This window comes from Pan paniscus, chromosome 19, assembly GCF_029289425.2.
Source record: "Pan paniscus chromosome 19, NHGRI_mPanPan1-v2.0_pri, whole genome shotgun sequence".
Taxonomy (NCBI): domain Eukaryota; kingdom Metazoa; phylum Chordata; class Mammalia; order Primates; family Hominidae; genus Pan; species Pan paniscus.
The window spans coordinates 9140501-9257626 of record NC_073268.2 but is presented as its reverse complement, the minus strand read 5'-3'; the positions used below and the strand labels follow the sequence as shown (position 1 = coordinate 9257626).

The following is a 117126-nucleotide window of genomic DNA, read 5'->3' as shown; positions in this document are numbered from 1 at the left end:
CTCCCAAAGTGCTGCGATTCCAGGCGTGAGCCACCGCGCCCGGCCAAGGTCTTAATTCTTGCCTGCCTTTCTGCTCCCCTGTGAACTCTACTGGTTGTCTTTTTTCCTGCTTTATCCCTCGTCCTTGGTAGACAGTGATGGTTAAATGAATGAATGCATGAACAAATGACTGTCCAGGAGCTAGTACTGCATTGCATGTACACATTGATGACAACAGACATCGTACAATGCGCAATCTTGGCAAATTTATTCAAACCCTTTAGACTTCGGTCTCTCACAGTGCGACGCCGGGAGCCCATCACGCTGAGGTCTGTCAGAGGCCCCAGAAACAGCCTCGGAAATGGAGGAGGCGGGGCTTCACCCCGACCACACCCCCTTGCGTTCAAAGCCTTTCCGCCTATGGGCCCGCCTCCTCGGCGCAGTGTGCAACTCTAATTGGTCGTCTCACTAATCCATCTGAGCACCTCGGCGCCGACTGGATCAACTGCTGAACTCGGGTTGCGCACTTCCCGGCGCTGGGAACGCGGAGCGGACGCAGACTGGCCGCCATTGCGCTGCGGGGAAAGCGGCCTCTTGTGTGAGGGCCTGTGAGGTGCGTGGCAGGCGTTTAAGGCCGGGCTGCGGGAGGCGTTGTCGGGTCGGGGCGAGTGACCGAAGGGGTTAGGCCGGGCGGGGCTGGATGCACTGTGTGGCGGGACTGCAGGCCGGGGTCCCCGGACGCCTTTCTGCTGCGCTTCTTGTGGGCCCGGGCCTGTGGTTAGTGAATTTTTTTATCCCGCCGCTCCCCAGATTCTCCGGATATGGCCGGAGTATTTCCTTATCGAGGGCCGGGTAACCCGGTGCCTGGCCCTCTAGCCCCGCTACCGGACTACATGTCGGAGGAGAAGCTGCAGGAGAAAGGTGAGGCGGGAGTGTGGAGCGGCGCGCGGGCCGGAGGCGGGGCGGGTGTGCGCGCGCGCAGGCGGGTGGGGACCCTCCCCGTTTGGGCAGCTCCTGAGGTGTCAGCTCCCTTGTTATTTCCAGTTAATTTTTCATCAAGTCATTTTAAGCGCGTATTATTTGCAAGCGCTGATCCAGCGGGGGTACAGTAGTGACGGAGACAAAATTCCTGTCCTTACGGGGTTTAAATTACAGCGGGAGAGATAGACAATAACAAAACCTTGAGGCTCTGTAATAAAAATATCAGGCCGGGCGCGGTGGCTCACGCTTGTAATCCCAGCACTTTGGGAGGCCCAGGCGGGCGGATCACCTGAGGTCAGGAGTTCGAGACCAGCCTGGCCAACACAGTGAAACCTCGTCTCTACGAAAAATACAAAAATGAGTCGTGTGTGGTGGCGCGTCTCTATAATCCCAGCTACTGGGGAGGCTGAGGCAGGAGAATGGCTTGAACCCAGGAGGCGGAGGTTGCAGTGAGCCGACATCGCACCATTGCACTCCAGCCTGGGAGACAGAGCGAAACAACGTCTCAAAAAAATAAAAAAAAAGTCAGATAGTGATCAATGTGATGAAAGGAAAAATAGAGTAAAATGGTAAGGGAATTGGCAAGGGGTGCTTCTTCCTGCTGGTGCCTGCTCCTCCCTCACACTCACTGACAGGAGCTTACCCTAGGGCAAGAGGTGAAGAGAATTAGGCGAGGGTGTGCAGGCCTTTAAACTGAGGTTCCTTTCCAGCTCGAAAATGGCAGCAATTGCAGGCCAAGCGCTATGCAGAAAAGCGGAAGTTTGGGTTTGTGGATGCCCAGAAGGAAGACATGCCCCCAGAACATGTCAGGAAGATCATTCGAGACCATGGAGACATGACCAACAGGAAGTTCCGCCATGACAAAAGGGTTTACTTGGGGTAAGGAACATCCTGAAATAATTTCATTTGGAATTTGTCCCTTTTCCCTTCTCCATGTCCCACAGTCTTGGATTGATGCTTTGACAGCTCATCTTGGTGGATATAAGAGAAAGGAGAAAACCATTAGGAGTCTCTGATAATTTCTACATCTTCCACTTTTGCAGTCTGTTTCCCCTCTCTTCCCGATCTGGGACTGGTGCTTTAATTTGTCCTGTTGATGATATTTTAAGATGTCCCTGGCCAGGCGCGGTGGCTCATGCCTGTAATCCCAGCACTTTGGGAGGCCGAGGCGGGTGGATCATGAGGTCAGGAGATCGAGACCATCCTGGCTAACACGGTGAAACCCCGTCTCTACTAAAAATACAAAAAATTAGCCGGGCGTGGTGGCAGGTGTCTGTAGTCCCAGCTACTTGGGAGGCTGAGGCAGGAGAATGGCGTGAACCTGGGAGGCGGAACTTGTAGTGAGCCGAGATCACGCCACTGCACTCTGGCCTGGGCGAAAGTACGAGACTCTGTCTCAAAAAAAAAAAAAATGAAAAATAAGATGTCCCTATGGTTGAGCTGGTTGAAGTCCAGAGTGGGATACTGTGCATAGTGGCAGCCTGTCGCTCCTCAGGGACCTGAATTCTGTGTTTGGGGTATTTAATTTCAGAGGTTTCCCTACTCCTGTTTTTTCTGTGGCTCTAAACTGGGCGAGTACAGGTACAGATGTCTTAGCAGATTCCTGTTCTATTTGGACACAAAAATGTTTGGCATGTAATGAACTGGAAGTTTTGTTTATTTCAAAAAATACTTTGAGAACTGTACTGGCTGCTAGGGATATAGTAGCGAGCAGAGGGTAACAGTCTCCGCCTTTCTGCAGTGTGCAGTCTAGTGGCCTGATAGACATGAGACAACTGGTGATAGTGAAGTATGGCGAATGCTTTATTATGATTTATGGGAAGATGCGGAGGGAATAGGATGTGAGACAGCCGCAAAGCTATCTCCAGAGGGATAGCCGTTGATTTAGAGGAGCTGATACCAGCATTGTGGGATTATGACGTTTAAGAAGAGTGGTGCAAGGTGAAGTTGGAGAGGGAGAGGCAGGGTTTCTGGTTAGGAAGGGCCTGTGGGCTAAGTTTGGGAGTTTGGATTGTAAGGTAGGATTTACTGTGGAACAGGAACATGTGGCTTCTCTGCATGGGACAGGTAGCAGAACACCTCGTCATTTCTGATAGCCTTCTCTTTTTCTAATGTGCCAGTGCCCTAAAGTACATGCCCCACGCAGTCCTCAAACTCCTGGAGAACATGCCTATGCCTTGGGAGCAGATTCGGGATGTGCCTGTGCTGTACCACATCACTGGAGCCATTTCCTTCGTCAATGAGATTCCCTGGGTCATTGAACCTGTCTACATCTCCCAGTGGGGGTGAGAAAGGCTGAAATATGGTGGGTGGTGGTGGTGGTGGTTGGGAGGCAGTGGGTAGAAATGGTTGTGTGATGTTCTTGCCTTCCAGGTCAATGTGGATTATGATGCGCCGAGAAAAAAGAGATAGGAGGCATTTCAAGAGGATGCGTTTTCCCCCTTTTGATGATGAGGAGCCGCCCTTGGACTATGCTGACAACATCCTAGATGTTGAGCCACTGGAGGCCATTCAGCTAGAGCTGGACCCTGAGGAGGACGCCCCTGTGTTGGACTGGTTCTATGACCACCAGCCGTTGAGGGACAGCAGGAAGTGAGTGATAGATGGAGATACTACTCCTGAGAGGAGTTCTGGAAACGCAGAAGGAGTCCTGGGAGATCAGTAGGTGGTATGGGTTTGTCTAGCTGCTTACTTGAGGTGGGCCTTTCATTTTTTACCTAGGTATGTAAATGGCTCCACTTACCAGCGCTGGCAGTTCACACTACCTATGATGTCGACTCTCTACCGCCTGGCTAATCAGCTCCTGACGGACTTGGTGGATGACAACTACTTCTACCTGTTTGATTTGAAGGCCTTCTTTACGTCCAAGGCACTCAATATGGCCATTCCTGGAGGACCCAAATTTGAACCTCTTGTTCGAGACATCAACCTACAGTGAGTTGGAGAGATTAGGGATTTTAGACATTTTGAATTGAATAAAACGTAATCTTGATCCTTAAAGTCCTGATATAACTTCCAAATTAGTCTGTTTGCACCAGGTGCAGTGGCTCACGCTGTAATCTCAGCACTTTGGGAAGCTGAGGCAGGAGGATTGCTTGAGCCCAGAAGTTTGAGACCAACCTGGGCAAAATGGGAAAACCCTATCTTTACCAAAAAATGTAGCTGGGTGTGGTGACACTCGCAGCTTCATGTAGTCTCAGTTACTTGGGAAGCTGAGCTGTGGGAGGATTGTTTGAGCCCAGGAGGTCACGGCTGCAGTGAATGATGATCATGCCATTGCATTCCAGCTTGGGTGATAAGAGTGAGACCCTGTCTCAAAAAAAAAAAGTCTGCTTATTCTTGATGTTGTACCCTAGGGATGAAGACTGGAATGAATTCAACGATATTAACAAGATTATCATCCGGCAGCCTATCCGCACTGAGTACAAGATTGCTTTTCCTTACTTGTACAACAATCTTCCACACCATGTCCACCTCACCTGGTAAGAGACCTGGAACACAACATTTGGAAAGGAGAAGGCTGCTGTTTAGGTTGGGCCAGAGCGGGAAAACTTTGGCTGACTCTTCCTTTCATTTTAGGTACCATACTCCCAATGTTGTATTCATCAAAACTGAGGATCCTGATTTGCCAGCTTTCTACTTTGACCCTTTGATCAACCCAATCTCCCATAGGCACTCGGTCAAGGTGAGGAAGGGAAGGGACGCTTTCCCTCAGCTCTTCTAGGAGAAATGCGTGAGGTTGGCTGACGTTACTAAACGCTCAGGTGGAGGGAGACGTGTTTTCCGTCTTGCTAAGTGTTCCCCTTGAGCTGTAAGCGAATATGAGAATTCAGCATTTGCTTTAAAACATGTCATTGGTATAATCCTGGTTTCTGTGATTATCCTTCTGGACTTTATGGTTCTTTTCTTGGGTGCTCTAGATAATCTGTCCTGGTCTGTCTCTATTGTGTTTGTTTGTTTTAGCCTTTATATTGAGATGTAGTTAACATACCATACAAGTTATCCATTTAAAGTGTGTAATATGATGGTTTTTAGCTTATTCTCAGAGTTGTCCCAACTGTCATGACATGCAATTTGAGAATATTTTTATTACTTGAGAAAGAAACCCTTAGCAGTTACTCGCCATTTCTCCCCAACTTCCTTACGCAACCACTAATCTACTTTCTGTCTATAGATTTGGCTATTCTACTCATTTCATATAATAGAATGAAATAGAATAGTACACTATGTAGTCTTCAGTGACTGGCTTCTTAAGCTTACCATAATGTTTTTGATGCTCATCTGTGTTCCGTTGTGTCCAAGCCCAGTGTTTGGAGCTTGGGTGGGAGATGATTGCAATGTTGACCTCCTGTGATGTTGGGGCTCCATTGGGAGGCCTTCTGGTGGTCAGCCAGTTGAGGTGTGAGAAGTGATGCTTGCTTTCCTGGTGGCCCTGTCTTGTTCTTTGCTGTCTTGGTTTCCTTTGTGCTGGCACTTCAGGGCTGCTTTTGTCAGACAGCCCAGTTTCCATAGCAGATACAGGCTTTGTGCTTGGCCCCAGAGAATTTCCCTCATCTTAAGTCTGTACCTAGTTCAGCAGGAGCTAAACCCTTAGAGGGATTCCTTTTTCAGAGCCAGGAACCATTGCCGGATGATGATGAGGAATTTGAGCTCCCGGAGTTTGTGGAGCCCTTCCTAAAGGACACACCCCTCTATACAGACAATACAGCCAATGGCATTGCCCTGCTCTGGGCCCCGCGGCCCTTCAACCTACGCTCTGGTCGCACCCGTCGGGCCCTGGACATACCCCTTGTCAAGAACTGGTAAGGTTTTTCCCTGTGGCAGGGGGAATGATAGTGGATGTGTAGGAGAAAAGACTCCAACTAGGTGGGCATGTAGCCTTTTTTTTAAATTCTTTTTTTTTTTTTTCATAAAAATGGTAGACAACCCAAGGCTTGCAGCCTTTAGCAGAGTGTCTGGAAGAAGAGATGGCCAAACTCTGGTGGGCTTATTTTTCCAGGTATCGGGAGCATTGTCCTGCCGGGCAGCCTGTGAAAGTGAGGGTCTCCTACCAGAAGCTGCTTAAGTACTATGTGCTGAATGCCCTGAAGCATCGGCCCCCTAAGGCTCAAAAGAAGAGGTAAGGTGCCCCAGGGCCCCTGCGCAGACTTCTGTTCCAGAGATATCAGTAGGCTGACTCTTACTCTCCATGTTCCCACCTCAGGTATTTGTTCCGCTCCTTCAAAGCCACCAAATTCTTTCAGTCCACAAAGCTGGACTGGGTGGAGGTTGGGCTCCAGGTTTGCCGCCAGGGCTACAACATGCTCAACCTTCTCATTCACCGCAAAAACCTCAACTACCTGCACCTGGACTACAACTTCAACCTCAAGCCTGTGAAAACGCTCACCACCAAGGTACCTGCATTGGACCCTAGGGGCCTCCTGGGCTTCAAGGACGGACAGTTGTTTTCCTCTGGCTACTGATGAAGGCATACATCAGTTGGGTCCATTGCTCATTCACGTTCTTTCTGTTTTTTGCATCTTCTCCAGGAAAGAAAGAAATCTCGTTTTGGGAATGCTTTCCACCTGTGTCGGGAAGTTCTGCGTTTGACTAAGCTGGTGGTGGATAGTCACGTGCAGTATCGGCTGGGCAATGTGGATGCCTTCCAGGTAAGGTTAGGTATTCCCAACCCCTGCCTGGGTGAGGAGGCTGGAGGAAGCCTGTGCTGACCGTGGAGCTGGTTTAAGCTCCAGGTCTGATGGGGCAATTGTATTGCAGCTGGCAGATGGATTGCAGTATATATTTGCCCATGTTGGGCAGTTGACGGGCATGTATCGATACAAATACAAGCTGATGCGACAGATTCGCATGTGCAAGGACCTGAAGCATCTCATCTATTATCGTTTCAACACGGTGAGACCCTGACTTTACTGACTTTCTTTTTTTTGAGACAGAGTCTTACTCTTGTCTCTTGGGCTGGTGTGCAATGGCACGATCTTGGCTCACTGCAACCTCCGCCTCCTGAGTTCAAGCAATTCTCCTGCCTCAGCCTCCCGAGTAGCTGGGATTACAGGTGCCCGCCACCACGCCTGGCAATTTTTGTTTTGTTTTGAAACTGAGTCTTTCTCTGTTGCCCCAGCTGGAGTACAATGGCACGATCTTGGCTCACCACAGCCTCCGCCTCCCGGGTTGAAGTGATTCTCCTGCTTCAGCCTCCCAAGTAGCTGGGACTACAGGCGCGCACCACCATGCCTGGCTAGTTTTTGAAATTTTAGTAGAGACGAGGTTTCACTGTATTGGCCAGGCTGGTCTTGAACTCCTGACCTCAGGTGATCCACACTCCTCGGCCTCCCAAAGTACTGGGATTACCAGCGTGAGTCACCGTGCCCAGCCTCACTGGACTTAACTTTCTCAGATCTTTTTTCATGTATACATTTAGACAGGGCTCTTTCCAGGGACCTATTTGGAGAGCAGCTATGACTGTGTCCTTACTGCTCCTTTAAATTCACATGGGTGATCTTATTCCTGGTTTTTGCCTTAAGGTTTCTCATTTACCCTTTTGTTTTAGATGTTGAGGTCCCAGAGTTTTTTTTTCTTTTTACCCCTCTACTGCCATACATACATTCCTCTGTATGTATATTATACATATATGCCCCACCTCTGCCCAGGTTTCTATTGTTGTTTAAGTGCATTGCTAACTTGTATTCTTAACTTCTGCTTGGGATCGTAGGGCCCTGTAGGGAAGGGTCCTGGCTGTGGCTTCTGGGCTGCCGGTTGGCGAGTCTGGCTGTTTTTCATGCGTGGCATTACCCCTTTGTTGGAGCGATGGCTTGGCAACCTCCTGGCCCGGCAGTTTGAAGGTGAGTGGTTTTCTCTGTGTCCAGCTTCTCCTGTTATTGCTTCAAAAGTACCTGCCCCTGTTTGAGTCTGTTCCCTGCTCTTGTATGAGCACTCTTCCTACTGGATTGCCTTTAGGTCCAGTTCTGAAATGAGTCTGACCTAGTATTCTATTTCTTGGGCTTCCTTCTGGGGCCGTGAGAGGCAGTCATGCATTTGCAGGAGTGGAAATTCCTCAGAAGCATAGTTGTGAATGTTTAAGGTAGCTCGTCTTTTTGCATATGCTGGGCATAGGGACGCTTTGTTAATACCTAATTTTATTAATAACCATAATGAGTGAGGAGCATGAAGGTAGAGACCCTTATTGAAAGCAAGGAATCTTCCTTGTAATCCCCTTGGGACACTCTACTTCCAGGTCGACACTCAAAGGGGGTGGCAAAGACAGTAACAAAGCAGCGAGTGGAGTCACATTTTGACCTTGAGCTGCGGGCAGCTGTGATGCATGATATTCTGGACATGATGCCTGAAGGGATCAAGCAGAACAAGGCCCGGACAATCCTGCAGCACCTCAGTGAAGCCTGGCGCTGCTGGAAAGCCAACATTCCCTGGAAGGTGGGTGTCTCTTTATTTCCTTGGAGGTGTAAACATCCGTCTTTAGGTTAGGATTACCACTTCGGGAATCATTAGGGGGCTATCTGGCTCCAATCTCTTTTCTTTTCCCTTTTAGACAGGGAAAAGAAGCACCATGTTGCTTAGGCTGGCCTCAAGCTCCTGAGCTCAAGCGATCCTCCTTAGCCTCCTGAGTAGCCAGGACTACAGATGTGTGCCACAGTGCCTGGCTGGATCCTGACTTGATTGTGCTTTTTGGACTTTTAGGTCCCCGGGCTGCCGACGCCCATAGAGAATATGATCCTTCGATACGTGAAGGCCAAGGCTGACTGGTGGACCAACACTGCCCACTACAACCGAGAACGGATCCGCCGAGGGGCCACTGTGGACAAGACTGTTTGTAAAAAGAATCTGGGCCGCCTCACCCGGCTCTATCTGAAGGCAGAACAGGAGCGGCAGCACAACTACCTGAAGGTTGGGCAGAGTAGGCTGGGCTGGGTGTGAGTGGTGGGGGAGTGGGCAAGAGGGAGGACTGTAGAGTTGTGACTGAACCTTGTTCTGGCGGGATCGGGCTGTAGCGGGAGGCTAATTTCATGTCCACCTTACAGGACGGGCCTTACATCACAGCGGAGGAAGCAGTGGCAGTATATACCACCACAGTGCATTGGTTGGAAAGCCGCAGGTTTTCACCCATCCCATTCCCCCCACTCTCCTATAAGCATGACACCAAGTTGCTCATCTTGGCATTGGAGCGGCTCAAGGAAGCTTATAGGTGAGTAGTAGGGTAGATAGGTTCCTGCTGGGAAGGTGACAGCAGGGAATGGCGTCATCCTCAGAGTCCAAAGAAAGAAGGTGTAGCCCCAGTCTTTCCTGGTTTTACTTCCTCCTAGTTTTCCCATTCACCCTTCCCATTGCTTTTGTCAGTGTGAAGTCTCGGTTGAACCAGTCTCAGAGGGAGGAGCTAGGTCTGATCGAGCAGGCCTACGATAACCCCCACGAGGCGCTGTCCCGCATCAAGCGTCACCTCCTCACACAGAGAGCCTTCAAAGAGGTGAGTGAGGCCTCCCAAGTTTTCTTTTTGGTTCTACCAAAGGTAGCAGTTGGTGGATTGGTGTGAACCAGCCTCCTTGTCCCACAGGTGGGCATTGAGTTCATGGATCTCTATAGCCACCTCGTTCCAGTATATGACGTTGAGCCCCTGGAGAAGATAACTGATGCTTACCTGGACCAGTACCTGTGGTATGAAGCCGACAAGCGCCGCCTGTTCCCACCCTGGATTAAGCCTGCTGACACAGAACCACCTCCGCTGCTTGTTTACAAGTGGTGTCAAGGTAGAACTTTCATGAGATCGCCCTGTGAGGAACGGGGCAGGAATTTAGTTCTACGTCAAAAATCTCATCTGGGCAGCATGATTGGTTTACTCTCTTGATGCGTGGTAGTAAAGGGAAGTAGTATTCGTGTTAAACTGAGGAAAAGCCCATAGTCAAAGCAATCCAGATGAATACGTGGAATCATAATGGGATTGGTTATGGAAGGTAATGATAGTTACTGTGGGGCTAGTCTTGCAAGAGGATTTCTAACCTGCTGGAGACCTGCCTTGCTACTCTTCAGGCATCAATAACCTGCAGGACGTGTGGGAGACGAGTGAAGGCGAGTGCAATGTCATGCTGGAATCCCGCTTTGAGAAGATGTATGAGAAGATCGACTTGACTCTGCTCAATAGGCTGCTGCGCCTCATCGTGGACCACAACATAGCCGACTACATGACAGCCAAGAACAACGTCGTCATCAACTATAAGGTGCGTCTCAGGCGCAGTAGCATGGAATTGTGTGTGGAGTGCTTGTCTGGCCCACTGACTCAGAATTCGCTGAGGAGGAGGCTGGGTGCAGTGGCTCACGCCTGTAATCCCAGCACTTTGGGAGGCTGAGGCGGGCAGATCACGAGGTCAGGAGTTCGAGACCAGTCTGGCCAACATGGTGAAACCCCGTCTCTACTTAAAAAAATACAAAAATTAGTTGGGTGTGGTGGTGGGCGCCTGTAATCCCAGCTACTCGGGAGGCTGAGGCAGGAGAATCACTTGAACCCGGGAAGTGGAGGTTGCAGTGAGCTGAGATTGCGCCACTGCACTCCAGCCTGGGTGACTGAGCACAACTCCGCCTCGGGAGTGGAAAAAAGTAGAATTTGCTGAGGGGAGAACCAAAGAGGTTAACCCTGGAGAATCCTGGGGCATGGCTCACGTTGTTAAGAATTGTAGTTCTTTCTTTCTAGGACATGAACCATACGAATTCATATGGGATCATCAGAGGCCTGCAGTTTGCCTCATTCATCGTGCAGTATTATGGCCTGGTGATGGATTTGCTTGTATTGGGATTGCACCGGGCCAGTGAGATGGCTGGGCCCCCTCAGATGCCAAATGACTTTCTCAGTTTCCAGGACATAGCCACTGAGGCTGCCCACCCCATCCGTCTCTTCTGCAGATACATTGATCGCATCCATATTTTTTTCAGGTGAGGGCTTTCCTGGATTCCTAGCCTTGCAGGGTACTGAGGCATATGCTTTGCCTCTGAAATCAGCTATTGTACCTGAGTTGACTTAACTGCTGTTGGGGCTTTAAAATGGAATGAAGCGGCCGGGCGCGGTAGCTCACGCCTGTAATCCCAGCACTTTGGGAGGCCGAGGCGGGCGGATCACGAGGTCAGGAGATCGAGACCATCCTGGCTAACACAGTGAAACCCCGTCTCTACTAAAAATATAAAAAATTAGCTGGGCGTGGTGGCGGGCGCCTGTAGTCCCAGCTACTCGGGAGGCTGAGGCTGGAGAAGGGCGTGAACCTGGGAGGCGGAGCTTGCAGTGAGCTGAGATTGCGCCGCTGCGCTCCAGCCTGGGGAAAGAGCGAGGATCTGTCTCAAAAAATAAATAAATAAAAATAAAATAAAATGGAATGAAGCCCGGGGAGGGTGGGGGTAGGATGGGGTGGGGTCTCCGTCTATGGAGCTGGAGGACTTGTGGGTGTCCCAAATCTCAGTGTACTGGGGCCTCAGCAATGTACCTGGTCTGGTGTAGGTTCACAGCAGATGAGGCTCGGGACCTGATTCAACGTTACCTGACAGAGCACCCTGACCCCAATAATGAAAACATCGTTGGCTACAATAACAAGAAGTGCTGGCCCCGAGATGCCCGCATGCGCCTCATGAAACATGATGTTAACTTGTGAGTCTAGGTTGGGGCTGTGTGAGCTGGAAGGACATAGGCTAAGGGCCCAGAGAGGGCATACCTGAGGCTGCGTCCTGGGTGGGAGAGGCGTGGCTGTGTCAGGATGTCATCAGTTGGCCTTTGAAGGGAAGTTCCTTCCAAGAAACTGCTGTGACCGTGTGTTCTCTGTGGGCAGAGGCCGGGCAGTATTCTGGGACATCAAGAACCGCTTGCCACGGTCAGTGACTACAGTTCAGTGGGAGAACAGCTTCGTGTCTGTGTACAGTAAGGACAACCCCAACCTGCTGTTCAACATGTGTGGCTTCGAGTGCCGCATCCTGCCTAAGTGCCGCACCAGCTATGAGGAGTTCACCCACAAGGACGGGGTCTGGAACCTGCAGAATGAGGTACAGCCTGGGCGGGGCTGGGAGTGACATGAACGCGCCTGCACTTCCTGGGTCAGTCACCGGAGTCTTGTTGGGTGGAAAGACTGAGTGGTGGGCACAGTTGGCTCTTGCTTCTATGGGAGTTCCTCGGACACGTTAACCTTGACTTTGTGGTTTAGGTTACTAAGGAGCGCACAGCTCAGTGTTTCCTGCGTGTGGACGATGAGTCAATGCAGCGCTTCCACAACCGCGTGCGTCAGATTCTCATGGCCTCTGGGTCCACCACCTTCACCAAGGTACAAGGCCGTCATGCCCAGCTTCCCTCTTGTCCTCTGCTGTCCTCTGCTCATTTCACACCCCTTTCACTTCGTCCCCTGCTGGCTGCTTCCTTCTCCTCTTTGCTTAGTGTGCCAGTTTCCATGCTCTGTGCCATAGTGGCTTATAGTATGTCAGGTCACTTCATCGTTATTTTCTGAGCGTTCCTTGTAGAAATTGTGTAGCCTCCTTCTTGTGGACTTGTGATGATTCTAAATTAAGGCAAGAGTAAAAGTTGGATTTATTATTTTGAACAGAAAAGCATTATTTTTGCATTTTCTCAGGGGCTTATCTAAGTCATGTTAACCAGTGGCATAGAGAACCTGTGAAAAAGCAGCCCTCGTAGGCATCTCGGGGTTCGTTTCTCCTTCACTTACCTTCAGAGGCCCAGCCGAAGGCAACCGGAATTGAGAAAGAAAAATCTGAGGAATTTTGAACTACGTATATTTAAGGTTTTGCAAAATTTAAAAAGTTACCTCGGCCGGGCACGGTGGCTCACGCCTGTAATCCCAGCACTTTGGGAGGCTGAGGCTGGTGGATCACCTGAGGTCAGGAGTTTGAGACCAGCCTGTCCAGTGTGGTTCTGAAACCTCGTCTCTGCTAAAAATACAAAAATTAACCGGGCCTGGTGGCCGGCGCCTGTAATCGCAGCTACTTGGGAGGCTCAGGCAGGAGAATTGCTTGAACCCAGGAGGCGGACGTTGCTCTGAGTCGAGATCGTACCATTGCACTCCAGCCTGGGCGACAGAGCAAAAACTCTATCTCAAAATACAAACAAACAAAAAAAAGTTACCTTACTCTGGTTTCCATTAGAGTAACTCTTAGCTATAACATTTTTCTTGCATTCCGACCTTCATATCTCTAAATGTGCGGCATTTGCATGCGCAGAATGTTTTCTGTTTTTTAGTTAAGTCTGTTAAGGATACGTTCTGTTATGTTTTAGAACTATTGCATTACGGTTGAGTTTCCTTTATCCAAAATGCTTGGGACCAGAAATGTTTTGGATTTCAGATTTTCTTTTTTAATATTTTCATTATTTTTATGAGAGACAGGGTCTCACTGTCACTTAGGCTGAAGGGCAGTGGCGCTGTCATAGCTCACTGCAGCTCAAGTGATCCTCACACCTCAGCCTCCCAAGTATCTGGGACCACAGGTGCATACGCCACCATGCCTGGCTAATTTTTAATTTTTTTTTTTTTTTTTTTTTTTGAGATGGAGTCTTGCTCTGTCACCCAGGCTGCAGTGCAGTGGCGCAGTCTTGGCTCACCGCAAGCTCCGCCTCCCAGGTTCACGCCATTCTCCTGCCTCAGCCTCCTGAGTAGCTGGGACTACAGGCGCCTGCCACCACGCCCGGCTAAGTTTTTGTATTTTTAGTAGAGAAGGGGTTTCACCGTGTTAGCCAGGATGGTCTCGAACTCCTGACCTTGTGATCTGCCTGCCTCAGCCTCCCAAAGTACTGGGATTACAGGCGTGAGCCACCACGCCCGGCCTGATTTTTAAATTTTTTGTAGAGCTGGGATCTCACTCTCTTGTCCAGGCTGGTCTCAGACTCTGGGTTCAAGCAGTCCTCCTGCCTTAGCCTCTCTAGTGCTGGATTATAGGTGTGAGTCACCGTGCCCAGCCTTGAAATATTTTCATTATACTTACAGGTTCAGCATCCCTAATCCAAAATTTGAAATGCCCCAATGAGCATTTCCTTTGAGCGTCATGTTGATGCTCAGAATGTTGGGACTCAGAAAGTTTCAGCTTTTTGTGAGCATTTTGGGTTTTAGATTAACCTGTATCTGGGAATCTGTGAGAGCACTAGAGTTAGTGATTGCTCTAGCCCAGTCTGGAAGTGGAAGAGGAAAGGATTCCTGAAAGAAGTAGCATGTGATGAGACAGGTGAGGGAGAGCATTCCTTTAGCCAGAAGTGTGGCGATGTAACTAGCTTGGTGTACATGGGACCATGGAAAGTTCAAGGTTTGCTGGAGTAAATTGTGGAATTGGGAATGTTAAGAGATGAGGCTAGGTAAATAGTGGAGAGCCATATCATGGAGGGCATCGCACACCTTAGGAAGAATCATGTAAGGGTCTTAAGCACAGAGTGACTTTGTCAGATGTGTTTTTCTTCTTCTTTTTTTTTTTTGACTTCCCACACTACAGATGTAGACTTTGTCAAATTTCTGTGTTAGATGATTCACTCTTGCAGCTGTGAGAAAGATGGACCTGAAAGGATAGGATGGGAGACCAGGTTTGGGGACCACTGAAGAAGTCCAGATAAAAATGATGAGAGCAGGCCAGGCGCGGGGGCTCACGCCTGTAATCCCAGCACTTTGAGAGGCCCAGGCAGGTGGATCACCTGAGGTCAGGAGTTTGAGACCAGCCTGACCAACATGGGGAAACCCCATCTCTACTTAAAATATGAAAATTAGTCGGGCGTGGTGGCGCACACCTGTAATCCCAGCTACACAGGAGGCTGAGGCAGGAGAATCGCTGGAACCCGGGAGGCGGAGGTTGCAGTGAGCCGAGATCCCACCAGTGCACTCCAGCCTGGCAACAGGGTGAGACTCTGTCTCCAAAAAAATACATAAATCAATAAAAATGATGAGAGCACTGAAACTAGAGGTAGGAAGAGGGGAACAGATTTGATAAGAAGTTAGCAGATAAAATCAGCAGAACTTTGTGGTCCTGGGATGCTCAAAGAAAAGTCAAAAATGATGTGCAGATTTTGGCATGGGTGACTAGGTGGGTGTTAGTGCCACCAACTGGAAGACCACATGAACAAGAACAGGTTTAGGATCGAAGATAAAGAAATCTAGTTTAGGATATATAAAGTTTGAAGTTCCTGAGAACATTCAGATGGAGATTTCCCCAGGTATTTATTTATACCTTATTTCTTCAGTTCCAAGATACACATTTAAGTACATATATACACATGTGTAGATTCCTGATTCCTCCTGCTCCCTTAGTGGTGCCTCTTTAATTGATGAGCTGTTAGATTTGATTTAAAAAGTATGAGTGAGACATTCCAGGGAGAGAAATGAAACTAGAAAGGTAAGAGCAGTCAGGGATAGCTTAGAGGTTCCTAGGTGAGAAGCAATCTGAAGAAACATGGAGAACAGGTCTGGATTAAAGATGTAGATTTCGGAGCCTATCCACAAAAGGTCAAAAGCTCAAGAATGAGTGACATCACCCAGGGACAATGTGGAGTGAGAAGGGGAGAGGGAGGAATTTGGAACTGTGGGGAATACTAAGATGAAGTGTGGTCAGAACCTGTGGGAGGGTGCCGGGTCTTGGAACCAAGGCCTTCAGGAACACGTGTCCAGAATTGGGGTGATGCTGAGCAGTGTCAGTTGCCTAACAGCATTTCAGTTAGATGAGGACTGAAAAGTATCCATTGGATTTGACAGTTAGGACGTCATTGGTGACCTTAGCAGGAGCTGTTACAGAAATAGTAGGGATGGAAGCCAGATGGCAGTGGGTGAGGCTTCATGGGAAGTGAGTGAGTGGAGACAGCAAGGACAATCTGTTTGCCAGTTGAAGAGAAGGAAGGACATCAGATGCCACCTAGAGGGAGCTGTAAGTCAGTGCAGGTGTTTTTGAATGACAGTGACTTGAGCATGTTTTAATTAAGGAGCCCAGTAGCAGTTGAGTGTACAAGAGAAAAGTGTGGAATTGGCTGGACACAGTGTCTCACGCCCGTAATCCCAGCACTTTGGGAGGCCAAGGTGGGTGAATCACCAAGTCAGGAGTTCGAGACCAGCCTGGCCAACATGGTGAAACCCCGTCTCTACTAAAAATACAAAAATTAGCCAGGCGCGGTGGCGGGTGCCTGTAATCTCAGCTCCTCGGGAGGCTGAGGCAGGAGAATTGCTTGAACCCGGGAGGTAGAGGTTGCAGTGAGCCAAGATCGTGCCACTGCACCCCAGCCTCGGCGACAGAGCAAGACTCCGTCTCGAAGAAAAGAAAAGTAGGTAATTGATGAGCAGAGGTGCAGAGGGTCTCCCTAGGGATAGAATAAAGAGCAAGCAGAGGAAAAATCCTCTGAACCTGACGGGAAAGAGGTCTGGAAAGATGTGGATATAGATGAGGTTAGTGGGAAGCTATAACAGGATTTTGAATTTTTCAGCTTTTCTTGGGCTGCAGTTAGGGGAAAGAGTTGTGCATAGTGAATTTCATGGTATTAGGGTATGATGATTGCTGAAGAAACTGAGAGGGATTGGAAGGTGTGTTGGGAGCTCAGCTGGGTTTTGGGAAGACAACTCTGAGCATTTGTTTTTCCCAGAATCACCCAGCTACTCAGTGACAGGGATGCAGAAGGTGGATAGATTACACTGGTGATTAAGGAATAGAGCTCTGTTAGAAGACAGTTGTAGAGTGGTAAGGGATTGAATGCAAGGGAATCAAGAGTGTGGGTCCCAGCCGGCCGCGGTGGCTCATACCTGTAATCCCAGCACTTTAGGGGAGGCCGAGGCGGGTGGATCACGAGTTCAGGAGATTGAGACCATCCTGGCTAACGCGGTGAAACCCCATCTCTACTAAAAATACAAAAAATTAGCCGGGTGTTGTGGCGGGCGCCTGTGGTCCCAGCTACTGGGGGGGCTGAAGCAGGAGAATGGCAGGAACCTGGGAGGCAGAGCTTGCAGTGAACCAAGATCGCAACACTGCACTCCAGCCTGGGTGACAGAGCAAGACTCTGTCTCAAAAAAAAAAAAAGAATGCTAGACCCCATTGAGATACTGGAAGAGGGGAGAGGAGAGAGAGCAGAAGAGGCCGTTGGCCTGGGAAAGAATTGTAGGCATCAGGGAACTGGATATCAGAAGTTAGAGGCTGAGGAGTGGAGGAGTGTCTGAGAGGGTAAGGATGCAGTTGACTCTAGTGGTTAGAAGCACAGGCTCTGGAGTCAGATGGGGTTCACATCATATCTTTGTCATATTACTAGTTGGGATCTTGGGAATATTGCCCATGCTGGACCTCAATTCCTTCATCTGTAAAATAGGGATACTGATAGGACCTAGCTCAGACGGCTTTTGTGAGAATTAAATGAAACGGGGTATTTAGTAAGCCATATTACTTGGTAAATTGCATGATAAAGCTGGGCATGGTGGCTTATGCCTGCAATCCCAGCACTTTTGGAAGCCGAGGTGGGAGGACTGCTTGAGCCCAGGAATTTGAGACCAGCTTAGGCAACATAGCAAGATCCTGTTTATATTTAAAAATAAATAAATAGGCCGGGTGCGGTGGCTCACGCCTGTAATCCCAGCACTTTGGGAGGCCGAGGTAGGTGGATCACGAGGTTAGGAGTTCAGGACCAGCCTGGCCAATATGGTGAAACCCCATCTCTACTAAAAATACAAAAATTAGCCAGGCGTGGTGGCACATGTCTGTAGTCCCAGCTACTCTGGAGGCTGAAGCAGGAGAACCACTTGAGCCCCGGAGGTGGAGGTTGCAGTGAGCTGAGATTGCGCCACTGCACTCCAGCCTGGGTGACAAAGTGAGACTCCATCTCAAAAAAAAAAAAAAAAAAGCTATGTCATGGGCAAGTTCTATAACTTGTTTTTTTATGAAGACATAAGAGGTATAATATATATAAATTTCTTACCATGGTACCTAGTACACGTAGACCTGAGTAAATATTATTTTCCTTCTTGCCTCCCCTTATCCCCCAGGAATTTCTGCTATTTAGTAAAGGAACACTGGGCTCCTCAGGAATTTATGTCTCCTCCCCTTCAGGGATAGAGCACTGTTAACTACAACAGAAATACTGTGTTCCGTTACACACATCAGCAATTCCAAGTGCAGTCCAAGAATTTACTAAACCTAATGGGAATCGTCCACTTGCCTTTACCCCAGTATCTAGCCCATCCTGGCCCCTGGCCCTCCTTTTTTTTTTGAGAGGGAGTCTTGCTCTATTGCCCAGGCTGGAGTGCAGTGGCACAATTTCAGCTCACTGCAACCCCCGCCTCCCGGGTTTAAGTAATTCTCCTACCTCAGCCTCCTGAGTAGCTGGGATTAACAGGTGCCTGCCACCATGCCCGGCTAATTTTTGTATTTTTAGTAGAGACAGCGTTTCACCATGTTGGTCAGGCTGGTCTCAAACTCCTGACCTCATGATCCAACCGCCTCGGCCTCCCAAAGTGCTGGGATTACAGGCATGAGCCACCGCACCCGGCCCCCCTCCTTTCTGTAGATCTGCCTGGTTGTCTCATCCTGTGGACATGCGAGATGCTCATTCTAGCTTTCATAGTAGGGTTTGAGCTGTTATCTCACCTGCAGTCTTTTCTCCTTGCTTGTCTGAATACCATTTGCTCAAGGCAGATTACTATAGTAACTCCAGCCAACGCACTCTTTCACCTCAATAATTGTTCAGAAGACATTTTTTGCCTTAAAGTCTTGACTATATCATTTGGTATTTTGTGGTTTGCTATCTTGTTTTATTCAGCTTTTCAAAGAAACAGCTTTGGTTTCATTAATTTTTATGGTTTTTCTCTTTTTTGTTGCATTGATTTTTTTTTTTTTTTTCTTTTTGAGATGGGGTCTCTATGACCCAGGTTGGTGTGCAGTGTCGCAGTCTCAGCTCACTGTAACCTCTGCCTCCCAGGCTCAGGAGACCCTCCCACCTTAGCCTCCCAAGTAGCTGGGACCACAGGCACATGCCACCATGCCTGGCTGATTTTTCTTTGTATTTTGGATACAGACAGTTTCGCCATGTTGCCCAGGCTGGTCTTGAATTCCTGAGCTCAGGTAATTCACCCCCCTGGGCTCCCAAAGTGCTGGGATTGTAGGTGTGAGCCACCACACCTGGCCTTGTTGCATTGATTTCTTCTCTTATCATAGCCATTCCTTTGCTAGTTTGTTAAGGTAAAAGGTTAGATTATCAATTTTGGACCTTTCTCTTTTTTTTTTTTTTGAGACAGTCTCTCGCCCTGTTACTCAGGTTGGAGTGCAGTGGCGCGATCTCTGCTCACTGCAAGCTCCGTCTCCCGGGTTCACGCCATTCTCCTGCCTCAGCTCCCGAGTAGCTGGGACTACAGGTGCCCGCCACCACACCCGGCTAATATTTTTTTTTGTATTTTTACTACAGACGCGGTTTCACCGTGTTTGCGAGGATGGTCTCGATCTCCTGACCACCTCCTGATCAGCTTGCCTCGGCCTCCCAAAGTGTTGGGATTATAGGTGTGAGCCACCGCACCTGGCCTGGACCTTTCTCTCTTTTTTTTTGAGATGGAGTCTCACTCTCTCACCCAGGCTGGAGTGCAGTGGCGCGATCTCAGCTCACTGCAACCTCCGCCCTCTGAGTTCAAGCGATTCTCCTGCCTCAGCCTCCCGAGTAGCTAGGATTACAGGTGCCTGCCACCGCGCCCGGCTAATTTTTTTGTGTGTTTTTAGTAGAGACAGGGTTTCACCATCTTGGCCAGGCTGGTCTTGAACTCTTGACCTCGTGATCCACCTGCCTCGTCCTCCCAAAGTGCTGGGATTACAGGCGTGAGCCACCGTGCCCAGCTGACCTTTCTCGTTTTTTTTTTTTTTTTTTTTTGAGACGGAGTCTTGCTCTGTCGCCCAGGCTGGAGTGCAGTGGCGCGATCTTGGCTCACTGCAACTTCCGCCTCCTGGGTTTGCGTCATTCTCCTGCCTCAGCCTCCTGAGTAGCTGGGACTACAGTCGCCTGCCACCATGCTCAGCTAATTTTTTGTATTTGTAGTAGAGACGGGTTTCACCGTGTTAGCTGGGATGGTCTCGATCTCCTGACCTCGTGATCCACCCACCTCAGCCTCCCAAAGTGCTGGGATTACAGGTGTGAGCCACCGTGCCTGGCCCACCTTTCTCTTTTTCTAATAGAATTATTCACTTCTGTAAATTTTCCTCTCAGCATTGCTTTAGCTGCATTCCTCCCTTTTTTTTTTTTTTTTTTTTTTTTTTGAGGCAGAGTCTCACATTTTTGCCCGGGCTAGAGTGCAGTGGCACGATCTCGGCTCACTGCAACCTCCGCCTACCCTGTTCAAGCGATTCTCCTGCCTCAGCCTCCCAAGTAGCTGGGATTACAGGTGCCCGCCACCACACCCAGCTAATTTTTTTTTGTATTTTTAGTAGAGACAGGTTTTCACCATGTTGGCCAGGCTGGTCTTGAACTCGTGACCTCGTGATTCACCCGCCTTGGCTTCCCAAAGTGCTGGGCTTACAGATATGAGCCATCGTGCCCGGCCCCATTCCTCACATTTTAATATGTTGTGTTTTCATTTTTATTTAGTTAAAAGTATATTCTAATTTCCCTTATGAGTTCATATTTCACCTTAGGTTGTTTCAAATTATGCTGTTTACATATTTGGGGGTTTCCCTTATTAGTTTCTGCTTTGATTCCATTATGATTAGGAAACATGTTCTATATGATCTTAGTTTTAAGAAATGTATCAAGATTTTTTTTTTTAATAATTAATTCATTTAGAGGTGGGATCTCACTCTTGCATAGGTTGGACCCAAACTCCTGGGCGCAAGCGATCCTCCTGCCTCAGGCTTCCAAAGAGTTGGGATTATGGGCATGAGCTACTGCACCTGGCTGAGGCTGACTTTTTGATGTCCTAGTGTACAATCTCTCTTGGTGCCTGTCCTATGTGTGCTGGAAAATATCTGTTAATCTGTATTCTGCTATTGTTAGGTTGTTTTACAAACATTAGGTGCAGTCAATTGGTTACATTGCTTAAGTCTTCTATATCCTTAGTGATATTTTTTGTATACTTCTATCGATTACTGAGGAGTATTAGAAATCTCTAGTAATCCCAGCAGTTTGGGAGGCTGAGGCTGGTGGATTGCTTGAGCACAGGAGTTCGAGACCAGCCTGGGCAACATAGCGAAACCCCATTTCTACAAAAAAAATACAAAAATTAGCTGGGTGTGGTGGTACACGCCTGTAGTCCCAGGTACTTGGGAGGCTGAGGCGGGAGAGTCTCCTGAGCCTGGGAGGTGGAGGCTGCAATGAGTGGAGATGGTGCCATTGCACTCCAGCCTGGGCAACAGAGCAAGACCCTGTCTTGCTTGAGAGAAAGATCCAGCTACAGCTGTGAGTTTATTGTCTTTCAGGTCCATCATTTTTGAAATTCTGTTATTAGTTACATAATGTATTTAGGATTATTAGGTCTTCTGAACGAGTTGACTACTTTATCGTATCAAATATCCCTCTGTATTCCTGATAACATTCCATGGTCTGAAGTCTTTGTCTTAATCAGTAGTGCCACTCCAGCTTTGTTTTGAGTTTGCATGGGTGTATTTTTCCATCTTTTTACTGTTAATCTGTGTCTTTGTAACTAAAGTTTATTTCCTATAGACAGCATATAGTTGGCTCTTTTTTTTTTTTTTTTTTTTTTTTGAGATGGAGTCTCTCCCTTGGTTGCCCAGGCTGGAGTGCAGTGGCATGATCTTGGCTCAGTGCAACCTCTGCCTCCTGAGTTCAAGCGATTCTTCTACCTCAGCCTCCCAAGAAACTGAGACTACAGGCACGTGCCACCACGCTCAGCTAATTTTTGTATTTGTAGTAGAGACGGGGGGGTCTCACCATGCTGTCCAGGCTGGTTTCGAACTCCTGACCCCAAGGCCCGCCTCAGCCTCCCAAAGTGCTGGGATTACAGGTGTGAGCCACCATGCCCGGCCTTTTTATTTAAATCCAATTTGACAATGTTTGCTTTACAAATGGTCTAAATACCTCAATTAAGGTTAATGTAACTATCAATGTGGCAATGTAGCTCAGTTTAAATCTACCGTCTTATTCTTTTTTTTTTTTAATTATTTTTTCTGCTTTTCTCTTGTCCTGCCTTCTTCTGAATTTAGTTGTTTTGTGACTTTATCTCCACTTTTCACTTATTTGGCTACATGGTTTTTTTCTTATTGTTTGCTCTAAGGTTTACAGTATATACATCGCTCACTTACTGTGATCTACTTTGACCATTAGTCTACTACGGATCACTTCACATATAGTACAAGAACCTTAGAATAATACACTTTAAGTTCCACTCCCACTCTTAGTAGTATTTTTGTCATAACATTTTAATTGTACATGTATTATAAGTGCTATAATACTTTGTTACTCTTTTTGCTTTGAACAGCCTTTATCTTTTGTAGAAATTGCAAAATGAGAAAAAATATTTTTTGCATTTTACCCACATACTTACCATTTCTGGTGTTCTTCACTAGTTTGTATAGCTCCATCTGGTGTGCTTTTTTTTTTCTTTTTCTTTTCTTTTTTTTTTTTTTTTGAGACACAGTCTTGCTCTGTCTCCCAGGCTGGAGTGCAGTGGTGCAATCTCAGCTCACTGCAACCTCTGCCTCCTGGGTTCAATTTCTGTATTTTTAGTAGAGACGGTTTCATGTTGGCCAGGCTGGTCTTGAACTCCTGACCTCAGGTGATCCACCCACCTCGGCCTCCCAAAGTGCTGGCATGACAGGCGTGAGCCACCACACCTGGCCCAGGGGAACCATTTTTTTTTTTTTTTTTTTTTTCCTGAGATGGAGTCTCGCTGTGTTGCCCAGGCTGGAGTGCAGTGGCACAATCTCAGCTCACTGCAACCTCCACCTCCCAGGTTCAAGCGATTCTCCTGCCTCAGCCTTCTGAGTAGCTGGGATTACAGGCGTCTGCCACCACACCCGGCTAATTCTTGTATTTTTAGTAGAAACAGGGTTTTGCCATGTTGGCCAGGCTGGTCTCCAACTCCCGGGCTCAAGCAGTCCTCCCACCTTGGCCTCCCAAAGTGCTGGGTTTATAGGCATGAGCCATCGTGCCCAGCCTCATTGTGGTTTTGCTTTCTATTTCCCTAGTGACTAATGATGTTGAACTCAAATCTTTCTTTAGTAGTAGGGATAAAACTAACTGGATCAAGTAGTCTCCACCCTCCCCGCCCTTGGCTCTTCTGTAATTTACTTTTTTTCCTACTACCTTTAGATTGTGAATAAGTGGAATACAGCTCTCATTGGCCTTATGACATACTTTCGGGAGGCTGTGGTGAACACCCAAGAGCTCTTGGACTTACTGGTGAAGTGTGAGAACAAGATCCAGACACGTATCAAGATTGGACTCAACTCCAAGATGCCAAGTCGGTTCCCCCCGGTTGTGTTCTACACCCCTAAGGAGCTGGGTGGACTCGGCATGCTCTCAATGGGCCATGTGCTCATCCCCCAATCCGACCTCAGGTACAGCCTGGTTCAACGTATTTCTAAACCCTGTTGCTCAGGCCCTAAGGGAAGTGGGTATTTCTTTAGTTTTAGGCTTTATTTTTTCTGTAATCTTGGTTGTACCCCCAAACAGGTGGTCCAAACAGACAGATGTAGGTATCACACACTTTCGTTCGGGAATGAGCCATGAAGAAGACCAGCTCATTCCCAACTTGTACCGCTACATACAGCCATGGGAGAGCGAGTTCATTGATTCTCAGCGGGTCTGGGCTGAGTACGCACTCAAGAGGCAAGAGGCCATTGCTCAGAACAGGTGGGCACCTAGGAGGGCATGCCAACCCTGGGGCAGGGGCAGTGGTGGCCTTTGAACCGTGTGGTGTTCAGGGTCAGAGCATGCCATGGTTGTATGGAGAAGGCTGGTTCTACTGCCCCTAATTGTTTTTGGCCAGGAAGGAGTGCTGAGCTCCTCATGTGAGATCACGGTTTGACTTGAATCTTTCTTTTTTTGGAAGACGCCTGACTTTAGAAGACCTAGAAGATTCATGGGATCGTGGCATTCCTCGAATCAATACCCTCTTCCAGAAGGACCGGCACACACTGGCTTATGATAAGGGCTGGCGTGTCAGAACTGACTTTAAGCAGTATCAGGTATGTAGAGGGAGGAGCTTTTCCCTGAGTCAGGAAAATCCATGGCTATCCCCGAAACTTGGGGCAATAGGCACCCAGAAGCTTGACCGTGCCTGCCTTGCCATCTAGGTTTTGAAGCAGAATCCGTTCTGGTGGACACACCAGCGGCATGATGGGAAGCTCTGGAACCTGAACAACTACCGTACAGACATGATCCAGGCCCTGGGCGGTGTGGAAGGCATTCTGGAACACACACTCTTTAAGGGCACTTACTTCCCTACCTGGGAGGGGCTTTTCTGGTGAGGATTCTCCTCTCTTAGAGGGACCTGTCACAACCCTTTGAGCTCATCTCTTGTATGCCTCTGTGATTTCCTGTGGTGTTTCCCAGACAGCCACCTCCAGGAGGTTAGCAGTGTGCTGGGAGATGGCAGGATATCACCTCACCTGCTTCTCTTGCTCCCCAGGGAGAAGGCCAGTGGCTTTGAGGAATCTATGAAGTGGAAGAAGCTAACTAATGCTCAGCGATCAGGATTGAACCAGATTCCCAATCGTAGATTCACCCTCTGGTGGTCCCCGACCATTAATCGAGCCAATGTGAGTGTGATTGACACTGGAGAGGGGAAGCTAAAGACAGTTGCTGCTTCTTGCCTTGGTTATGTCGTGAGCGCCCGAGTCTCTTGATCTCTAATGTCACATTGTCGTTTTCCTGGCAGGTATATGTAGGCTTTCAGGTGCAGCTAGACCTGACGGGTATCTTCATGCACGGCAAGATCCCCACGCTGAAGATCTCTCTCATCCAGATCTTCCGAGCTCACTTGTGGCAGAAGATCCATGAGAGCATCGTTATGGACTTATGTCAGGTGGGCTGGAATCGAGGGGAGAGGGTGCTGTACAGAGTCAGCTCAGGTGGAATCGCGGGGAGAGCGTGCTGTACAGAGTCAGCTCAGCTTGCTCTTTTGCATATGGGAAATCCACCCCGGAAGCTCTGAGGATGAGACTCCTATTGCCTCATTATCTTATTGTACAAACTCTGATTTTAATTGGGCTTCCTTAACAAGTCTTAATCTCTCCATGTTTTCCTTCAGGTGTTTGACCAGGAACTTGATGCACTGGAAATTGAGACAGTACAAAAGGAGACAATCCATCCCCGAAAGTCATATAAGATGAACTCTTCCTGTGCAGATATCCTGCTCTTTGCCTCCTATAAGTGGAATGTCTCCCGGCCCTCATTGCTGGCTGACTCCAAGTAAGTGCCTCAGGACCCAGCCCTAGGCAGCCAGGACACTTTCGTTTTCCTGTTCTTCTAGCCCTGCAACTTTAGGAATTGTCCTGTCTGCCTTTGTTTCAAACTTGGAGCCAGTGCTACGCTTGGAGCCTGTCAACACCCTTAGTCAGATCTGCTGATTCTCTGGGGTCCTGCTGACCTGGAACAAGTTGGTGGAGTGGGTGGGATGGTTTTGGGATTTAAGTGGTTCTGGTTCTGGGGACATTGGTTATGCCCATGGTTTCTTAGAAGCTTGAACCCTCTTCATCCTCAGGGATGTGATGGACAGCACCACCACCCAGAAATACTGGATTGACATCCAGTTGCGCTGGGGGGACTATGATTCCCACGACATTGAGCGCTACGCCCGGGCCAAGTTCCTGGACTACACCACCGACAACATGAGTATCTACCCTTCGCCCACAGGTGTACTCATCGCCATTGACCTGGCCTATAACTTGCACAGGTGAGTTGAGGCTCAGGACCATGTATTTTCAGGCCAGGCGCAGTGGCTCACACCTGTAATCCCAGCACTTTGGGAGGCCGCGGTAGGCAGATTGTCTGAGCTCAGGAGTTTGAGACCAGTCTGGGCAACATGGTGAAACCCTATCTCTACCAAAATACAAAAAATTAGCTGGGCATGGTGGTCCGCGCCTGTAGTCCCAGCTACTCAGAAGGCTGAGGTGGGAGAATTACTTGAACCCGGGAGGCGGAGCTTGCAGTGAACCGAGATTGCGCCACTGCACTCCAGCCTGGGCGACAGAGTGAGACTCCATCTCAAAGAAAAAAAAAAATAATAATAAATAAATAAATAGATAATCCATGTATTTTCCATTAGCTCCATACTTTAAGGTAGTCATACTTTTTTACTTTACCTAAGTGAGAGGAAGTGGCCCATTCCTCCTATGGGTCACTGATTCTCTTCTCCAGCCTGTATGTACACATAAGCAGAGTGTTGTCAGCCTGGCGAACAGTCTTTCTTCCTCTGTAGAGTTGGCAGCTTGTCTTGTTTCTGGGGCTGTCATTCTCGTCTTAACTTTTCTTGACCCTTTTATCCTCACAGTGCCTATGGAAACTGGTTCCCAGGCAGCAAGCCTCTCATACAACAGGCCATGGCCAAGATCATGAAGGCAAACCCTGCCCTGTATGTGTTACGTGAACGGATCCGCAAGGGGCTACAGCTCTATTCATCTGAGCCCACTGAGCCTTATTTGTCTTCTCAGAACTATGGTGAGCTCTTCTCCAACCAGATTATCTGGTTTGTGGATGACACCAACGTCTACAGAGTGACTATTCACAAGGTGAGTGTTAGCAGCAGTGTATAGGTGCGGGACTCTGTACATGGCTGTGGGAGAGTCATGGGCTAAGTGTGTACACATGCTGGGAAGAAGGCAGGATGGGGATGTGTTGTGTAGGCTATGCTAACAAATGCCATCCTCCTCTAGACCTTTGAAGGGAACTTGACAACCAAGCCCATCAACGGAGCCATCTTCATCTTCAACCCACGCACAGGGCAGCTGTTCCTCAAGATAATCCACACGTCCGTGTGGGCGGGACAGAAGCGTTTGGGGCAGGTGAGCAGGTTTAAAGATGAAGAGGCCGTAGAATCATGTTGCCTCTTATTCTTGGGGTGGACTTGGTAATATTTACTGGTTTATTAGATGAAAGGCTGAGAACATCTCATTTGAACTTATCCCCAAAATACCTTGGGAAGTATTCTGTGGGAGGTCCAAGAGTGTATGAGGTGCTTCGTTCCCTTCCAGCTGGTCTGTTTCCTGAATTTCTAACCTTGAACAGGGCTATCAAAAATCATTTTTCCAAAGGCAACGCATATTCTTTTTTTTTTTTTTTTTGAGCCGGAGTCTCGCTGTGTCGCCCAGGCTGGAGCACAGTGGCTCAATCTCGGTTCACTGCAAGCTCCACCTCCCGGGTTCACGCCATTCTCCTGCCTCAGCCTCCCGAGTAGTTGGGACTACAGGTGCCCGCCACCATGCCCGGCTAAATTTTTTGTATTTTTAGTAGAGACGGGGTTTCACCATGTTGGCCAGGATGGTCTCGATCTCCTGACCTCGTGATCCGCCCGCCTTGGCCTCCCAAAGTGCTGGGATTACAGGCTTGAGCCACCGTGCCCGGCCCAGCAACGCATATTCTTGAAACATCCACTTTGACCAAATCTTTTCTCTACCTCAGAACTCTTGCTGAATTAACTCCTCTTTAGCTTCCTAGACATTCAACATCTGGCTGGGCTGTATCTGTCCAGCCAGTTTCTCTTCCTTTACATTTATAGCATGTTTCATCTTACATTCAGTCCAGGATCTTAGTAGCCCAAACCCCTGATGCTCATCTCCACATCTGTGTTTCGCTTGTATTTTTCTTTCTAGAATGAACTCCCCTCTTTGCTCTGTTACACAGTCCCTCCTTAAGACACGTTTTTTTGTGCAGCTTTTTTCTGATCCTAGTAGCCTTAATTTCTTTTGTTCCTGAACTCTGTAAAACAGTGTATAGTTTAGCACATACTCACGTGTCAGCTTGTGGTATTGTCTTGTTGAAAGGGGCTGTCAGCCTGCTCATTGGACACGGCCATTTCATACTCTTTGTACCTTCTAAGTGCCTAACATTTAACATCAGTGTTCAATAGAAACATAGTTGGATTATTTCAAAACTAGGATATTCTGTTCTAGTTGATCTGGGAGGGTAGAGACTAAATTTCCATTTTCTTCTCTCTTGATTTTAAGTTGGCTAAGTGGAAGACAGCTGAGGAGGTGGCCGCCCTGATCCGATCTCTGCCTGTGGAGGAGCAGCCCAAGCAGATCATTGTCACCAGGAAGGGCATGCTGGACCCACTGGAGGTAAGAGGGTGGGGTGGGGTAGGAGAAAAGAGACCTTGAGACCTTTAGGCTGTTTCTCATCTTGGATTTGATCTTGTCTTAGGTGCACTTACTGGACTTCCCCAATATTGTCATCAAAGGATCGGAGCTCCAACTCCCTTTCCAGGCGTGTCTCAAGGTGGAAAAATTTGGGGATCTCATCCTTAAAGCCACTGAGCCCCAGATGGTTCTCTTCAACCTCTATGACGACTGGCTCAAGACTATTTCATCTTACACGGTATGAACCTCGGGAAGAGAAGATCGCTGGAGGAGGAGCGGGTTTAGGGTTAGGAGAAGATCCTGTGTCTTAGGTTTTCGCCATTTTCACATTTTTAGCCTATAGAGTGGGTGGGAACTCTGTTGACTTTCATGAGAGTTTAAGACCTTAAAGTAAAAAATCAACTCTTGGGGCCGGGCGTGGTGGCTCACGCCCGTAATCCCAGCACTTGGGGAGGCTGAGGTGGGTGAATCACCTGAAGTCAGGAGTTTGAGATCAGGCTGGCCAACATGACGAGACCCCATCTCTTCTAAAAATACAACAAAATTAGCCGAGTGTGGTGGGATGCACCTGTAGGCCCAGCTACTCGGGAGGCTGAGGCACCAGAATCACTGGAACCCAGGAGGGAGAGGTTGCAGTGAGCCGAGATGGCACCATTGCACTCCAGCCTGGGCGACAGAGTGAGACTGTCTAAAAAAAAAAAAAAAAAGGCTGGGCGCAGTGGCTCACGCCTGTAATCCCAGCACTTTGGGAGGCCGAGGCGGCGGATCACAAGGTCAGGAGATTGAGACCATCCTGGCTAACACAGTGAAACCCCATCTCTACTAAAAATACAAAAAATTAGCCGGGCGTGGTGGCAGGTGCCTGTCATCCCAGCTATTCGGGAGGCTGAAGCAGGAGAATGGTATGAACCTGGGAGGCGGAGCTTGCAGTGAGCCGAGATCATGCCACTGCACTCCAGCCTGGGCGACAGAGCAAGACTCTGTCTCAAAAAAAAAAAAAAAAAATTCTTGGGTTTCATGAAAGGTTAGGATTAAAGTGGGAGAGCCTCAAGCAGCTGACCTACCCCACTCTTCCAAATCTTTTCCCAGGCCTTCTCCCGTCTCATCCTGATTCTGCGTGCCCTACATGTGAACAATGATCGGGCAAAAGTGATCCTGAAGCCAGACAAGACTACTATTACAGAACCACACCACATCTGGCCCACTCTGACTGACGAAGAATGGATCAAGGTCGAGGTGCAGCTCAAGGATCTGATCTTGGCTGACTACGGCAAGAAAAACAAGTGAGCAGTGCTGGTGGGGACACAGACAGGAGGTCTATATACGGTTTTCTGGGGTTTTGGAAGCACTTAGGCTTAGAAGTTTCTCAAGAAGGCCAGGCGCGGTGGCTCATGCCTGTAATCCCAGCACTTTGGGAGGCCAAGGTGGGTAGATCATTTGAGGTCAGGAGTTTGAAACCATCCTGGCCAACATGGTGAAACTCCGTCTCTACTAAAAATACAAAAGTTAGCCGGGTGCGATGGCGCTTACCTGTAATCCCAGCTACTCGGGAGGCTGAGGCAGGAGAATTGCTTGAACCTGGGGGCAGAGGTTGCAGTGACCCGAGATCACGCCACTGTACTCCAGCCTGGGCGACAAGAGTGAGACTGTCTCCAAAAAAAAAAAAAAAAAGACGTTTCTCAAGAAATTATCTTGTCTTGGCCAGGCTTGAGTGCTCATGCTAGTAATACCAGCGCTTTGGGAGGCCAAGGTGGGAGGATTGCATGAGCCAGGAGTTGAAACCAGCCTGATCAACAAGAGACTGATGCCATCTCTACCAAAAAAAAAAATTTTAAACAGGTGTGGTGGTACACGCTTGTAGTCCCAGCTTCTTGGAGGCTGAGGCAGGAGGCTTGCTTGAGCCCGGGGGTTTGAGGCTGCAGTGAGCCATGATGATGCCACTGTACTCCAGCCTGGGTAACAGAGTGAGACTCTTGTCTTGAAAACAAGGAAAGAAATTATCTTACAGAGTCTCGAGGAAGAGAGATACGGCAGTGTCTTCCAATAGTATGGGAAGCGTCCCTGTTTTAGGGCTTCAGTCTGACTCTTGGCCATTGTTTCTCACTGTTGCCATTTCAAACAGGGCATTTCTTTACTGTCCATACATGGGAAGAATTTTGGACATCCGAGACCCTAAGTATCCGAGACTGCTGCCAACACACACACACACCTTCCTCCCCTCGTCTCCCTCCCTGTCATCGTGGCAACCAAAATTATCCATAGGGTGACGGACAATACCACCTCTGATTAAGAACCAGTATTCTAGGGTTTCTGGGGTTTCCATTTCTGAGAACAGTTCCATGCCAGAGCATTGTTTTGGTCAAGGAAGCGTGGGTTTATGGATGCTAAACAGTGGGAAGGTGCACACGCAGTGTGCCGTCCCGCTTGGATCTGACGAATCTTGGAAGTGTTAGTGCACCTCCGTTTCACACTTCTGTAGAAGCAGCTCTTGTGGATTGTCTGGGGCATGAGTATAGGCTGTCCTGTCCTACCAAGTTACACCCTTTCCATTGAGGCAGAAGTGACCAAGGGGAAGGGATCCTTGTAATATAACCCACACCATCCCCACAGTGTGAACGTGGCATCACTGACACAATCAGAAATTCGAGACATCATCCTGGGTATGGAGATCTCGGCACCGTCACAGCAGCGGCAGCAGATCGCTGAGATCGAGAAGCAGACCAAGGAACAATCGCAGCTGACGGCAACACAGACTCGCACTGTCAACAAGCATGGCGATGAGATCATCACCTCCACCACCAGCAACTATGAGACCCAGACTTTCTCATCCAAGACTGAGTGGAGGGTCAGGTACTGTCGGGCAAGAGGGTGGGGATGGAAAGGCCGGCTGCACTACCTAAGGTGCTGGGCTGAGCAATGCTGACACTCCCTGCCTGTTTTTAGGGCCATCTCTGCTGCCAACCTGCACCTAAGGACCAATCACATCTATGTTTCATCTGACGACATCAAGGAGACTGGCTACACCTACATCCTTCCCAAGAATGTGCTTAAGAAGTTCATCTGCATATCTGACCTTCGGGCCCAAGTGAGTAAGTGGACTCAGCTAGGCCACAGTGTGTGCCCAACACATTTTGTGCCTAAAACTCAGACCTGAGATTGTCTGGAACTTGAGATGCTGGTTTCAAGATTCATGGATGAGTAATTATACAAGGATAGCCAAAACAACGAGGTGGGTTTTGGCCCCATGAGATAGCAAAAGCTGTGGCAGCTGAGAGAAGGTAGTAATTGTAGTATTGGCCTGATAGTATTTGGAAGAGAACAGATATGGTCAGAAACAAATTCCTGACCAGGTGTGCGTGCTGGCTCATGCCTGTAATCCCAACACTCGGCTGGGCGCAGTGGCTAATGCCTATAGTCCCAGCACTTTGGGAGGCCGAGGTGGGTGGATCACCTGAGGTCAGGGGTTTGAGACCAGCCTGACCAATATGGTGAAACCCTGTCTCTACTAAAAATACAAAAAATTAGCCAGGCATGGTGGCATGCGCCCGTAGTTGCAGCTACTAGGGAGGTTGAGACAGGAGAATTGCTTGAACCCGGGAGGTGAGGCGGAGGTTACAGTGAGCCAAGATTGCGTCACTGCACTCCAGCCTGGGCAACAGAGCAAGACCCCGTCTAAAAAAACAAAACAAAAAAAAACATGGCTGTAGTCCCAGCTACTCAGGAGGCTGAGGTTGCTTGAACGCAAGCAGTGAGCTTTGATGACCCCACTGCACTCCAGGCTGGGCACAGTGGCTCATGACTGTAATCCCAGCACTGTGGGAGGCCGAGGTGGGCAGATCTTTTGAGCCCAGGAGTTCGAGACCAGCCTGGGCAACATGACGAAATGGTGTCTCTACAAAAAAAAAAAAACTAGCCAGGCATGGTGGCACACACCTGTAATCTCAGCTACTCAGGAGGCTGAGGTGGGAGGATCACCTGATCCTGGAGGGTGGTGAGTGTAGTGAGCTGAGATCATGTCACTGCCTGCTAGCCTGGGTGACAGAGTGATACCCTGCTTCAAAAAAGAGAAAAGATGCATAACTTTACTAATGTATCAGGGATATTATAGTTTATAAAACATCATTTTGGGCCAAGGTGGGTGGATCACTTGAGGTCAGGAGTTCAAGACCAGCTTGGCCAACGTGGCGAAACCCCGTCTCTCTTAAATATATGAAAATTAGCGGGGCGTGGTGGCATGTGCCTGTAGTCCCAGCTACTCAGGAAGCTGAGGCAGGAGAATTGCTTGAACCCAGGAGGCGGAGGTTGCAGCGAGCTGAGATCACACCACTGCACTCCAGCCTTGCCGAAAGAGTGAGACTCCATCTCAAACCCACTATTTAGTGGCTGTCAGGTTGGCAAATTTGAAAAGATTGTTAATATCCTGTGTGGGTGAGTTTATAGTAAACAGATCCTCTTTCTTTGTTGGTGATAATGTAAAACTTAAAATAGCACCAAGTGCTGGTTTTCCAGATGTTTTCAGCTTGTGAAAATACACTGAGCTGCATGTGTGCTCATTTGCTTGTGAATACTATGCTTAATAATCAGCTGGGGAGCTTGTGAGCAGTGCAGATTCCTGGACCCCACTCAGGAGATTCTGATGTGGTAAGTCCGAGATGAGGTCCATGTCTAACATTTTGAACAAGCACCCCAGCTGATTCTGATACAGGAGGTTCTGATCACATTTTAAGAAACTCTGTCCTCGTTCTTGGGGGAAGGAAGGAAACAGAGGGCTGGCAGCTCCAACTCTGACCTGGTACTAAGAAGAGTTTTGGTTCCTGACCCCTTTGTCTCCAGATTGCAGGATACCTATATGGGGTGAGCCCACCAGATAACCCCCAGGTGAAGGAGATCCGCTGCATCGTGATGGTGCCGCAGTGGGGCACTCACCAGACCGTGCACCTGCCTGGCCAGCTGCCCCAGCATGAGTACCTCAAGGTAATGGGGAGTGATGGAGCCTGGGAGTGTGGAAAAGCTGGTGCGATTCCTGTCTGTGGATGGGATTCAGCTTTGTACTCCTCTTTACCTATAGGAGATGGAACCCTTAGGTTGGATCCACACTCAGCCCAATGAGTCCCCACAGTTATCACCCCAGGATGTCACCACCCACGCCAAGATCATGGCTGACAACCCATCTTGGGATGGCGAGAAGACCATTATCATCACATGCAGGTGGGCCTGGGCTCCTTGGGAGGAAATATGGTGGGGCAGGGATTGCAGGCCAGGGCCCAGAACAGTGGCCTGAGCTGTTACTCTGTCCTCGTTCCTCCCCCAGCTTCACACCAGGCTCCTGTACACTGACGGCCTACAAGCTGACCCCCAGTGGCTACGAATGGGGCCGCCAGAACACAGACAAGGGCAACAACCCCAAGGGCTACCTGCCTTCACACTATGAGAGGGTGCAGATGCTGCTGTCGGACCGTTTCCTTGGCTTCTTCATGGTCCCTGCCCAGTCCTCGTGGAACTATAACTTCATGGGTAAGTGGGAGGAGCCTGGGGATGTGGGGATAGCAGTAGGGATAAGGTGAGGCCATCGCCCTTTGCACTTGGGGCCTGGCTGGCTTGGAGGTGGCGCAGGCTGCATGAGGCAGGAGCCCTGTTAACATTGGCTGTTTCCTTCTCCCCGAAGGTGTTCGGCATGACCCCAACATGAAATATGAGCTACAGCTGGCGAACCCCAAAGAGTTCTACCACGAGGTGCACAGGCCCTCCCACTTCCTCAACTTTGCTCTCCTGCAGGAGGGGGAGGTTTACTCTGCGGATCGGGAGGACCTGTATGCCTGACTGTTTCCCTGCCTCCTGCTTCAGCCTCCCGAGGCCGGAGCCTCAGCCCCTCCAGACAGGCCGCTGACATTCAGCAGTTTGGCCTCTTTCCCTCTGTCTGTGCTTGTGTTGTTGACCTCCTGATGGCTTGTCATCCTGAATAAAATATAATAATAAATTTTGTATAAATAGGAGTTCAGGGGCTGGTTTGTTTTTTTTTTCCCCCCGAACTCAAATTCTGGATTTAGGTCTAACAGGAGGCCGGACTGGAGCGGTTCACAGCAAGATGCTGGGCTCGGCTGTGAAGGGGGAGTATGAGGCCCCCTTCCTATTCAGGGCTTTGGGGTAGATAGCCCCTGGACTCTGGAGACCTGAGGCGGGGCTGGGCTTTCACACTCCGCTGCCTTGACCACATTTGCTGCTTTCTCCACAAAACTACTTGGAAGCTCTCGCCTCCTTTCCACAGTTTTGGGAGCAGTTGCCCTTTCCCGGGTCTAGGAACTCTGTGGCTTGTGCTGAGCGGCTGCGGTGTCCAGCCCAGCCCTTTAAGCTTTCTGTGTCAGTCCTGGTCAGGAAAACAAGCACACAGGCAGGCAGTTTGTGTACAGCCGGGCGGAGGCCAGAGACCGGCTGCCTACCTGTCACCTCTCGCCTGGAGCCGGCCACTGCCAAGTTGGCCCCATGACTCCAAACGGGCGGAGCCTGGATTGGGCCTGTGGGGAGGGCTCCACTCAAGTGACCACTTGCAGCCCTGAGCCTCAGCTCTTGGACGCCTGGTTGGAAGTTGGCTGTCTTGTTTCCTGTGACCTTGGGGGTGGAAAGGACAGGGCCCAGGCGACCTAGGGCACTATCTCCCTACCCCACGCCTTCTCCCTTCCTCGTTCCTCCCTACCCTTATCGCTTCTACCCCGCCCACACCGCCCTAAACGGCTTCCTGGGGCGGAACTGTTTCGCTTTTCCCCGTCCCAGTGGAGGCGGGGGGGGGGAGGTCGCAGCCCTAAGCCTCTGGGAGACATGGAGCCCAGGAGGGCGGCGCCTGGGGCGCCTGGCTGGGGGTCTCGGGAGGCCGCGGGGTCGGCATCGGCCGCGGAGCTTGTGTACCATCTAGCCGGGGCCCTGGGCACTGAGCTGCAGGATCTGGCGCGCCGTTTCGGGCCGGAGGCGGCGGCCGGGCTGGTGCCGCTAGTGGTGCGGGCGCTGGAGCTCTTGGAACGGGCTGCCGTGGGGCCCGCCCCGGACTCGGTGAGTCATGGCCCTCCCTTCGCCACCCACGGGGCCGGCAGGGCCGAAGCCTGAGACCCGGGTCTCCCCAGCTGCAGGTGTCGGCGCAGCAGGCGGAGCAGGAGCTGCGGCGGCTGCGGGAGGAGAACGAGCGCCTCCGCAGGGAGCTGCGCGCGGGGCCACAGGGTAAGCGCAGCCCCGGCCAGGGCAGGGCGGGTGGCGACCTGCTCGGGTCCTCCCCTCCCTCCCGCGGGCCGCGCGCCGCCGCCGCTAAGAACGCCCCTTCCTCAGAGGAGCGCGCGCTGCTGCGGCAGCTCAAGGAGGTCACGGACCGACAGCGGGACGAACTCCGGGCGCACAACCGCGACCTGCGGCAGCGCGGCCAGGAGACCGAGGCGGTGAGGGCGGGGCGCGGGCGGGGCGCGGGCGGGGCGCGGCGGGGCGGGGGCGGGGCGAGGCGGGCGCGGGGGCGGAGCGAGGCAGGCGCGGGGCGGGGCTCCTGGGGCCCTCGGTGCCCCGCCCACCCCACCCTTGGCTCCGCTCCCAGTTGCAGGAGCAGCTGCAGCGCCTCCTGCTGGTGAACGCTGAGCTGCGGCACAAGCTGGCGGCCGTGCAGACCCAGCTGCGCGCCGCGCAGGACCGCGAGAGGGAGCGCCAGCAGCCTGGCGAAGCCGCGACTCCGCAGGCTAAAGAGCGAGCGCGGGGGCAGGCCGGGCGGCCCGGGCACCAGCACGGACAGGAGCCCGAATGGGCGACCGCCGGCGCAGGCGCCCCAGGGAACCCTGAGGACCCGGTGAGTGCCGTATGAGGGCAAGGACCCAGCCCAGGACTCAGCGTCCAGCCCTCGGTGGGCACTCAAGCAAGGTTTGCATGCTGCACAGCAGGTCGGCCAGGAAGCGGGGAGGTGGCAGACAGATCTGCGCCCCCGGCCGGCCTCGGCCCCCGCTCTCACCTGGAGCACTGCTCTGTTATCTGTCAGGGCACCCTTGTCCCCCAAGTCTCCCGGCCCGTCACTTCCTCTAGCATTCCCATGATGGCCCTGGGGCGGGGGAACGCCAGCCGAGGCGACCCTCTGACTGTGCCTGTCCTTCCAAAGGCGGAGGCCGCGCAGCAGCTCGGGGGCCCCTCGGAGGCAGGGCAGTGCCGCTTCAGTCGGGAGGAGTTTGAGCAGATCCTTCAGGAGCGGAATGAACTCAAAGCCAAAGTGTTCCTGCTCAAGGAGGAACTGGCCTACTTCCAGCGGTGAGGACGCTGGGAAGCCGGGGGGCCTCCGATCACCCCACCTCATTCTCCAGTCATTGACATGTCCACAGTGACATGTGCCAGGCCTGCGCTGGGAACTGGGAGGACATGAATTGTACAGCCCTTGCCCTCCTGCAATGTCATCCAGACAGGGGAGAGGGACAGTACAAAGGGTTGCAGCTGCAGCAGCCAGGGAAGCTCTCCTAGGAGGGGGCCATGGGGCCACCTAATTTAAGGTCTGAGTGTGTCAGCAAGGCAGAGCGCTTCCCGTGTTCAGGGAAGAGCTGCGTGCACACGTACCAGGAGTGAGGACTGCGGCTGGCATCTCCACTACTGGCATCCCCATGGCTGGCATCACCAGGGCTTTCTCCCTCCCTGCCCCTTTTCTTTAGGGAGCTGCTCACAGACCACCGGGTCCCCGGCCTTCTGCTCGAGGCCATGAAGGTGGCTGTCCGGAAGCAGCGGAAGAAGATCAAGGCCAAGATGTTAGGGACACCAGAGGAAGCAGAGAGCAGGTAGGTCCCTGCCTGCATTCCCACGGAGCCAGGCCTCCCTCCCTCATTCTGCTGAGCCTGATGACCAGCCTGGTCACCCTCTGAGCCCATTGTCTCAGACTGAGGCTGTCACCCCAACCCGGTCACCCCTTGAGCCTCCCTAGCCTGGCCGCTTCTAGGGCCTGCTGACCTGGTCTGGCTGTGTCCCATGGCCGCTGTCCAGCCTGCGCCCTTCTCCCTGGATCTCACCACTCCCCTTGCCTTGCCTGCCGTCCATTCTGCCTGACAACGCTGCCTCTCCACATTCATTCTTCAAGTTCCTGTCTTGGCTGGGTCTGTTTATTCTTACGGGGGTGAAACTGTAGCCGCGGCTGTGTCAGGGCCTGCTGTGTGTCAAGCTATAAAATAAACCCTTGGCAGGGCGCGGTGGCTCACGCCTGTAATCCCAGCACTTTGAGAGGCTAAGGTGGGTAGATCACCTGAGGTCAGGAGTTCGAGACCAGCGTGGCCAACATGGTGAAACCCCGTCTCTACTAAAAATACAAAAATTAGCCGGGCATGGTGGCATGTGCCTATAATCCCAGCTACTCAGGAGGCTGCGGCAGGAGAATCGCTTGAACTTGGGAGGCGGAGGTTGCAGTGAGCTGAGATCGCGCCACTGCACTCCAGCCTGGGCGACAGAGTGAGACCCTGTCTCAAAAAAAAAAAAAAATTAAAAATTAAAGCCTCGACATCCTGCATCTCCCCAGGGTTGCCTTCTCTCCAGCCCCGGGGGCCCTGCAGTCCCTCCATCCCCCCTGCTGGATTCCTGTTGTCCCTCAGGGCCTTGATCAATGGCCCTCACTTCTCCTCTCTCCTCTGTCTCAGTGAGGATGAGGCTGGCCCATGGATCCTGCTCTCCGATGACAAGGGAGACCATCCCCCACCCCCGGAGTCCAAAATACAGAGTTTGTATGTTGGGGAAAGGGGAAAGGCAAGAGTGTGGGGAGGGAGGAAGGGCCCTGGCTGGTCCTTCTCAGGATCCCCTTTCCCGCTTCTCTGCCCATCACCCTGCTGTGCTTGGCTCTAAGCCCACCCTCCCCTCCTGCTTCTCTGGCCCTGGCCCCCATCACCTTCACACTCCCTCAGGCTGCCCTTTCTTCCCCCTCTCCCCTTTTCTCACCACCCCCTGCCCTCACCCATATCCTTGACCTCTCTGGCTTCCTGGCTCAAAGTGCCTCTGGCTGTCTCTCTCCAGCTTTGGCCTATGGTATCGGGGTAAAGCTGAATCCTCTGAGGATGAGACCAGCAGCCCTGCACCCAGCAAGCTAGGGGGAGAAGAGGAGGCCCAACCACAGTCTCCAGCTCCTGATCCGCCCTGTTCTGCCCTCCACGAACACCTTTGTCTGGGGGCCTCAGCCGCCCCAGAGGCCTGACTTAGGGGTCTGGCTGTGGAAGGATGTGTGGCCTCAAATGAGGACAGGGCTCCCGCCTTCACAGCCCTCGCCAGGGGTCTGCCCCAATCCTGGCCTGCATCAGGGCAGGACGGGGTCTCAGCCCGCCTCCCTCTCTACGTCTCTGTACTGAGCCTCTGGGGCCAGATATAAGAGTGCCTCTCTGAGTCTCAGTTTCCCCATCCATGAAATGAGAGCTGACTGCCTAGCTCCCAGGGCTTTGCAGACGGCCTGAGCTCATGTAATAAAGAACTGCCCGTAATACACAGAAACTGTTCCTCGCCTGTCTGTCCATGTCTGTGCCACCTCCCAACCCTGCCAGGAGCAGAGGCAGGCTGAGGGGTCCTCGCTGGTCTCCTTGCTCAGTCACTGGGTGGGGTGGCTTCTTGCAGCTCAGGCCTTGCTTTGGGAGTGTGGCTTGATGGAAAGCCGTGGCTCCCAGCCTCAGTCCACCCCCTTCCCTGGCCCCAGCACCCAGGGACCTGCAACTTCATTCTTCTGGCCCTTCCAGGCCCAGGCCAGTCAGCCCTGCCATTGCCTTTCTTTCCCTTTCTTTTTTTTGAGTGTCAGTCTTTCCAGCCACCCCCTCCCTCTCAGGGAGGTGCCTCGTGGCAGCCCGCCCCTCCGGCCTGGTTTCCTCAGGAAAAGCCCTGAGAGGAAGCAGGGAGGGGGTTGGGAGCTGTGGGGGCCAGACGAACCCGAGCGCTCCCACCGAGCTGCCTGCCATGGGGCTGGGGCTGCTGCTCCCGCTGCTGCTGCTCTGGACTCGGGGGACTCAGGGGTCCGAGCTGGACCCCAAAGGGCAGCACGTCTGTGTGGCCAGCAGGTGGGTCTCGTGGGAGTCTGATGCGGGTGGCTGAACCGATGTTGAGGCCGTTAGGGGAAGGAGGAGACTAGGAAGGGGGCTTAGGCTGAAAGGAAGGGACTGCTGATGGCGGTCTGGCAGGTAGTGGCTAGCCAGGGCAGATGGTGGAAGGGTCAGGGAAGGAGAGGGGAGGGGCTGGGGACCCTAGCTGTAAAGATCCATTAGGCCTCCCCAGGGGGCTAAGGCAGCCTCCCCCACTGCAGCCAGAGACAGTGATCCACCTTCCTCAGGGCCAGGCTGCACCCCCCACCATGTCCGGCTGACCCCTTTTTGCCCCACAGCCCCTCTGCTGAGCTGCAGTGCTGCGCAGGCTGGAGGCAGAAGGATCAAGAATGCACCATCCGTGAGTAGCCAGGACAGACCCTCAGTCAAGGAGAAGGGAGGCCGTAGCCCAGTGACAACCCTTCCTTCCTACCCCATGGGGCCTGCCCCTCCTGATACCAGGAGTCAGGGTTTCTCCTGTGACGCCCCCCCAGGCCTGAAGGGGCACCTCTTGAGGAGGCATGGCCCCTGGAGCCAGTGAGAGGGCAGGGGTGTCCCCTGGTCCTGCTCCCGTCTTTCCAACCTGGGTGGGGTGTCTTTCAGCCATCTGTGAGGGGCCGGACGCCTGCCAGAAAGACGAGGTGTGTGTGAAGCCGGGCCTCTGTCGATGCAAGCCTGGATTCTTTGGGGCCCACTGCAGCTCCCGTGAGTCTCAAGGGCCAGATGAAGTTGCTGGGCAGAGCTGGGTACGGGGGCAGTGGTGTGGGAGCAGGCGAGGCAGGTAGCCATGCAGCCTCAGGACAGCAGGGCCAGAATCCCCCCAAGCTTCACTGAGGAATTGCGGTCCAGAGACAGGAAGTGACACACACTCCCGGGAGATGGCCTGAGTCACCGGGTTTTTACCCACGTCCACAAAGCACTGCCCACCTGAGCATCTTCCTCTTCCACTTCTCAGAAAACCTGTGATTCCCCTTCATTGTAAAATGAGTGTATTACTTGCCTTTCCCACATATGCCTTATACATGGGCAGTGGATGGAAGGGGGCCCCTGGCTGGGCTCTCTGCCCTCTCTGGCAGAAAGAGAGGGAAGGGAAAGGGGTTGGGAAGCAGGAGAGCCAGAGGGTGGGCATCAGGAATCAAGGAATCACTAGGGGAAAGGTGGCTTCTCCTGACACCCTGGCGGGCAGTATCCAGGCCTGAGATCAGGAGAAAGCCAGCTCTCCTCCAGCCCAGCAGAGATCCATCTCGGCAGGGAGGAGCAGGCATGGAGGAAGGCCCACCAACCTCGGTGCCACACTCTGGGCAAGTCCCCTGCCCACTCAGGATCTCTGAGTGTGTTCTGGAATGTGAAGTGGCAGGCTGAGCCTCCCACTAATGGCTAAGGGTTTTCTGTAGGTCAGAGCGGAGCAGGAAGTGAGTGTTGCCCAGGACAGGCTGCCGGATGTTCTGAGGGTCTGTCCCCGGCTCTTGGAGGATGGGCCCAGCGCCCCTTTTCCTTGCGGAAGGGGACGCAGGGTAAGGGTCTGCGCGCGGCCCTGAGCCCGCTGACCCCTCCCGTCCCCACCCCCGCAGGCTGCCCGGGCCAGTACTGGGGCCCCGACTGCCGTGAGAGCTGCCCCTGCCACCCGCACGGCCAGTGCGAGCCAGCCACGGGCGCGTGCCAGTGCCAAGCCGACCGCTGGGGAGCCCGCTGCGAGTTCCCGTGCGCCTGCGGCCCCCACGGGCGCTGCGACCCCGCGACCGGCGTGTGCCACTGCGAACCCGGCTGGTGGTCGTCCACGTGCCGCCGCCCGTGCCAGTGCAACACCGCGGCGGCGCGCTGCGAGCAGGCCACGGGCGCCTGCGTGTGCAAGCCGGGCTGGTGGGGGCGCCGCTGCAGCTTCCGCTGCAACTGCCACGGCTCCCCGTGCGAGCAGGACTCCGGCCGCTGCGCCTGCCGGCCGGGCTGGTGGGGTCCCGAATGCCAGCAGCAGTGCGAGTGTGTGCGGGGCCGCTGCAGCGCCGCCTCCGGCGAGTGCACCTGCCCGCCCGGCTTCCGCGGAGCGCGCTGCGAGCTGCCCTGCCCGGCAGGCAGCCACGGGGTGCAGTGCGCACACAGGTGAGCGGGCCGGGCGGGGACAGGTGGGCGGGGCGGGGGCGGGGCAGACACCGGTGGGCGGGGAGGGGGAGGGGTGGAAACTGGTGAGCGGGCAGGGTGGGGGCGGGGCGGGCACAGGTGAGCGGTCGGGGGAGGGGGCGGAGGCGGACACAGGTGAGCGAGGCTGGGCGGAGACCTGTGAGCGGGCGGGGCGGAGCGGAGCGGAGACAGGTGGCCGGGGCGGGGCGCCGGGAGGAGGGGTCAGGGCTTCGCGGTGCTCCTCTCAAAAAACATACAAAGCAGAGGAACGAGAAAGGGGAAAAGTCGGATAGGTGGGGTGGCTCACACCTGTAATCCCAGCACTTTGGGAGGCTGAGGCGGGTGCATCACCTGAGGTCAGGAGTTCGAGACCATCCTGGGCAACATGCTGAAACCTCGTCTCTACTAAAAGCACAAAAATTAGCCGGGCCGCGCCTGTAGTCCCAGGTACTCGGTAGGCTGAGACAGGAGAATCGCTTGAGCCCTGGAGGCGGAGGTTGCAGTGAGCCGAGGTCACACCACTGCACTCCAGCCTGGGCCAGAGAGCAAGACTCCATCTCAAACAAAACAAAACAAAAACTTTTAAAAACGCTTTGTTGCCCCAGGTCCAGCCTCACCTGCTCATTTCATCGATTACTGCTGTGCAAAATATACTAGCACTGCTAGCAAGCCATATGTAGGTAATAAGTGGATCGAGTCCAACAACGATAGACTGGATTAAGAAAATGTGGCACATATACACCATGGAATACTATGCAGCCATAAAAAATGATGAGTTCATGTCCTTTGTAGGGACATGGATGAAATTGGAAATCATCATTCTCAGTAAACTATCGCGAGAACAAAAAACCAAACACTGCATATTCTCACTCATAGGTGGGAGTTGAACAATGGAATCACATGGACACAGGAAGGGGAATATCACACTCTGGGGACTGTTGTGGGGTTGGGGGAGGGGGGAGGGATAGCATTGGGAGATATACCTAATGCTAGATGACGAGTTAGTGGGTGCAGCGCACCAACATGGCACATGTATACGTATGTAACTAACCTGTACAATGTGCACATGTACCCTAAAACTTAAAGTATAATAATAAAAAAAAATATATATAAATATATTTAAAAAAAGAAAATTAAAAAATGGCTTCTTACAAAAAAATAATAAATAAGTGGATCGAGTGACCAAGGGTCCTGAGCAAGGTCCCTTTAGGGCTCAGTGGCTTTCAAACTTTGACCGGCTGCACTCACAGTAAGAAATTTCATCCCTGGCTGGGCGCGGTGGCTCACGCCTGTAATCCCAGCACTTTGAGAGGCCGAGGCGGGCGGATCACCTGAGGTCAGGAGTTCGAGACCAGCCTGGCCAACATGGTGAAACCTCGTCTCTACTAAAAATACAAAAATTAGCCGGGCGTGGTGTTGGGCGCCTGTAATCCCAGCTACTTGGGAGGCTGAGGCAGGAGAATCACTTGAATCCGGGAGGCGGAGGTTGCAGTGAGCCAAGATTGCGCCACTGCACGCCAGCCTGGGCGACAGAGTGAGACTCCGTCTTGAAGAAAATAATAATAAAATAAAATAAGAAATAAAAATGCTGGTCAGGATCAGCTAAATGGCTTTTATAAACTGCCCTTCTTCTCCCCTACTAATGGGTCTGACCCAAGTATATGATCCCAGCTAGTTAAGCATCTGAGGGAGAAACTTCAGGTAACTATTAGGCATCAATGGGAAATTAAGATATGGCAAATGTGAAATTATATTGGTGACAACAGTGGTCTCCAACCTTTTGGCATCAGGGACTGGTTTCGTGGCAGACAATTTTTCTATTATTACACTGTAATCTATAATGAAATAATTATATGACTCACCATAATATAGAATCAGTGGGAGCCCTGAGCTTGCTTTCCCGCAGCTCGAGGGTCCCATCTGGGGGTGATGGGAGACAGTGACAGATCATCAGGCATTAGATCCTCGTAAAGAGCATGGAACCTGGACCCTCCCGTGCGCAGTTCACAATAGGACTGGCGCTCCTATGAGAATCTGAGGCCACCACTGATCTGGCTGGCAGCGGAGCTCAGGCGGTCAGGCTCCCCCGCTGGTCATCTCTACGCTGTCGCCCAGTTCCTAACATGCCACGGAGTAGTACCAGTCCATGGCCCAGGGTTTGAGGACCCCTGGGTGAAAACACTTTACATTTTTTGCATTTCGTATGATGGGGTAGAAGACGCTACTGAGTCCCATTCATGCCAGACCTGGGGATGGCTCAGTGTGGAAAAAGGAAAAGTGAAAAGAGCAGGAGGGAAGGCCTGGCAGACCTCGCAAATGGGACTCAGAGCTTGGTGGTGACTCGCCTGCCCTGGCTGGGCTGCTGGCTCCTGATGATCCTGGGACCCAGGGAAAGATGGTCACAGAGCAGATGCCTCAAAGGAAAGGGATGGGATCCTGTAAGAGCCCTCATTTGTCTTCATTGTACAACGTGGGGAAACTGAGGCTCAAACCTGCCTGACCCAGGTGGGACCCGAACACTCTCCAGGGCCCCCGAAGGCCTGCGTGGAGTACAGGGGTTGGAGGGGGTGGGCGCTCCATCCATCCACCCCCACTGTTCCCACGAAGCCCTTCTCTTCCCAGCTGTGGCCACTGCAAACACAATGAGCCGTGCTCTCCAGACACGGGCAGCTGTGAGTCCTGCGAGCCGGGCTGGAACGGGACCCAGTGCCAGCAGCCCTGCCTGCCTGGCACCTTTGGCGAGAGCTGCGAACAGCAGTGCCCTCACTGCCGACATGGGGAGGCCTGTGAGCCGGATACTGGCCACTGTCAGCGCTGTGACCCTGGCTGGCTGGGGCCCAGGTGAGGGCACCATTCTGTTCAGGGTGGGGTACACCTGCCCCCCGGACCCTCAGCTCAGCGGCTCTCTCTGAGAGCACCACCCTCCCCGACACACAGGTTCATGCGGCCCCAGGGGCCTCCCTCCTGTTGAAGACTGGGGGAGAGCAGTGGGTTCTGGGGGGGCCTGGGCAGGATCCCAGCTCCCTCCCCTCTGAGGCTTCCTGCCCTCCTGGCCCTCTGGGGACTTGTAGTCTGTCACCTGCTGGATTTGGCCCCAAGTTCAAGGCCCTATTTGCACCTGAGCTTCACTGCTGAGGAGTGGCCAGTTGGGTCCTTGAGTCCAGGAGCGTGGGGCGGAGGGGTGGGGCCCCACGGTGGGGGCCAGGCCTGCCTTGGTCTCCCCTTCCCCGAGTCTTGCCTCACCCCAGGTGTGAAGACCCCTGCCCCACTGGTACCTTTGGGGAAGACTGTGGCTCTACCTGCCCCACCTGTGTTCAGGGGTCCTGTGATACTGTGACAGGGGACTGTGTCTGCAGTGCCGGCTACTGGGGGCCCAGGTGAGGACGGGGATCCCGGGGGCGGGAGAGTGCCAGGGGCCTAGGTCAGGGCCTCTGTGCAGCATTTCCTGAACTTCCCTGGACAGTGCCCAGAAATCTCCCTGCCCGTCTCCTGCCTGCCTCCCCCACTTCACCCAGCCCTCAGCCTGCCTCTCCATGTCACTCCATAGCTGCAACGCCTCCTGCCCAGCCGGTTTCCATGGAAACAACTGCTCAGTTCCTTGTGAATGCCCAGAGGGACTCTGCCACCCTGTCTCTGGGTCCTGCCAGCCAGGTAAAGTGGAAGAAGGCTGCGGGGTGCAGTAGCCAGGGAAAGGTGGGCCCTTCACATGGGCTCCAGGGCAAGTTCCTCACCAGGGAGTCTGGGCCCACTTCAGAGACATTCTTTTTTTTTTTTTTTCCTTAAGACGAGGTCTTGCTCCGTCACCCAGGCCAGAGTGCAGTGGTGTGATGTCAGCTCACTGCGACCTCCACCTCCCAGGTTCAAGCCATTCTCCCATCTCAGCCTCTCGAGTAGCTGGGATTACAGGCACACGCCTCCATGCCTGGCTAATTTTTGTATTTTTAGTAGAGACGGGGTTTCACCATGCTGGCCAGGCTGGTCTCAAGCTCCTGACCTCAGGTGATCCGCCCACCTCGGCCTCCCAAAGTGCTGGGATTACAGACGTGAGCCACTGTGCCCGGCCCAGAGACATTCTTTATACCTGAGCTCTGTGTGGATGCTCTGGGGCCCCCTGAAGATGTGACAGAGGCCCCGCCCCTGCGAAACCAGGCTAGAGCCGTGAAATGGGCAGCGGGGTGGCTGGACACTGACATGGCCTCAGGGGCAAGAACCTGTGGAGGGGACACGCCAGCAGAGGGGCTGCCCGGAGGCAGGGAGTGACCCCCAGGAAGAAGCTTCTGGGTAGCAGGCAACTCAGAGCAAAGACAGGATGTGTAGGAGACAGGAAGGCCTGAATATCCCCCGTTTCTGGCTCCCCCAGGCTCTGGCAGTCGGGACACTGCCCTCATCGTGGGCAGCCTTGTGCCTCTGCTGCTGCTCTTCCTGGGCCTTGCCTGCTGTGCCTGCTGCTGCTGGGCCCCCCGATCAGACCTCAAGGACAGGTGAACGCCAGCCCGTCCCTTCCCCACACAGCTCAGGCCACGGGGTGGGAGCAGGGGGGCGTCTGGTTTCCTTGTGGGGTGGGGAGGGCTGGCCTTGTCGCCAACGTGGGTCAGAGGTGATGGGGGTGGGGAGGGCTGGCCTTGTCGCCCACGTGGGTCAGAGGTGATGGGGGTGGGGAGGGTTGGCCTTGTCGCCCCCGTGGGTCAGAGGTGATGGGGGTGGGGAGGGCTGGCCTTGTCGCCCCCGTGGGTCAGAGGTGATGGGGGTGGGGAGGGCTGGCCTTGTCGCCCACGTGGGTCAGAGGTGATGGGGGCGGGGAGGGCTGGCCTTGTCGCCCCTGTGGGTCAGAGGTGAGGGGGGTGGGGAGGGCTGACCTTGTCAGCCACGTGGGTCAGAGGTGAGGGGGGTGGGGAGGGCTGGCCTTGTCACCCACGTGGGTCAGAGGTGAGGGGGGTGGGGAGGGCTGGCCTTGTCGCCCACGTGGGTCAGAGGTGATGGGGGTGGGGAGGGCTGGCCTTGTCGCCCACGTGGGTCACAGGTGAGGGGGGTGGGGAGGGCTGGCCTTGTCGCCCACGTGGGTCAGAGGTGAGGGGGGGGGAGGGCTGGCCTTGTCGCCCACGTGGGTCAGAGGTGATGGGGGTGGGGAGGGCTGACCTTGTCAGCCACGTGGGTCAGAGGTGATGGGGGTGGGGAGGGCTGGCCTTGTCGCCCCCGTGGGTCAGAGGTGAGGGGCGTGGGGAGGGCTGGCCTTGTCGCCCACATGGGTCAGAGGTGATGGGGGTGGGGAGGGCTGACCTTGTCGCCCACGTGGGTCAGAGGTGATGGAGGTAGTTGGCAGTGGCCGTGGCCTGGAGACACTGGAGACACCGGGTCAGCTGCCTGCCCTCCTCGGAAGCCTTCAATGAGGAAGTTTCTGAGTTGCATGGGCACCAGGCTGGCGAACCGGAGCCTGCAGCGGGAGGCAGAGAGCTGACACCGGCGGGGACCAGAGGAGGAGGGCTGGGACCACGGAAGGAGCAGTCCGGCTCTGGGCCAGGAGGGAAAGAGACCAGGCCTCAGATGGCCCACGAAGGAAGGCGACATCAATGTCTGTGCAGTGGTTTAGCAGAGAGTGTAGCTGCCTGAGAGACGGAGAGGGGAGGAAGGGTTGGGCTGGTGGGGCCCGCGCAGGGGGCTTACGCAGAGCTTTGTTCCTTTATGAAACCTCGTCACATTCCAGGATCCTTTGAGACTCACAGCAGCGTGGAGGTTTGGAACAGGGAGTGTGGGGCCGGGAGGATAAATGTCCTCAATTCCCAGAGGACACTGAGGCCAAAGGTGATCTAGTTGGTACTGGCACACAGGAAGCCCCTCTCCACCTTTCTGGACTCTGTGTCTGGTGCTCTCTTACTAGTTCCTGCCCTAGTCCGACAGCACGTCCTCCTGTGTGCTTGTGCGGCATTCACAGAGGAGCAGATACGGTTGCCCCTGGCCCAGGGCATAGAGCCCAGGGTGGCAAGAAGCCCCTCGCAGGGACACGAGGACAGGTGCAAAGGCTGTTGGAGGAACGGTGAAGAGCAGAGCAGTCTCCTCCACATGTGGGGGTAGAGCAGAGTGGGAACAAGGGAAGGCTTCCTGGAGGGGGTGTCATTTGAGACAGGTAGGCCGGGCGCAGTGGCTCACGCCTATAATCCCAGCACTTTGGGAGGCCGAGGTGAGCGGATCACCTGAGGTCAGGAGTTCAAGACCAGCCTGGCCAACATGGTGAAACCCCGTCTCTACTAAAAATACAAAATTAGCCGGGTGTGGTGGCGCATGCCTGTAATCCCAGCTACTCAGGAGGCTGAGGCAGGAGAATCACTTGAATCCAGGAGGCGAAGGTTGCGGTGAGCCAAGATCGTACCACTGCACTCCAGCCTGGGCAAGAAGAGCGAGACTCTGTCTCAAAAACAGAGAGAGAGAGAGAGACAGGTGAGCTGGGGCTCAGCTAGGATGATAATAACAAAGACCTGCCAGGTCCTGCAAAAAGCTCAGATAGATGATAGATAGATGGATAGATAGAGATAGATAGATAGATAGATAGATAGATAGATAGATAGGATCTGTTTTACAGATGCGGAAACTGAGGCCTAGGGAGGTGAAGTGTGAACCAGAGTTGTTACTCGGCTGTCTGACTCTAGAGCCACTCTTTGTTCTGTGGCAGGCCTGAATTGCGGGCTCAATCATTTGGATTTTATTCTGTAGTCAATAGAGAGCCACTGAAGCCACTGAAGTAGAGGCAGTCACGCTGTCACACCCTGCCAAGGTGACCCAGGTCACCGTGGGTCTTATGTACTGACCACTGTCCCTACCCTCCTCCCTCAGGCCAGCGAGAGATGGAGCTACCGTGTCCAGGATGAAGCTGCAGGTCTGGGGGACACTGACCAGCTTGGGCTCCACGCTGCCCTGCCGTTCCCTCAGCTCCCACAAGCTACCCTGGGTGACAGGTCAGTGGGCGCTGGGGGCCGGGGTCTGGGATTGGACGGGGCTTTGCATCAGGTCCTGCAGGCGCCTGATCTGGAGTCTCTACAGTCTCACATCATGACCCAGAAGTCCTCTTCAACCACAGCTTCATCGAGCCGCCCTCTGCCGGCTGGGCCTCTGATGACTCCTTCTCATCCGACCCTGAGTCTGGAGAGGCAGATGAGGTTCCTGCCTACTGTGTGCCACCCCAAGAAGGTAGCCCCCCAACAGCCCACATAGCCCCTGAGCAGCCCTGCCCACCACGACCCCCTCTTTAGTCCTCCAGCAAACAGTTATTTATTTTTATTTTTTTTTTGAGACTGGGTCTCGCTCTGTCGCCAGGCTGGAGTGCAGTGGTGCGATCTCAGCTCACTGCAACCTCTGCCTCCCGGGTTCAAGTGATTCCCCTGCCTCAGCCTCCCAAATAGCTGGGATTACAGGCGTGCACCACCACACACGGCTAATTTTTGTATTTTAGTAGAGACCGGGTTTCACCGCGTTAGCCAGGATGGTCTCGATCTCATGACCTCGTGATCCACCCGCCTCAGCCTCCCAGAGTGCTGGGATTACAGGCATGAGCCACCACGCCCGGCCAGCAAACAGTTATTAAGGGCCCATTGTGTGTTAGTCACTGTTCTTGGCTCCGGGCATGCAAGAGATAACAAGACAGATTCCTATCCTCACCAGGCTTAGAGTCAGACGGGCAGTCATCAGACAATAACAAGACACAGTGATATGTGTTTCCATGGGGGACATACAAGTAGGGACTCATTTGCTAGCCATGTTGGGGTGACTGGGGTCAGGGACGATGTGTGTGGCATCCCAGTCGAGTCTAACAGAATCAGTAGGAGTTGGCCAAGTGAAAGTCAGGGAGAGGAGGGAATGGTGTTTCAGGAAGATGGAACAGCATACACAAAGGCCCAGAGGTGAGAGGGATGTGGCTGTGTGCCATCGAAAGAGTTTTGGCTTGGTTGGAGTGTGACAGTATTTCAAAGTAGGGAGAGGTGGTGAGAAAAGAGTATAGAGACCAGGTGTGGTGACTCACACCTGTGATCCCAACACTTTGGGAGGCTGAGGCGGGAGGACTGCTTGAGGCCAGGGGTTTGATACCAGCCTGGCCAACATAGTGAGACCCCATCTCTACAATAAAAAAAAAAAAAAGAGTGCAGAAGTAACAGTGTCTACCTGAATTGGTCCTTCTGCCACTCTCCTCATCCTTGCCCTCTTCCTTGCCCTATTTTTGAGGCCTCCTGGAAGATGCTGAGCTGTAGGTAGGATGCATTGGGGTGGCCAGTTCAGCTCCAGCCAAGCTCTTCTGTCTCCTCCGCCAGGGATGGTCCCTGTGGTCCAGGCAGGGTCGTCAGAGGCCAGCCTGGCTGCAGGTGCTTTCCCGCCCCCTGAGGACGCCTCCACGCCATTCGCCATCCCGCGCACCTCCAGCCTAGCTCGGGCCAAGCGGCCATCGGTCTCCTTCGCGGAAGGTACCAAGTTTGCGCCACAGAGTCGCCGAAGCTCAGGGGAGCTCTCCAGCCCGCTCCGAAAGCCCAAGAGGCTCTCCCGGGGGGCGCAGTCGGGTCCTGAGGGCCGGGAAGCCGAAGAGTCCGCAGGCCCAGAGGAAGCAGAAGCCCCCGAGTCCTTTCCGGCGGCTGCCAGTCCCGGGGATTCAGCCACTGGCCACCGGCGGCCCCCACTTGGTGGCCGGACAGTGGCTGAGCACGTGGAAGCCATTGAAGGCAGCGTCCAGGAGAGCTCGGGCCCTGTGACCACGATCTACATGCTGGCGGGGAAGCCCCGTGGATCCGAAGGCCCCATCCGCTCTGTCTTCCGCCATTTTGGTAGCTTCCAGAAAGGCCAGGCAGAAGCCAAGGTCAAGAGGGCCATCCCTAAGCCTCCGCGCCAAGCCCTGAATCGGAAAAAGGGCAGCCCTGGCCTGGCCTCTGGCTCTGTCGGCCAGAGCCCCAACTCAGCCCCAAAAGCTGGGCTTCCTGGGGCCACAGGGCCTATGGCAGTCAGACCAGAGGAAGCGGTCCGGGGGCTGGGGGCTGGCAGGGAGAGTTCAAGGAGAGCCCAGGAGCCAATCTCTGGGTGTGGCTCCCCAGAACAGGATCCCCAGAAGCAGGCTGAAGAGGAAAGGCAGGAGGAACCTGAGTATGAGAATGTTGTACCCATCTCCAGGCCACCAGAACCCTGATGACCTTGAATTTGGGGAGTGGGGAGACTGGATGGGACCGAAAATGCCCATGGACTAGACTGTGCTGTGTGCTGGAAAATGATCCCGGGGCCAGGACAGACAAACCAGAGCCTCTGCGCCTCCACAGGGAAAAGGCAAGGCTTCCAGGCCAGTTGGCCCAGGCCCCTGGCAGTGCTCCCGGAGGGGCCCAGGAAGGCCTGGGCAGAGACCCTGTAGGATGGGGTCAGGAAGGGTTGCCTGCAGGGACTTTTGCTCTGCTGTCCTGGACCCTGTGTGCCTCATAAGGGCTATTCTTTCTTTCATGTGCAAACCTTTTTCTGAAATGGCAAACAACCTACATGTTTGCTGATAAAAGATTGGCTAAACAAATTTTTTTTTTTTGAGACAGAATCTCCCTCTGTCCCCCAGGCTGGAGTGCAGTGGCGCGATCTTGGCTCACTGCAAGCTCTGCCTCCCGGGTTCACGCCCTTCTCCTGCCTCAGCCTCCCGAGTAGCTGGGACTACAGGTGCCCTCCACCACGCTTGGCTAATTTTTTTGTATATTTAATAAAGACAGGGTTTCACCATGTTAGCCAGGATGGTCTCGATCTCCTGACCTCGTGATCCACCTGCCTCGGCCTCCCAAAGTGCTGGGATGACAGGCGTGAGCCACCGCGCCTGGCCTATGAACTTTTTAAAAAGGATGTATGTGTATAAAAACAGATTCAAGGGAAAGGCACTAATTGGTTTTTTCCTCTGGAAGATGAGATTGTAGGTGATATTTATTTTCTTCTGAAACTTTTGTATAGTTTGCAAATTTTCTACAGTGAACATTCTTTTTTACTTTTGTTACTAGATTGAATTTGATAAAGTATAATAAAAAGCAATGATCTTTGTTAAAAAAATAAAAAGTACTAACATTACAGACATGTATAAAGTAAAACGGAGATTTCCCTTCTCCCCAGAGGCATCTGTGGGTCAAGAGAGAGGTAGAATCTACTTTTCCCTGGCAGCTTTTTGGTCTTGTTTGAATTCTTTGCTCACATATTACCTAGTCAGAAAAGAAAAGGGGCAACCCTACCCCTGAGCTTTTTTTTTTTTTTTAAGATGGAGTCTCAGTCTGTCACACAGGCCGGAGTGCAGTGGTATGATCTCGGCCACTGCCACCTCTGTCTCCCCGGTTCAAGCGATTCTCCTGCCTCAGCCTCCTGAGTGGCTGGGATTACAAGCGCCCGCCACCATGCCCAGCTAATTTTTGTATTTTTTGGTGGAGACAGGGTTTCACCATGTTGGCCAGGCTGGTCTTGAACTCCCAAACTCAAGGGCTCCACCCTTTGGCCTCCCAGAGTGTTGGGATTATAGGCATGAGCCACCGCGCCCGGCCAGGGGCAGCCCCTTCTATCTCAGAGCTCAGAGAGTTTCATCAACAGTTGAGGTGCTTTCTTTCAGATGCTTTTCTGTGTACATGTCAACAAATATTTTAAACAAAAAATTTTAGCATACTAAGCATACTGTTCCTCAGCTTGTTTTTTTTGTTTTTTTTTTTTTCTTTTTGAGACGAAGTTTTGCTCTGTTGCCCAGGCTGGAGTGCAGTGGTGCAATCTCAGCTCACTGCAACCTCTGCCTCCCGGGTTCAAGCGATTCTCCTGCCTCAGCCTCCTGAGTAGCTGCAATTACAGGTGTGTGCCACCACGCCCAGCTAATTTTTGTATTTTTAGTAGAGATGGGGTTTCACCATGTTGGCCAGGCTGTTCTCGAACTCCTGACCCGCCTTGGTCTCCCGAAGTGCTGGGATTACAAGCGTGAGCCACCGCAGCCAACCTCAACTTGCTTTTTTACTTAACGACATATCCTGGATATAGTTCAATGTCCATAAATGTAAAGCTAACTCTCTTTATTTAAAAAATGACTACATGAGATTCCATCTAGCACAATTATTTAAATCATTCCCCCGCCAGTGGAAGGTTGGGTTGTTCTGATCTGTTTTGATACAATAAGCAATGACATAGTATACAACTTTGTCCATATTTATTTATTTATTTATTTTTTGAGACGGAGTTTCACTCTTGTTGCCCAGGCTGGAGTGCAATGGCACGATCTCAGCTCACTGCAACTTCCGCCTCCTAGGTTCAAGCGATTCTCCTGCCTCAGCCTCCTGAGTAGCTGGGATTACAGGCACCCGCCACCACACCCGGGTAATTTTGTATTTTTAGTAGAGACAGGGTTTCTTCATGTTGGTCAGGCTGGTCTCGAACTCCCGACCTCGGGTGATCTGCCCGCCTCAGCCTCCCAAAGTGCTGGGATTACAGGTGTGAACCACTGCGCCAGGCCCCATATTTATTTTTACATTTGTGCAAGTTTTTCTATAGAATAGATTCCTAGAAGCAGGGTTGTTGAGTTGTAGGGTAAGGAAGTTAGACACTTCTGTACTTACTCCAAATTTTCTCCAAAAATGTTGCCTGGATTTGTATTCTCACAAATTATGGGGGAATCCATTTCTCCACACTCAATCTGATCAGTTAAAAAACGGTATCTCATTATTTTACCTTGGTAAAAATAAAGTAACACATGGTAAATCTTCTTTTTTTTTTTTTTTTTTTTTGAGACTGAGTCTTTTTCTGTCGCCCAGGCTGGAGTGCAGTGGCACAATCTCAGCTCACTGCAACCTCCGCCTTCTGGGTTCAAGCAATTATCCTGCCTCAGCCTCTCGAGTAGCCGGGACTACAGGCGTGTGCCACCACGTGCAGCTAATTTTTTTGCATTTTTAGTAGAGATGGGGTTTTGCCATGTTGGTCAGGCTGGTCTCGAACTCCTGACCTCAGAAGATCTTCCCACCTTGGCCTCCCAAAGTGCCGAGATTACAGGTGTGAGCCACTGTGCCCAGCCACTAAAGCTTCTAAAAAGTATGTATAATTTTTGTGTGTGTGTTTAGCCATCAACAATTATATCTCATTACAATTTAAATTTCTATGAGTATTCTAAGGTTGAGTTTCTTTTCCGTCTTGGCTCACTGCAACCTCCGCCTCCCAGGTTCAAGCCATTCTTGTGCCTCAGCCTCCTGAGTAGCTGGGATTATAGGCGCCCACCACCATGCCCAGCTAATTTTTGTACTTTTTGTAGAGATGGGGTTTTGCCATGTTGGCCAGGCTGGTCTCGAACTCCTGACCTCAGGTGATCCACCCACCTCGGCCTCCCAAAGTGCTGGGATTCCAGGTGTGAGCCACTGCACCTGGCCTTTTGCCCCTTTTCAGGAGTTCATGTTTTCATTCCACAAACTCATATTGTGCAACTGCTTTGTGCTTGCTTCTCTATCAAGGGCTGGTCATACAAAGTTGAGTAAGACACCGTCCTGCCCCCAAAGAGTTCATAGTCAATTAGAGAGGAAGGCAAACAGACAAATAGCTAATTATAAAACAATGCCAGCAGTGGACAAATAAAGTGAACAGTATTAATGGGGAGTGGTTAGGGAAGGCTTCCCAGAGGAGGTGCTGTCCAAAATGAGGCTATGTCGCGAGCTAGAGGAGAGAGAACAGCAGGTGCAGAAACCACGGGCAATTCCATGTGACTGCAGCATCGGGGACCAGGCAGGTCAGATGTCCTTCAGAGGGAGGGAGAGGGAGGAGCCTGTGTGGGTCAAATTGGGGAACTGGAACTTTTAAATTTTGTTTATTTTTTTGAGACGGAGTCTTGCTTTGTTGCCCAGGCTGGAGTACAGTGGCACAATCTCTGCTCACCGCAACCTCCGCCTCCCCAGCTCAAGCAATTCTCCTGCCTCAGCCTCCCAGGTAGCTGGGATTACAGGCGTGTGCCACATCACCCAGATCTTTTTTTTTTTTTCGGACAAAGTTTCGCTCTTGTTGCCCAGGCTGGAGTGCAGTGGCACGATCTCGGCTCACTTCAACTTCCGCCTCCCAGGTTCAAGTGATTCCCCTGCCTCAGCCTCCAGAGTAGCTGGGATTACAGGTGTGCGCCACCACCCCCAGCTAATTTTTTGTTTCTTTAGTAGAGACAGGGTTTCACCATCTTGGCCAGACTGGTATCGTACTCCTGATCTTGTGATCTGCCCACCTCGGCCTCCCAAAGTGCTGGGATTACAGGCGTGAGCCACCGCGCCCAGCCATTTTTGTATTTTTAGTAGAGACAAGGTTTCACCATGTTGGCCAGGCTGGTCTTTAACTCCTGACCTCAAGTGATCTGCCCACCTCAGCCTCCCGAAGTGCTGGTATTACAGGTGTGAGCCACCGTGCCCAGCCAGGAACTGGGACTTTATCCTGTTTTACAAATAATAGTTTCTGAAGGATTTTGGCAGAAGTCACATTTACATTTCCCTTAGTGCCCTGGGATGAGATGGGGGCTGGATTTGAGGAACTGAAATCTGAAGGTGGCTCAACAACAGTAGTTGCGGGCCTAAGGGCACAGATGGACCGATTAGGTAAATATGTAGGAGATACAGCTGTATCAGTTTGATGGGGATGCGGTGAGGGAGAGGCAGAATCACAGCGACTGCCTAACAAATGTCTGATGAAAGGATGGTTCTCAGCAGGGCACTGTGAGTCATGCCTGTAATCCCTGCACTTTGGGAGGCTGAGGTGGGAGGATCACTTGAGCCCAAGACTTTGAGACCAGCCTGGGCAACAGGGCAAGACCCTATCTCTACAAAAAATACAAAAATTAGCCAAGTGTGGTAGCATGCACCTGTGGTCCCAGCTACTTGGGAGGCTGAGGCAGGAGGATCACCTAAGCCCAGGAGGTCGAGGCTGCAGTGAGCTATGATCATGCCACCACACTCCAGCAGTCTGGGTGCCTGAGATCTTGTCTCAAAAAAAAAAAAGAAAAAGAAAAAGAAAAAAGACAGGGTTCTTGGTATCTAACTTCAGTAGACAGTAGTATGGTTATCTGAGAGAAAATGTGGAGGACAGTTCTGGGGGATATTTGAGGCATATTTGAGTCCTGCAGCGCCCTCAGGCTGCTCAAAGAGGAGGGAAGGGTGAAGAAAGAGATTTTTCAGATGGCAGTTGAAACCTTGTGAGTGGGAAGGGTTCCACAGGGTGAGGAACCGGGTAGGTTAACAGCTGGAGCCGCCCCCCAGCAGGCTGACAGCTCCAAGCCTTGTCTGGGGGAGGTTGCCCTCGCCAGGTGGCCCGGGCGGATTGTAGACAGTAGGGGGCACACTCGGACTGGGGCAGGTGGAGCAAGAGGCGTTTGGGGCTCCCACAGCCCTGGGGTGGTGGTGGGGTTTTATTTTTGGTTTTTATTTTGGTAGAGATGGTTCTCGCCATGCTGCCCAGGCTGGTCTCAAACTCCTGTCCCCAAGTGGCCCTCCGACCTTAGCCTCCCAAACCGCTGGGATTCCAGACGTGGACACCGCGCGGCAGCCCTGGGGTGCTAAGCCAGCCCCCCGGAGCGAGCCAGGGTGACCAAGCCCATTCTGGGGCAGTCAGAGGGTCTTCCCGGGTCGGGTTAGTTCCTCGAATCTGGGGGACGAAGACGGGGAGCTGAGCTTTCGGAGCCCGGGCTTATCAGACGGGGACCCGGAGCCCCCTCGAACCCTCCCTAGCTTGTACCAGCTGGCGGACGTGGCCCGTAGCATCGCCCTGCAGAGGGGACCTTCCCTGAAAGGGACGGGGAACGGGGTGAAGGTGGCCAGCGCGGGCAGGGAGCACCCAGATGACGATCAAGGGTGGAGGGTCCCCGGAGGACCGAGTAGTGCGTGAACACGGGCGGAGAAAGGTCAGTCTGATGGGGGGAGCTCAGGAGACCCCATCCTAGGACGGGACAGACCAGCCCCAAATCCCCTTGCAGATTTCCAAGGGCCAACTTCCAGGGACCGGGCAGACGCCACCGGGGAGAGGGGAAGGGGTCGGTGCATCGGGGGGGGGGGGGGGGGCGCCACGGCTGGACCGGGTCCGGGATCCCAGGCCCCGAATACGCCGGGACGGGAACCACCGGGGCGGGGGAGCGAGGAACCAGGACCCAAAGCCCGAGGCGGCGGGGACGGCGGCGCTGCGTGGGGAGGAGGTGGGGTGGGGATTCGAGAGTGGAACCACCGTGCGGAGCCGGCGCATCTGGGCGTGGTGACCCGCGCGCAGGGGGCAGCTGGGGACGGCGGGGCGGCCGCGGGAGAGCCCGGCTGGGGGCGCTGGTGGCCCGGCGGCTTCTGGGGGGAGTCCGCTGGGGGCCGGGACGCGGAGCCGGAGCCCCAGCCTCGCAGGGTCAGGCAGCTGGAGAGGCCGCGGGCCGATGTCGCCGGGGATTCCCGGCCGCGCTGTGACTCGGGTTGAAGGCTGCAAAGCCGAGGCCCGGCCCGCAGCGCCCAGGCCCCTCCCGCCCCCCATCTCTCTTGTTTGTCTCCGAGTCCGGCCGGAACCGGCTTCTGCTCGCGGCGGGGCGGGCGGGGGGCTGGCTGCTGATTGGTCGACGCCTGTTTCCAGCCCCGCTCAGCCAATCAGCGGGCGGCAGTGTTTTCTTCTTGGGGTCGGAATAAAAGGGCTGGAATAAAAGAGGGCAGAAAAGGCGCCGGGCGGGCCCGACACACGCCGGAGGAGCCGGGTGAGCTGGAGCAGGGAGGGGATCGCGGCCGGGGCTAGGGCGCGGGGGCAGAAGCGGCCGCCGAAGGGGCGTAGGGAGAAAACGTGGGAACAAGAGGAGAGAGATGGAGCGATGAGGGGCCGCCAGGGAAGAGATGACGAACAGATGCGGGCTGGGGAATGGAGGCGCGGGGGTCCGAGGCCATGGAAACGGGCGAGTTGCCGGGGGAACGCCCGAGATGGGGGTCGCGCTGCTGGCTCGCGCCGCCGGTTTGAACCGGCTCCTCGTCTCCCACGCTGGGTTCGCGTGGCCGCAGCGCCTAGCGACCTAGACGGCGGCCAATGGCGCGGCAGTTCCTGCGCCGTCCGGCCAATGAGCGCGCCGGGGCGGGCCGTTCCGCAGGTCTGGGCGCTGATCTTGTGGTTGAAGACACCAGCTCTGGGGAAGGGTCTCGGGCGCGGGCGGGAGGGCACCTGTCAGGGTCCCTGGGAGAGGCAGCCCTCGGATCTGCCCCTGCCCCCCTCACGCTGCGTTCCATGCTGGCCCCAGGCGATGTCAGTCCTGCTGCAGGCCAGGACTAGTTCCACGGCCCTGAGCATGCGTTAGCCCCTTCTTGCCTCCATGCCTCAGTTTACCTCGGAGTGAGCTGCGGGAGACGTCTCCCTGCCTGGCCGGGGCGGCTCTGTCGTAGCGGAGGGCAGCGGTACGAGCCGGCCGCGGGCTCGGGGTGTCCCAGGTCCGGGCAGGGCTGGGGTTCGCTTCCTCCGCTGCGCGCACCGGCCGCCGCGGCCGGGGAGGGGTGGCAATCCCGAGCCCTGCGGCAGCGGTCGGGGCTGCTGGGGGCGGCCGCAGGGGCTGGGCAGGGCCGGCCGCTGACGCCGACTTCTGTGCGCAGGTGGTGCAGAGCCGGAGCCGGAGCCGGAGCCGGAGCCGGAGCCGCGCCGCGCCGCACCATGGCGCCCACCCTGGCCACTGCCCATCGGCGCCGCTGGTGGATGGCCTGCACGGCCGTGCTGGAGAACCTCCTCTTCTCGGCAGTCCTCCTGGGCTGGGGCTCGCTGCTCATCATGCTCAAGTCGGAGGGCTTTTACTCCTACCTGTGTACCGAGCCAGGTGAGACAAGCGCCTGGGGTTGCGGGGGGCTCCTGGAGCTGGGGCTTTGGGAGGGGGCGGGATGGGGGCGAAGACCTAGCGAGCCACAGCACCGCATTGCCCAGTGCCTCTCGGGTATCAGAAGGCCCATCTGATCCTCACCCAGCCCTGCCGGGTACTTGTCATTGCCCCTGTTTTGTGGACGAAGACATCGAGGCTCAGAGCGATCTGTCTTGCGCAAGGCCACAGAGGCTGGGCCTGCCATCCACCCAGAACCCCACCTGCTGTCCAGGGTGTTCCTTCCACCCGCTACGAACATTGCTGGACTGCTCTCCTCTCCTCCCAGCCCTGGAACATAGCTTGGCTGGTAGTAAACATGTTGCTGTCTGCTTGTGAGAAAGAGGAACTCCAGATTAAGGGGCTGGGGTGCAGCAGGAGAGGAAGTGGCCTTGCCTCCACCCCAGGGAGGGCTCATCTAGAATCTAGACGTTCCTCAGGCCATTGTGGAGTCTCCTAAGTGCTTGCTGGACACAATTTCTTGTCTATTTTTGCTGCCTTATGATTCTCCAAAGGACATTTCCCCCACGGGCTCTGAGAACATCTCCGTGGCTTTCCAACCCCATGGGGATGAAGGGGAAGAGAAGAAGGGAACGTTAGGGTTGTTCTCTCCTCTTTGCCTTGTCACTGGAATTGCTGAAGGCAGGCTGAGGATGCTTCTCTACATGACATCTGCACCACCCAACACACACTCACCTTCACACCTTCATACGCTGTTGGAGGGTCCCGATGACTACAGGGCAGTAGATTCAGCCCCACAGGAGGGCCACAGCAGCCCCCAGCCTCTAGCCTCCTACCCTCCTTCTTAGGCAACCTTGACAGGAAATTTTCCCTCTGCCTTCTCCTTGATCCCAACGGTAGCTGCATAATAGCTGAGCTCACATAATCTCTGTCGCCAGTGCTAGAGTGCCCTTAGATGGAGGTAGCCCAGGTTTGACTTCCTGAATCCCCAGCAGCAGGCCTTTTCTTTCTAGAGCTCTTTGCAGGAAGAGAAAGCTTTGGACCAGCTCATGCTGGGTGTAATCCTTTGTGGAAGCCTCCCTGTTTCCCTTCTCTGATCTGCCCCGGAGATTCCTGTGTGTCCCAGTCTCTAGGGAGGGAGGCTTAGCTGGAGAGGTTCAGGGCAGGAGAAAGCAGGAGAATGCAGAGGCCGCGGGGAGAGGACAGAAAGTATATCATTTATAACTAACCTTTAGCCTTTAGCCACTCAAAAATATTTCCTAATAGCCTAAGGGTTCTTGGCAGGCCTTTCCCCACATCAGCAAGAAATCTTGGGAGTTGGGAAGAGTCAGACCTTGTTCCCTGAACAAGCTTTCTGCTTTGGCCAAGAGTTGTTAGGAGATTAATGCCTGTCCCCGAAAGGCACAGGTTGGAGTGTTTATTTCTTCCTCTCCTTTCCTCTCTCTCCTCCCTTAGAGATCGTGACCCTTCCTGCTTGCCTCCCTGGTGGGCTCTTTCAGGCTGGACACAGGGTTAAAAAAAAAAAAAAAGCAGAAAAAAAAGTCATCATCCCCAGAGAAAGCTTTTAGTGTCTCACCCAGACCAGAGAACTGTTGTGGGCAGGTTTTTTTTGTTTTTTTTTTTTTTTTAACCCACCATGGCGTCGGAAGGTCAGATTCTAGGTGTTTTTTGTTTGTTTGTTTGTTTTTTGTTTTTTTTTAATAGAATGTCCACGGATTTAATTGATTGTATGGTTTTGGCAGAATTGGGTCTGATCCTTTCATTCCTGCCTCAGCCTCAGCTTCTTCCTCTGTCTAAGTGGGAGGAGTCCCAGAGATTGTGCCAGCGCGGTGCTGAGTTGGTGTTTTAAGCCCTGGGCAGACTTGACAGGTAACTCCACTAAACCAAAGTGAAGGTGAAGGGTCAGGATTGCGGGTTGAACATCAACTTCTTATCCCGAACTTTTGCTCCTGCCTCCGATTTTGGTTTTTCTGATTATCTGGCAAACATGCTGAGCCCACGTTCTGGGCGGGAAGGCTGCTGATTCCACACAGCTTATCTCTCTGGACACACTGCTCCTTGATTCTTGGAGTCTGCATCACCAGTTTGCTTTCAGGCCAGAAATCCCCGCATTTGGCTCGTCTGGGAGTGCCTGGCGAAGTTAGGGTGAAGGTTTCTGCTTCAGTCTAACATTTTCAAACTTGGTGCATGGCTGAATTGCAGAGAAGCAGTTAGGCCATTTTTTGAATTTATTGAATTAGACTTGTGAAAGCCTGAGCAGTGCCCGGCTGATTGAGATGCAAATTTGTCAGCTTCGTGTCGCTCTAGGACGATGCTTTAGTTTGTTCTCTAAAGAAAATTTGCCTGAACCTGTTGAAAGGTTCTTAGAACTCTTTCTTACGACTCCAGCCAGAATCTCGCCACAGACACGGTGTTGGGTTCCAGCCTGGTGAGGTGGCAGAAGGAAGGAAACAGCTCATTTCTCGGCTGCCCCGCAGTTTGTTCTTCCTTGCCTGCTGGGAGACGTGGCAGGCTGGGTTTGGGGACCTGGGTGCGGGAAGTTGGCAACGGGTTTTGCACAACGTCCTCCAAGTGTTGGCTGCTGGATGCCTCCCTCGTCCCCCTGGTGAGGGCAGGAGACCAGTTGGGTTCTCAGCCCGAGAAGCACGGGGCTTCCCGGAGCTGTGTCCTCTTGGCCTCTGGGATGGCAATGTGATGGCTCAAGCCTGAGCTCTTTCTTCATTTTCTCTGTTGTCCAGTGGCCCCCACTTCAACAGGGTCAGGGTCAGCCTGGGGGGCTGCGGCTACCTGTGGATGGTTTTTTTTAATTTGAGACAGGGTCTCGCTCTGTTGCCCAGTCTGGAATGTAGTGTTGCAATCACAGCTCACTGTGGCCTTGACTCCTGGGCTCAAGCAATCCTCCCGCCTCAGCCTCCCGAGTAGCAGTAGCTGGGACTACAAGTGTGCGCCACCATACTCAGCTAATTTTTGTATTTTTTGTAGAGACAGGGTCTCGCCATGTTGCCTAGGCTGGTCTCAAACTCCTGGGCTCAAGCGATCCTCCCGCCTCAGCCTTCCAAAGTGCTGGGCCTACAAGCATGAGCCATCATACCCAGTTAGTTTTTTGTTTTTGTTTTTGGGATTACAGGTGCCCATCACCACACCCGGCTAATTTTTGTATTTTTTAGTAGAGATGTGGTTTTACCATGTTGGCCAGGCTGGTCTCGAACTCCTGACCTCAGGTGATCCACCCGCCTTGGCCTCCCAAAGCACTGGGATTACAGGTGTGAGCCACCACGCCCGGTCAAATTTTTTGTAGAGATAAGGGTTTCATCACGTTGCTCAGGCTGGTCTCAAAACTCCTGGGCTCAAGTGATCCACCGGCCTCAGCCTCCCAAAGTGCTGGGACTACAGGTGCAAGCCACCATACCCAGTTAATTTTTAAATGTTTTGTAGAGATAGGGGTTTCACCATGTTGCCCAGGCTGGTCTTGAACTCCTGGGCTCAGTCGATCCACCCACCTCGGGCTCCCACATTGCTGGGATTATAGGCGTGAGCCACCGCTCCAGGCCTACATGTGGATCGTTAATCCCCTCTTTCCTGTAACCTAAACATTCAGTAAACATTGACGAAGGTGCCGTGCTGGGTGCAGAGCAAACAAGTCATCACACGCATACCTGTGTAACCCGTATAATTCCAGGGGGTGGTCGGGCCCCCAAGAAAGCAGGGCGCCAGGAGCTAGAACAGCAGCGGAGATGTGGCTCCTGCTGGGTGGGAGGGCCTCTCTGCGGTTCAGGTGGAAGCCTGGAGGTTGAGGAGGGGTGATTCAGGAGAGGAGGGTACACCCTGGAGGAGAGGAGGGTACACCCTGGAGGAGAGGAGGGTACACCCTGGAGGAGAGGAGGGTACACCCTGGAGGAGAGGAGGGTACACCCTGGAGGAGAGGAGGGTACAGTCTGGAGGAGAGGAGGGTACAGCCTGGAGGAGAGGAGGGTACGCCCTGGAGGAGAGGAGGGTACGCCCTGGAGGAGAGGAGGGTACGCCCTGGAGGAGAGGAGGGTACGCCCTGGAGGAGAGGAAGGTACAGCCTGGAGGAGAGGAGGGTACACCCTGGAGGAGAGGAGGGTACAGCCTGGAGGAGAGGAGGGTACACCCTGGAGGAGAGGAGAGAAGTGGGAAGGGGCTGGGGCTGCAGGGACTGGGAGGCCATTCGGGGAAACTGAATTTTATTCCCAAGGCAGGAGGAAGCCAGGGAGATAGAGGAGGGCGACCATCCAATTCCCCTGTTAGAGGCTCGTGTGAATTGCTGAGGGCTTGCCACATGCTGGTATGTTTGGGTGGCATAGAAACCAGAAGTCATCACGGCCTCTGCCTGAGGAAGTCACCCACAGTCTGACCATGGGCATGAAGACCGACCCCAGTTGTATGCTCTTGACCTCTGCAGTTTCTCCGCCTGTGGTGGTGGGAGAGAGCCTCTCACCCTGGCACAGAGGTCGCTGCGAGCTCGCCCTGGCACAGAGGTCGCTGCAAGGGCAGAGGGAGGGGCTGCCGCCCACTTTGGGGAAGCAGGCCCAGGCTTGATCCCCACGGGCTGAGTGAAGCTGCAGATGTGGACAGGAGGTTTCTCTGCTGCCTCGAGGACCTGTTTTCTTGGGGAATGGGGAGGAGGGAACGGAGTTTCACTCTTGTCGCCCAGGCTGGAGTGCAGTGGCGCAGTCTCGGCTCACTGTAACCTCCGCCTCTCGGGTTAAAACGATTTTCCTGCCTCAGCCTCCCAAGTAGCTGGGATTACAGGCGCCTGCCACCATACCCGGCTAATATTTTGTATTTGTATTTGTATTTTATTTTATTTTTTTGAGATGGAGTCTCACTCTGTCACCCAGGCTGGAGTACAATGGCATGATCTCAGCTCACCGCAACCTCCATCTCCCGGGTTAAAGTGATTCTCCTGCCTCAGCCTCCCAAATAGCTGGGATTACAGGTGCCCACCACCACACCTGGCTAATTTTTGTATTTTTAGTAGAGACAGGGTTTCACCATGTTGGCCAGGCTGGTCTCAAACTCCTGACCTCAGGTGATCCACCAGCCTTGGCCTCCCAAAGTGCTGGGATTACAGGCGTGAATCACCGCACCCGGCTCAAGGACCTGTCTTTTTAGAGTCTCTCCTCACACCCACAGGCAAATGTGGGTAGTTTTTTTTTTTTTTGAGACAGAGTCTTGCTCTGTCTCCCAGGCTGGAGTGCAGTGGCGCAATCTCGGCTCACTGCAACCTCCGCCTCCCGGGTTCACGCCATTCTCCTGCCTCAGCCTCCCCAGTAGCTGGGACTACAGGTGCCCGCCACCACGCCTGGCTAATTTTTTGTATTTTTAGTAGAGACTGGGTTTCACCGTGTTAGCCACGATGGTCTTGATCTCCTGACCTCGTGATCCACCCGCCTTGGCCTCCCACAATGCTGGGATTACAGGCGTGAGCCACCGCGCCCAGCCGGATAGCTTTCTTAAATCCAGCCTTTCACTTTTATTGCTATAAATGTGATTTTTAAACTTTTCCCCCAGTTTATTTGGAATTTTAAAAATTCCATAGCAATGGGTAAGAAGGTTTAAAGGCTGGGGCTGGCAGCCTCAGGATGCGTCTCAGAGAAGAGCTGGCGGCCTTGGCTCTTCCCACCGCCCCAGCCTCCCTCCTTCTTGGTTCGTGACCTCATTGCCCTCACAGACATCCACTGGCCACCCCTGGCTTCTGGTGTCCATGAAGGTCCTGTCCAGCTTAGGCTGGCTCTCAGGGACCTCATGGGAGAGTCTTAGTCCCATTCCCACCAAGCGATATTCAGGGCCTCCTGGTGTTGCCGGCACATGGGCAGCCTTTTCCCGGCTCTGTTCTCTCAGCATTTTCTCTCTGGGATATGAGCCTCTAGCCCAGGTAGGCCAGCATCGGCACAGCCCGAGTGGTAAGAGCGGGAGCTTCGGGGTCTGACAGCCTGGAGTCAAGCCCAGCTTCCCCAGGGACCCCCATGAGACCTTCGGCAAGTGACTTACCTGCTCTGAGCATCCCTCGGGGACACTCTGACAGTATCCTCGTGGGGAATATGGGGAGGGCGTGGGCACACCCGTTGAGCATGGCAGCTGGCACACACGGCAGCCGCTGCTGGGACCACTGCTCGGGGGCCAGGCCCTGGTCAGCCCAGGATGGCCTCTGCCTGTCCGTGCCCTCCTGCCTGTTGTTTGCTCTGTGTCTGAGCCGACCTCTCACCTACATCTCCCCTGCCGGACTGAGGACTGAGATGCTGCTTCCTGTTGCCGGATAGACTAAGGATTTGAGAGACGGGAGATCCCGGGCAGGGGCCATCGGTGGGCTGTCCAGGGACCCGCACCCTGGAGTGGGGGGCTCAGAAAGCGACTAGTCAGGGAAGGGGGCAGCTCAGGAATTTAGAGGGGACCTCAAGCCAGGTACTTCTTGGCCCCCTCAAGCATCATCTTGGAGGCCCCCCTCCCTTTGTCTCCCCGGGGTGTGGGGAGGCTCCTCTTTGCCTCGGGGGAGCCTGGGGGGCCACAGCACCCTCTTTTCTCCCTGATTCCTCTGTAAAGATCTTGTGCGTCTTCTGTGAGTGGGGCTGAACCGTGTTCGTCCTCGCTGGCCCTGGGTCTCCTCCTAAGCAGCCCTGTTCCTGTTCTTGGCACTCACTGGCCACACCAACTCTTGCCTGTCTTCTCAGTTCACCTTCTCTGGCCAGGCTGGGCTGGGCCACTTCTGGCCACCCCAGAGGAGGCATCTGTTTAATAAACAGGTGCAGGTGAGGAGCAGAGCAGCCTGGCCGGGGGTGAGCAGAGCAGGCTGGCCCGGGGTCAAGCTCCAGGCTGGGAGCAGAGGGCCACCCCACGCCTTGGCACTTCCTGGGTGCTTAATCTGTTTGTCTCTCTCCTGGCCCACGGTTGCCCAGGTGGGAGCAGAGGGAGAGGAACAGCCTGGGTGTGTCTGTTTGGGCATCTGCTGGGTGCATGTGGGCTGTTTACTGTCAACAGAGCTTCTGGGCTCACCAAGGGCTTCCTTCCCTCCAGCAGGAGGGAGACTCTCAAATTGCTCCACAAGCAGGAGAAGCCGCTCACCTCCCCCGCCCCAGGCGCATCTGTTGCCGGACAGGACGGCCTGGAGGCGGGCGGCTGGGCAGAGGGCCTGGTGGCCCCATCGGCAGGGATTTGTTTAAGACGAGAAGGCTGTTGGCCTAAGTGCAAGGTCCCTGCCCCTGTGTGTAGTCGCTCCAGGGTAAAAGATGGGAAGGACAGATACCCTTGCCTCTACCCTGACCTTGCCTCTCCCCTGACCTTGCCTCTCCCCTGTGTGGTTAAAGGGGTGACCAGATCTCTAATCAATTTAAGACTTTTGTTTGTTTGTTTGTTTGTTTGGAGACAGACTCTCACTCTGTGGCCCGGGCTGGAGTGCAGTGGCACGATCTCGGCTCACTGCAACCTCTGCCTTCTGGGTTCAAGCGATTCTCCTGCCTCAGCCTCCAAAGTAGTTGGGGTTACAGGTACCTGCCACCAGGCCTGGCTAAATTTTTTTGTATTTTTAGTAGAGATGGGGTTTCACCATGTTGGCCAGGCTGGTCTCAAACTCCTGACCTCAGGTGATCCACCAGCCTCGGCCTCCCAAAGTGCTGGGATTACAGGCGTGAGCCACCGTGCCTGGCCTAGCCTTGGGATTTTTATCTTCTGGCTCTAGATGAGAAAACCCATGGGTTTAGAGACCCAGCTGCGGTTCCTCCCTGGGGTAACTGGAGGTCCCTGGTGCCTTTACTCAGGCAGTGCTGCCTCACCCGCTCCATTCCTTGTCCCCGTGGCTCCTGCTTGCAGCAGTAGAACCTGCGGCCCCCCAAGCCCTCAGTCATTCCACGGCCCCTGTGCAGTCACTGGCCCCACAAGTCACCCATCCTGGGCCCTGGCGTGCCCCCTCCATCCATCCTCTCTGTCACCTCTGTGCTGGTTTGCTCCTATCTGCGTGTCAACCTGGAAATGGCTGTTGCTTTGGAGAGACCCTCTTTCCCTGACTTCAGAGCCAATTCCTTTGCTGCTGGCAAAGCTGACATTTGAAACCAACACCAACTCACAAAGCAGCTCCTCCTTTCCAGAAGCTGCCCCACTGTGGATGGGCGAGTGGCCCAGGCCTGTCGGCTGAGGCGGTGTACGTGACAGCTCTGAGCTCCACCCTGACGGGCTCGAGGACCCCGTCTGCCATGTGTTTGGCTGACCGTGTGGTGGAGCTTCTTTTTGGAAAACCGAGAGAAAGTGGCCGAGGTGGGAATCTGGTTGGTGAGGTTGTATTTCTGTGGCTTCACGTGGTTAACCTCGTGGCTCTGATCTCCTTAAATCCCCCCTCGATTCAACGTGGTTCTGTTGATTCCTCTCTCGATCCTTTTGGCCATTGTGATCTGGTGCCATTGTTTTTGTTTTGTTTTGTTCTGTTTTGTTTTTCGAGACGGGGTCTCACTCTGTTGCCCACGCTGGAGTGCAGTGGTGTAATCTCAGCTTACCGCAACCTCCGCCTCCCGGGTTCAAGCAATTCTCCTGTCTCAGCCTCCCGAGTAGCTGTGATTATAGATGCCCACCATGCCCGGCTAATTTTTGTATTTTTAGTAGAGACGGGGTTTCACCATATTGGCCAGGCTGGTCTTGAACTCCTGGCCTTAGGTGATCCACCCACCTTGGCCTCCCGAAGGGCTGGGATTACAGACTGAGCCACTGTCCCCGGCCTGATTCTGGTTTTTTGTTTGTTTGTTTGTTTTTTGTTTTTTTTTTGAGACAGAGTCTAACTATTTGCCCAGGCTGGAGTGCAGTGGTGTGTGATCTTGGCTCACTGCAGCCTCCGTTTACCGGGTTCAATGATTCTCTTGCCTCAGCCTCCTGAGTAGCTGGGATTACAGGCATGTGCCACCATGCCTGGCTAATTTTTGAATTTTTAGTAGAGACGGGGCTTCACCATGTTGGCCAGGCTGGTCTTGAACTCCTGACCTCGGGCGATCCACCCGCCTCTGCCTCCCAAAGTGCTGGGATTACAGGCATGAGCCGCCACACCTGGCCCTGTTGTTTTTATTCATTCAGTAAACAGCTATTGTAGGCCAAGACCTGGGTGAGATACTGGGGACACAGAAGTGACCACAATGCAGGCCCTGCCCTTCAGGGCTCACAGCCCAGTGGGGGATTAGACATGTCTTTGCGCTTCCACACACGCTGACGGGACTGTGCTCCCCGCAGCCACTGCATCCGGCTCTGTGCCAGCTGATGGTGCCGTGATTCCCCGCCGGAGCCTCCAATAGCAGCAATGATCATGATAACCACGACAACAGCAGCAACTTGTAGCTATTCGTTATTGAGTGCTTTCTATGCCTGGGTGAGCTCCAGAAGGTTTTCTGAATTTTTCTCATTGATCTTCCCCCACACTCTAGGAGGTGGATCTTATCATTATATGATGTCCATGTTATGGACAAGGAAACTGAGCTAGAGCAAGGTCATGCAGGTAGAAAGTGGAGAAACAAACACTGGAAGCTAGAAACCAGATTCCAGTTCCACGCTCTTCATCCACACGGCCCCGGCGGGGCTCCTTGGCCACACGTTGGCATGAAGCACGAGTCCACCTGTGCGCATCCTTTCCAGTAACCTTGGAGGAACCCCCAGAGGCCTGAGCAAGCCTTTGCAAACCTCGGCGCTACAGCCCTGGCGCCAGAGGGCTGCAATTGGAAGGCAGGCAGTTACCGGAAGAAGAGCGTTTCCTTGACTCTCCCAGCGTGACCTCATGTCTAATCAAAGTCGGCTCCTGTTTTCTGCAGGATTAGTCAGCATCTCTTAACTAGCAGTCCCAGCCAGGAGAGCTCCTCAGCCTCGTTCCCAGCCCGTCCTCCACCCTCCCATCTTCAGCTGCCACAGCACTTTTCTCTTCCTTTTTGTGTTGTTTTGGTGCTGGGTGGACTTTGAAGGGGGCCATTAAGGGCTGGGTGTGGCAAACACACCAGACTCAGCACCCAGCGAGGTCTGGGCATGGCCACGGGACGGCACCACTGTGACCCCGGCAAGGAAAATAAGAAAGGTGCATATCGGCTGGGTGCGGCGGCTCACGCCTGTGATCCCAGCACTTTGGGAGGCAGAGGTGAGAGGATCACCTGAGGTCAGGAGTTCGAGACCAGCCTGGGCAACATGATGAAACCCCGTCTTTACTAAAAATACAAAAATTAGCCGGGGGCGGTGGCGGGTGCCTGTAATCCCAGCTACTCGGGAGGCTGAGGCAGGAGAATTGCTTGAACCCGGGAGGCGGAGGTTGCAGTGAGCCGAGATCGTGCCACTGCACTCCAGCCTGGGCAACAGAGTGAGACTCCGCCTCAAAAAAAAAAAAAAAAGAAAAAGAAAAAGAAAATATCAGGGGGAGAAGGTGGCATCTGTTCTGTGTTTGAGAAGGCAGCTGGACTTCCCATTGAAGGAAGCGCCGCAGTCTCCCCACATGGACAGAGGAGAACCAGGCTATTGGGGTGAGACCAGTGCTTGTGCTTCCCAAGTGGTCTGGGTTCTGCGTCCATACTGGCTGCAGTCTGTCCCCACGGACATAGCTGCCGTGAGAAGGTTCTCACCAGTCTGGGGCCCCACAGCCAAGGCTAGGCCCTGAGGTCTGCCGTTCTAGGGTGGCAGATGCTCTCGAATGGGACTCTCAGCCTGGGCTTCGTTGCTCTTCAAGGGACACACAAAGCTCCTGAAACTGTGGATAAACCTTGGTGTGCATTTTCTGGGGAGGTCTTTATTGGATTTTTCAAAGGGTCCATGGCCCCCACAAAAGTTAAGAACCTCTGCATTTTCACTCCAGGGGACTTGGGCCAAATGGCCATCCAAGCCTGCTGCGGGGTAGCCTGAGCCCTCGAGAGGCCCCCAGCCAGCCCTGGCATTCCCAGTGGGGGGACTCTGAATGAGCACCTGCCCTTCTGATCTTTGGGAATCCCTGTCATGACCCTGAAGTCAGGGTTTCCTTCCCTCTTCACACAGAGAATGTCACCAATGGCACAGTGGGCGGCACAGCAGAGCCGGGGCACGAGGAGGTGAGCTGGATGAACGGCTGGCTCAGCTGCCAGGCCCAGGACGAGATGCTAAATTTGGCCTTCACTGTGGGCTCCTTTCTGCTCAGTGCCATCACCCTGCCCCTGGGTATCGTCATGGACAAGTATGGCCCGAGGAAGCTCAGGCTGCTGGGCAGGTCAGTGTGGGTCCCTTAGGGGGCAGGGAGTGGGCAGGTGGACCCCCTGGGCTGAGTTCCCCACAGAAGGGTATCCTGGTCGTACCTGATATCAGGTGTACTGTGGAGCTCCCTGAAGGCCCTCCAGAATGGAGTTCCTACCCCGTCCGCCACCGAATCAGCAGGTACTGCGGTCCTCGCCGTGCTCCAGTACCGAATAAGAAAAGTTCCAGGCTCCAGGCCGCCCAGGGACCGGAGCTGCTTGTCACTAAGAACATGTGTTTCCCATCCCTTTGTAGTTCATAAGCATGATAATTGGGGTTTCCCTCGCATGTGTGAGACATGCTTCCCTCAAACCTTGTTACGAAGCTGGCACAGTATCCATCTGATAAGAAAAAAAACCAACAACACTGGTTTCCACAGCCCATTTGACCTTACAGCTCCACCAGAAAAAAGATTTTCAACACGTACCCCCAATATAATAAGCACATGGAATTATAAATGATGCATATCTGTGCTCTTTTTTTTTTTTTTTTCAAGACGGAGTCTTGCTGTGTCGCCCAGGCTGGAGGGCAGTGGCGTGATCTCGGCTCACGGCAACCTCTGCCTCCCCAGTTCAAGCAATTCTCCTGTCTCACCCTCCCGAGTAGCTGGGATTATAGGCGCCTGCCACCACACCCAGCTAATTTTTATATATATATTTTTTTCTTATTTATTTATTTATTTATTTATTGAGATGGAGTCTCCCTCTGTCGCCCAGGCTAGAGTGCAGCGGCGCGATCTCGGCTCACTGCAAGCTCCGCCTCCCGGGTTCACGCCATTCTCCTGCCTCAGCCTCCCGAGTAGCTGGGACTACAGGCGCCCGCCACCACGCCTGGCTAATTTTTTGTATTTTTAGTAGAGACGGGGTTTCACTATATTAGCCAGGATGGTCTCGATCTCCTGACCTTGTGATCCGCCCGCCTCAGCCTCCCAAAGTGCTGGGATTACAGGCGTGAGCCATCGTGCCTGGCCCCTATGCCATTCTTTTTTTTTTTTTTTCCTTTTGAGTTGGAGTTTTGCTCTTGTTGCCCAAGCAACTGGAGCTGGAGTGCGGTGGCTCCCGGCCCCCTATGCCATTCTTAATGTGCTTTATAATACATATACAAAAATATAAATGAAAATGGGCTGGGCACGGTGGCTTACACTTGTAATCCCAGCTTTTTGGGAGGCAGAGTTGGGTGGGTCACCTGGGGCCAGGAGTTCGAGACCAGCCTGGCCAACATGGTGAAACCCTGTCTCCACTAAAAATAAAAAAATTAGCCACGCGTGGTGGTGGGCGCCTGTAATATCCCAGCTACTTGGGAGGCTGAGGCAGGAGAAATGCTTGAACCTGGGAGGCGGAGGTTGCAGTGAGCCGAGATCGCGCCACTGCACTCCAGCCCGGGCGACAGAGCAAGGCTCCGTCTCAAGAAAAACCAAAAAAACAAAAACAAAAACAAAACAATAACACTGAATAAAGTCATAATCGTAAATAACATTGTGTTTCTGCTTGGTTTTAGCGCCTGCTTCGCGGTTTCCTGCTTGCTGATTGCGTATGGAGCAAGTAAACCAAACGGTGAGTGTCCTCTCCCTCCATCTTCTGTCAGGGACCGGGGAGAGAGTGCCCTGAGCTGCTCCCAGGCCCACCTGCTCTTGGACACTGTCCTGGGCCTGCTGCTCGCTGCTCAAGTTAGAGGGGACACCTGTTAGGCCTCTACTCAGTTACTTATCTCAAATAGATGGCAAGATCAGAGAGCAGCTACCCCAGACAGGAGCTTCCAAGGTATGAGCAACTTCCATCTCATCACCAAACCAAGCCAGTCCCTCACTGATGCCAACCTGAGAGGCAAGTTCTAAGAACCAGGCTGGCTGCAGGGGCATGGTCCTCGCTGTGTGCAGAAGTCACAAGCTGAGTCCCCTCCAGGCAGCACAGGCCAAAGCATGAAGGATGGCTTAGAAGCCACCTGCTCCACAACCCTGTTCAAGGACTTGTAGAGCAAACACCAAAAGAGGACTTGAGTTTCACCAAAATCTTAGCCAGGCTCATCTACTGATTTTCAGGAATCTGTATTTTTGGTTTCAGTGAAGTAGCTTCCTTAGGCCTCCTACTCCCTGCTGTTTGTTTTTTTGTTGTTGTTGTTTTGTTTTGTTTTGTTTTAGAGACAGGGTCTCTCTCTGTCACCCTGGCTGGAGTGCAGTGGTGCAGTCACAGCTTACTGCACCCTGGACCTCCCGGGCTCAAGCGATCGTCCCACTTCAGCCTCCAGAGTAGCTGGGACTACAGGCACGCACACACACAGCTAGCTAATTTTGTTGTTGTTGTTGTTGAGACAGAGTCTCCCTCTGTCGCCCAGGCTGGAGTGCAGTGGCGCAATCTCAGCTCACTGCAACCTCCACCTCCCGGGTTCACGCCATTCTCCTGCCTCAGCCTCTTGTGTAGTTGGGACCACAGGCACCCGCCACCACGCCTGGCTAATTTTTTGTATTTTTATTAGAGACGGGGTTTCACCGTGTTAGCCAGGATGGTCTCGATCTCCTGACCTCGTGATCCACCCGCCTCGGCCTCCCAAAGTGCTGGAATTACAGGCGTGAGCCACCGCGCCTGGCTTCACCTGGCTAATTTTTAACTTTTTTTTAGAGATGGGGTCTCACTTTGTTGCCCAGGCTGGTCTTGAACCCCTGGGCTCAAGCAATTCTCCTGCTTCAGCCTCCCAAAGTGTTGGGATTCTAGGTGTGAGTCACTGCGCCTGGACACTGCTAATATTAATTGGAGAAAAGAAGATGGGTGTGCACCTTTTTCAAGAGCCCACGCTTTGTGAAATAGGCAAGAGGAGGCTGGGCATGGTGGCTCATGCCTGTAATCTTAGCGCTTTGGGAGGCTGAGATGGGCAGATCACCCGAGGCCAGGAGTTTGAGACCAGCCTGGCCAACATGGCAAGACATACAAAAATTAGCCGGGTGTGGTGGCGCATGCCTGTAATCCCGGCTACTTGGGAGGCTGAGGCAGGAGAATCACTTGAACCCGGGAGTCAGAGGTTGCAGTGAGCCAGGATCATGCCATTGCACTCCAGCCTGGGTGACAATAGCAAAACTACGTCTCAATTAAAAAAGAAAAAGAAATAGGCCTAGAGGAGGGGGTGAGAAAGGGGCAGTTCCACTCCCCAGATGTCAGGTACTAACCCCGGCCTGCATTTACTGGATTTACTGGGAGCCTGCACCGCGCAGGACTCTGGGCTGGTCCCAGCTTCCCTGGAGCTCAGCTGGGGTCTCCACTCATGAGCTTTCCATGTCCCTGCAGCTCTCTCCGTGCTCATCTTCATCGCCCTGGCTCTGAATGGCTTTGGTGGGATGTGTATGACCTTCACCTCATTAACGGTGAGTACGGATTTTTTAAAGCTCTGTAGTTCAGTAATCTGTTTCTAAATTTGAGGCCGCTTTGATTGGTTTCTGTTTCCTTGCCTTCCATGTGCCTGCATGTGCCTGGGTGTCCCAAACAGTAGAGGGGCTATGGGCGAGGTGGCCTGGCAGGGCCTCCTCAGCTGAGGTCCACAGGCAGTGGGGCGTGGCTTCACAATCCCTTGCCTTTTTTTTTTTTTGAGACGGAGTCTTGCTCTGTCGCCCAGGCTGGTGTGCAACGGGGGGATCTCGGCTCACTGCAACCTCCGCGTCCCAGGTTCAAGCGATTCTCCTGCCTCAGCCTCCCGAGTAGCTGGGACTATGGGCGTCCGCCACCACACCCGGCTAATTTTTGTATTTTTAGTACACATGGGGTTTCGCCATGTTGGTCAGGCTGGTCTCAAACTCCTGACCTCAGGTGATCCACCCGCCTCGGCCTCCCAAAGTGCTGGGGTGACAGGCGTGAGCCACCTCGCCTGGCCGACATTCCCTGCCTTCCGATCTGGGCTTTGATGCTGAGGAAGCAGCTCACTAGCCTTGTGCCCAAGGAAGGCAGAGGCAGGAAGACAAAACGCTGCCGCCCACTTTCTTTTCCTGTTTTCCTCGGCAGCTGTCATCAGGGTCTCCGGGAGCTTCGGCTCATGGAGCAGCCTGACCACCCGCCTCCCGTGGAACTGCCCCAACCTTTGCCTTTGTTCGGAGCCAGATGGAAAATGCAGGGAACATCTGGTCTTCTGCTCCTCTTGTTTCCTCCATGCCTGGGCACAGACAGTCGCCTGGGGGAGATGTTTTCTCGGGGTACTGAGCACCCCCTTGTTGGGAGCCTCAGGACATCACAAAATATGCTCCTTCTCGATGTCAGGAAGGCAGAAGGAAGGTGGGGTTGAAAGAAAGAAAGTCAAAAAAGGGGCTGGGCATGGTGGCTCACACCTGAAATCCCAGCACTTTGGGAGACTGAGGCAGGCGGATCACTTGAGGTCAGGAGTTTGAGACCAGCCTGGCCAACATGGTGAAACCCCGTCTCTACTAAAAAATACAAAAATTAGCCGGGCGGGTGGTGCATGCCTGTAATCCCAGCTACTCGGAGGCTGAGGCGGGAGAATTGCTGGAACCTGGGAGGCGGAGGTTGCCGTGAGCCAAGATCGAGCCACTGCACTCCAGCCTGAGCGACAGAGTCAGACTCTGTCTCAAAAACAACAACAAAAAAGAAAGTCAAAAGAGGAACCAAAAAGTCTCTCCCAGAGGGAAGAATGGAATTCTCTGTGGGCTCGCCCAGTTGGGCAATCGTGCCATTCCGAGCTGGCCATTGGGAAAGAAATGAGAACAATAGCTTCTTCAGAGAGGCTTCTGTCCATCAAGGAAACCTCGCCTGCATCAGTTTACCGGTGAAAAAGTTTCTAAGACACAGTACCTACCATTACTATTTGTGGTACACTCTGGTTTCTGATTTCCCTTGTCGTGCCATTGAAGGGTTCTTGTTTAGCTTTGAGGGAGCTCTGGGGGCTTCTGGACCTCTTCTTTTTTTCTTTTTCTTTTTTTTTTTTTTTTTGAGTCTTCTCGGTTGCCCAGGCTGGAGTGCAGTGACGCAATCTTGGCTCACTGCAACCTCCGCCTCCCGGGTTCAGGCAATTCTCCTACCTCAGCCTCCCGAGTAGTTGGGACTATAGGCGTGCACCATCACGCCTGGCTAAGTTTTGTATTTTTAGTAGAGACGGGGTTTCACCATGTTGGCCAGGCTGGTCTCAAACCCCTGATCTCAGGCAATCTGCCCGCCTCAGCCTCCCAAAGTGCTGGGATGACAGGCGTGAGCCACAGCGCCCGGCCGAAAACCAGCAGCTCTTTCATCAGAATGAAAACTAAAAACCTGGCCTCACCTCCATTATTTTAGTCACGCGACGCCTCTGTCACGGCAGGCCTGAATTTCGGAGATAAAGGAACGAGATGGTCCTTGAGCTTGAGGACCTCACACCCCGAAATGCCGAGAGGTGCTTTGTCTGAAAAACGACCACGAATCCCTGTTAAGAAAGACTTTAGGCCGGGTGCGGTGGCTCACACCTGTAATCCCAGCACTCCGGGAGGCTAAGGGCAGTGGTGGATCATGAGGTCAGGAGTTCGAGACCATCCTGGCCCAAGATAGTGAAACCCCGTCTCTACTAAAATATACAAAAATTAGCTGGGCACGGTGGTGGGTCCCTGGAATCCCAGCTACTTGGGAGGCTGAGGCAGGAGAATCGCTTGAGGCCGGGAGGCGGAGTTTGCAGTGAGCCGAGATCGCGCCACTGAACTCCAGCCTGGGTGACAAGATCAAGACTCCCCCTCAAAAAAAAAAAAAGGAAAAAAAGAAAGACTTTAAAAGGAACCCTGCAGTTGGAGCTAATAGGCCAGTAAGAATTCTTTGTCTTTATGTTTTATAATTATAAAACAAAATTTTTTTCATTACATTTTTTATTTTCATTTTTTATAGATGGGGTCTTACTATGTTGACCAGGCTGGTCTCAAACTCCTGGGCTCAACAGATCCTCCCACCTTGACCTCCCAAAGTGCTGGGATTCCAGGTGTGAGCCACCGTACCTGGCCCAAAAATGATTTTATTTTAAAAATTCAGGTTGGGAGCAGTTGCTCACACCTGGAATCCCAGCACTTTGGGAGGCTAAGGTGGGAGGATCACTTGAGGCCAGGGTTGAGACCAGTCTGGGCAACATAGCGAGACACCTTGTCTCTCCAATTTTTTTTTTTTTAATTAGCCAGGGCATGGTGGCAGTTGCTTGTAGTCCCAGCTCCTCGGGAGGCTGAGGTGGGAGGAAGGCTGGAGCCCAGAAGTTCCAGGCCACAGTATGCCACAATGACACCACTATATTCCAGCCTGTGTGACAGAGCGAGACTTTGTCCCAAAAATAAAAGTAAAAATTTAACATTTCAGAAATATGAATTGTAGACTAAACTTCTATGAGCCTGCCAGGCGCAGTGGCTCACACCTGTAATCCCAGCACTTTGGGAGGCTGAGAAGGTTCCCATCACCTGAGGTCAGGAGTTCGAGACCAGCCTGGCCAACATGGTGAAATGAAACCCCATCTCTACTAAAAATACAAAAATATTACTCGGGCATGGTGGCGCACGCCTGTAATCCCAGCTACTTGGGAGACTGAGGCAGGAGAATCGCTTGAACCTGGGTGGCGGAGGTTGCAGTGAGCCGAGACCGCGGCATTGCACTCCAGCCGGGAAAACGAGAGCGAAACTCCGTTTAAAAAAAAAAATTCTATCAGCCTGTCTTCATCAGTTTGGAATATATTTCTTCAGTATTTAAAAGATCTGCATGTACCAGTGTTATTCTTTTTTTTTTCTTAAAAAAAAAAGAACTCTGATAACTTGCCTTTTCCCTTAATGTATCTTTTACATCCTTTCCTGTCAGTACTTAGAGATCTGCCTTATTATTAAGCAGTTCTGTATATTATTCTTTAATATAGATGGACCATCATTTATTCAACCTGTTTCCAACTAATGGACTTTTGGCTTGGTTTCCAATTTTTCCAATTTATGAATGCTGCTGAAGTGAACATCCCTGTGCATGTATTTCTGTAAAATAAGTTCCTGGCAGCCCTGGGCCACAGGATTAGCATGTTTTAAAATTTAATATGTACTGTTAAATAGTCTTCTAAAAAGGTCATCTGGCCGGGCGCAGTGGCTCACGCCTGTAATCCCAGCACTTTGGGAGGCTGAGGCAGGCAGATCACCTGAGGTCAGGAGTTCGAGACCAGCCTGACCAGTATGGTGAAACCCCGTCTCTACTAAAAATACAAAAATTAGCCGGGCTTGGTGGAGGGCGCCTGTAATCCCAGCTACTCAGGAGGCTGAGGCAGGAGAATCGCTTGAACCCGGGAGGCGGAGGTTGCAGCGAGTCGAGATCGTGCCACTGCACTCCGGCCTGGGCGACGAGTGAAATTCTGTCTCAAAAAAAAGCCTGCCTGCCACCACAGGCCCACCAGCACGTACACGAGTGTCTTTTCCTCCATGTCCCTTCCAGTGCCATGTCATTCCTCTTTAAAACATAGCCACTCTGATCCTATGAAAAACGACATGCCATTTTTAAAATTTATTTCATTATTAGTGAGACAGAGCATCTTTTCTCCTCTTTATTGGTAAATTGCATTTCTTCTGTGAATTGCTTCTTTGTGTCATTTGTCTATTTTTCTACAGTGCTCTTGATTTTATTATTATTAGTATTTAGTGACTCGTAAGAGCTCTTTCAAATACAAAGAAACTAGTGTTCTTTCCGAGTGAGCAGGAGATCTTACCCTGGGGTTTTCAGGTCTCTACATGGTCCATGAGTAAGCTTCAGGAGAGCCGTGCACACCCTTGAAATTCCATGCCAACAAAGCGTGTGTAGGTGCCGCTCAGCTGTGTCTTTCTGGAGGGGAGGGTCCATTACTTTCACTGGCCTCTGGCAGGTCTGTGTGAAGGCTAAAAACCACTGCGGTGGCCGGGTGCGGTGGCTCACGCCTGTAATCCCAGCACTTTGGGAGGCCCAGGTGGGTGGATCACCTGAGGCCAGGAGTTCAAGACCAGCCTGGCCAACATGATGAAACCCCATCTGTACTAAACATACAAAAATTAGCCTGGGATGGTGGCATGCTCCTGTAATTCCAGCTACTCGGGAGGCTGAGGCGGGAGAAATGCTTGAACCCGGGAGGCGGAGGTTGCAGTGAGCTGAGATCGCACCACTGCACTCCAACCTGGGTGGCAGAGTGAGACTCCGTCTTAAAAAAAAAAACACACACACACACAAACCACTGTGGCAGGAGCATTTCTATTCACTCTTTGCTCTCCCACTGGAGGCAAAAAGCTACACAGGCTAGAGAGTGACCAGGCAAGAGAGTCACCTGATCACCATTTGAAGCGTTTGGCTACCAGAGGTCTGTCTAAAGGAGGCTGCTGGTTTGTTCTTCAAGGTTTTCATTTTTTGATCTAGAGCAGGAGTCAGCAAACCACCATTGCCAGGCCAAATCCAGACCACTGCCTGTTTTTGTAAACAAAACTTCATGGGGTAGAGCTGTGCCTGTTTGCTCCTGTCTATGGCTGCTTTTGTGCTATCGCATCAGAGTCATGCAGTCGTGACAGAGACCATATGGCCTGTAAAGCCCAAAAGGCCTACTGTCTTAGCCAGGTACACTAGCTCACGCCTGTAACCCCAGCACTTTGGGAGGCTGAGGCGGGTGGATCACCTGAGCTCATGAGTTTGAGAGCAGCCTGGCCAACATGGTGAAACCCCGTCTCTACTAAAAATGCAAAAATTAGCCAGATGTGGTGGTGGGCGCCTATAGTCCCCGCGACTCAGGAGGCTGAGGCAGGAGAATTGCTTGAACCCGGGAGGCAGAGTTTGCAGTGAGCTGAGATTGTGCCACTGCACTCCAGCATGGGTGACAGAGCGAGACTCTGACTCAAAAAAAAAAAAAAAAAAAAAAAAGTCTACTATCTTGCCCTTTATGGAAAAAGTTTGCCAACCCTTGGTCCAGAGGCCCCAGGAAGCTGCTAAGTCACTGTTCCTCGTCTGAGGGCATGTGCTGACACCCACCATTCACACCCACACCCTCTGGTTGCATGGACCAGCTCTCCTTCTAAGTCATCTCTTTCCGCCTCCCCCCAGGGTGGAGGGAGTTCCATGGGCATTCCCCTGCCCCCTGAGGCCTCTGATGAGGGCTCCAGTGCCTGCTCCTTGAGAACAGACCCCAAAAGGGAAATGAGGTCAGTGAGGACAGGGCTGAAGCAGTTTAGCAACACTCTTGGGCTGACTGGGGCTTCTGCTGAGCAGAGCCGAATCTCATTCTGATACAACCCAGGCCTTCAGAAAGCAGAACTGTCGGGATCAGCTCCCGGAGACGCCAAGCTCAGGGCACAATGGCACTTTCTGTTTGTGTCTCCCACCCGTGTTCTAATTTGGGGGACAAAGGAGTCTCCAGGGTCGCCTTTAGGAATTTCTAACTCCAATCTTCAACAACCATGTTGGGGCTGCGGATAATAGCTCTGTGATAACCCAGGACTCTAGGGGACGGCGTTGCCGTGGAAGCCTTAATTCGGGGACTTCCTGGGTCCCGGGGCCTTTGTGCTGCATGGGCTGTGGTCTAATTACAGATGACCAGGGGCTGCGAGCTGTTACCCCCACTGGTAGGAGAGGGGGCTCCAAGCGGGCACACGCCTTTTCCTTGTAGTCCAGAAGGAGATGGCCACGAGCCATCCTTCCAGAGCCCAAGAGGTCGGCACCCATGGTGGCTTTTCCTTCCCAAGTGGAGGCTCCGAGGGGCAAGGGTGGCTGTCGCGTCAGGTAGGCTGCCCAGTAGCCAGTGCTGGCTCTCCCAGGGCCCTGCAGCACAGGGCCTGGGCCATCGCGTGGCATCCCTGGAGGGCAGACGCCAGGTCACTCCATGGGGGCAGAGCATTCCCCACGGTGTGGAGCCACAGCCTCCCCCGGGACATCTGGATGGCACGCTCAGTGTTTGTTCAGTGCCTCGCGTTTGTACAGCCCTTTGCACTCGCTTCATCGGCTGGAGCACAAACACGGCCGGCGGCTGAGGCCGCATCTTGGGGTCGCCACCCTCCAACCCGGAGCCTGGGTTGCTTAGAGATGGGAGCAGCTGCAGCCAAAATTGTGAACCTGCCATTTCCACTCCATTACTCTGACCCCTGTCCCCGTGGGTGGGACGGGGATTTCTCAGCAGAAGCCACACAGAAAAGCGGGTTTCAAAATGTTGCCAGGCTCCCCGATGAGACATTTCTCTGTGGATTTTCCCTTTTGATTCCTTCAAGTCTGACTTTAAACCTGAGGAAGGCATGATTTCATGGGAGGTGGGATCTGAGGGAAGTGAAGAGGATAAACATCCCTCTTCAGATCCTGGAGAGGAGGGCAGGATGGCAGATGCCCCCAGAGAGGGGACAGGAGTTTAGTGCCGTGGCTCAGTAGACCCTGTGTCTGCAGCCAGGAGAGGGTCCCGTGGTGGCCCCCGGCCAGCTCTGGAGGGTCCAGGAGAGGGTCCCGCGGTGGCCCCCGGCCGGCTCTGGAGGGTCCAGGAGAGGGTCCCGTGGTGGCCCCCGGCCAGCTCTGGAGGGTCCAGGAGAGGGTCCCGCGGTGGCCCCCGGCCAGCTCGGGAGGGTCTAGGTGCCTGGTGAGCGGGACTTGCCAGTGCCCAGTGCCTGCTGTGCCTCCCCACCTTCCTCTGTCTCTGTCCTGTACCTTGGGGAAGCTCAGGCAGTCCGCTACTTGCCATTGGTTTGGGGAGAATTTGCCATCTGAGGGTTCTGCCTCATGACTTTGCTGCAGCATGTGACCACGTTCAGACGGAAAGGGCAGCGGTATTGGCAGGACTGGACCCGGCCGGGAAGGCACAGGAGGTGGCCGGGGGAGGGGAGCACACCCTTCCCCTCCCTTCAGCACTGAAGCAGAAAGGTGACCACAAGGACCTTCTCCCGGGCAGCATGTGCTTGGAGGTGCCCGGTTGTTGTGGGTAGGAAACAGCCCAGCCTGGCAGAGTCTACCTGTGCAGTCTGGTTCCGGGATCCCGGCCTGTGCAGGTTGTACAGAACTCTGGGTGTGTACTCCAGCCACCTGAGGACAAGGCTCCCTCTGGAGGGGACCCGAGGGCCAGAATGCCAGCCCCCACCCACCTCCCAGCTCCCCAGCCCCCACCCACCACCCAGCTCTCCAGCCTCCTGCAGGCCAGGGAGGACTCGGGAGGCCGTGGATGTGGAAAGTCAGGGCTGGGGGTGCCACGGTTGCCCCTTGTTTCTGCCTGCCAGCAATGCCATGGCCTGCCCTGGGCCAAAAGGCACGTACGTCCGGCATCTTAGAGAAGCTCCCCCGCCCGCACTGTCCCAGGGCCTTGGCCCTCCGGGGACTCCTGTCCGGTGGCCATGCTCTATGGCCAGAATGCCAGGGGAGGGGCCCCCTGCAGCTGCTGTTTTCCCCTCTGGGAAGGTCACACGGTCCGGCCTGTTTATGCTGCAGCCAGGGGGCTGAAAGAGAGAGAGTCACGGGCTTCCCTGTGTGACTGAGGCTGCGTGGAGGCAGTGAGTGAACAGCCCGGGCTGGCAGGACAGGTTGACCCGCACGGAGGCAGAGGCGGTGAGGGGGCTGTGGGAAGCACCTGAGGGCTGGGAGAGGGGCTTGCACTCCCACCTGTGAGTGTGGTGGTGAGTCAGGAAACAGCTCTCCGGCTTCCTGCTTGGCAGCAAAGCTGGTCCTTCCCCTCCTGGGGTCCTTCCCCTCCGCCAGCCCTCGAGGCCCGCGCTAGGGCGCTCTGCTCAGCACTCAGCCCTCACTCTGGCACCGCGGCTTCTGAATAGCCATTATGCGCAGCTGAGACCGGTGGAGGCAGGGAAGCTGGGGACGGAGTGAGCGAAAGGGGGAATGTGGGGAGTGACCCAGATGTCAGGATGACCTACGGGAGTCCACAGGCAAATGCAAGCCCATCCTATGCTGTGGCGCTGGACCATGGGGAGGTCAGCCCGAAGGCAACAGCAGGAGGTGAGGGCAGGGGGCAGATGGGTCTCAAAGGAGCTTCAGAAGGAATGTAAGAAATCTCTAGCTGGGGAGTGGGCATTGTGGTATCCCCCTGTAGTCTCAGCTACTCAGGAGGCTGAGGTGGGCAGATGAGTTGAGCCCAGGAGTTCTGCACAATAGTGTGCCGTGTTGATGAGATGTCTACACTAAGTTCAGCATCAGTGTGGTGACCTCCGGGGGGTGAGGGACCACCAGGTTGCCTAAGGAGGGCTGAAGCGGCCCAGGTCAGAAACAGAGCAGGTCAAAAGTGTCCTGCTGATCAGTAGAGGGATCATGCCTGTGAATAGCCACTGCGCTCCAGCCTGGGCAATACAGCATGACCTCATCTCCAAAAACAAATTTAAAACAATGACCGGGCGCGGTGGCTCACGCCTGTCATCCCAGCACTTTGGGAGGCCGAGGCGGATGGATCACCTGAAGTCAGGAGTTCGAGACCAGCCTGGCCAACATGGCGAAACTCTGTCTCTACTCAAAATACAAAAAAAATTAGCTGGGCATCGTGGCAGGTGCCTGTAATCCCAGCTACTCGGGAGGCTGAGGCAGGAGAATCGCTTGAACCAGGGAGGTGGAGGTTGAAGTGAGCTGAGACTGTGCCACTGCACTGTAGCCTTGGCGACAGAGTGAGACTCTGTCTCAAAAAATAAATAAGTAAATGAATGAAAAATAAACCTCTAGTTGAAGGGCGCAGATTGGATCTTAATAAGGCACATGTAAAAGCTGTGGGATCCAAACTGAAGTGTGTATCGGCCGGGGCCACAGGAGACTCCAGAGAGGCAGCGTGGCCTGGGGCCTACACACAGAGGCTTGGCCTGGCTTGAATCCCCAGTCTGACCATTACTAGCTTGGGGGAGTCCCTTGACTTTTCTAATCTTTAAGTTTTTGTTTTGTTTTGTTTTTTGAGGCAGAGTTTCACTCTTGTTGCCCAGACTGGAGTGCAATGGTGCGATCTCAACTCACTGCCACCTCTGCCTCCTGGGTTCAAGCGATTCTCCTGCCTCAGCCTGCCGAGTAGCTGGGATTACAGGTGCACGCCACCACGCCTGGCTAATTTTTTGTATTTTTAGTAGAGATGGGGTTTCACCGTATTGGCCAGGCTGGTCTCAAACTCCTGACCTCAGGTGATCCCCTGCCTCGGCCTCCCAAAGTGCTGGGATTACAGGTGTGAGCCACTGCGCCCGGCCTCATGGTGTTTTTTGACCAATAAAAGTTTTTAAATAGGTGGTCAAAAGTGTGTTTCAGCTTTTAGGAAGTACCTAGCATTTGTGTCAAATGAAACCTCTCTGAAGAGAACATGAAGGATGACCTTGACCAGTGAAACCCAAATCATAAACATCCTGACAGCAGTCAATGTGTGGTCACAACAGAATAACAAGGACAGGAGAAGAAAGGCCGTCTCTGTGGACACTAATTATTTATTTAAAGGGGAATACTAATTCGTGTTTTATCCTGTAGTCAGCTTCCTTTTCTTCCTCCCAGAGCTGTGATTCCTGCCAGAGGACACTTCCCTCGTTGGCTGTGCCCAGGAGCAGCTTGACCAGAAGATTTGCCTTGTTATTAAGTCATAACACATATCATAATAGTAACTATTGTTAATACCTACCCTATTTATGATCTTTAAAACCCTCGGCCGGGCGCAGTGGCTCACGCCTGTAATCCCAGCACTTTGGGAGGCTGAGGCGGGTGGATCACATGAGGTCAGGAGTTCGAGACCAGCCTGGCCAACATGGTGAAACCCTGTCTCTACTAAAACTACAAACATTAGCCGGGCGTGGTGGCGGGCGCCTGTAATCCCAGCTACTTGGGAGGCTGAGGCAGGAGAATCGCGTGAACCCGGGAGGTGGAGGTTGCGGTGAGCCGAGATCGCACCATTGCACTCCAGCCTGGGCAATAAGAGCGAAACTCCATCTCAAAAAAAAACAAAAAAAAACTGAAGAAACAAAACACCATGAATTAAGAAGTTAAATGACAAACTAGGGAAACTTATTCATAGTATATAGAACTGTGAATGTCTTCATTTTATTTTATTTTTATTAATTTTTGAGACAGAGTCTCGCTCTGTCGCCCAGGCTGGAGTGCAGTGGCACGATCTCGGCTCATTGCAACCTCTGCCTCTGGGGTTCAAGCGATTTTTCTGCCTCAGCTTCCCAAGTAGCTAGGATTACAGGTGCCTGCCACCATGTCCGGCTAATTTTTGTATTTTTAGTAAAGACAAGGTTTCACCATGTTGGCCAGGCTGGTCTCAAACCCCTGACCTCAGGTGATCCGCTCGCCTCGGCCTCTCAAAGTGCTGGGATTACAGGTGTGAGCCACCGTGCCCGGCCTGTGAATGTCTTTAATACATAAGAGCCTTCACAAAATCAATATACAAAGATTGGCCGGGTGCAGTGGCTCATGCCTGTAATCGTCGCACTTTGGGAAGCCAAGGTGGAAGGATCGCTGGAATCCAGGAGTTCAAGACCAGCCTGGGCAATAGAGTGAGGCCCTATCTCTATAAAAATAAAAGAATTAAAACAAAGCTGAAGGAGACCTTGCTATGCAGCCCCCTGCCGCTTGTATGCCCTTGTCGACCCACACGCACCTTCAGGAGGGCGGCGCACACCTGGGGTAGTCTCAGTGCAGGACTCTGGCTCAATAGCGCCTTTGCATTGGTTTGGACCTTCGGGAGGGCAGTGCGTGCCTGGGGTAGTCTCAGTGCAGAAGGACTCTGGCTCAGTAGCACCTTTGCATCAGTTTGGACCTTCGGGAGGGTGGTGCAGAAGGACTCTGGCTCAATAGTGGCTTTGCATCGGTTTGGACCTTCCGGAGGGCGGTACACACCTGGGGTAGTCTCAGTGCAGGACTCTGGCTCAGTAGCGCCTTTGCATTGGTTTGGACCTTCGGGAGGGCAGTGCATGCCTGGGGTAGTCTCGGTGCAGAAGGACTCTGGCTCAGTAGCACCTTTGCATCAGTTTGGACCTTCCGGAGGGCGGTACACGCCTGGGGTAGTCTCAGTGCAGGACTCTGGCTCAGTAGCGCCTTTGCATTGGTTTGGCCCTTTGGGAGGGCGGTGCACATCTGGGGTAGTCTCAGTGCAGGACTCTGGCTCAATAGCACCTTTGCATTGGTTTGGACCTTCGGGAGGGCGGTACACGTCTGGGGTAGTCTCAGTGCAGGACTCTGGCTCAGTAGCACCTTTGCATTGGTTTGGCCCTTCGGGAGGGCGGTACATGCCTGGGGTAGTCTCAGTGCAGGACTCTGGCTCAGTAGCGCCTTTGCATCGCTTTGGACCTTTGGGAGGGCGGTGCATGCCTGGGGTAGTCTCGGTGCAGAAGGGCTCTGGCTCAGTAGCGCCTTTGCATTGGTTTGGCCCTTCGGGAGGGCGGTACATGCCTGGGGTAGTCTCAGTGCAGGACTCTGGCTCAGTAGCGCCTTTGCATCGCTTTGGACCTTTGGGAGGGCGGTGCATGCCTGGGGTAGTCTCGGTGCAGAAGGGCTCTGGCTCAGTAGCGCCTTTGCATCAGTTTGGCCTTGGCTCCCAGCACTGGTTGTTTCCGGTGGGGTTGTCGGCTGTGTGAAGCAGGCCGTGTGCCTCTCTGGCTGTGGGGCTCTCTCTGGTGGTGTAGCAGGCCTGAGTGCTTATTAGCCATCTCGGGATCCAGGGAACATTTGGGTTTTCCCAGCTACACCTGGAACCTTGGCGGGCATATGGGAATGAGATTCTACCACTCTGGAAGATTCATGCCCACAGGTTTAATTGCAGTTTGCTGACGGTCCACAAGCCTGGAATTAGCGTGTTGAACAGACCCCTTTGGTAGCAGTCTAGTGCCAGCTCAGACCTACGAAGAATTAAAAATCTGCAAACTTCCACTATTTTCAATGTCTTAAGAGAAATAAATACAGCATTTTTGCATTTCTGACATTTTACTTAAAACAAACAAACAAACAAACAAACAAACACCACCAAACTGGGAGGGGTGGAAAATCAGTCGCTACTACAACAACCCTATGGAGGCAGCAAATATGCAACGCGATTCTTGTATACAGATGTTATCTTTTCTTTCGGTATCTCTAGGTGAAATCTCAAGGGTAAAATGTTAGTTGTCAACATTGAGGGTCCTGAAACCTGATTCCTCACTCAGAGGAACAGTGTGGAAAAAAAAAAAAAGTCTGGGCGCAATGGTTCACGCCTGTCATCCCAACACTTTGGGAGGCTGAGGTGGGCAGATCGCTTGAGGTCAGGAGTTTGAGACCAGCCTGACCAACATGGTGAAACCCTGTCTCTACTAAAAATACAAAAATGAGCTGGATGTCATAGCAGGCGGCTATAATCCATCCCAGCTGCTCGGGAGGCTGAGGCAGGAGAATCACTTGAACCTGGGAGGCAGAGGTTGCAGTGAGCCAGAATTGTACCATTGCACTCCAGCCTGGATGACAGAGTGAGACCGTGTCTCAAAAAAAAAAAAAAAAAAAAAAAAGAGGAAAGAAAAAAAAATCTCTTATGAGATTTAGAATGTCTCTTCTTTTGCTCACCTTAGAGCACAGACCTACTTTGAAATTATGTTAAATGAAATATTGGAAGGGCGCGGTGGCTCATACCTGTAATCCCAGCATTTTGGGAGGCTGAGGCAGGCGGATCACTTGAGGTCAAGAGTTTGAGACCAGCCTGGCCAACATGGCTAAACCCCGTCTCTACTAAAAATACAAAAATTAGCCAGGCGTCGTGGCAGGCACCTGTAACCCTGGCTACTCGGGAGGCTGAGGCAGGATAATCGCTTGGACCTGGGAGGTGGAGGTTGCAGTGAGCCGAGATAGCACTACTGCACTCCAGCCTGGGCGACAGAGCCAGACTCCGTCTCAAAAAAAAAAAAAAAATATATATATATATATATATATTCAATTAATTAATATATAGCTTACTGTAAAAAAAAAAAAAAAAGAAAGATTAACATCCCCATAGAAAAAAACGACAAATATACATGATTTTTTTTTTTTTGAGATGGAGTCTCGCTCTGTTCCCCAGGCTGGAGTGCAGTGGCACAATCTCAGCTCACTGCAAGCTCTGCCTCCCAGGTTCACGCCATTCTCCCGTCTCAGCCTCCCGAGTAGCTGGGACTACAGGCGCCCATGACCACACCCAGCTAATTTTTTGTATTTTTAGTAGAGATGGGGTTTCACCGTGTTAGCCAGGATGGTCTCGATCTCCTGACCTCGTGATCCACACGCCTCAGCTTCCCAAAGTGCTGGGATTACAGGCGTGAGCCACCGCGCCTGGCCAAATAATTTTTTAAGTTGTAGAAAGATGTTGAAAGTCATTAGTAAAAGTTTTTTGTTTTTTTGAGACGGAGTCTAACTGTGTTGCCCAGGCTGGAGTGCAGTGGCTCAGTCTCGGCTCACTGCAACCTCTATCTCCCAGGTTCAAGCGATTCTGCTGCTTCAGCCTCCCAAGTAGCTGGGACTACAGGCGCCCGCTACCACGCCCAGCTAATTTTCTGTATTTTTGGTAGAGACAGGGTTTCACCATGTTGGCCAGGCTGGTCTTGAACTGCTGGCCTCAAGTGATCCACCTGCCTCAGCCTCCTAAAGTGCTGGGATTATAGATGTGAGCCACTGCGTCTGGCCTCAGGGTGATTTTTACCTTATTCTTTTTATACTTTGCTCCAAACATTTTGCAATGGATATGCTTTTCTTTTCTTTTCTTTTTTTGAGACAGAGTCTCACTCTGTCGCCAGGCTGGAGTGCAGTGGCATGATCTCGGCTCATTGCAACCTCTGCCCCCTGGGTTCAAGCAATCCTCCTGCTTCAGCCTCCCAAGTACCTGGGACTACAGGTGCACGCCACCACACCTGGCTAATTTTTGGTATTTTTAATAGAGATGGGGTTTCACCATGTTGGCCAGGATGGTCTCGATCTCGTGATCCGCCCACCTCAGCCTCCCAAAGTGTTGAGATTACAGGCGTGAGCCCCCGCGCCCAGCCCAGGCATTGCTGTTCTAAGGAAAAGATCATAATTAAAAATACAAGATGTCGGTGTTGGTTTGAAGGCTACCTAGTGTGGTTCCCCTGAGGCACTCTACTCCCCTAAGGAATGGCCCTGCTGACCAGAATAACATGTTGGGAAGAATTTTCTTGGTGCTGGTAAGAATGTTCCAGGCGGCAAGAGGCAGGGCATCAAAGGGAGCAGCTGGGAGGCCCCTGCCCTGTCCAGGCCTGAGGGCAAGGCCTCATCCATGGACAGATGGAGAGTCGGCCTCTTCCCCAGGTTCTGCTCTTCCCCATCCTGGATCTAGTGCTGGGGAGAAGACTCCAGAAGACCAGGCAGGGCCACATGGTCACCCCAGGGCCCTGTGGCTCTGTTGGTCTGTAGCCTAGGTTAGGGTTAAGGCAGGCAGGCTTGAGATTAAAAAGGTAGAAGGAAAATGCCTAGCTAGCAAGCTCTCTGCTTTTCCGGAACATTCTCTAGCTCTGTTGAAAAGTTTGAGACACTCTTTTTACCCAAAGGTGACTGCAGCAACCTACATGTCAGCCTCACCTGACCCTGCACCAAGGGAGCCAGGCTCTGGGCTTCCATTTGCCCTTCTGGTTGGGTTCCAAGCCTTCTCTGGGCCCCCCCTTTTTTTTTTTGAGACAGAGTCTCGTTTTGTCACCCAGGCTGGAGTGCAGTGGCGTGATCTCGGCTCACTGCAACCTCCGCCTCCTGGATTCAAGCAATTCTGCCTCAGCCTCTTCCCCAGTAGCTGGGACTACAGGCACCCACCACCACGCCCAGCTAATTTTTGTATTTCTAGTAGAGACAAGGTTTCACTGTGTTGGCCAAGCTGGTCTCAAACTCCTGACCTCATGGTCCACCTGCCTCGGCCTCCCAAAGCGTTGGGATTACAGGCGTGAGCCACCGCGCCTGGCCCCTTTCTTTCTTTCTTTCTTTGCGCCGGCTGTGCTGGCATGCCGGGCAGGAACACTTCCCTCCTTCCGCATAAGCAGAACAAATATTTGCATTCTCACTGGGGTAGATGTGGCCACGGAGATGCCTTTGCTACAGTGCAGTAATGGAGCAGCCCAAATATGTGAGCTTGGGAACCGAGGCTTGTCCTTTGAACTGCAGCCTACCTGGGAGGCAGGTACCCAGAGAGTAAGATTGCTCACCTGGGCGTGCCTGGGCACGTGTGAGCACATCACATTTCTTTTGTCTTCTGTTGGAAGGGATTTCTTTTCTTTTTCTTTTTTCTTTTTTTTTTTCTTTTTGAGACGGAGTCTCACTCTGTCGCCCAGGGTGGAGGGCAATGGCGAGATCTTGACTCACTGCAAGCTCCGCCTCCCAAGTTCAAGTGATTCTCCTGTCTCAGCCTCCCGAGTAGCTGGGATTACAGGTGCCCGCCATTATGCCCAGCTAATTTTTGCATTTTTGTAGAGATGGGGTTTCACCATGTTGGCCAGGCTGGTCTCGAACTCCTGACCTCAGGTGATCTGCCCACCTTGGCCTCCCAAAGTGCTGGGATTACAGGCGTGAGCCACCTCGCCCGGCCTCATTTCTTTTTTTTTTTTTTTGAGTCTTGCTCTGTCGCCCAGGCTGGAGTGCAGTGGCACAATCTTGGCTCACTGCAACCTCCACCACCCGGGTTCAAGCAATTCTCCTGCCTCAGCCTCCCAGGTAGCTGGGATTACAGGCGCACGTCACCATGCCCGGCTAATTTTTGAATTTTTTTAGCAGGGACGGGGTTTCACCATGTTGGCCAGGCTGGTCTTGAACTCCTGATCTTGTGATCTGCCCACCTCGGCCTCCCAAAGTGCTGGGATTACAGGTGTGAGCCACCGTGCCCAGCCTCTTTTTTTTAAAACGTAGTCTTGCTCTGTTGCGCAGGCTGGAGTGCAGTGGCACGATCTCGGCTCACTGCAACCCCCGCCTGGGTTCAAGTGGTTCTCCTGCCTCAGCCTCCCGAGTAGCTGGGATTACAGGCATGTTCCACCATACCTCGCTAAGTTTTTGTATTTTTGGTAGAGACGGGGTCTCACTATGTTCCCTAGGCTGGTCTGGAACTCCTGACCTCGTGATCCGCCCACCTCGGCCTCCCAAAGTGCTGGGATGACAGGCGTGAGCCACCGCGCCCAGCCTCACTGTGACTTTTTGGTGTCCTAATGGGTATCAAGTGGTATCTCATTGTGGCTTTGATTTGAATTTCACTATGATTAATGATGTTGAGCATCTTTCCATATGCTTATTGGCCATTTGTATATCTTCTTTGGAGAAATGTCTATTCAGATCCTTTGCCCATTTAAAAAATTGGTTATTTCAAAAAATAGCTGGGCGTGGTGGCACATACCTGCAATGGGAGGTGCCGCTTGGGAGGCTGAGGTGGGAGAATGGCATGAACCCAGGAGACAGAGGTTGGAGTGGGCCGAGATCGCACCACTGCACTCCAGCCTGGGAGACAGAGCGAGACTCCATCTAAAAAAAAAAATTGGTTATTTATCATTTTATTATTGAGATGTAGGGGTTCTTTATATGTTCTATTTTTTGTTTTTTGAATAACTGTTGGGCACTATGTTTATATATTCTAGATGCAAGCTCTTGATCTGTGATTTGTAAGAAGTTTCTCCCATTCTGTGCATTCTTTTCACTTTCTTGAACTCCTGCCCTCAAGTAATCCCGCTGCCCCAGCCTTCCAAAGTGCTGGGATGACAGGCACGAGCCACCACTCCCAGCCTGTTTTCACTTTCTTTTTTTTTTGAGATGGAGTCTCGCACTCTTGCCCAGGCTAGAGTGCAATGGATCAATGTCAGCTCACTGCAACCTCCATCTCCCGGTTCAAGGGATTCTCCTGTCTCAGCCTCCCGAGTAGCTGGGATTACAGGCGTCCACCACCACGCCCGGCTAATTTTTTGTATTTTTAGTAGAGATAGGGTTTCCCCATGTTGGCCAGGCTGGTGTTGAACTGCTGACCTCATGATCTGCCTGCCTCGGCCTCCCAAAGTGTGGGGATGACAGGTGTGAGCCACCGCGCCCAGCTCTCTTTTCACCTTCTTGATGGCATCCTTTGAAGCACAGAGGTTTTAAATTTTGCTGACATCCCTTACTCATTTTTAAAAGTGGGCAAAACAGGCAGCAGTGACTGCAGACAGGTATGTCGCCAAGTTCAAACTCCCTCCGCTCAGTAACAGTTAATTTGCTTGCAGGCAGGCAGGTTTAATAAAACAAAAATTATTTAGTTTGGGAGGCCAAGGTGGGAGAAGAGCTTGAGGCCAGGAGTTCAAGTCTAGCCTGGGCAATATAGTGAGACCCCATCTCTACAAAAATAATTAAAGGCCGGGCGTGATGGCTGATGCCTGTAATCCCAGCACTTTGGGAGGCCAAGATAGATGGATCGCTTGAGGTCAGGAGTTCAAGACCAGCCTGGCAGCATGGTGAAACCCTGTCTCTACTAACAATACAAAAATTAGCCGGGCATGGTGGTGCGCACCTGTGGTCCCAGCCTACACAGGAGGCTGAGGCAGGAGACTCGCTTGAACTTGGGAGGTGGAGGTTGCAGTGAGCCAAGATTGCATGTCAGTGCATTCCAGTGTGGGTGACAGAGCAATACCCTGCCTCCAAAAAAAAAACCACTAGCTGGGGCATGGTGGCGTGGGCCTGTTGTCCCAGTGACTTGGGAGCTGGGGTGGGAAGATCACTTGAGCCAAGTTGGAGGCTGCAGTGAGCTATGATTGCATTACTGCACTCCCACCTGGGCAACAGAATGAGACCCTGTCTCTCTCTCTCTTTTTTTTTTTTGACACAGAGTCTCGCTCTGTCACCCAGGCTGGAGTGCAGTGGCGCAGTGTCGGCTCACTGCAAGCTCCGCCTCCCGGGTTCAAGCCATTTTCCTGCCTCAGCCTCCCAAGTAGCTGAGATTATAGGTGCCCGCCACCACACCCGGCTAATTTTTGTATTTTTAGTAGAGACGGGGTTTCGCCATGTTTGCCAGGCTGATCTCGAATTCCTGACCTCAGGTGATCTGCCCCCCCTTGTCTCTCTCTCTTTTTTTTAGCTTTAAAAAGATACAGAGGCAGGGTTTCGCCATGTTGTCCAGGCTGGTCTTAAACTCTGAGGTCAAAGGCCGCACTCTGGGATTGCAGGCGTGAGCCACTGCATCCAGCAGATCCTGTCTCTTAAAAAAAGAAAAAAAGGTCGGGCGCGGTGGCTCACACCTGTAATCCTAGCACTTTGGGAGGCCAAGGCGGGCGGATCATGAAGTCAGGAGATCGAGACCATCCTGGCTAACACGGTGAAACCCCGTCTCTACTGAAAATACAAAAAAATCAGCTGGGCGTGGTGACGGGCGCCTGTAGTCCCAGCTACTCGGGAGGCTGAGGCAGGAGAATGGCGTGAACCTGGGAGGCGGAGCTTGCAGTGAGCCGAGATCGCGCCACTGCACTCCAGCCCGGCCGATAGAGCGAGACTCCGTCTCAAAAAAAAAAAGAAAGAAAGAAAGAAAGAAAAAGATTCAAGACAAATGGGGAGTGGTGGGGAGGGTGGAGGGGACGTAGATTAAGTCCCCATAAGCAGCCTGAATTTAATGAAATAGGTTGGCATGGCTATCCAGAGGGCAGCCCCCAAGGCCAGGGACGCTGGGTGTGGACAGGAAAGGTTTGCTACACACAGTGTGATCTCTCTTGAGGTTAGAGAACCTGTGCCTCTTTGGGAGGATGTAGTTTGCCCTAGGCCTGGATTTCGGTAGAATCAGCAAGAGTTAGCCTTGAAGTCCTGTTCAGGTGGGCCCCCTCTTGCCCTGTACCCAGAATGAGCTGATGTGAGATGCCGAGGGTGGCTTCGTTGGGAAGAGAGCCCGGACCTTGCTTCCCGTTGACCTTCTAGGATGCTAACTGCTCGGGCCGAACATCCTGTGGGAAGATAATCCCCTGCTTGTACTGAGAAATTCAGAAGCAGGAGGCCGGGCGCGGTGGCTCACGCCTGTAGTCCCAGCACTTTGGGAGGCCGAGGCGGGCGGATCACTTGAGATCAGCCTGGCCAACATGGTGAAACCCCGTCTCTACTAAAAATACAAAAATTAGCCAGGCATGGTGGCAGGCATCTCTAATCTCGCGACTTGGGAGGCTGAGGCAGGAGAATCACTTGAACCAGGGAGGCGGAGGTTGCAACGAGCCGAGCTCACACTACTGCGCTCCAGCCTGGGGGACAAGAGCAAAACCCCGTCTCAAAACAAAGAAAAGAAATTCAGAAGCAGGAATCCTGGGCCAGCTTCATCCTCAGACCGAAGAGAACTGTAGAATTCTGATTGACATCTTCCAAAAACCTACCCTCTCCAAACCAAAAGCAGTTTTTGCTGACATCTGGTCTTTCTGGGATGCTGATATTTTTATTTATAAAATGATGCTATTATCCCCAAATAGATTCTTATTTTTAACAGGCTTTCTCCCTCTGAGGGCTGCCTGAGGCTCATAACTTTGTTCTCTGGCATCTCAGTGTTACCCTGAAAAGACAAGAAGGCTCCTGGGCTCTGCCAGGAGCAGAGAGATGGGGAGGGGTGCCAGCCGGAAAGTCAGACAACTGCTTGTATTCTGCATTACCTCCCTCCTTGGCCCCATCAGCCTCAGTCCAGGAAGGAGAAACCTTCAGTGAGCGGTCATTGCCCCTGAACTAATGCCCCTGTGAGTCACACAGGAAGGGGCGCAGGTGAAGAAGGGGCCTCATGGGGCCTAGTTCTCTGTCCCCTCCTCCTCCCCTTCCCTGGTGCATCCTCCCCACTGAGGTTTCTCTGCTTCTTATCTCTCAGCTGCCCAACATGTTCGGCGACCTTCGGTCCACGTTTATTGCCTTGATGATTGGGTCCTACGCCTCCTCGGCAGTCACCTTTCCAGGAATCAAGGTGAGCACGTGTATTTTGCACTGGTGTCTGTGCAGAGGCCTGCTCCAGGCTCCTTCCACCCTCTCTGAAGAGGGAGGCAATTGTGGGCACCGGGGGTGGCCCCTCTCCACCACCCCCACCCGGGCAGGATGCACCTGGGCATCACAGGGGCGACAAATGAAAACCGCGGGGCCTCAGGGGACGGGATTCATGCATGTGGCTGCAGGATCTGCCACAGGTGCCTTTGCATTTCGGGGCTGGGGCAGGGAAAGGGCGGTGGGTGAGTCTGTTTCCAGTTGTGAGTCCCGCCCCCGTCTCCTCCGTCATCCTGGTCTCCCCCTGCTCCCCTGGCTCGCCAGCCCCCCAGCCTCCTGTTATTGTGCCGTTACTCCTCGCCAGCCAAAGCACTGCTCTTGGCCAAGTGTTTCAGCTGTTTCCCTCCTAGGCAGGATTTTGAGCCTGTGGAAGTCACACAGGGTCAGGACGAAGCAAACACCTCACAGTCCATCAGCCCAAGTTCCCCAGACCCTGTGGGTCTGCCAGGGCCCCGTAGGGGCTTCTCCTACCTCTGACCCTCACACTAAGTAAAAGCCCCTTTCCTCGGGGGTGTGTGTGGGAATGCTGTTGGCGAGGAGAGGGGGTCACGGTGTGGGCTGGCCACCTGGGCATTGAAGTGGTGGGAGCTGGGACTCTGGGGCCAGCCATCCTATGGACTTGCAGAGATTCTCATGCCCCTGGACTGGGGAGCATCCCGAAAGTTCTTCCTCCTCCTTTTTTGGGGGGGGAACAAGGTCTCACTCTGTCGCCCAGGCTGGAGTGCAGCAGCACGATCTCGGCTCACTGCAACCTCCACCTCCCAGGTTCAAGTGATTCTCCTGCCTCAGCCTCCCAAGGAGCTAGGATTACAGGCGCCCGCCACCACGCCCGGCTAATTTTTGTATTTTTAGTAGAGATGGGATTTCACCATGTTGGTCAGGCTGGCCTCGAACTCCTGACCTCATGATCTGCCCACTTTGGCCTCCCAAAGTGCTGGGATTACAGGAGTGAGCCACCATGCCTGGCTTCCTTGAGCATTTCTTTGGCCTCTGCCATGTGAGCTCTCAGAGGCACTGGGGAAGCATCAGTGGACGGGGCTGGCTGGTTCCCGCCTTCAGGGAGCTCTGCTAATGCCAGACAAGCCGACGGACCAGGAGCACCGTCCGCTCTGCTGGGCCGATCACTATGAGCCTGCGAGACATGCCGTGGTCATGGCGGGGCGGTCAGGAAGGCCTCCGAGTCGGGGGGCTAATCACACGCCAGGCCCAGATGACCAGCAGGGCAGGCACGGTGGGAGGACTGGAAGGCGGGTGCCTGATGCCCCAACGCCCAGGCTGGCAGGGCCGTGCCTCTTTGCACGGCTCAGCACAGGGACAGCAGGGGTGGCCAGATGCCCCTGCCTGCCGCGGCTCTGGCCTCCCCGGGCTAACTCTGCCCCCTCCCCCACCCCACCCCGTCCCCGCGGTGCCTGTCAGCTCATCTATGATGCTGGTGTCTCCTTCATCGTCATCCTCGTGGTCTGGGCCGGCTGTTCCGGGCTGGTTTTCCTCAACTGCTTCTTTAACTGGCCCCTTGAGCCCTTCCCGGGGCCGGAGGACATGGACTACTCGTAAGTAGAGGTGCCCCCGTCCCGCCTGCCCCCAGCCCCCGCCCCCCAGCCGGGGTCCCGGACAGCACCCACAGACACTCTCCCGGGGCCCCAGGGTGAAGATCAAGTTCAGCTGGCTGGGCTTTGACCACAAGATCACAGGGAAGCAGTTCTACAAGCAGGTGACCACGGTGGGCCGGCGCCTGAGTGTGGGCAGCTCCATGAGGAGCGCCAAGGAGCAGGTGGCGCTGCAGGAGGGCCACAAGCTGTGCCTGTCCACCGTCGACCTGGAGGTGAAGTGCCAGCCGGATGCCGCAGGTACCCGCCTGAGACCACAGCCGGGCGACGGGCAGGGAGTGCTCCGTGGGTATCGGCTCACCCCATTCCCACCTCACCCCAAAAGGGGAGGCAGCCCCGCCCGCCCTGTTCTGCAGAGGCACTCAGGAAGGCTTGGGGGAGGGAAAGGGATTTGCCTGATTTCACCCAAGAGGTGACCCCACCGCAGCGCCAACCCCGTTACCCTCACCAGGCCCATCCCGAGGGCCCCCTCCTGGCCTCCAGCGTGGAGGGATCTGCACAGCCCCCCGGTGGCGGGGACAGTGTGCCCCGGCCCTGAGCCCTGCACCCTCTCCCCGCAGCGGCCCCCTCCTTCATGCACAGCGTGTTCAGCCCCATCCTGCTGCTCAGCCTGGTCACCATGTGCGTCACGCAGCTGCGGCTCATCTTCTACATGGGGGCTATGAACAACATCCTGAAGTTCCTGGTCAGCGGCGACCAGAAGACAGGTAGGTGCCCCGGGCAGCCTCAGTCGCTGTCACTCCCCGGCCTGAGCCCAGCCCACTGGCCGCCGGCCGGAATGTGTTAAGCTGAGGCGGGCCAGCGGGGCCACGGAAAGGCCGCATCCCAGGCGCTGTCTGCCCGTCAGAGCTATTTCATCACTGCCAGCCCCAACTGTTTCTTCATGTCCCCATCAGGGTTTCCTGGTCCAGGAGGGGAGGGAAGGACCAAAATAGCCTCCTGGGTGTGGGGTGTGGGGTGTGTGTTTTCCAGTGCCTGAGGGGGAGGGTTGCCGTGTGTGTCTGTAAATGAAAACAGAACAGAACGCTCCACCTGAGCGTGGCTGAAAGCAGGTCAAGCCCGAAGTCCTCCCAGAAAGTGGCACGGTGGGTGCGTGGACACCCTGGGCATCGAGGTCAGGACGGGGCTGGAGACGCTGGGGCAACTGGCCCACACTGGGATCTGCATCCCTCACCACGAAACAGGGCGGGGCAGAGACTTCCTCGGAGCTTGCGAACAGTTGAGGCTTGTCAGCTCCAACAAACACAGCTGATAACCCACAGTCCACTTTTCCAAACAGGGCAGGTCTTCAGCTGATTAGAGGTTTTGATTCTACAGAGAAAGTCAGGACTTCCCCGGGGCCTGAGCTGAGTCAGCCTTAGTCATCCCCAGGCGGGACAAACACTCCAAATCCTTTTTATTGGCAGCCTCCCTGGTGTGCCACTTTTTCCGATGGTTTCCTTGTTTTTATCAAGGTGAAGATACCCTAGGACTTGTGAAGAATCAGTTATCAGGCTTTTAGGGGATGAGAAATCCAGCTTTATCAAGAGGAAAAGATAGCAAAGGGAACCAGATAACAGCCAGTTCTACTGTGAAAATGGTAGTCTAGGCCAGGCACGGTGGCTCACGCCTGTAATCCTAGCCCTTTTGGAGGCCGAGGCAGGTGGATCATGAGGTCAGGAGTTCAAGACCAGCCTGGCCAAGATTGCGAAACCCCCATCTCTACTAAAAATACAAAAAATTAGCTGGGCGTGATGGTGGGCCCCTGTAATCCCTGCTACTTGGAAGGCTGAAGCAGAGAATTGCTTGAACCCAGGAGGTGGAGGTTGCAGTGAGCCGAGATCACACCACTGCACTCCAGCCTGGGCAACAGAGTGCGACTCCATCTCAAAAGAAAAAAAACATCTGTGGAACACACTTTGGGGAACCCTAATCTATCATGTCTCTTTCTTTCTTGTTTTTTTGAGGCAGGGTCTCTTTCTGTGTTGCTTAGGCTGGAGTGCAGTGATGTGAACACTGCAGCCTTGACCTCTTAGGGCTCCCCAGGTGCGCGCCACCACACCCAGCTAATTTTTAAATTCTTTGCAGAGATAGGGTCTTGCTGTGTTGCCCAGGTTGGTGTCGAACTCCTGGGCTCAAGGGATCCTCCCCTCTTGGCCTCCCAAAGTGCTGGGATTACAGGCGTAAACCTCCACACCCGGCCTGATAAACATTCAGCCCTGGAGTGGCGGAAACCCCAAAGTGTGCAGAGAGAGCTGGTCCCTGGCCCTCGAAAGGCTCATCTCCCTGCTGCTGAGTCAGCGTCTTTTACTCAAGCTGTCTGAGAAATCATTTGCTGCCCAGGAGGAATGTTTCCAACTGTTTCGTATGTTCAAAAAGTCAATTTCAAGAAGTAGAGGAAGCCAGGCCAGGAAGATTGGTCTGTGGCAGACGAGGCACTGGTTTTCCCCCTCCTCCTTCTGTGACCCGTTACACCCAACACCCATAGCCCTAGCTCTGGCCGAGAGGCGGCTGCAGGGTCCGGGTCACTTTCTGCACACTCATGAGCTTTGCGGCTCCGCAGGAGGGGGTGTGCCGTGCTGCCGAGGAACAGCTCAAAGCACCAGAGCCATCGCCTCCGCCTACGGCCCCGCGACCGCCCGCGGCAGAGGCTCCCAGGTGCTGGTTCCAAATGGAGACTCCAGGCCTTGCCGCTGACCGGTGACGCTGCTGCCTCCCAGCGTTTGAGACCCGCCATCAAACAGGAGTTGCAGATTCGGGGAAACCCTAACTAGCCAGGGTGCTGCCAGCTGGGAAAAGGCCGCCTTTTTTTTTTTTTGAGTTGGGGTCTTGCTCTGCCACCCAGGCTGGAGTGCAGTGGTGCAACTGATAGCTCACGGCAGCCTCCGACTCCTGAGCTCAAGGGATCCTCCCACCTCAGCCTCCTAAGTATCTGGGACTACAGGTGTGTGCCACCATGCCTGGCTAATTTGGTTTTTTTTTTTCCATAAAGACAAGGTCTCGCTATTTTTCCCAGGCTGGTCTCAAACTCCTGGGCTCAAGCAGTTCTCCCACCTCAGCCTCCCAAAGTGCTGAGATTATAGGCATGAGCCACAATGCCCAGCCAAAAATACAGTCTTTTTTTTTTTTTGACATGGATTTTTGCTCTTGTCACCCGGGCTGGAGCACAGTGGCATGAGCTCGGCTCACTGCAACCTCTGCCTCTCGGGTTCAAGCGATTGTTCTGCCTCAGCCTCCCAAGTAGCTGGGGTTACAGGCACCTGCCACCATGCCCAGCTAATTTTTGTATTTTTAGTAGAGACAGAGTTTCACCATGTCTGCAGCTCCTGGCTGGTCTCCAACTCCTGACCTCAAGTGATCCACGTGCCTCAGCCTCCCAAAGTGCTGAGATTACAGGCGTGAGCCACAATGCCCAGCCAAAAAGCCAGTCTTGAGATGGGGAAGACGTGGCCCGTGCTGTCCCCAGCAGTGCCCAGTCCCAGCCAAAGTGGGCACTGCTGCCTCACTCTCCCACCCACCCTCAGGGTGTGGCACTTACTGGGAAGAAGCAGGCATTGAGAAACAGAATTGAGAGGGGAAAACAGTTCAGGGCCAACAGTGCTTGGGGATTGAGGCCTGAAAATGCGAGCAGGGTACAGAGGCTGTGGCTGGCCAGATGGGTCGGGTGCCCCCTGCACCCCCAACCCCTAGTCAGGGGCCACCTGTCCTACCCTCCCTTTGTAAGAGTTGACAGGTGACATGTTTTCCTATTGTTGTCCTTGACTTGATAACAATCTGGGAGTTAAATAGATACTATCATCTGTTTACGTCATCATTTATGATAGATACTATCATCATATACACCTGAAAAACGAGGCCTAGAGATACTATCATCATATACACCTGAAAAACGAGGCCTGGAGCGATGGAGTAGCTTGTTCAAGGTCAGAGCCAGCACTCACATATGGGTCTTAAGACACTGGAGCAGCCAAGGGCCTCTAGACCAGGACATTCCACTCGGAGCAGCAGCTCAGGGGCCACCAGGCCTCTGCGGCAGGGGGGCCACGGCCCAAGGAAGGGGAGCAGGCCCAGGCATGGTCCCCATTTCTTGGAGTGGAAGGGAGACCAGCTCTGGCCATCTGGAGGAGACCCATGGTGTCAGATGCCTTGGCCGGGCGTCTGGGGCAGGTTCTTTAACCTTTCCCTCTCTCTGAGCACAGCAGGAGGTAGATGTGACAGAGCCGCTTCCCGCAGGCAGTGTGGTGACAGGGACCCTGATTGCACCAGGTCTTCCGCATGCCCGCCACTTCCCCATCACGCTACCCGCCAACGTCACAGGCCTGATTCACCAGCCCGCCTGTGACCCGGCACCAGCAGACAGGAGGATGTCAGCAGGGGCCCGGGCTGGGCGTTGTCCCAAGTCCACTTCCAGAGGCCTGGCTGCAGCTCTGCCTCCCCTGAGCGCCCCGAGTCACGCTTGGTGGGAAATGCAGTGCGGGAAACGCAGTGCGGGAAATGAGTGCGGGAAACGCAGTGTGGGAAATGCAGTGCATGCTGGGCATGGAGTGAGCCTGCCTCCTCTCCCATCTCTCTGTAGCCCTGAGATTTCTGCCACTAACCTCTCTTCTTTCTGCTTTTTCACTTTTGCTTTCTTGATGCAGTGATGGCCACGGGTAAGCGGGGGGTGGGGGGGATTGTCAGGGAATGCTGTGATGTCCCCTCCCAGCCAGTCTCTAGAGGTTCAACCCAGAAGCTCCTCACCTCAAGCTCCAGACATGCCTCCTGGCTAGAGCCGTGGGGGTAAAACTGGGGCAATCAACATTCCTCGTCTGCTTCCCTGGAAAATCCACTGTCATTTTAAGTCTTTGAATATGGAAGCCCTGACGTCAGAGCCCCGTGAGCGGTGCCTTTCTGGGATATTTCTTTTTTTTTTTTTTGAGATGGAGTCTTGCTCTGTTGCCCAGGGTGGAGTGCAGAGGCATGATCTTGGCTCACTGCAACCTTCACCTCCCGGGTTCAAGTGATTCTCCTTGTAGCCTCCTGAGTAGCTGGGACTACAGGTGCCTGCCACCACGCCCAGCTAGTTTTTGTATTTTTAGTAGAGATGGGGTTTCACCGTGTTGGTCAGTCTGGTCTCGAACTCCTGACCTCGTGATCCGCCCACCTCGGGCTCCCAAAGTGCTGGGATTACAGGCGTGAGCCACCGCGCCCAGCCGTTCTGGGCTAGTTCTAGAGGCAGAAACTAACGGCCTGTCACTTAGCCTCCGTCACAGGAGTTCCCAAGTCATAGTGACTTCCTGGAGCTCTGGGAAGGCCATTGTGACACTCTGGGTTTCATTAGCTGTTTCTTAGAAACAAGCAGGGGATTTGGAACCGAGAAGAAGGTGACCTGCCCCGTGCTCCATCCTCAACTTCAGAGTTAAGGTCTCTGGGCTCCTCGCAAGACCCAGAGTGACAGGGGGTTCTGGGGCAGACCCCAGAAGAGCCTGTGGGGACCAGCCCCTTCCCAGCTGGTGCCCAGTCCCTGCTCCAGGGCTGTCTGCCAGGCATCCCCATGACGCAGTGCCTTCCTCCACAGTTGGCCTCTACACCTCCATCTTCGGCGTGCTCCAGCTGCTGTGCCTGCTGACGGCCCCCGTCATCGGCTACATCATGGACTGGAGGCTGAAGGAGTGTGAAGACGCCTCCGAGGAGCCCGAGGAGAAAGACGCCAACCAGTGCGTAGGCAGGGCCGGTGCCCCGGCTCCCAGCCCGCAGCCCCTGCAGAAAGACCCCAGAGCTGCATGTCAGGCACAGGGTGGGTGGGACAGAGGGAGAGAGCAATGCACTCCAGCTCCTCCCGGAGCCCTTAGAGAGACTCACTCATTCAGCTCAGCAGGCGTTTCAACTGCTCCCCTCTTTATGGAAATTGTTTGGAATTCTATGGAAATGCTAAAGTTTGAGGCCAGGTGCGGTGACTCATGCCTGTAATCCCAGCACTTTGAAAGGCTGGGGTAGGGAGATCACTTGAGGCCAGGAGTTGGAGACCAACCTGGGAAACATGGCCAGCCCCCACTCCCCGCCTCTACAAAAACTTTAAAAATTGGCCAGGGATGGTGGTTCATGCCTATAATACCAACTTGGAATTCTATGGAAATGCTAAAGTTTGAGGCCAGGTGCGGTGACTCATGCCTGTAATCCCAGCACTTTGAAAGGCTGGGGTAGGGAGATCACTTGAGGCCAGGAGTTGGAGACCAACCTGGGAAACATGGCCAGCCCCCACTCCCCGCCTCTACAAAAACTTTAAAAATTGGCCAGGGATGGTGGTTCATGCCTATAATACCAACACTTTGGAAGGTTGAGGTGAGTGAATTGCTTGAGCCCAGGAGTTAGTGACCAGCCTGGACAACGTGGTGAAACCCCGTCTCCGCCAGAAAATACAAAAATGAGCCAGGTGTGGTGGTGCGCACCTGTAGTTCCATCTGCTCGGGAGGCTGAGGTGAGAGGATCGCCTGAGCCTGGGGAGGTCGAGACTGCAGTGAGCTGTGATCGCACCATTGCACTCCAGCCTGGGTGACAAAGCGAGACTGTGTCTCAAAAAAAATTTAAAAATCAGGCGGGCATGGTGGCATGTGCCTGTTGTCCCAGCTACTCAGGTGGCAGAGGCAGCAGGACTGCTTGAGTCCAGTTTGAGGCTTCAGTGAGCTATGATCGTGCTGCTGCACTCCAGTCTGGGTGACAAAGCAAGACTACATCTCTTAAAAAAAAGTTTAAGAAGCATTGAGGGCCGAGCACAATGGCTCACGCCTGTAATCCCAGCACTTCGGGAGGCTGAGGTGGGTAGATCACCTGAGGTCAGGAGTTTAAGACCAGCCTGGCCAATGTGGTAAAACCCCGTCTCTACTAAAAATACAAAAAATTAGCCAGGTGCGGTGGCAGCGCGCGCCTGTAATCCCAGCTACTCAGGAGGCTGAGGCGCAAGAATTGCTTGAACCCGGGAGGTGGAGGTTGCAGTGAGCCAAGATCACGCCATTGCACTTCCAGCCTGGGCAACAGAGCGAGACTGTCTCAAAAAGAAAAAACAATAAAGAAGAAGCATCGAGTAAGACGGAAGAAAAAGAGACACAGGTGAAAGTGTACAGACAATGGCTAGCAGACCATTTTGCTCCTAAGACCACCCTCCCTCCACCCCTTGGCAGTGGCTACACCATCTTAAAGCCTTCCAAAGTACTGGGATTAACAGGTATGAGGCACCACGCCCAGCTCAGATGGTGACTTTCTTTCATTGCATTCAATCATGCAGCCCACCAACCCTTTGTTATCTGCCTGCAAGGTTTATTCCGGTCAGTTTGAGTAGTAAGTTGCTATAACCATATTATGTGTTAATAGAGTTGTTCATGATCGTGAAGATTAAACAAGGTACTGGAGTCCTACTTTATGTAAGGGATGGGCTCCAAGATCAGAGGATGAGTTAAACGCTGTTTTCTTTTTTCTTTCTTTTTTTTTTTTTAAGACAGAGTCTCGCTCTGTCGCCCAGGCTAGAGTGCAGTGGCTCTATCTCGGCTCACTGCAACCTCCGCCTCCCGGGTTCACACCATTCTCCTGCCTCAGGCTCCCAAGTAGCTGGAAGTACAGGCGCCCGCCACCACACCCGGCTAATTTTTTTATATATATTTTTTTAGTAGAGACAGGGGTTTCACGGTGTTAGACAAGATGGTCTTGATCTCCTGATCTTGTGATCCACTTGCCTCAGCCTCCCAAAGTGCTGGGATTACAGGCATAAGCCACCACGCCCAGCCAAACGCTGTCTTCTATGGCTCCACACCTTAATATAATAAGCTACGGTTTATTGCATGAGGCCCTCCACCGAGGACTCCATGCACAGTGTCTCAGTGAAGACTCCCAACACCCCGGCGAAGTGGGGACCAGTGTTATACCCATTTTACAGATGAGGGAGCTGAGGCTGGGACTTGCAGGAGTTTGCCTGGGGCCGCACAGTTAGGAAGTGGTGGGCCTGGGACTCCCTGCACATCTGTGAGCACCTGGGGTCCGTTCTTGGATCATCCAGGGTGTCTGCGTGGGTGTGAGACTGGGATCGGTAATCGTTCATTCACAAGAGATAATTGCAGAGGGTGCTTGGCCGGGCGTGGTGGCTCACACCTGTAATCCCAGCACTTCGGGAGGCCGAGGTGGGTGGATCACAAGGTCAGAAGATCGAGACCATCCTGGCTAACATGGTGAAACCCTGTCTCTACAAAAACCCAAAAATTAGCCGGGTAAGGTGGCGCGCGCCTGTAGTCCCAGCTACTCGGGAGGCTGAGGCAGGAGAATCGCTTGAACCCAGGAGGCAGAGGTGGCAATGAGCCGAGATCACACCACTGCACTCCAGCCCGGGTGACAGAGCGAGACTCCATCTCGAAAAAAACCCCAAAGAACAAAAAAAGAAAACAAAACAAAACAAAACAGTGCTGTGCTATCTAGGTCAGGTCCTGCAGCCACTCCAGTTCCATCTGCTGCCTGCTCATTTCCCCTTTACCGTCTCCTGTCCCCACAAGGGGAAACCCATTCACTCCCCTATTTGGCTTGTATCTGGCTTCTTATCAGCGTCCTGCAAGATTTGGGTGAACTTGAAGCCACTGGTGAAGTGAGGCTTTGCCATGTGCCAGCTCAGGCACACGCGGCTACTTCTCTCCCCGTTGTCTTAGCTCAGCCTTCACAGAGCACTGCAGTGTATGGATGGCCATCTTCTCGTACCCGAGACCCCCTCCGAGAGTCACACTCAGCTTGCCACTGAGAAGGGCCGGGGAGTGTCCGTAGTGCTGGTCCAGCCCCGACACAGTCCCTAAAACGTGCCTGGGTGGCTTCTGAGTCTTGCGTCAGTTTACGTGCTGCGACGCTTGAGGCCTGACTTCTCAGGAGCACCCAGCTTCCTCCGGGGAGCCCTCCCACCCCTGCACGTTCTGTGTCTCCACAGAGGCGAGAAGAAAAAGAAGAAGCGGGACCGGCAGATCCAGAAGATCACCAATGCCATGCGGGCCTTCGCCTTCACCAACCTGCTGCTCGTGGGCTTTGGGGTGACCTGCCTCATTCCCAACCTGCCTCTCCAGGTGGGTGTGGGGAGTGGGAGGGGCAGGTGGGACGTGGGGCAGTAAGAAGGAACATGTAAAGACTCAAAAGTGTTTAATGTTTCATGGAAGCCATCAACAAAGCAGATGACTTTATTTTTTTGAGACAGAGTCAAACTCTGTCGCTCAGGCTGGAGTGCAGTGGTGTGATCTCGGCTCACTGCAACCTCAGCCTCCTGGGTTCAAGTGATTCTCCTCCCTCAGCCTCCCGAGTAGCTGGGATTACAGGTGCGCACCATCACGCCCAGCTAATTGTTGTATTTTCAGTAGAGATGGGGTTTTGCCATGTTGGCCAGGCTAGTCTTGAACTCCTGACCTCAGGCGATCCACCCGCCTCGGCCTCCCAAAGTGCTGGGATTTTACAGGTGAGGCACCGTGCCCGGCTCAGATGATGACTTTCATTCATTCCACTCAACCGGGCAGCCCACCAGCCCTTTGTTATTTGCGGAGGGCCTGTTCCCTACCAGGCTCTGTGCTTGCTGCTGCGGGTGAGCTGGACACCTGGATTGTCTTCTGCAAAGGGACTCCTCCCCGGAAGGCATGTCTTGGTTTTGGGGGCGTCTTGCATAACCGTGGATACCACCATCATGCCATTTCCCGGAAGTGTGTGGGGTCGCTGTAGAGTTACTTGTTTTGTATCAGCTCTAGCAGCTGGAATCTGACATCCAAAGAGGTCTGGCCAATCTGTGGTGTTGGTGGGAGCATCTGCTCCCCTGTCACCAGAGTCTCACGGGGTTTCTACACTGAACAGAGTGGAGGAAGACCTTGATGGTGCCTTCGTATCTGGATTCAAAAGCTTCATTCCAGGCCGGTGGCTCATGCCTGTAATCTCAACACTTTGGTAGGCGGAGGCAGGTGGATTGCTTGAGCTCAGGAGTTTGAGACCAGCCTGGGCCACTTGGTGAAACCCTGTCTCTACAAAAAATATAAAAATTAGCTGGGCTTGGTGGCACACTCTTGTAATCCCAGCTACTCGGGAGGCTGAGGCAGGAGAATCATTTGAACCTGGGAGGCGGAGGTTGCAGTGAACTGAAATCGCGCCACTGCACTCCAGCCTGGATGACAGAGTGAGACTCTGTCTCAAAAAAACAAAAAACAAAAAAAACCAAAACACTTTGGGAGGCTGAGGCAGGTGGATCACAAGGTCAGGAGTTTGAGACTAGCCTATCCAAAATGGTGAAAGCCCGTCTCTACTAAAATTTCAAAAATTAGTTGGGCGTGGTGGCACATGCCTGTAATCCCAGCTACTCAGGAGGGCTGAGGCAGGAGAACTGCTTGAATCCGGGTGGCAGAGGTTGCAGTGAGCCGAGATTGCGCCACTGCACTCCAGCCTGGGCGACAGAGTGAGGCTGTGTCTCAAAAAAAAACAAAACTGAATTTCTTTGCCAAACGTTTGAGGCTTCTGGAACCTGATTTTTGACAGAGATTTTGAGTAAGGTGGCCCTTGTCACCTGCCTGGCTCCACCCACTGGTCTGTGAAAGTGGGTCTAGCAGTAGGTTTTGGCCCAATCCCTAAATTTACAAATGGTGGAGGGACGCGAGTGTGGCTCTTCCTTCCAGAGAGGTGTAGCCTGAGTCCAGATGGCATCTTGGGTCAAGTCCAGGAGGGAAGTAAGAGTCCCTCCCTTTTTACAGGTGGCCTTGAGGTACGTTGAACACCCAGGTGTGCCCCACCGTGGGAACTGTTGTGTGTACGTGCCGACACTGGGCGTGCAGAGCGCAGCGGGCCGTGGAACATTCGTGCCGGCCCCAGGGGGTGCTGCATCCCTCCGGCCCTCCCTGGCCTCCTGGGCTGCTTTCTCTGCAAGACTGGCAGACCTTTGCCCTAACCGCCTTGTCCAGTCGAGGGGCAGTGCTCAGTGGGGACAGTCATCTTTTTGTTTTATGTAGGTCTCACTGAAAGAAAAGTTGTAAAAAGGCAACAAGGCATTTGAGGTGGAGAGGCCTGCACAGCGTGTGTGTGTGTGTGTGTGTGTGTGTGTGTGTGTGTGGGCACTGGGCACAGCCCTCTTTCAACACTGCCAAGAGCAGCCCCTGCCCCCCCACCACCCACATGCCTGGGAACAGGTCCTGGCTGCTGAGCGGGATGGCAGGGCTGTGTACAGAAGACAAGGCGACCACAGGGACCTGGTGGCCAAGAGGATGGCTCCTGTGCCGGCCAGGGACCATTAGAAAGTGCCTCTCGGAGTTTGTGGAGTCCGCCAGCAGCAGCCTTCCTCCCACAGACAGCGACAGAACTTTACTAGGACCAGCCTGGGCAATATGGCGACACCCTGTCTCTACTAAAAATAAAAATTAGCCAGGTGTTGTGGAGTGCACCTGTAGTCCCAGCTACGCAGGAGGCTGAGGTGGGAGAATCTCGGCTCACTGCACCCCGGGAAGTTGAGGCTGCAGTGAACTGAGACTGCACCAGTGCACTCCAGCCTGGGCAACCGGAGTGAGACCTTGTCTCAAAAAAAAAAAAAAAAATTAGCCGGGCCTGGTGGCACATGCCTGTAATCCCAGCTACTCAGGAGGCTGAGGCAGAACAATCGCTTGAACCCGGGAGACAGAGGTTGAAGTGAGCCGAGACCACACCACTGCACTCCAGCCTGGGGTGTAGAGCGAGACCGTCCCAAAACAAAACCAAACAAAACAGAACAAACCACAAAAAGAAAACAAAACAAAAAGCAAAGAAACACTTCACGAGGGAGGTGAGAGGGCAGCCACCTGCTGGGAGGGCCGGGTGACCAGGCTTGGGAGACCCTGGAGCACAGTCCGTGGTGGGCAAGGGCAGCTCGAGGCCGTGGTCAGCAACCTCTTGCTCAGTGCTGTGCCCATGCACGTCTGTCAGCGGGGCCCTGGTTCTAGTGTTTGCCGACTTCCACGGTGCACGTGCACTCACCGTGGCTGATTTCCAGCTGCCCATGTGTTGCCACTGACTGTGGAACTAGAGAGTCACAGTGACACGTGGTATTTCTACAGTAGATGTGAAAAGCCTGGCCGGGCGCGGCGGCTCACACCTGTAATCCCAGCACTTTGGGAGGCCAACGCGGGTGGATCACCTGAGATCAGGAGTTCGAGACCAGCCTACTGAAACCCCGTCTCTACAAAAAATACAAAAATTAGCCGGGCTTGGTGGCGTGCACCTGTAATCCCAGCTAAAGGCTGAGGCAGGAGAATTGCTTGAATCCAGGAGGCGGAGCTTGCAGTGAGCCGTGCCACTGCATTCCAGCCTGGGCGACAGAGCGAGACTCTGTCTCCAAAAAAATAAAAAAGAAAAGCCTGATGCGTGCACAGGCTCTAGTGAACCAAGTAAAATAATTAGGAAGGGATGAGGTTTTCTGTGGTTTTGTTCATTCGTTTTGTTTTTTTTTGAGACAGGGTCTCACTCCCATCAGCCAGGCTCGAGTGCAGTGGTGGGATCTTGGCTCACTGCAGCCTTGACTTCCCGAGCTCAGGGGATCCTCCCACCTCAGCCTCCTGAGTAGCTGGGACTACGGGCACGTACCACCAAGCCCAGTTAATTTTTATATTTTTTTGCAGAGATGGGGTCTTGACATGTTGCCCAGGCTGGTCTGGATCTCCTGGGCTCAAGCGATTCTCCCAGGCCTCCCAGAGTGTGGGGATTACAGGCGTGAGCCACTGCACCAGGCCAGGAAGTGATGACTTTTCAGAGTTTTGAGTATTCATTACCTTTATTTTAATATAATTTATTTATTTAGTCATAAATTTATGTAAGTTAATTTTTTTTTTTTTTTGAGACAGAGTCTAGCTCTGTCACCCAGGCTGGAGTGCAGTGGTGCGATCTCGGCTCACTGCAACCTCCGCCTCCCTGGTTCAAGCGATTCTCCTGCCTCACCCTCCTGAGTAGCTGGGAATACAGGCGCCCGCCACCACACCCGGCTAATTTTTGTATTTTTAGTAAAGATGGGGTTTCACTGTGTTGGCCAGGCTGATCTCAGACTCCTGACCTCATATGATCCACCCACCTCGCCTCCCAAAGTGCTGGGACTACAGGTGTGAGCAACCACTCTCAGCTTATAATTTAATTATTATTATTATTTTTTTTTTTTTTTTTGAGACAGAGTCTCACTTTGTCACCAGGCTGGAGTGCAATGCCGTGATCTCAGCTCACTGCAACCTCCACCTCTTGGTTCAAGCGATTCTCCTGCCTCAACTTCCCAAGTAGCTGAGACTACAGGTGCCCGCCTCCACGCCCAGCTAATTTTTTGTATTTTTAGTAGAGACAGGGTTTCGCCATGTTGGCCAGGCTGGTTTCGAACTCCTGACCTCAGGTGATCCACCTCCTCGGCCTCCCAAAGTGCTGGGATTACGGGCGTGAGCCACCTTGCCCAGCCTATAATTTAATTTTTAATAATGACTGGGTTAGGCTGGGCGCAGTGGCTCACGCCTGTAATCCCATCATTTTGGGAGGCTGAGGCGGGTGGATCACAATGTCATGAGTTTGAGACCAGCCGGGCCAACATGGTGAAACCCCATCTCTGCTTAAAAAATACAAAAATTAGCCGGGCATGGTGGCGTGGGCCTGTAATCCTAGCTACTCTGAAGGCTGAGGCAGGAGAATTGCTTGAACCCAGGAGGCGAAGCTTGCAGTGAGCCAAGATCACGCCACTGCACTCCAGTCTGGGCGACAAAGCAAGACTTCTTCTCAAACAAAACAAACAAACAAACAAACAAACAAACAAACAAACAAAAAATGACTGTGTTAACGACTGGCTTGCAAAATTTCTGAAAATTCACAATTGGCTCCGGAGGATGGGGTTGATCCAACTCCAGGCTGACACTGCCCCTGGGGTGAGGGCCCCCAGGAATTGGAGGGCGGGGGCTGAGGGGAGGGTCCCTTAAGGCCTTATGCTCACAGTCGCCTTTTCCTCCCCCAGATCCTCTCCTTCATCCTGCACACAATCGTGCGAGGATTTATCCACTCCGCTGTCGGGGGCCTGTACGCCGCCGTGTAAGTCCTGGAAGCCGCAGGTGGCCTGGTGGGCGAGGGTGTGGGAATGGCCGGGGGGAGGTTGCTGGTGGGACTGAGACTCTGAGGCAGGGTCAGCCTGTCCCAGAAGGGCCCATCTTCCTGCTTCAGGGGACAGGTACCAGGGTTTCTGCTGGGTGTTTCAGGGAAAGGCCATACCTCGTGGGAAGCGGGTCAGTGGGCAGACAGTTGGGTGCTCACAAGCCTTGGCATTCAACACGAAGTCAGTTCCCCCAGTCAGGGTCAGGCACCTGTGCAGCTCATTATGGCCTCAGGGGCCACTACAGCCGAGTCCTGGGGCTGGCCCTGGCTGCTCACTGGGAAGGATGGGTAGGTTCTGGCTGCCTGAAGCTAAATGCTGAAGTTCCAGTGGCCCTCATCACGGGCAGCAACATGGGTGACTGAGTCCAGAATACACCAGACAGGCCCATCCAGAGCCTCAGTGCGCCCAGCTCTGGCCGTAGCTTTCTCCAGCCCTGGCTAAAATGAAACCTGTATCTTTTTCCAAGAAGCCCCAGAAACATAAAAGGAACCACAGTGGTTCCTTCTTCTCTGGCTCAGGCCTTGACCCAAAAACTGAAACTCAAACATCATCATCCACAGTCTCTGATGTGGGACCAGCTCATGTGTTGCTGGGATTCCTTTCCCACCTCTGGGCCAGCAGAGCCTGACATGTGCTAAGATTTAGCCCGGAACTCTCTCCCAATTCCCGCAACAGCCCCTGGGGTAATCCCAGCTCCGCTTGCCCTCCGCCTGCCCCTCCCCAGGCCTGGAGGAAGCTGTGGCTGTCCTGGCAGGGTCTGAGGGAGGGGGCGGGATCTGTGGTGCTGAGTTTCCGCGATTACTCAATGCTTCTCTGGACGAGGGCACTGCAGAGCCAAGCCCAGCCTCCACACTCCTCTCTGGGCCTGTTTCCCAAACCGCAGGTCCCCGCTGGCACCACGCTTTCCACTCGGCTCAGCCAGACACCCACAGGCCCTGGGCACAGCTGAGTGGGGTGGGCCCTCCCCAGAGTCTGGGGCCTGGAGCTGGTCCAAAGAGAAACACTTTGCAGAACCACCCAGCAGGGCCGGGCGCGGTGGCTGACGCCTGTAATCCCAGAACTTTGGGAGGCCGAGGCAGGCAGATCACGAGGTCAGGAGTTTGAGACCAGCCTGGCCAATGTAGTGAAACCCCGTCCCTACTAAAAATACAAAAAATTAGCCAGATGTGGTGGCGGGCGCCTGTAATCCCAGCTACTAGGGAGGCTGAGGCAGGAGAATCGTTTGGACCGGGGAGGCGGAGGTTGCAGTGAGCCGAGATCGTGTCATTGCACTCCAGCCCAGGCAACAGTGCAAGACTCCATCTTAAAAAAAAAAAAAAAAAAAGAACTGCCCAGCAGGAAGGAATCCGAGGGCTGGCACCCCACCCTTCTCTGGCACCAAGGGTGCAGCCCGGGGTCACCAGACACCTGGGGCCAAGCAAAGCCCAGGAGGCAGGATGGCTGTGAGCTGTCGCTTGCCCTGCAGGTACCCCTCCACCCAGTTCGGCAGCCTCACGGGACTGCAGTCTCTGATCAGCGCGCTCTTCGCCCTTCTGCAGCAGCCGCTGTTTCTGGCCATGATGGGTCCTCTCCAGGGAGACCCTCTGTGGGTAAGAGGGGTCGGGGGATGGTGGGTCATGGGCGCCTGCCCCCTTCTGCTAACTGCGAGCTGCAAGGTCCCCCTTGGGGGCTTCAGGGCCCCGAGGACATGTGGGAGCATTGGTTAGGATTGGTTAAGAGTCCCTTTGTGAATGGTGGCCAGGCAGGAAAAGGAACATGTCCTCTCTGGACCTGATTTGGGGAGAAATAGAACAGAGTTCCTGGGCCGGGCGCGGTGGCTCACACCTGTAATCCCAGCACTTTGAGAGGCCGAGGCGGGAGCATCACTTGAGGTCAGGAGTTCAAGACCAGCCTGGCCAACATGGTGAAACCAGGTCTCTACTAAAAATACAAAAATTAGCCAGGTGTGGTGGCAGGTGCCTGTAATCCCAGCTACTCAGGAGGCTGAGACAGGAGAATCACTTGAACCCAGGAGGCGGAGATTGCAGTGAGCTGAGATTGCACCACTGCACTCCAGCCTGAATGACGACAGCGCGAGACTTCGTCAAAAAAAAAAAAAAAAAAAGAACACAGTTCCTGTCCCCGCCCCACCTCCGAGGGCCAGATTTCCTCACCAGGTACCAGGAACTTGTTCCAAGCCCAGAGGTTCAGATCAGCCCGTGTTTCCTGGGGGCCCAGGCCCTGAGGGTGGCCACATGGCCTGTGAAGAGTTGGGAACTGGGACGCTGGCATACGGAACGACGGGCCCTGGGACCTTGTGGGCCTTCCTGTTTCGCTCCCCCCTCCACCCCGTGACCTTCTCCCCTTTCCCAAACCCGAGTGGAGGGCGGGTCTGCAGCCTCGGCCCACCACCACGCCCTGTGATGCGTGGCCTCCCTGCCTCCCCAGGTGAACGTGGGGCTGCTCCTTCTCAGCCTGCTGGGCTTCTGCCTCCCGCTCTACCTGATCTGCTACCGGCGCCAGCTGGAGCGGCAGCTGCAGCAGAGGCAGGAGGATGACAAACTCTTCCTCAAGATCAACGGCTCGTCCAACCAGGAGGCCTTCGTGTAGTGGCTGCCGCCTCGGAACTGCGGTCTCCTGCCTGTGCTTCAGTGACTGACCCCTGTCCTGCCCCTCCAGAGTACCCCACGCACCCCCAGGACCTTCGCCGTCTCCATGCCAGCGTTCACGCTCCCTCCCGGGGCCCTGCCTCGGAGCTCTGTGGTGGAAGGACGGGAGAGGGCCCCGGACATGCGAGTTTTCTCCTGCCGAACGCAGGGGCTGCCCTGACTTTGCTCTGCCGCCCCCTGGGGACCCGGGGCCTGGGGTCTCTGTGGTGCCTGCAGGAGGAGCCAGGAACGCCCGGCAGGCAGGCGCTCTGCCAGTGTCTGGATTCTGCCTCTTGCCAAAGCAGAGGGGGCTGCCATCCCCTGCCTGCCACCTGCCCCTCGGCTGCATGCCCACAGCCATACCTGCCTGAGGACAAAGGCTTGCACTGTCTCTCCCGCGCCTGGCCCCCACCCCCTCCCCGGCCAGTCTGAGGCTGCCTGAGGAAGGAAGGACCCGCTTCCTGTTGTTGGTGCTAATTCCTTTGTAATTCCAGCCCCCTGTCGCCTGTCCAGGGCCTGCCCACCCGTTGGAGGCCGGTGGAGAAGCCCCACCTGGCTTATGCCCTGGAGAGGTTTTAGCGGGCTGGGTGGACCCCTCGCCTCCTCCCCGAGGGCCAATGCCGCGGACACGTTTTCACTGTCACCCTCATTCTGTCTGCCGCCTGAAGGGAATTTGAGGACCGCCGCCAGGGCACCCCCTACATACACACAGCTGCTTTTGTGGAGGTGGACGAAAGGCTGTGGCCGGCAGACACGGAGGTCCAGGCTGGGGTGGGGACGTGGGTGGGTCCGAGGGGTGTGTGGGGTCGGGTGGGCTCTAGGAGTTAGCCCTTATCCCCACTGACCAGGCGGGAGCCGCCAGGCCTGCAGCTGGGCCAGTGCCCAGGAGCCATCCTGGCGTGGGGCCAGGAGCTTGTCCAAGGCCACAGGCCCACAGCACCCCCTGCCGGCGGGCTCCGTGGGGCCCTGGAGCTGATGACGGGGGAGGCCCGTCCGCCTGGCCCACCAACCCGCCCACCTTGACTGCCCCCAGAAGTGTGTCTTGAGACCTCCTGGGCGTGCTTAGAGGGGTGAGTTGATGTTTGGATTTTTAGTTATTTTCTCTTCAGTTTTATTAGACTTCTTTTTTATAAAGCAATAAATCCATTTTCCTCCGGGTAAGGGATGCCCCTTCTGGCATATCAGTTAATAGCTGCATGTGCCTATTTTGAGCTTGAGAAGAAAAGGCAGGACAAGATTCTCTGCCACCGACCAGCTCCAGCCGTGCCCAGCTGCTCTTCGTCTCTCTGGGGGACTGCTGACTCGGGAGGGACAGTGGGCCAGGAAAAGACCTTACTCCCCAACCCCCAAACAAACTGGGCTTGTGCAGACGTCTTAGAAGTGTGAGCCACCCTCCTCTGCCTATTTTCCCAGCCAAACAGGCGAATCCTGGTCCCTTTCCATCCCTACACCCTTCCACAACCCTGAAGATTCCCGCTGGGTTCTTCTGCAGGCTCAGAGCAGTTCAGGATGTGGGCGGCAGGGAGGGGGATGAAAGGAGAAGAGGAAAGGGCAGGTCCAGGCCACATTCAAGCTCCGCATTAACAGCTTGGGCGCCTGGAACACATATCTCCTAGGCTTTATTTCACTCAAATATTTAAAAAAAGGCTGGGCGTGGTGGCTCACGCCTATAATCCCAGCACTTTGGGAGGCCAAGGCAGGAGGCTCACCTGAGGTCAGGAGTTCGAGACCATCCTGACCAACATGGAGAAACCCCGTCTGTACTAAAAATAAACATTAATCAGGCGTGGTGGCGTGCGCCTGTAATCCCAGCTACTCGGGAGCCTGAGGCAGGAGAATCACTTGAACCGGGGAGACGGAGATTGCCGTGAGTCGAGATCGCACCATTGCACTCCAGCCTGGGCAACAGAGCGAGGCTCCGTCTCAAAAAGAAAAAAAAAATAGAGAACGAGATAAACATGCCCACTCCTGAGAACACTCGTTTTGTGATGTTAGTGGTTATTCTGATTTTCAAGAAAGTATTATAGTCAAGTTTGGGAAAGGCTGAGTTAAAAGTCAAGCCTGTTTCCTTACAGCCAGCACTGACAGCACTTTGCCAACGCTCATGAGCTCCGTGGCTCCTCAGGAGCGGGTGTGCTGTGCTGCCGAGGAACGGTTCGAACCATCAGAGCCACCAGCCTCCACGTGCGGCTCCATGATCACCCCCAGCAGAGGCTCCCGGGTGCTGGTTCCATATGGAGACTCCAGGCCTTGCCGCTGACCGGTGACTCTGCCGCCAGCATTTGAGACCCGCCATCAAACAGGAGTTGCAGATTCGGAGAAACCCTAACTAGCCAGGGTGCTGCCAGCTGGGAAAAGGCCGCCTTTTTTTTTTTTTTTTTTTTTTTTTTTTTTTTTTTTTGAGTTGGGGTCTTGCTCTGCCACCCAGGCTGGAGTGCAGTGGTGCAACTGATAGCTCACCACGGCCTCCAACTCATGGGCTCAAGGGATCCTCCCACCTCGGCCTCCTAAATATCTGGGACTATAAGTGTGTGCCACCATGCCTGGCTAATTTTTTTTTTTCTTTTTCATAAAGATGAATTCTTGCTGTTTTGCCCAGGCTGGTCTGGAACTCCTGGGCTGAAGCAATTCTCCCACCTCAGCCTCCCAAAGTGCTGAGATTACAGGCGTGAGCCACAATGCCTAGCCAAAAAGCCAGTCTTGAGATGGGGAAGACGTGGCCCGTGCTGTCCCCAGCAGTGCCCAGTCCCAGCCAAAGTGGGCACTGCTGCCTCACTCTCCCACCCACCCTCAGGGTGTGGCACTTACTGGGAAGAAGCAGGCATTGAGAAACAGAATTGAGGGGGGGAAACAGTCCAGGGCCAACAGTGCTTGGGGATTGAGGCCTGAAAATGTGAGCAGGGTACAGAGGCTGTGGCTGGCCAGATGGGTCGGGTGCTCCCTGCACTCCCACCCCCTAGTCAGGGGTCACCCATCCTACTTTGCCTTGTGTGGAGCTGACAGGTGACATGTTTTCCTATTGTTGTCCTTGATAACAATCTGGGAGTTAAACACATATGATCATCCCTGCTTTACAACTGAAAAACGAGGCCTAGAGCTACGATCATCATATACACCTGAAAAACGAGGCCTAGAGCGATGGAGTAGCTTGTTCAAGGTCAGAGCCAGCACTCATATATAGGTCTTAAGACACTGGAGCAGCCAAGGGCCTCTAGACCAGGACATTCCACTCGGAGCAGCAGCTCAGGGGCCACCAGGCTTCTGTGGCAGGGGGACCTCTGGCAGAGGGGCCTCTGTGGCGGGGGGGCCTCTGTGGCAGGGGGGACCTCTGGCTTGGGGGGCCTCTGTGGCGGGGGGGACCTCTGTGGCGGGGGGACCTCAGGCAGGGGGGCCTCTGTGGCGGGGGGGACCTCTGTGGCGGGGGGGACCTCTGTGGTGGGGGGACCTCTGGCTTGGGGGGCCTCTGTGGTGGGGGGGACCTCTGTGGCGGGGGGACCTCAGGCAGGGGGGCCTCTGTGGCAGGGGGGACCTCTGTGGCGGGGGGGACCTCTGTGGCGGGGGGGACCTCTGGCAGGGGGGCCTCTGTGGCGGGGGGGGCCTCTGTGGCGGGGGGGACCTCTGTGGCGGGGGGGCCTCTGTGGCAGGGGGGTCACAGCCCAAGGAAGGGGAGCAGGCCCAGGCATGGTTTCCATTTCTGGGAGCCAAGAGCCTTCTCAGAAGAGGGGGAGAGAGCTACTGCGTGGAATCATTTGGGCCCTGGAGGCTGATGGGTACTTGGGGGAGCAATCCCTGGTGACCCCAACCAGCAAGACAAGTGCCCTGTGAAGGGGAAGGGACTACAGCTGATCAAAGGAGCAGGCACCAGTGGCCGGGCCTCCCATCTGCCCCTCATCCTCCAGGCTCTGGCGGGAAGGAGCAGGAAGGGCTCCCTGCCCTTGGGGTTTTGATCAGTGAGGAGGGGGGCTGGGGCTGGGGCTGCTGCCGAAACACTGCCCCCAGTCCCTCTCCTCACTAGACTCTGGGGTCTAGGCGTGTCTTTGTGGTCGGCCTTCTCCAAACCCTCTAGGCCTCTGTCTGCAGCTGCTGCTGCCTGGACCTATACACAAGGTCCCACCCCTCACCGGGGCCAAAGACGTGGTTGCAGGCCCTGGTGGATCCTTTCTGTTTTGCTCCGTCCCCGTCCCCTCTTGCACCCAGCATCGTCCTGGTCAGAACTTACGTTTAAACCTTCCTTGCCTACCGTGCACTCCGAGGGGGGCGTCACTTTGCCATAGGCCCCAGGGCTGAAAATGGCGGGACATCCAGTATTGGGCTCACATGCATAAGACTGTCCCAGACAGCAGCACAATCACGTTCAGCCAAGTGGAGTTTCCGACGCACTTGTGTGGCAGCCGCGTGAATGTGAGGATATGCAGCTGGGAGGGGCTGGGGGACGTGCTGTGGGCCTCCTGCGGTGAGGGGCTCCTGCCAGGAGCTCTGAGAAGCCTCCACAGAATCAGCCGTCGGGCTCCTTCAGCAGCAGCAGCTCCCCTTATCTGTGCCAACGACCGGGGGCCTAACTCAAGGGTGCCAGCCCGTCTTCCGCCAATACAGACTGTGGGATTCTGAGAGTTAGGAGCCTGGGGTCCCCTGGGGTGGGGTGGTCAGGGTGAGCAGGTGGGCTCTGTGAGCCTGTTTCCCCATGCCCTGACTCACCCCAATCCCTGGGTGAGGACAGAGCTCCTGAAGGCCACTGAAGGAGGTGCAGCACACTCCACCTGGGTGGCCTTCCGCAGCTCAGCCCTCTTCCTGCCGGCAGGAAGCCTCTGCCTGTGCTCCTTAAGTTAGCCATCCTCACCCCCTCCGGGCAGCTCTGAGACTGAGCCACGGCCACCAGCAGCACCCAGACCTCCACCCTTCTCAGACTGAGGCTCCACCACCCCAGGCCGAGGAGGCAAGGAGGGAAGACCAAAGGCTAGAGGACTGTCTTGGTGGCCCTGGGCGAGTCTTGAACTTTGGTGCCATCATCTGCAAAAGGGAGGAAAGAATGCCTGCGTGGTGCAGCTACGTGGATACGCAGTGAAGACCCGCACGGTGGGACACCTGGCACTTAACAATGGTAGCATCATTTTCAGTGCCCAGGAAGAAGGCAGCTGGGACAGGGAAAGGGCCACCACCCCACACCCAAGCCCATACAATAGGAGAGCCACTTTCAGCAGCTCTGAGCAGGACAGACTTGTGGCCAAGTCAAGAAAGTAAGGTCTGGGCCCAGCGCGGTGGCTCACGCCTGTAATTCCAGTGCTTTGGGAGGCCGAAGAGGGGGCGGGGTGGATCACTTGAGGTCAGGGGTTTGAGACCAGCCTGACCACCATGGTGAAACCTCAACTCTACTAAAAATACAAAAAAAAGGGCCGGGCGCAGTGGCTCACGCCTGTAATCCCAGCACTTTGGGAGGCTGAGGTGGGCGGATCACAAGGTCAGGAGATCGAGACCAACCTGGCTAACACAGTGAAACCCCATCTCTACTAAAAATACGAAAAAAAAAAAAAAATTAGCCGGGCGTGGTGGCGGGTACCTGTAGTCCCAGCTACTTGGGAGGCTGAGGCAGGAGAATGGCATGAACCCGGGAGGTGGAGCTTGCAGTGAGCCGAGATCGTGCCACTGCACTCCAGCCTGGGCGA

General features: G+C 53.8%; 4 protein-coding genes and 1 non-coding gene across 14 annotated transcripts; all 5 read left to right on the top strand.

The window, feature by feature from the left end:
* Positions 1-450: 450 nt before the first annotated feature.
* On the top strand, positions 451-34169 carry PRPF8 (pre-mRNA processing factor 8). Its single transcript, XM_003816849.5, has 43 exons — positions 451-592; positions 790-900; positions 1671-1839; positions 3081-3245; positions 3334-3552; positions 3682-3894; positions 4317-4442; positions 4540-4645; positions 5572-5762; positions 5960-6079; positions 6164-6353; positions 6489-6608; positions 6718-6852; positions 7670-7799; positions 8192-8388; positions 8653-8859; positions 8994-9157; positions 9310-9436; positions 9524-9716; positions 9997-10184; positions 10655-10893; positions 11450-11596; positions 11775-11985; positions 12144-12260; positions 23189-23436; positions 23552-23731; positions 23931-24066; positions 24175-24344; positions 24510-24639; positions 24759-24905; positions 25131-25291; positions 25584-25775; positions 26373-26610; positions 26755-26883; positions 28045-28158; positions 28241-28414; positions 29266-29459; positions 30787-31026; positions 31120-31261; positions 33010-33150; positions 33245-33384; positions 33488-33690; positions 33842-34169. The coding sequence occupies exons 2-43, from the start codon at positions 801-803 to the stop codon at positions 33994-33996; spliced, it is 7008 nt and encodes a 2335-aa protein (XP_003816897.1). The 5' UTR covers positions 451-592; positions 790-800; the 3' UTR covers positions 33997-34169.
* Positions 34170-34738: 569 nt separating this feature from the next.
* Positions 34739-38347, top strand: RILP (Rab interacting lysosomal protein). Of its 2 annotated transcripts, XM_034941232.3 has the most exons (8): positions 34742-35217; positions 35289-35382; positions 35488-35594; positions 35744-35989; positions 36293-36438; positions 36831-36953; positions 37800-37883; positions 38170-38347. In XM_034941232.3, the coding sequence occupies exons 1-8, from the start codon at positions 34990-34992 to the stop codon at positions 38345-38347; spliced, it is 1206 nt and encodes a 401-aa protein (XP_034797123.1). In that variant the 5' UTR covers positions 34742-34989. The 2 variants fall into 2 exon arrangements, with proteins under 2 accessions (XP_034797124.1, XP_034797123.1); XM_034941233.3 differs by lacking the exon at positions 37800-37883 and having other exon boundaries at positions 34739-35217.
* A 711-nt stretch (positions 38348-39058) lies between these two features.
* SCARF1 (scavenger receptor class F member 1) lies at positions 39059-51385 on the top strand. 2 transcript variants are annotated; one of them, XM_008969948.6, is made up of 11 exons: positions 39059-39191; positions 39512-39573; positions 39816-39917; positions 40784-41309; positions 43950-44168; positions 44576-44704; positions 44875-44978; positions 45688-45808; positions 48153-48274; positions 48397-48506; positions 49622-51385. In XM_008969948.6, exons 1-11 carry the CDS (start codon positions 39091-39093, stop codon positions 49733-49735), a joined length of 1710 nt encoding a protein of 569 aa, XP_008968196.1. In that variant the 5' UTR covers positions 39059-39090; the 3' UTR covers positions 49736-51385. The 2 variants fall into 2 exon arrangements, with proteins under 2 accessions (XP_008968196.1, XP_003816895.1); XM_003816847.6 differs by having other exon boundaries at positions 48360-48506.
* A 1016-nt stretch (positions 51386-52401) lies between these two features.
* Positions 52402-112627, top strand: SLC43A2 (solute carrier family 43 member 2). 8 transcript variants are annotated; one of them, XM_034941226.3, is made up of 15 exons: positions 56808-57009; positions 57884-58101; positions 69094-69301; positions 70822-70877; positions 72600-72676; positions 92986-93078; positions 94569-94702; positions 94797-94999; positions 95320-95466; positions 99379-99390; positions 100296-100434; positions 103671-103803; positions 108705-108778; positions 110305-110428; positions 111267-112627. In XM_034941226.3, the coding sequence occupies exons 2-15, from the start codon at positions 57942-57944 to the stop codon at positions 111426-111428; spliced, it is 1722 nt and encodes a 573-aa protein (XP_034797117.1). In that variant the 5' UTR covers positions 56808-57009; positions 57884-57941; the 3' UTR covers positions 111429-112627. The 8 variants fall into 8 exon arrangements, with proteins under 8 accessions (XP_063454912.1, XP_034797117.1, XP_034797120.1 ...); XM_034941227.3 differs by lacking the exon at positions 56808-57009 and adding an exon at positions 57402-57691; XM_034941228.3 differs by lacking the exon at positions 56808-57009 and adding an exon at positions 57402-57724.
* Positions 69568-69671, top strand: LOC112437679 (small nucleolar RNA U13). Its single transcript, XR_003026236.1, has one exon. It is a non-coding gene; the product is annotated as a small nucleolar RNA U13 (small nucleolar RNA).
* Positions 112628-117126: the final 4499 nt, after the last annotated feature.

Bases quoted from the DNA above. Each gene is read 5' to 3' on its own strand.
- SCARF1 (XM_003816847.6), top strand. From the start codon at position 39,091: ATGGGGCTGGGGCTGCTGCTCCCGCTGCTGCTGCTCTGGACTCGGGGG. The intron at 39,574-39,815 runs GTGAGTAGCCAG...GGTGTCTTTCAG, and splicing joins GGATCAAGAATGCACCATCC to CCATCTGTGAGGGGCCGGAC. The intron at 39,918-40,783 runs GTGAGTCTCAAG...CCACCCCCGCAG, and splicing joins TGGGGCCCACTGCAGCTCCC to GCTGCCCGGGCCAGTACTGG.
- SLC43A2 (XM_034941226.3), top strand. From the start codon at position 57,942: ATGGCGCCCACCCTGGCCACTGCCCATCGGCGCCGCTGGTGGATGGCC. The intron at 70,878-72,599 runs GTGAGTGTCCTC...ATGTCCCTGCAG, and splicing joins TGGAGCAAGTAAACCAAACG to CTCTCTCCGTGCTCATCTTC. The intron at 93,079-94,568 runs GTGAGCACGTGT...GGTGCCTGTCAG, and splicing joins TCACCTTTCCAGGAATCAAG to CTCATCTATGATGCTGGTGT.
- RILP (XM_034941232.3), top strand. From the start codon at position 34,990: ATGGAGCCCAGGAGGGCGGCGCCTGGGGCGCCTGGCTGGGGGTCTCGG. The intron at 35,383-35,487 runs GTAAGCGCAGCC...CCCCTTCCTCAG, and splicing joins GCTGCGCGCGGGGCCACAGG to AGGAGCGCGCGCTGCTGCGG. The intron at 36,954-37,799 runs GTAGGTCCCTGC...CCTCTGTCTCAG, and splicing joins CCAGAGGAAGCAGAGAGCAG to TGAGGATGAGGCTGGCCCAT.
- PRPF8 (XM_003816849.5), top strand. From the start codon at position 801: ATGGCCGGAGTATTTCCTTATCGAGGGCCGGGTAACCCGGTGCCTGGC. The intron at 4,443-4,539 runs GTAAGAGACCTG...CTTTCATTTTAG, and splicing joins CACCATGTCCACCTCACCTG to GTACCATACTCCCAATGTTG. The intron at 28,159-28,240 runs GTAAGAGGGTGG...ATCTTGTCTTAG, and splicing joins GCATGCTGGACCCACTGGAG to GTGCACTTACTGGACTTCCC.